This window comes from Ammospiza nelsoni, chromosome 1, assembly GCF_027579445.1.
Source record: "Ammospiza nelsoni isolate bAmmNel1 chromosome 1, bAmmNel1.pri, whole genome shotgun sequence".
Classification (NCBI taxonomy): domain Eukaryota; kingdom Metazoa; phylum Chordata; class Aves; order Passeriformes; family Passerellidae; genus Ammospiza; species Ammospiza nelsoni.
The window spans coordinates 59126963-59271141 of NC_080633.1; the positions used below are offsets into that span (position 1 = coordinate 59126963).

The window sequence follows — 144179 nt, forward strand, 5'->3', positions numbered from 1 at the left end:
TCATGCCTTCTGCCTGCAGATGACCATTAAATTTCCAGCACCATGATTCATCAAATCTCATTGTGGGTGGAATGTTTCCATTAAGATCCCAAGTTTCTACTAGGAGAGATGTCTGGACTGCTGGATGTCTTCTGCTCAGAGTACCAAATCAAGAAGTTCTGATTCAAAATCAGACGTCTGACACAGAGAAATGCTCATAAGACTTTGCCTCTTATTGAAGGATGGAAAAATAACAGTTAAAATCTCAAGGTCTCTTGAAAAACTCCGATACCAGATTTGTTCAGCGTTTCTGTCATTATGATCTTGCTAAAAAATATTTTGCTAAACAAAGATCTTTTCTTAAACAAAACTAAAAATCATACTTTCACCTCCACATAGAGATGGAGAGAGACTGTCTTTAAACCCTAATGTATTCCAATCAGTGTTGCAGCTTTGTGAACATGTGAGTCTCACAATTAAAGAAAAGTCCTAATTTATAGCTCAAGCAGAAGTCCTTGGCTACTTTTGGATTTAACAAACTAAGTGAATTACTTAACTAGTTGAGTTGAACATCAAATCAACTTTTTTTCCCCCCTTTTAAATAAAATAACCTTTTGCTCTACTGGGGAAAAAAAAGCAGGAATTTTCCTTAACTCTGAAAGGATACAAGTTAATGACATGTCTACATATCTGACAAATCTATTTTTTCAGGAGTCAGCATTTGCCTCAAACTTGTCTCAGTAGTTTCTTTGTTGACAAAATAACATGCCCTCACAGTTATATTAACTGATTAGTGAAACATATTTTTTAACTGAGGGAAATACTCCTTTTCCCCGCCCATTTTTTCATTAAGTCTGCAACTGCTGTCAGCTGAACTGTTTTCACTTGTTTAACACCTGCTGAATCTGCATTCAAACTGAATGGCACTGTCCTGAAAGACAGTGCTCATCTCTGAACTATCCCAAGTGAATTCTCTGTGGTCAAGAAAAAAACAGGATTAGATAAGGCTCCAGATCCATTTGAAAGGACTGTAGGGACAAAGCAGCTGCTCTGCCTTAGGAATTATCCAGTTTCCTGGGCCAACCTCAAGAACCTCTAGAGTTCATAACAATGAAAGAGGAACAATACAATCTTAATTACTCTTCATGCTGGTCCCAATGTGTCTGAATAGGTTTTTAAAGAACTATGTAACAGCAAATAGCACAACTAAAACATACATAGTGTTCAATACTGAGTGCTTCCATCTACTGAGACATGCTCTAGCAGAGAGCAGTAGATTATATCTAGATTCATCACAGGACACTTGTCTGCCTCACAATCACTCACAGATCACAATTATTTGCTAGTTATGCCCCATAGAACTCTGGTATGTTCATGCCCTTTACTCATCTTAAAATATATTAGAGAAAAACTGAACAACACTAAAGTGTAAAGTGTTTTTTGCTGATAGAGCTGTTCATTATGTTTCCACACCTTGGGGCTAGGTGGATACACAGAATGACAGAAAAACTTAGAATCATAGAATCACAGAATATGATGAGTTGGAAGGAAACCGTCGGGGTGATTGAGTCCAACTCCTGGCCCATGTTGAAGACAGAGGCAAAGAATGCAGTAAACACTTCAGTTTGTCCCAATTTGTGAGATGACCATCCTTAACTGTCTTTTGCCTTTAACATATTTGAAAAAAACTCTTTTTATTGCCCCTCCACAGTTCATCTCTAACACCATCAGCTTCATCTCTAACTGAGCCTTGGCTGCATAAATTTTCTCCTTACGCTAGCAAATAACATCCCTGTATTCTTCCAAAGTCACCTGGCCTTGCTTCCACTGGACATAATCTTCCTTTTCCATCTTATTTTCCATCTTATTTTCAAGAGAAGATCCTTGTTCAGCCAAGCCATCCTTCTGCCTTGTCTGCTTAACTTGTGACATTTAGCAATAAACCATCTTTTTATAGCATAAAACTACTCAGAGCTGCCATAAAATGATATTTCTTGAGGGCATAGAAAAAGGACCAGAATGAATTTTTCAAATTACTATAATAAAACACTTCTATGGCATTTTTTCTCTCATACCATTTCAGCACTAAGGTAGAATTTTTGGTTCTGATTCAAACTGAGTAATGTTTATCACACCACAGTTAAAAATTATCTATGAGAAAGCCAAATTAATAAATGTGAAAGATTTATTTTTGCAACTGTAATATATGTTAGAAATAATTCATGCAATAAAAGAATGCATTTTATAAAGATTGTGAAATCCAAACGAGTCTCTGACGACAAGCAGGCCAAGAGGTGGACGTCTGTTCAAACTCTGAAATTCGTGAAGGCGGCAGGATAAGGATCGGCATTTAGCTTACGGATAGACACACCCAGCGTGATGATCACCACTATCCCGAGCCATCGGAAGACGCCTAAGAGCGATCATTGCCCTGTTGATAACATCGATCAAGATAGCTGAAGTCGCCAGAAAGATACATGTGAATACGTGACTTCCCGGGATTCGATCAATGCTGGCTATCAACCAGGAAACGGCGATTGTCCAGCTCTGCACAGTGAAAGAACCAACTATGAATTGCAGAGTCACAAAAGAAACTTGGACTACTTCGCCTCGGTCACAATAAACTGTATAAAACATCCCCACTAGAAGCGGCTCGTGTGAATGGGGGAGGGTCCGATGTGATAGGGGTCGGATCCAGGTTCACCCAGCGCCAATCCCGGGCTCGACACTGTCTCTTAGACTGTGGTTTTTGAGGACCGTATTTTGGTCATGGAAAAAGATAAATAAATCTTTTCATATTTTTGATAATTTGGCTTTCGATTGATCATTTATAACAGCAACCAAAATACGGTCCTCAAAAACCATAGTCAAAGAGATAGCGTCGAGCACTGGATCTGCACTGGGTGAACCTGGATCCTCTATCACACTGGATCTCCCTCTGTTCAAGAATGCCGTTTCCAGCAAGGCTATTTTTTTGCAGTTTTTTATGCCTGAGGCAGAGGTGCCCCGATTTCTTTTGTAACTCTGCATATGTGTGAAGTTTTCTTTCACTGTGCAGGGCTGGACAATTGCTGTTTCCTGAGTAGTGGCAGGCACTGATCATGTCAGGGGAAGTCATGTATTCAGATGTATGTTTTTTGGAGGACTTTGGTTATCTTGATTGATGGTATCTATCAAGTGGTGATTGTCCTTGGGTGTTCCCTGATGGTTTCCAGGGAAGCCCATCTCCGCACTAGCCACATTCTTTTATTAGTTAATGAGGCATTCTTCCTCTGCTGCCACCAGGAGTTTTGTAACCTCAGTGATAATTTGTCTCCAGGTTGTCCGTGATCAGAGGCTCATTGGATGTTTAATTTATTTTACAATTTTATTTTTATACATTTTTCCCCCTAAGCATGAATTACTTTACATTACATATTTCATAGCCAATTTTTGGAAAATAAGAAATTCTGTCTTCCCTGAAACAGTATGTTTGTTCACATACTCCACAGTGAGTGTAAAGCTCATGGTAAAACAAGCACAGTTAGGATCAGGATAAAAAGTATGAATGAAAAGGATAGGGAGCCTTCATACAAACAGCTCTGTAAACAGATTTTAGAGGCTTTAAATAGCAACAGGAGCTAGCTGACCACTAGAAGCCAACTACTTATGCTTGGAAGTAGTAACCTACTTGCTTATCTCGCAGCTAAGTGATTTACACACAAAGCATGGATTTATACACCTAGAGAAATGTATCATCTCCAGAACAACAGTGCATTCCAATAAAGTTTACATGTATTCTAAATATTCCTTCCAGGAAATCAAGACTTGTATGTGCATGAGACAAATACTTACCTAGGGTGGGAAAGGTCTGTCTGTTGGGGCAGTGGATAACTTCTTGGTGTCTGCCAAAGCTTAAGTTCTCCTTGTGTTTCAGGAACTTGACATTACCAGTGTCAGTAAGGTCAGACAGCCAACTATGTGTGAGAAAGGACTAGTCTAGAAGCCAATGACCTGTCCATATTTTTAGTCCAACAACAACTTCAAAGATACAGTGTTCACTAGAAATATGTTATTGATGCTGAAATATTCATCCAGACTGGCAAGTTGCACAGGACCTAGAATTGATGGAGTTGTAGTGGAGCAGGGTCACAGCAAATCATTTCAACATCTTGGGCAGCTTGCCAGGTTTTGCCTAGGAGAACTTTTGCTTTCTACAGGCCTGTTTTGAGCAGGTGCAAGCAGAGTTCAAGGCAAGGCCAGCACAATTTTTCTACCTCCTCTCTATCTCTCCACTCAGAGGAGCAAATCTTCAGCACTGTACCTGAAATAGTAGGAGCAAACAAATCCATATTTGCTGGGGATGTGGAATATACCTATGAGAGTGGGACAGCTGGTTGCTGTTCAGGAGTCAACTGGTCCAAAGCCAGACTTTGCCTTTACAATTGCAGTGTCCACATGAGAATGACCCATTACAGGATGCTACTCACCAGTGACCCTCTTTGTCATGCTTCCCACAGCAGATGGGGCAGGACACCATGTGATATGTCTGCGACCATTGTGCTGGACCTAATTCATTTTTCGTTGTCTGACTTGGTTTGTACAAATCTTATTGTGCACACTCGCACTGCCCAGTGGGACAAATTCATTCAACCTTGAAGCTCCTCTGTCATTAGCAAAGTTTCCCTTCTATTGGTCTTATTGCCCACTTGGTTCTGTTACCCTATTTCTTTGTCATAGTGAAGAAAGGCAGTCAGGAGCAAATTATGATGAACACAGGTAGTTGTTGCCAACATATACAAAGTGGAGAGTAACTTGTGAATCAGGATGACCTGCAAAAGAAAGCAGTGGCTTCAGGCTCAGTCAAAACCAAATCATTTTACAGAGCTGGATTCTCTAAATCAAATAAGTCTATTGTTTGTCAGAATGTTTGAGGGTTTTTTTAAGTCTATAACTCAATGTTCATAAACAGAGAAAAATATTCCTCTGTGGTATACTAGCATTTGGTCGGCATTTGAAAAATTCACCTACAGTACTGAGACATATAGGAAAGACCAAGAGGTAATACAATGCCACATCCCCAAGACTGAAAGACCAAGATTCCAGAAGTGAAAAAACACCCCATGTTCCCTTTGATTGCTGATGGATGTGTTTTGCATAAGCTCAGGAAAGCAAGTAAGAAAGAACCTTGCAAAGGAAGTAGAAGAAAAGCAAGCTTGGTAAGTCAAAAAGGAGAACTCAGTAAAATGAGACAAAATCAAAAAATGAGGCATGTATTATACTCTCATGCTGATACTAATTTCAGCTCTTCATCAGTATATATTTTTTCATAGAAGACACATCTTAGAAATGCTACGTCTTCTTGGCTCAGTGTACAGTTTATTATAATTTAATCAGATTTGATAAATGTTATCACATTTAATGTTCTTTTTCTGCACATTCATGCAATTTTGTAATACAGACCTTGTAACAAGGTTGACGTTTCCATGTTATTTCAGAGTCTTTGAATATGTTATGATGATGAAATAAAAGGAGGATCAATGATCCAAAACATTCATCAAGTCTTTTATTCATCAGATAGCAATACCAAAAAAATAACTCATCTTATAAAAATCTTGTTGTAGGCTTTCATAGCAGTATGTAGATTCAAGTGACTACTTCGGTATGTATGTGAAGAAGTTGCTGGCCTTTGTATCATCATTCATTACCCCTTCCTGCTCCCCACCCTTTCCTTTCCATGGCATTAGAGTTATAAGGAAAAAAGGAGAAAAAGTTACTTTCTTCACATGCATAGCTACTCCTGAGGTGTGATATGAAGCTTCACACTGAAAACTGGTAGCCCTGACAAGCTTGCAACATGACATGTTTTGCAATGCAGAATCATCCATAATGATTTTGGCACAATATTATTTTGGCACATAATATTATTTGAGCAAAATTCTAATCATAAAAGCACAATTTATGTCAGATAATTTACAGTAAAACATTTTAATCTGAATGTAAGACATTGTAAAATTAACGCAGAGTAGCCCACAACAGTTTTCAAATGTAGGCCTAATCCAATCACCTCAGAACCAAGCACAATTTGAGATTTATTTGTCCCTAACCCTTTGCAGCCCTGTAACAGCTTTATTAGTTTTATACTATCACACATTTCTAAGCAAATCAACAGACTCAAAAGGAAAATATTCAGGAAAGATTTCATGCTCAGATACAGCAAAGAGATGACACACTTGTAACAGACACAATTACAGATCAGTTGTGTGTTAAGTACCTGCATAGGAACATATTTGGGTTTTACTGCTGTATGTTCATATAGTGCACTATGATGGTGTTCGTTCAGCCAATAAGCGGCTACTGCCATCTACTGGAAACATTATTAAAATACAAAAATTATAATATACTGCCAGCAAGGGATCTGGACTACAATATCCTTTCTGGAAATAAATTCTCAACTTATTACAAATGAAAACTGCTACAAGAATATTATCAGGGACTGTTAGCTTGGATCCTGATACATTACAGGTATGAAAGTATAAGTGAAAGAATTTTAGCTTAGTTCAATTTCAGAACTGTTGTTAAAGTTTGCTTCTAAAACACCAAGTGTTTGTAATTACTTTCATGCCCGTGCTCTGTCCCACGCAGCTGTGCTGACTGCTCCTCTGTTGCCTATTATCTCTGTGCTTCCACTTGACTTGTGACACTCAGAATCTAAATTTATACATCGAAATGCTGCATGACCGTAAGTATCTCATGTTACAGTATTCACAAGGAAATCAAGTTATTAATTTACTAGTTGCATGACACTCATAAATTGGTTTCTTTCTAGCTATAAGTGGAAATTTTCCAGTTGTCAGTCTTACACATAAGGATCTGTTTTTTAATTTTTTAAAAATTATTACTATTTTTCAAGAAACACTTTCCATCCCCTGATCAGGTTTTAACCAGGACTTTGGGTTTGCTTGAGGAAAAAAAAGCCAAAACAACCAAGTGTCCTGACATGGCACTGTCTGATAACTAACTGGTACAAAAGAGCAGCATCTGCTGAGTAACCACCACTGCTTGCTACAGCATTTAGAGATTTCCTCACAAAGATCCAATCCTGCCCAATCTTTTTTCATTATCCCAATAAACACCAGAAACACAGTAAGGTTAAATGCAGTGGTATGCAATAATTTCATTTGCAAACAAAAGACACTGAACTCAGCACACCACTCAGGGTTCAGATTACAGATTTAATGCTGCACAGCTTCAGTTAAGGCAGTGCTGACAGGCAGAGTGTATTAATACTCCTGGTAATGATGTCAACACTGAGCTAAACATGGTGTCCTGTTGGCTTGGATGGGAGCATATGGCTTGAGCAGACATCAGAAAAACACCTCTCTCACATGGAAGATGAGACTGTCGCTACTCACAAGTAGCTTGCTAGACAGTAGGTGCAGCAGTTCTGCAGAGTATGGTGAAACTTGCATGAAGAAACAGAAATGACAAACATTTATTTGAACCTACTTTGGATTTCTTGATTGTTACACAACACAGGATACCTGTAAAACCTTATTACTGAGATTTAAGAAATTAATTGATGTGACTTTACGTTTCAACTGTTACAATTTTTCATGATAAGCATAGTGTTCATCAAGTCCAGATTCCTACATTTACAACAGAAAATCCTTGCCACAAGGACCACATGATCCAAGCATTTTTTGCATAACTGATTCTAGGGTGACATTTGTTTCTAACTACCTATTTCACAATTTCAGTAAGAAATATTTTCCCTTCCCATTCTATCTTGAAGCAAAATGGCACAAAATATCTTATGACCTGCTTTAGTTTCTTATAAATAGCCTTAATTAGCCTACAGCTTCTGTCAAATTACTTCAAAAAGGGAGTAAAATCTGTGGTATGTTGCTGATTTGAATAACCAGCTCCTTTGGATTTTATCTAGTTAAAATACTCTAGTTATACTACTCCTTTCTGGGTTTTTACACTTCACTCTTGAAAATGTATTCAGTCCTTGAAGAAATTTTAATAAATTTTGACTTCATATTCACCAAAGTATATAGAATTTCATTAGTGGTTATCAAAGCAAAGTATTATCTCTGGCAGGCAACTGAAATTGCCAAAGAACTCAAGAGAGAAAATAACAATGAAAAGATATGACGATTTTATTGATTTATATTTACATACATCTACACATACATATTCATATAAAATAGATGTGTACATACTAGAACTGAAGTCAGAATTTAATGGAAATTGGTGAGTTCTAATTTCCTGTATGATTTCAGTCATGGAATTCAGATTTTAAAGAGACTTTTAGATTAATTAGGCATACTAAACTTACAGAAATGTAAAAAAAAAAAAAAAGAAAAAGAAAGGAAAAAAGCATCCCACTTTGATTTTAACCAATTCTTTACCACAGTGGAGAATACAGATCTGAACTGAGAATTAGTCCCCAACATTGCAGATTTCTTTCTCTCTAGACATCCAACACAACACAGTAAGCTATACACTTGGCTTTGCAACTGGAAGAAGATTTTAGAATTCTAAAATTATTTCTCAAGTCTCTAAATTATTTTTTGGATTGTATCATTGACTTGCAAAAACATTCCTTATTGAAATGAAGGCTTGTATCAGTTGAGTCAAGGAAATATATTGATCCTTAAATGAGGAAAGACCAAGAGAGCTGAGATTTAATTTAGCAGAGAAGGCTCAAGGGAGATCTTATCAAGTGTTTATGTATATCTGAATGGTGTATAGATCACAGAATGGTTTACATTGGCTGGGACCTTAAAGATCACCTGGTTCCAAGCCCACTGCCTTGGCAGGGACACCACCTATGAGACCAGGTTTCGCAGGCCCCCACCCAATCTGGCCTCCAACACTTCCAGCAATGGGGCATTCACAACTTCTGTGGGCAACGTACTCTAGTGCTTTACCACCCGTTAAGTAAATAATTTCTTCCTAACATTTAGTCTAAAACTGTCATCTTTTAGTCTAAAGCCATTGCCCCTTATCCTGTTACTGGCTGCCCGTATAGCATCACAGAATCATAGAATCATAGAACCATAGAATGATTTAGGTTGAATGGAACCTTCAGAGATCCAATACCATTCTGCCAATGGAAGGGTCTCTTCTACCACATCTGCTAGCTCAAAGTCTTGTCTTTCTCTATCTTTCTTATTACCCCCTTTATATATTGAAAGGTTTCCCTGGAACTTTTTCTTCTCCAGACTGAACAACTTCTTTCAGCTCTTTTTTTTTTTTTTTCCACAGGAGAGGTGTTCCATCCTCTCTCTGATAATTTTCATATCCTCTTCTGGACCTGCTCTCACAGATCCACATCTTTCTTGTACTGAGGACTCCAGAAGTGGGCAGTACTCAAGTGGGGTCTTATGAGACCAGAGCAGAGGGGCAGAACCACCCCCTCAACCTGCTTTTGATGCAGACAAAGACATGGTTGGGCTTTCTGGCCTGCAAGTGCGCATTGCTGGGTCACATCCTATTTTTCATCTACCAGTTTCTATCCTCAAATCCTTCTTCACAGGCCTGCTCTCAATCCCTTCATTCTCCAGTCTGTGTTGATATTGGGGAATGCCCACATCAAGTTGTAGGACTTGGCCTTGTTGAACTTCATGAGGGTCACGCACTGCTCAAGCCTGTCAGGTACCTCTGGATGAGATCCTTTCCCTCCTGCATCAACTGTAGCACTTAGCTTGGTGTCATCTGCAAAACTGGTGAGTGAGAATCCCACTGTATATAAACCAGACTTTTCTCAGTGGTATTCATTGGAAGGACAACAGGCAATGGGCATAAACTGAAATTCAGGGAAGACCACTTAAACACAAGAAAAAACCCTTCATTGCTATGGTGAGGTCAAACACTGGATAAGGTTGCACAGAGAGACTATGGAGTTTCTGTCCTTGGAGATGTTCAGAAATGACCAGGCATTAAGGAACTTGCTTTAGCCAACCATGCCTTGAACCAGGGGGGATGGGGGTTGGGCACATGGCCTCAAGAGATCCCTTCCATGACATCCAAGAAACAGCCTCACACAAAGCAAGAACTGGCTCCTAGTCTGGTATGGCAAAGCTCAGAAACAGACACAAGAGTGAATTCTATTCACTTACCACAATCCTCAAAACTGCTACACTTCGTAGCATGATTTTATGATTTTGTGGTGTCAGATAGTTTTAGATGCCCTTAATCTTCCCGTCTTTCTTTTTCCAACCTATATTGGTAATTGTTTCCTGGAACATGAAATGTCTGATGAAAAACATTTCAACGAGTTTGAAACTGAGGTAACACATTTGTAGCTGTTTTTTTTTTTTAACACTAATATTTTCAATCCACAGATTTTTTTCAAAAACATTTTGTAGACTTTTTTAACCTTTCCCATTATCTTCCAATTCTCTCTTTTTCGTCTGGTCAATAAATCTGGAGTTAGGATCTTCCTAATTTCCCCCCTAAATTAGACTCTTAAGAGAAAAATGTAGTCTTTTATCTTGAATATAGTGTATTTTCTAGGTTTACTATAACTCCATATAGAAATTGTTTTCCTGTAGGCCTTCCACAGGAAGAAATTCTTTGAGGCACATTTTCCAAAGGCAAAAACAGAAGGTAAGAAATCAATCATCAAGAAAAAAATATTGTCCATTGGGTCGCACATTCCAGCAGTGCCTTTGGAAATTTCCTCGCATACACTTGCATGAGACCTGCAAACGAACATTAGAATAACAGACAGAGATTAATTTCTAATGGCTATGTATCATTCTTGATGGCTGAACAAAAAATTAGGCACATAGGAAATCAGGACTTCATGAAGAGCAGCTGTCCTGAGCAGAGGGAACATGAGCGCAACCAACAGCCAGTTATTTTGGGGCTAAGGTAATTGACATTAGAATGAGATGTTCAGAAGGTGAAAATTCTGGTACTTAGTACTATGTTTGAGTCTCTTCTTTGGCAGTATAATGAATCTGTTCCTTTTCTTGCCATAATTTCTTAGAAGTAGATAATATGTTGCCTGCAATAAAAAATTTCTGACTGTTACAGACAAACTGTCTATACTGCTCTGAAAAATCTAGCATTTAGTACTTGGTTCAGAACTGTGTATGCTTGCAAAACCACATTTCCACTATGAAAAAAAATATCTTCCCAATGCATGGAAATACATTACAATGTCTGTTTTAACATAATGAGTTCTCCTATGTATTTGTTGAAGAAATCCTACTAAAGATAATATAAACAATCCTAGACATTATCATATTAAAACTATATTTAAAGATAAACTTTTGAACACTGGCAGAACATCAAAAGACTTTCTCCTGTGCTTCCTCCACAGAACAACAAGCATTAATTTCTTTCAAAGTCTGCATTATTTCTACAACTATGATTAATGAAAAAAAATCCCACTGAACATGTGAGATGCAAAGCTATGTTTCGTGTCAGGTACAAACAGGCGACGTGTGTATTTGTGAATGCGAAATGTGTGGACCCTGACAATGGGAGAGCTGTGAATTCTAATAATAACTGAGGAAAATAAAGCATGGAAAAAGGCCTTTGAACCTATCTTTTGTTTGCAATTAACCCTAGTTGATTTAGGAGCATTGGAATTAAGGTGTTAAAGATGTTGCTTTTTGCTTGCATTTAATCCATAAAAAGCTCTGCAATAATAACCTTTTGAAGTATAATTTTAGAATATTACTTGTATCCTTGAAACTATAGCTTTGGAATATATATAAAGGAAATATGCTTATCTCACACCTTATTGAAGCAGAGAAAAACAGCTTGAGAAAGGAAGATGAACATCACCTCAAGGATTTATGGTTTTGACCAAAGGGAAGCTGGACATCACTGTTATGAGATTTATAGTCTCTGCAATTAAAAGGTGGACACATCTGGGGAGCTGGACTCCACCAGATGGGAATCGTCTTTCTTCTTTCGGAAACTGGACCGTCACCATCTGGGGATACTCCTTTGAGAATACATCCTGAGGAATTAAAATCCTAATAGTGTATAGAACTGTGATGTAATAAATTTGGAATAAAAATTGCCAGTGAGTAAAAGATTGGAAATAGAAACTGCTGAAAAAAAACTGATGAGTACCCCTATTAATACCTGTAACCATCAATTATCAGCATGCAGTTGGAGGGAAAACTTCCCCCACTGTACCCAGCGCTGTATTGCTCATACTTTACCATATTAAATAATAAATTGATTGCTGCTTGAATATTGGCCTAGTCAAGCTTCTTATTCATAACAAACAGAACATGGATTAGACACATTAACCATTCAGTGCATGAGCAGAATGCAATTTCTACACATATGCAGGAGACTTCTTTTTCTGAGTCAATCTAGAAAATAAAAAAAGAGAACTCTGCATAAAACCACTTTCTTTTCTTGTGAATCTTGTTTTTCCTATCAGCAACTTTCAACAGTTACTCAAAATCCTTTTTTGACTGTTTTATTGCAAGGACTTCTTAGAAGCTTTATGTGGAGTAGGGTTTGTTTTTAATAGGGATGTAAAGGATTTGGATGTCAAAAAGATTTTAGGAAAGTAACATTTCATTTCCCCCGGTTATATGTCCAGTTGAAGCTACTCTGGGAACTAACTCTACTATTTTAAACTTGCGAGAGTAGCTTTTGTTTTAACAAACTTGTATTGCAACATTCTGTAGTGGTAGAGATAAGTTGCTGTTCTCTTTATGTCTAAACAATATTAATTTTAAAAATATTTATGATCTGCAAATTTCTTAGTTTTCATATCCATTACTATGATGAACCATGGAAACATTGAACATGAAAAAAAATTATTGGATTAGCATTTCCACTGATGAAAAATCAGATGGGCTACATTACATGATCAAGTATTGCTGAAAATCAGAAGACCTGTAGAGGAAAATGCTGCTGACTACCATACCCAGTATACTTGGTACCTTCACTTATAGCTATTACTTTATAGAATCTTTTCCTCTCATTCTTGGCAAAATTATATAGAATAAAATGGGGGGGAAAATACACCTAAATTTAGGGTGAATGGGCACTGTACATAGTAAATACACTCTCTCTTTTTAATCCACTTTAATACTTAAAGAACTTGAATTGAGAATAGCATTAGACTAAAATCTGGACAAAACTTAGACAGATCTATGCCAAAAGCCTTCTGTCTGACTTAGTTAGTCAGAAAGTTTTCCTTGACCTTAAGAAAAGAGAAAGAAATCCTTCCTAGACTTACTAGCAAAAAATCTCAGATTGGTTGAAGATGATAACATGAAAAAAAAAAAAAACCTGACTCTACTTTTAGAAGTTATTTTAAAGGCAATTATATTTATTTGACCCTTCTGCTTTTCAAGTTTCACATTTGAGCTTTTGTCTTGCACACTAATCTCAAAGTAACCTATAATGGCTTTAATAGATTGATGAGTATATTCTGTTAGCAATAAAATACTATCCAATTTTCAAAAACTGAGTAAGAACTGAGAAAAGCCTACATGCATAGTCAGCCATATAATATAACGGTGACAAAATTAGGCCCTAAACAGCTAACAGAAAGCATGGCAGCTAGCCTAAAGTAGATAAAAAAGGTAAGATGTTTGAGCTACAAAAGGTCTTATATTATAGGGAACAATTATGTTTACTATGAAAAATGAAATTAAGGAAAAAATCTTTAAAAAACATCTCCTACTAAGCAGAAAGAATGCTAGGAGACACGATGCGAGGAAATGGCATAAAGCTGTGTCAGGGGAAGTTCAGGTTGCGTATTAGTAAAGAGATTGTCACTGCAAGAGTTGCCAAGCACTGTCACAGGCTCCCCAGGGAGGTGGTCATGGCCCCAAGCTGTCAGTGCTCAACAAGCGTTTGGGCAGCGCTCTGACATGCTGATCAACTTTGAGGCTGCTTTGTGTGGAGTCGGGGCCTGGACTTGATGATCCTTGTGGGTTCCTTCCAAATCAAGATATCCAATGTTTCTGTGGGTTTGGATTTGCTAGACAGGTATTTCAAGTGACATGAGTATAATCCAAATAAAAGTGCTATTTAATGTATAGGAATTAAGAGAAAAAAAGCACACAAGTCAGATATTTAACACCATGATGGATATTCATGTTGCAGCTACTTTTCTCTTTTGAGTCTGTTTTCTTTCTTCTTCCTAACATCCCTTAAAAATCATAAACAGCCAAACATACACTATATAATCCTCACTTCAAGTTATAGAAGTGCATCTGCACATTAACATAACTGCATACATTCTGGCCCTCCCGTCCCAATTCACAGTACCTCTACAGATTTTACACTTAGCAGTTCTTAAGGCCGAAGATAATGTGAGAAGATCATATCTTGTGAGGAGATTTAGTTTCTCTTCTATTTAAGAAATTCACCACTACTCAGGCTTTTTATCTGTTCTTTATCATTAATCCAACAGAAAGACTCTCTATTTATGCTAAAGATATCAGATTCATAATCAACATGATGTAAGTATTTTGGGAGGATCAACAGAGATAAAACCATTTAGACAATCAGTGCTCAAGAGAGTTTGTCTTCATATCATTTTTTTTAAAGGCTGGCAGTATGGGCAGGTAAAAAGACAAGATGCTTTCAAGGCTGAAGATAGCAATGCAATGTGGTTACGGTTTAGAAGACATTATGGACTTCTTCACAAACATTGGGTGTAAATTTGCTGTTTTAAACTGAAACTTTGTAAAAAACTGATCGGCTGCATTCACAGACCATACACATATTACAGCTCAAAACGTCCTCACAGCAGTTAAAAAACTCAGGAAGGCCATCAAGTTAAAACATATTTTATTTTTTGTCATAACGCAACTTAACACCAGAATGTATTACTTCTCACCACCTATAATAAACCAAACATTTCAAGTGAACAGTTTACAAGGGGTAGCAGCGCAGCACGCACGTGTGCCGAAGGGAGGACGAGCGCAGGGATGCCGCACCGACTGGCACCGGCCCAGTTTGCTGCTGGAGCAGGAAGCGCCGTCCCAGGCCCGACAGCCTCCAAGGATGCAGACCGGGCCGCTCACGTTTCCCGCCCGGAACCTGAGCCGCGCTCCCGGCCCATTCCCGCCCATCGCGAGCCCACACGCTTCCCCGGCCTGCACGGAGCCCGCCCAGCCCCGCAGCGGGGCCGGGTGCGCGCAGGGCCGCAGGGCGGACGGCGGCTCCGGCCGGGAGTGGCCGTGAGGGGCGGAGGGGAAGCGGCAAGGAGCGAGCGGGCGATGCGGCGTGCCCGCACACAGCCCCTGGCAGCGGGCGAGGCAGAGACGGGTCCGTGCTGCCCCAGCGCTCCCTCGGCTCCCGCTCGCTGCAAACGGGAGCGACCGCTGTTACTGCAATAGGGGAAAAATTAATTGGTATCACTTTCCCCTGACCAACAATTCATGCATTGATGAAATGACACCGCAGTGGTTCATGTCAGCAGACCATTAAACCCAGGTTTGGGGGTTTGGCACCACAGATAACTGTCTTCTCTGAATATTTAATCGTAAGCACTGTTCTGTGTTTTGCCTACAAATGTAGCAAGCAAAACACACTCCAAACAGAAGAAAATACAAATAGTGTTTTGTTGGTCAAGAGTCAACAGGAAAAAAACCCAACCACACAAGAACACACCGATTTTTAGCTGCTGTGTACACCATATGCCAGAATAGGTATAGTTTGCTGATTCATTTAAGTTCCTTGGCAACTTGCATTTTAGGCGGTAGTTTGTTTTGTGTGCTCAAGGGATATAAATCTCTACAAAATCAGAATGTGTAAATTCTTAGTCAGATGTACATATATCACATAAAAGTACTAGAAGAGAGAAACGTGCTCTTAAATTTGATTTCTAAATATGGTAAGTTAAAAGGTAGTTGATATATGGGGGTGTTTTGTTTTTGTTGTCTTTCCTCATTGCTCTTCTCTTTTCCTCATTTCTAGTGCTGTATCTTTCTACTTTGCACCATCTCTGGTGCTTATTATCTCATGCAGTATTACAATTAATTTGGTAAAACAGCAAAAAGTTCTTGCATAACTCTGGTTTAATTGTCTGTTATTCCATGAAAATTTATTAAATTACTACCAGAGTCAATGCAGAATAAAGAAACAGGAGAACATACCTGGAAGGAAGGTTGATATGGGAGAAGCAGGATTTAAAATTGTCCAACTGTAGGCTGCTGGTAAAAACCCCTCAGGTTGCCTAACCTTTCTGCTTTAAATATGCCAGAAGGCTTGGAATTCCTGCATACGAATTTCCATTGGTTCCCAAACTCCATTCATCTCTTTGCAAGTAGTGGCAGCAGCTGTTATTTTGTTTGGCTGAGCTGACCTTACCTTTACTTCTGTTAGTAGATCATAGAACCACAGAAGGGTGATGGTTGGGCCTTTAAAGGATGACCTTTAATATGCACCTACTCCAATACCCTGCAAGGACCAGGGACATATTCAACTTGACCAAAGCCCTGGCCAAACATGCCCTTGAATGTTCCCAGGGGTGGGACACCTGCCATCTTTCTGGGAAACCTATTCCAGTGTTTCACCACCCTCATTATAAAAAATGTCTTGCTTATATGTAGTCTGAATCTACCCTCTTTTAGTTTAAAACTGTGTCCCTATTTCCTATCACAGAATGCCCTGGTAAAAAGTCTGTCCTCATTTTTCTTACAAGCTCCCTTTAAGTACAGAAAGGCTACAAAAAACTTTCCCTGGAGCCTTCTCTTCTCCACCTAAACAACCTCAACTCTCTGTCTTTCTTCAGAGGAGAGAGGTTCCACCTCTCTAATAATTTTTGTAGTCTCTCTCTGGAATCACTCCAACAGGTCCATGTCTTTTCAGTGCTGGGGACCCCAGAGCAGCACTCCAGGTGGGATCTCACCGGAACAAAGCATCGCCTCCCTTTACCTGCTGGCCACACACTTTTGATGTAGCCCAGGATGCAGCTGACTTTAAGAGCTAACTTAATTTAGATGTGCCACTGACGTGCTTCAGGAAATTTTGAATTATTTCTTGAACTTTGAGTAATGTGAAATACTAAGTGTTTTTCATAATTTAATGAAAACTGAAAGTTTTCAAAAATTATGTAATGATCTAATATCCCAGGGTACTTGGAAACAGCATTCTCAGATATGGAAACTAAGCTCATTAAGGCTTATAAATTCTTCAGAAAAGAAAATGCTACATGTGGAGTTAAATCAGGGGAGGGATAAAGGTAATGCCTGATACACAGACTGAGAGTAGGAGTTCCCAGTTTAGAAATACATTCTTTGCTTCTTGTATTCTGGCTAGATTTTACTCTGGATGCTTCCTGCACTGTATTAATTTGCTTTACAGTTCTTCCTACAGAAATACAGAATTCAGCAGAGATAGGCCCAAGATCACCACAACACCCAGGGAATGCACAATCAACTTTCTCTCTTATAAATTACCTCTACATTAAAAAAAAACAAAAAACAACTCATATGACACATCTAAAATGTTCTTTGTGGGGCAAAACCCTAATATATTTAGAAACTGAGTTTTTATTTGTCCATAGCTTCTTTCCTAAGGAAGATCAAACTCAGATTTGTGTACCTGATGTGTGTTTTCCCTGTATATAAGAGTGATTTAATTTGTATAATATGCATCTACTATAAATACTTGTTTTCAAGGAAAAGCTGGAAGCATAGAGGTTATTTTGTCCTGGAGAGTAGATATGCAGAGTATTGAGCAAGGGCTGGTTTCATATTAAGTGGCATTTGAAAGATATAATGGTTCTTTCTAGCATCCTTTTGCAATAGTATTACTGACATTTAAGAAACCACCAAAAAAGACCCTCAAACAGCAACAAGAAATTAAAGTTTCCTTTTCCTATTTTTGTTTAATACCAAATTCTTGATATACTGCAGAATAGCTTCATCATGCATTTTGTATTAACCCAATTAAGTGCTAAAATGTGTAGAAGATATTACCTGCCTTTCTTATACATATGCTGAGATTATGGATGTTCCCAGTCATGCCCCCACCTGGCCTGCCCTTTTGATCTGAAGTAGGTGATGCACCATCCTTGCTCCTTTCTCACAGGAGAAAATGACTCCTTTTTGAAATTCTCTGATAATTCTATGATAGATCTCTCTCATAATGCATTGGTTAGTTTGGAGGTAAGGATGTTGGTTGGTTGGTTGGTTGGTTGGTTGTTTGGTTGGTTGGTTGGTTGTAGTTTTCTTAACAGCTAGAGTTAGAAATATGTAACTAATACACACCAAGTCTTGAAAGCCTATGGAAGACAAGGTTAGAACAGCGTTAGCTGAGCATAGCAACATTGCAATAGTAACATTTTTGAAATTAGGGACTTTCAGTGCCTAATTCAGTTACAACATATCACTGTAAATAAGGTGGTGATTCCTGAGACATGTATCCTAAGAAGTGGGTAGGTTTCATGCTGAGGTGATAACTGTACTTCTGCACTTGATCCATCAGCACCTAAAACTTATTTTCCTGTAGCTATTCAAACGGCACTTTGGAATGCATGCATGGATTTAGTGTATTTCAGAATGAGCACCTAAAACAAACCAGCCTTTGGCAGTAGTCTGAGTGAAGTAGACTTAGAGCTTGGATAAGTATTTCAAACTTTTTTCCTTTCACAAAGATTATATTGCACCAGTGGGTGACCATGCAGAACAACATATTGCCTCTGCATGTTGAACTGACAACACTTGAAAGATCTTCTCTTTAATAGCAAACGTGATTTCACAGGAAGTCGAACACAGCAAATCACAGAATTCTTGGTAGCATCATGGGAATCCCAGGTGCTTCATATAGGGATCCTGAATAGTTGTTTTGATGCCATGATGACTTTTTGCTGTTTTTAAAATAAATATTTTATATACCTTTTTTTGTATCTTCAGCACTCTTAGCATACATACTTGTAATTATTTAAATCTGATAACTTAGCATAATCCTGGTATTCTGTTAGACCAAACATCCCACAGGCCTCGCAGTTGGAGGCTGGAAGGCCCTACGCTGTCTTGAGAAACCAAGCAGTAAAATGCATCCTGTAAATTAGGATTACGCCCCTCCAGGGGGGAGTTCTTCGGGATGGGGAGATATCAATGCCATTCATTCAAGCCTCTCATTGAGGCATCTTTATTAAATATGCTAATTTGCAAGGTCTGTAAAACTGTATGCATGTTTTATGGGGGTGTGAATTTCAACACATTCCAACTTGGCAAAGTTGTGCACCATAAAGATCCTTTCAAAATACTGAAGTAAAAGCCCTTTACCCCTTAACTGTGTCTGACTCTTAAGTTTTAGGACCAAGGAAAAGGCATCAGTTTCTGTTCTAGGGTTATTTTAGCTACTTAAGTCTTTTTATTGAAAAAAAGGCATCACTATATTAGTACTTCTGAAGTTTTTCTGACTCAGGTGGGATAGCAATTAAGTCTGTATGTTAACTGAAGCATATGTTAACAAATGTATCTGCTGCTTCCTGTCACAAACGCTAAGACGTTTGTATGGCTGAAGGCTGAAATACATAGAAAAGAATTTATATATACATTTGAAAACCAAAAAATACTCCGGTTGGTTATCTTTCAGCCGGACCAGCTTTCCAGTTAACTGTAGTGATAAAACACCTGACATATTCAAGAGATATAATGTAAAAAATGGTGTGAGAACTTGAACAATTGACTGGAAGTGGAAAAGGAGAAATAGCACTTAGTTTTCACATGCTGCTTTAAAACCTGGTTGTCATGCATTACACTAAGATTTTTTTTTTTTAATTAAAATGAAACTTGCTAGTTTTACTTCTACTTTTTATAGCTTTTTGCAGTGGTACTACAAAAATAAAACCATTCTTTTTTCCAAGTTTGTAACAATGAGAATATTTTCATGAAAAAAAATGAGTGAAAAGAATGCCTTGCTGATGCAGCAAAGAATAGCTTTTATTCCTGCATCCTCCTTGTCATGGCAGAGATCCTACCTCACTCCCTGATCATGGCTCCTGGCCACATAGTCCTGCATATTCCTTTGCTGTCCCTCTGGCACTCATCAGACAATTCTTCAAGTCAGTTCAGTTCATTAATCTAGCAGAGAAGAGAATCTTCTTTTTCCTGATCCACTTGTTTTCTGGCAAGTTGACACGTGACATGAGCTCACAGAGGAATCCAGAGAACACAGGAGTTTGTGCAAGGTAAAAAATATGTGTACTGGCAACCTCTGATTGGAAGCATGAAAAAGAGAACGAAAAAACAGGGGGAAAGGATTGTCATCTCTCTCTCTTTCAGGGTATGTGAGCTTTTAGATCAGGTTGTCTTGGCACATCACAGTCTCAGGTTGATGAATGCCAATATTAAAGGAGAACAGAATTTGTAATTCAGTCTTGTTTCTCTTCTAACTTTATGCTCATCTAAATAAAAAGGCTCTTGCTTTGGGCTACTCTGGCTTCTGTAAAATACCAAATTTCTATTACTCCAGACTCTACTCTGGAAATATAAAATTAGTTCAGACTACAGTTGTTTTGAAGTAGGCATCAAAGTAAAACTCAGGGAATATAAAACAATACTATATTTTACACTTAAGCTTTTATATTACTGTCCTATGAGGACATGACTTGATTAATTCACAGCTATTCACAGGAATCCACTAATCTCACAAATTGATGGTATACACAAATGTTTTTGAGGTGACAGCTTTATTTTTTTTCCTTGGAAATGTTGTCTGATCTTGTGCTCACAGTAGCATCAGGGAAGAAAATTAGATTCTGTTTCCCCTGGGAAGCTGGACTGTTTTTAATTGTCTTTAGAGCTGCAAAACAAATTGCCATATTATTACTTTGTAAACTTCCATCTGTCATCCATATTGTAGTTTATTGCTTTATCACTGATATCAAAGGCCACAGTGAAGATAGCTACTTCTATTAATAGTTACTAGTATAACTAACACTATTAACTGAGTAAACAATATTGCAAGAGGTATATTTGGAGTGGAAACCAAATAAACTGTGAAACCTTGTGTTTTCTGTGACTTTTGTATAGTTATTTCTGTACTATTTTTTGCAAGTAAACTTTGTTATTCAATCTTCCCTGTTACCAAACTTCAAAGCAGACCGTTTGCATGCTTACCTTTGTATGAATGAAATCACATTATTTCATGTGTAAGACTAAGTTAAAGGACAGTTATCACATTCAAACAGTATTCAGAAGCTTTCCTAGTTGTACATGAAGTACCAATGCTATTGACGTTAGTCATCAAATTTGGCCACAAAGCTTATTGCCAAAAATTCTTATTGTTCAATACCAAACTAAATTTTCTACATGCCTTGCTGTTGCATGTTGCTGGTCTAAATTTGTCATGCTTTCTTTGTATTCCTAGATATTCCAAAAGTATCATTAACATAAAGTCAGCAAGTTTGTTCCTAATGCTTCCTTTAGAGCTCTAACATGTGCTGTCAATGGGAGATGAACTTCAGCAACTTATGTAACATAATGAATTATTTCAAAATGGCCATCACAAAGTAACCTTTTCATGACACATGAGTTTAAAAAATTTAAAATCTTCTTTACTCTGAAAAATGGCTAGATTTACATGATTTGTCAAGGTTTTGTATACAGTTACTCTGTCAGCATCAATTTCATGTCCTAAAATGCTATCTTGACTGCACTTATTTTTCATTAACATTTATTACCCACCTCAGTATTGATTCATGACATTGCTGAATTAAAAGACAGTTTATCAATCAAATCTTAAAGATTTTGGGGCATTGCTCAAACTTCCTGACTTGAACACTTGTACAAGTCCTAATTTTATAATTTCCTATTGTAGATGATTGTCCAGTGAGTGATAATTGAGTGAAATGCATCTTTGGTGCAGTTTAGTACAGATAATGCATTAAAATTAGGTTTTCCTGAGAAACAGAATCAAACAATTGAAGGTACAAATGCATTAATTGAAACAGTGATATTGCAGTGCTGCCACAGAAGTCTGAGCTTCATTCAAAAGTGAATAGTACAGTTAGGTGAGTTCAGGAAAAACCTGTAGTGAAATACTTACAAAACCTACAAGACTTCACTCAACATTTGAATTTTGCCTAAATATTTTGGAAAGACAATTACACATACAGTACTGCAGCCTTGCAGTGTGGTGAACTGGTTACATACAGCTTCATGCTTCAGTGGCTGGAATGTTTCTGGTACATCACGTCTCATTTAAAAATAGCTGTCTTGCAGCATGCTCAGCAGCACAAATATAGCAGAGACATCTAACAAGTCTTGTCAGTTTCTTGTGCATTAATTCACTTTTGGAGGCACCTTTTCAGCTGGCATCCTCTGTCATCAATTAGTCTCTTGACATTCATACATCATTGGTGGGCTCGTTAAGACATTAATTTTCAACACTAGCATCGTATGTTCCTGATAGCTTGTTTGGAAACCTGGAATGGGTTTGCAAGCATTTTGGGAACTGAATATCTCTAGTTAGCATAGAGGAGAAAGGATTTCTGATGTATTCAGAATGGGTCTGCTATTTTGAAATACCTGGTTTGAGCGTTCTTTGGTTGCATTTAAATTTCCATTCTGTTGGTTCTTTGTGTTTATGTAACTGCATATTGTGCCTTTAAGCACCACTTTGTCAATAAAAACCAAATTTATTTTATGTTTTGAATGTTAGCTTTGGTACTATCACTTTGTTATGCCAAGATACAGTATTAGAATATAGTAATTACAATTAGAGTAATTTTATTATTTTGTTTTTAATGTATTTCTGTGAATTTTTAAAGTAACTTTATATTTTTTTATATGTATGCTCACATAAATACAGGCAGAATATAATTTTTAGCTTGCCCAGTGTTTTCCAGATCAGCAGTGCTCTGTTGTCTCCTTCTTACCTAGCAGATTGCAGCTTTCTGAGCTGTTCTCAGCAAACCATACTGCCATTAACTGCTCTAAATTAGCTTATTTTAGGCTTATTTTAGCCATCTGATTTTAATTGTGGAGATGGCTAACTCATCAGGCTTTTAGTCTTACATTTTAAAAGCTCTCACAATGATTTACTTGTAAATAAAATAATGGCTTTTTTATTATTAAAAATGGCTTTACGTCATTTTTACCAGACCTGTGACTGTCTGAAATATTTTTATCACCTTCCTTTCTGTAAAGCTATGGGTAGCACATAGAAAGTTAAGCAATATAAACCTTCTAACAAGAACTTGTGTTGTCTAGTTTTTATTCAGCTGAAATGTCTCTCCAGCATCTGTTGTATGTAGAACTTTCTCACATGGCGAATCCATAAACCCTAAAATGTCTATTCTTGCTCACCTTAGGAACTTGTTTTTCTGGACACACAGCCAGAAAATTGTGGAACAAGCGAAAACCACTGTCATTTACTAAAATTGCATTCCTCAGCATGCTCAAACTTAGGTGTCTAAAGTAGACTCATCAACTTATATTCAGGGCCATCACCTTCAGTTATAAATGTTTTTTTTAATATGATCATGTGATTCTACAGATATCTTCAAAAAGGTGAGTCAATAGAGCAAGTTATTCCAAATAAATGTATTCTGGGTAAACTTACATTACTTTTCCTATTCCAATCCCAAAGCAACAAGATAATTTCTAAATTGAAAGGAGTTTCATGTTTAGAAATGTATAGCAAAGAACAAACTGGACATGGCTTACTGTTAGTAAGGAACTTAACCAAGCTTGAGAAGTTGGCAGACATAATTGAGTTCATCAAAGACAAATGCAAAGTGATACCTTGGGTAGAATAAACCCCTGCAGTAGCTGCAGGATCTGACAGGTTATGTACCAGCTCTGCAGAAAATTTGGGCTTTTCCTGGGTAATGAGTTGAACATGACTGCAGTGCAAGTTGGGCTTTATTAACAAGGGCAGATTGAGAGAAGACATTATTTCCTTCTACTCAACACTTATGAGGCAGTAGTGTATTCCTCTTTGGGGTTCCCCACGAAAAAGAGAGGTCATAAAACATAAGAGTCCAGAGAAGATGGTATAGGCTGGAACATACACTAGGAACAGGCTGAGAGATATGGTTTTGTTTACTCTGGAGAAGAATTAGGGAAAAGTGAGGAGGGGAATCTAATTATTTTCTTTCACATGGGGGCATATGGAAAGATAAAACCAGACTTTCACCAACACACACAGTAAAATGACAAGAGGCAGCTAACATTTCCATGGCAACAAAGACAATTCCAGCTGGACATAAAAAAGGATTTTTTCCACTGTCAAACACCTAGAGGTGATTTTGAAATATGACTCAACAGAACACTGTGCAGCAGCTTTGTTGACATTGAAGTTAGAGAGCTCATTTAAGCATAAGTTGGACAATTGAGGACATGGAGAGGTCCCTTACAGCCTGAGTTATTTTATGATTTTAACTAAGATACAAGTAAGTTATATAGTGTAGTATTTTAAATTTGATTTCTTCTCTGAAGATGGTGTTGGAAAATTATCAAATACATAATTGCATTTCATTTAAATCCTTTTCTGAAGTTGTAATATGGATTAGTGGAGTCACAGGCAGAACTGTAGTGAAAAATGGCACAGACCGCAAGTCAGAAAAAATGATGATTGCTGTCTCCAATTTATAAAATGGAAGTTGCAACACAGAGATGACCAACACAAGAACAGGCATAGAAATTTCTGATAGTGTCTTTACTGAAGATAAAAAGGTTGCAGTCTTTAGTCATTTAGTCATTTGTGTATACCTGTGGTGAGTGGCTGGCTAAGATTTGTGCATGCTGGCCAAAAATTGGCTCTTGCTTCTCAAGCAGTGTGAGTGAGAGTGCTTCCACAGCACAGGTAAACATAAGGGAATTTAATAACTAGAGGTGCTGTTGTGGAAGAAGACATGCATACGGGCTGTGCAGAAGAGTATCTCGAGGTAATATGGGACATAAAGGACACATATCCTGTGGTGGAAATGACAGGGAACTGATCCACAAGCCTTTTCCTTCCTCCTGTGTGATAGGAGAAATGGATGTGACCTTTAGGGTTCAGCTCAATGTCATGCATTAGGTATTCGGTAGTTCACTCACCCTGCTCTACTCTAGCAATATCATTCTGTGCAGGCTTTAGGACAAAGGGTTTTGTCTTTTTAGCAGTAAGGTTTGGTTTTCTTCCAGATGTAGTCATTGAATCTGCATAGAATCTGCATAGAAGACTTTCATTGGCAAAGTTAAATTTGCTTGTATCCTGGATTTCCAACTGAGGCTTTTTATCAAAGATTTTAAACTTTGATTTTGGGGTTACTTTTGATTCTTTGTGATGACTTCTTTTTTTAACTGAAAACAGTTTCTAGGTGGCAGTTAGGTCTCCAAAACACTGCCTGTCTCTCCTATGCTTTGTGCACCACCTACTGGATTCTTTTCAACATCCTGCCAAAGACTTTACCCTTTCACAGGTCCATGAAATACAGATTTTACTTGTTTCCAAAAAGTAAACTCATAACCCCAATACTTGAGTGAAAAAATATTTCTTAACTTATCATAGATAAGGCTTAATTCATGTCTTCGGTTTAACATCCAGTTGTATTTAGCAACATCATAAAGTGTTCTTACTTTAACATATGGCATCAATAATAATTAGTGGCATTCTGGTTGGTATACAATATCTGAGGAAAACAGCTACTTATTCAGTAATTAGAACAAGAGTTGTTATATGGTCTACTTCTGCAAAGAAGTAAAAATTTTGGTTAAAATGAAATTTTTAAGACAATCTCTGTTACTTCTAGAAAGAATCAGAAACACCACTTGGTCCAAAATTATCTCAGGTAATGTTTAAATGAGATCAAGCTAGGGCCCAGGAATATGTAGAAACCCAGACAATAAGGAGGTAATATGTATGTCTCAAACACCAATAACTGGACAGCCATGGGGTTTTGTACCAAGAACAAGATTTTCTTGGAGAACAGGACCATGTGGAGGTAGAGCAGGGAGAAACATTCTTGTTTTACTCCCTGGAGGCACAACAAACAAAAGACAGCAACAGTGAAGAAATAGGCATGAACTGTCAACCAAGAGCAAATCCAGCAGGAGGATATGAGACCACTCAAGACCTCTGTGACTCTCCAAACTATGTCCAGATAGATCTGAAAGAACAGTCTGTCAATGATGACTAATTTGCATAGAAACCAGTCCTCAGGGCAGGTAAAACTGTTCTGTAAAAAGGTATTCACATCAAGCCCAGGCACACACCCTCAGGACTCTTCACATCCCATTGGCCAAAGAGATGATCTCTCTTGTTCTGTTCCCCTCTTTAATTCATCTTTTCCTTCTTCTCTTCCCTCTGACCCTACCCCTTCACCCAAAACCTACTGCTGGCATACAGAGTAGATCAGGGACTAACATATCAATTTCCAGGCCATGTGTGTGATTTACTAATAAAACTTTGTGGGCCCTCTGACTTCTGTCATTCCTTTTGACCAGAAGCATTTACCATTTTTGGGTGCTTCCTTCCCCATACAGTGGGATATCACAGAGCAAACAGACAAGAAACTGCAAAGAGCAGAATGAGACACAGCTCAAGATGAAAGCCATTGTCAAGCACTGTTTATGAGGATGATGAGAATGAGAAGGCATGGAGGACAAGACACTGTGATCTGTTTTAAGGCAGACAAGATTTACTTAAGTAAAAGATTACATCCTTCAGGATTTCTGTGTCATGGCAAATAGCTAAAGCAGGATCCCAAAATTAACATACAACATCACCTCATACTACCGACAGTACCTAAGAACAGAGATGGAGTTTTAAATAATGGGAAACATTTTATACCAATTTCAATATGTGTAGATATATCTAGATATATAGATATGTTTTACATATAGAGATATAAGAAATTTTAATCTTATATTAAAAAAATGTATTTACTTTTCATATTTTATACTCCATCTGGTCCAGTGACATCAACATATGAAACCTACTCTCACTGAATAAATGTCAGTGTATGACTGCAAGAATTTTTTCCATTAAGAAACTACTAAGAAATGTTCCTTTAAAGTGTTTGCTTTGAGGCAAAAGTTCAAATTAGTAGTACTAAAATAGAATAAACCTACCAAAATACTACTGAAAGGAAATATTAAAAAAAATTAATTTAGATGGAGTAATGAACAAAATTAGTTGCTTGAATTGTTTTAATGTAAAGAACTTTAATTTCTATCAAGAAATAGCAGACATGCACATGCCTTGAGACTCAAATTGAGCAATTTAATGGGAGCTATTATCAGTTAAGAAACACAACAAATCAACATTTTTGTAACAATGCAGGCAACAACAGATGTTAGTACCATTGCAAATAAGATACCATTGCATAATAAAGTATAAATGCATAAACCAAATAGAGTACCATTGCATTGTTTCATGATGGTAATGCTGATGGACAGAAATCCTCCACACTTAAAATAAACAAAGCCAGCACCACCAAAAAACCAAAATCGGTTCCAAGAACCTGTCTATGGCTGACCAGGATGAAGGGCTGGTCAGGAAACACGTGTATATTTAATGAGATTCCCTCCAGCCAGCCTATCCAATGGCTAGTGCCTGGATCACTGTTTTTCCCTGCTGCTGGAATCTGGACATACAAGTCTATGAAGATCACAGCTACACTTCATCTGCTGGGACAGTCCCATGTCATCATTCCCTTCCCACCTAAAGCACACACTGGATCCCTTGAATAACCAGGATTGGATGTGCAGCCAGCTGAGTAACTATCCCACAAATTCTATGTGTGTAGAGACACACGTCATCAGGCCTTGTAGCCTCCCCAGTAGTTGTTATGGACTGCCTGGTCTCTCTGGTATGTGCTTCCAGCTGTCTCAGAGACACACATGTATCTGGCCCAGCCAGAAAGCTTTGGTAACTGAGCTAAAGCCCCTGCTTGCTGTCTAGGTTAAGCTCAGTATCTGCTGGCAGCCAAATGGTGCTAGACACGCCCTCACTTGACCCAGCTGCTAGCACCACAGGCATATGGGTTCCTGACACCCACAGATTCCACTCCAGTTGCTGGCACCATAGGTAACACCGGCTATTGTAACCCACGGTATGACTCAAGCTGGTAACAATTAGACCTCCATAAGCACATATGTACACAGAACAGAGAATCCCCTCACCCATGAAAATAGTTAGATATTTAATTTAATAAGACAGGGCAGCTCACACTTAGAGGACATCCAGGACATCACCAAATAACTGCAGGGACCAGGGACTAGTCCCTTATCCCTCTGTTTTCCTGTGCTTGTTCCTCCCCAGACCACCAACATCCCTACCTTTGGTTCCTTCCATACATGTTCACTATTGCTGTGGAGAAGAGATGACTGAGAGGGGATTTAATAAATACTTATCAATAAGTATGTGACCTTGGGATTTAATGAATACTTATAAATAAGTATGTGACCAATATGCTTGGGTTATTTTACATTATTAATGAATCGGTGCTGTGAGTTAAATAGAAGCTAAGGAAATGAAAAAAAAAGGCTAATTAGAAGACCAGGTTAAGTCCCCTGAAGACTCAGATTTGGCAGAGATAGCCTTTGCCTCGACACCTCTGAATGTAGTCCTGGCTGTGGTAGAACAGCTTGACAGAGCCATGAAAGATCAGCCTGCACGCGATGTATGGACACGAGAGCAGGAGTGTGTAGTTACGGCAAGAGTAGCTACACAGACTGAAAACTAGCAAAAATAATTGTATTCCTGGAGTAAAGAGAACACATCCTGGCAGACGGGGGTTATTTTCATTTTAAAGCCATGATGTGAAAGTGGTCTGTAGGGGTGAGTGGGCATTTCTAGAGGCCCTATAGGAGAATAATAAAAAATCTTTTTTTGAAGGAAGAAGGAATCCTCTTTTGAAAATACAGATCTTAGTTTCCTTCTTAGAGGAATCCAAAGAACAAAACCTCATTTGAAAATACAGATCTTAGTGTCTTATATTCTCATAGGGCAGAAGAGTACTATCTTCGCCTATCTTAAAGGCTTTTTGAATAGTAAAGAATTTGATTTTTCCTTTAGGTTCTGCTTCACTATGTTTTTTACAGCTTCAGTACCCATACATGCTAAGAGTTAAAAGGAGTATAGGTGGCACAGTCCATGGTCTCTGTGCAGGAAGAAAAGCTATTTCAGGACACAGCTGTATTAGATTTCACTTAAAAGGCAGTTCTAAAGAAGGTTGTCTAGTGTGTGAGAACAAGGAATACCATTTCCAGTTTGGGAACAACTGGTGAAGAAACAGGGTAGCTGTAAGCTATTTAGTTACGTTGCCTTGCAGTTGCTAACCACTGGATTAGCAACTGACTGCTCATTTTGTCAATTAACAATTGACACTGCTGCATTTCTAGAGCAGCACTCTGACTTTTTGTTTTGTCACATTATTAATTATACTATTACAATGTTGTGAATTAAATACTTCAGCCTTCTGCTTCTTGAATAAAATCATGGTATTTGCTACTGGAAAGCTGAGTGATGTTGTTATTTACAAACAGAAGGTCCATATTTGATTTTGGATGTAACATCATTGAAACAATGTTCTATGTAGCAAATTACTTTCTTTCCTTACAAGTAAAATATTTTCAACACCACTTAAAGAAGCTGAGAGAAGTAACTCAGGCTTTTGCACTGAGGATCAATCTAAGGTAGCTAGTTAAGAACAAATGGCTTCATTGATGACAGATCTCATTTGGTGGATTACCATTATGATGGCTATTCAAGCATCATACAAGAATTCTCAAAATATTAATGGATAGCTTTAGTCATTATTCCAACTAGGAAAATAAATGGTAAAGAAGAAATCAATTCTGCTCAGAACCAGACAGCTGAATATTCAGAGAGTATTTTCATGTAATTTATAAATTCAGCAGCAACTAAATTAACATCTCAACTGTAAAATAACTGTTGCTTACAAAGTTTATCAGCAAATATCATTTACTCAATAAATGGCAGAACTGATGTAGTAACACATTTATTGATCACTTTACCAACTAAAAATACAATTTTATACAGTCAGTCAACAGCAGTAACATACTTTATGAGAAGCTATGCTTTAACAAAATGGTGTTTAAAATATGGATTTCACTATAACTTGTCAAGCCAAGCTTTTACAGGACTAATCAAAACAACTGCTGCACTTGAACTTTTCCCCTAAAACATCAACAATAATGTTGCAGACAAAGTAGCTTTTCCATTGTTAATGTGGGTTTAGAATTTAACAAGACAACTTCAAAAGGTTTAAAACATCTGTAACATTGTCATTACTTTAACATTCACACAGATAAAGTGATACATTTAATACTTTCTAGCATTAATAAACAGTGTAAAAATATATTGCATATATATATATATATATATATATATATATAAATTTGTTTCCTTTTCCTGAAAAAACCTAGTACAAACTAGTAGTATATGATCCCCCCTTCAAGTTTCTTTTACTTATTTTAAAGATTGAAGAGTAGTAGTTTTAAATTAACAGAAACAAAGACATGGAAATAAGAGAATCACTGTTGTGCTCCCCCATAACCTCTTGTCATGGTTACTAAGCATATTAACCCCTTGGTGAAGGTGTTTCTATTTTTGCTAACACCAGCTAGAATTTTGGAACTGGCTGCAGTGGGGATAAGATTTTGCCCAGTGGGCTTTGCACTGGATGGTGCCTGGCCCCCTTCATCAAGCGGTTAAAAATCTTTGCTTAGGTCATGTTTTTCTACTATAGTTAAGATTTAGAAATGCTATGCTCAAGTTGTTCATTTGCAATAATGAAAAGAAGATTCAGTGTTAAATTAGTGAGAAAAAGTAAACTTGTAAGGTTAAATGACCATGTAAAAGTTTTTACCGTGTTGAAAATTTCACAGTGAACACAGTAGGCTAGTACAGCTGCAGGTTAATGTTTGCAATGCCTGCAATTATAAATATTGCAGGTAATTATTAGCACACAGCAGCTTCCTGGTTGATGAAAGACAAATGAAAATAAGAACAAAAACTAGTAAGCTCCACTGAAGGTTTTTATCATACTGTACAGTGCTCCAAGGAAGACTATGTCCAGACCTATCTCCACATCCCAACTGCTTAACGATTAGTTAATTTTAATTAGTGCTCTAGCTCAAAGACAAAACAGTTTTGCCTTCCCCCTTTATGATCAGGTCCTGACAGCATGCACATTCAGATTTGTGCAAATGACAAATCAAAACATCTAAATCAAATCAGAAATGGATATTGGAACAGCATGAACTGATAAACATGCTAGCAAAGGAATAAAGCATAATGTGGATAAATAAATGGTTTATGACTGAACAAAATCAATCTCATTCAAAAATTATACTTCTGTATAAATATATATTTCTCCTCTAATATTTAAATCTGTGAAACATCACACCTTGCTAAGAATAAACCTCAATACACTTAGCCAACATTGACCATTTCTCTGCTTTACAGAATGTAAAGACAAATTACTTTGTATTAAAGCATTGTACAAAAAAATTTCCCTGCTGCAAGAATTTGCCAAAGCTGATATATTCTGAACCCAGCATAAAGATTAAAAATAAACACACTTTTTTGCACTCTCTAACTTGGTTTTGCCTATGATCTTACTTTTTCATATACTACAGTGCTAACAAAAGTAGCTTGCCAACATGATTTTATACAGGACATCAGTTTGTAGGTCAACTGACTTTACACAAAGCCTTTGTAAAGATCTAGTACATATTTAGCTTGAATATTACAGACATACACAGCATTTCAGTTGCATTAATATAACCCTATTTAACAGAGTCCAGGCTGTATTATTTCACATTATTTAATTACTTTGTTTAAAAATAGCATTTGAGCAAATGCAAGCATACAGAAACTCATCTGATGTAAACTGGAACTTGAAATAATTTACCACTGTGGGGATTCAGACTGCCATAATTTTTTCTTATTTTGTTGTTCTCTATAATGTAGCTCCTGATCAAAACGCAAAGATGAAAATGGATGAATTGAGTGTATTTTCAGGGCCACATTTTTAATTTAGTTGAGTGTAGCTTTACTCGTATTTCTGATTTTTCCTGAAAAATGTGAAAAGTTGTAGAAAAACCTTGCATAAAGATAACTGGAGGTAAGGGCAAATTATGAGCATTATATTTGAGGTCTTTGCAAATGTTTACATCAAAACTCACTTTGTACAGTGCCATAAGCTTTACAGTAACTCACAAAAAAGAGATGCTGTATATCTGTATTTGAAAATTAATTCATTGGCTATTTAGCTGCAATGGAATATGATAGCAGGTTATCATTTTTCCAAATCAGGTTAGTCAGTTGGGTATTTCAATGCCAATTTCTAAATGCAGGATTTAAAGATAAAGAAGTCTCTTCTGTAGTTTTGCCCTCATGTATATCCATGTCTCCAGAAAATGCCAGTGTGTGTGTGCATGAACAGAAAAGATAACTTCTTTTAAAAAAAATTGCTTCAGACTACCAGAACTGCAAATGTGTGCCAAGAATGCTCAGCCAAGAGGCTGGATTTCCCTCCCCTTTTTTTATGATCAGGCTTATTCTTGCCAAAGTCTACCTTGAGTGGATGATCAAGTAGTTTGAATGAAATAAGCCAATTCAAGTGTTTTCTGACAACAAAGTCAAGAGTTGTATCTTAAACTTGTTCTGAAATCCACCTTCTCCATAGGGTTTTTAAAGCAATATACCAAGTTTAATATACTGAAAAACATGAAAAAAAATACCAAATATATTAACAGATATTTTTCCCTGCAAGAATAAATTACTTGGACAATTAAAACATGGAGGTTCTATCTGCAATATTCTTTTATTTTTTATTATTCTTAGCTAGGACATCATTCAAAGCATTGGTTTTGAGTTTAATGCACCAGCATGAAAGCAACTACAGGTTTCTTGGTAGTTCTAGGATTCTGAAGAATTTAAAAGAACAACCCTGACTGTAATATTAAGTAAGCCAAATGGGCACTTTGGGGTTGCACAAAATGAGTAACTGATTGTTAAATTATATTTTATGGGCAAACACTTCAAATACAGGAGGTACACATGTATTATTTGGAGGTACTCCAGACTTTAGGAATTCCACACAAGTTTAAGAGCTGTCATTATGCTTCTGGTATTTAACTGTACAAAGGTTTAAGCAAGACTTGAGTCCATAGGCAATGTATGACACTCCTGTTTCCTGTTCCCATCTCACTGTACCACAGCTTTATGCTTACTGACAGATGATGAACACCTCTGTGTTTACACAGTGAGTGTCACCTTGCTTCACAAAGCTGGGGCAAATGCAGAGCATAGTTTTAAATGGTTTCTTAAGAGCACTCAGAGGAAAGCTTGCTTTCACTCTTTCTCTCTCTCTTACTTCCTCACTATGGAGAAACTCCTCTTGTCACACTAAATCTATGTTAGAATTGCTGAAGAGTGATTTCTCTCAGAACAGTGTGGACAGGTAAAACCATAAAAGCCTCCTTAGCTCTTCACCTTTATGGTATGAAGGGAGAATGACAACACCCCCAACCAGTCATGCTGAACAGCATTGACTGCAGGACTAGAGCTTGGCCCTAATAAGATTTTAGTTTTTCATCAACATTTACACAGTTCAATTACTTAAGCTGGATCTAAAGAGCATGTGTACACACACAAACCTACACAAGTCTTGTGCATTACATTACTTAATACCAACTAAGTGACAAACCAAGAACATAATATTCACACTACAAACAACATACACAAAAGTGTAGTTATTTTGGCACACACGCAAGGCTGACAGTCAGTTAAAAGGACACTTACCAGTGCAACACTACATTTGCTCTATCATGAAGGTAAAAGGTTTGCTCTTGGCCAGTGCAAACAGAGAATTCTCAGTCACAGATGACAGGCACATGCCCCCAGAATACATGCATCCCTGAAGGCAGGGTTATGTTTTGACTATTATACATGCAGGCACAAAGAATTAAAATTTATTTCATAACTATGAAAATTCTTAAGGAAAAAACCTATCAATTACAACTTTAAAGTTTTGGTCTTGGAGGAATATACATGAGGATTTTCTCAACAGATGGTTACAGATGGCTGGGATATCTATCACTTGCAAGTCAAACCCATAGTAGTCATTTGCCTTTTTGTTCTGCCTAATTCCAGCTACTATAAAATATTAATTGAGCCAATAGAGGGGAAAAAAAGGATGACTGAAATGGTACTTTGTGAACAAAGCTTTGTAAAATTCTAAAAAATTGTCAGACTTTTAAATTCAATTGTCAGAATTTTTAGTTTAGGAAAGGTCAGTAAAATACATACTTCAATTCAAAGTATCTTTGAAAGACGATCTCTATGCTGATGAAAAACATAAACTGTGACATGTATGTAGTTTTCAAATCTCCCTTTCTCTTCCCTAAATAAAAAGGAGGTAAGAAGTATTATAGTTTTAAAAAATAGGGATTAAATTTTGTCTATAGTCTAATATTCAACATTTCCCTTGGGATTCCAAATATTTGACTACAATTAATTACAACTGTTCATATAAGACCCATGAAATTATGTGTGTTTTTTAATGTCTGCTTCTCAGTAATGCTATTGTGATAGCTTTGACAACCACAAAGAACAGGACAATCATTTTTAGTTTTGATACTTCCATACTAATGGTTGCAAAACTCCCAGCAAAACTCTAAACTAAAGCTCATGAAGTGACTAAACAGAATTAGTAAGCAAGCCCTAATAAGAAAATCCCTTTTGACCGCTGCATATTTTACTTAAAAACAACATTATTTTTAAAAACTTATTTGTAATGACTATTCATTTGCCTCAGTAAGAATTTTAGCTTCTTGCTCTCAGTCTTCTCAGGTTTTGATGGTCAGGTTAAGCTTCAGTAGACACACAGGTAAGGATTGTGTACTGCCACAGTATTTAAATGAAATTTGAGTCTATTCTTTAAGGCAGTTATTTCTAAAAGCTATCTGACTTTCTGCTCACATTTTTTTTGGTAGCATCTACTGTAGTAATGAAAGCAAAGATAACTAGGAACAACAGGGTTTTATAGAAGATGTCACATAAGACAGTGCTACATAGTGGAAGATGCTGAAAATCAAGCTGGAAATTTAGATGGAATCAATTGAGATGCCTCCAAAAGAGAGAGGACAGTAAATCTTATTAGGTTCCCATGTCCTTATTTCAGACATGATGTTCAGTTACAGTCTGCAGCATGGTGCATCAGAAGAGAATATGCTCAACAACACACTAAGGGCTGAAAATGGGGCACCTCCTCAGCTATCCTTTCCTGTCATCTTTGAGGTATAAGCCGTACTTACTGTCCTGAGAGTTGAGGGAATAGCAGATGAGTAAGAAAATGTACTTTGCCTCATTCCCAAGCAGGCCTGGCACTTAAAAGCTAATAATCAAGCAAGTATTTAGGCTTTTAATTTCCTATCAATATTAGTGGAATAGTAAGAGCTTAAGTAGGTAGTGAACCCCTAATACACAGCTGCATAAGATGCTTTTATTCATAGCTATTATCTTTCACACCAAGCGTAGTAAAAGAGAAAAACCTTTACTATCTTCCCAGTAACAACTTTCCTTTGTAACTGTTACATCAGAATGACTTCTTTTCATGTAACACTTTGAGGTTTAAAACTATCATACTGTAGAAACAAAGTAGAAAAAAGGAAGTGTGTTCCTCAAAATAAAATACTGCTATCTGAACCATCTTCTCAGGTTCTGATCCCAAGCTTAGTATGGCATTGAAAGAATTTCAAATTTTGCATCAGGTATAAATAAAGGGCTTTTGGTTCATGGCAGGGATTTTCTACTGCACAAGCAATGCAAAGTAAACTCTGGCAGAACCTCTGCTTGTTCCATCAGCCTCTTACAGCTCAATTTCTAGACAGTGTCAGCTTGGATCTGTTCGCACTCTCAATTCCCTTGCATGCCTTCGTGTGCTGATCTCTCTCTCACTTTGAAACAACATCTTAAAACCTAATTATATCTGAAAATCTTCCTAACCAATCACTCCTCCTGTATGGAAACATTCTGGCATTACAGACTCTGTATTTGGGCAAAGTGTCACCCAGTGTCACCCAATAGCTAGCAACAAAGACCCAGGTCAACAGTGTGCTCCTGGACTCTGCAGTAGGCTGGACACCACCCTTTAGTGAGGCTGGGTCCAGAACTTTTCAGTTACCAGTGAGTTATTAGTCAAGTCTTAAAATCAAAAGGAAAAACAGGAACACTGATTTTGCATGTAAGTCAGCTGAAGGATTCATCAAGGGTTGTAGGCTCAGCCATTTTATTCATTAGAAAAACTAGGACTACCCTGGAGCCATCTTCGGGTGCCCACGCACCAGTGACAAAGAAGGCTCTTTACATTTTGACAGTTTACTACCATGCCAGAATAATTTAGCCACTGTTGGTATCAAGTATTCTATTTTCTGCTTTGGAGTATGGCAGGTCCCCAGTGCAATACAGTAGTGGATAACCCTTCACTCTTCCAGAACACTGGGTAATTCTTGGAAAGGGTTCACAAAGCTGAACACTTTGCATCCTGAGCGTCTTTACATACACCTAAACTCTTCACAGGTAACCAAAGTCATCCGTGGGAAAAGCAATTTAAATCTTCAGGAGCATGTGTTGTGTTTTGGCAAACTTCCCTCCCGCTTAAAAACAAACATCAAAATGAATTATAAACAAACAAAAGGATGTCCAAGTCCACAAGGAAGCTCTTGCCTTTTGTTTGCTATTGTTTTGGTTTTAGGCTGATGTATGGGCTCAAAGGGTCACTGAGGACAAAGTTACAGGACAGGGTACCTCACAATGTCAGCAGAATAAAACATGAACAGTTTAAGGGCTGAAAACCAGAGCTCTCTTTCCATACATTGGCCAAATACAGACTGTTCACCTGCATGGCACATGACAGCACACACTGCTCACCCATGTTTATGTACTCTCAGTGGGATGCTGGTACGGGTGGAGGGAGAGCAATACATCTATTAACCTTTATTAAGAGTTGAACATGAAAATCAGGGCACAAGCTCTTTTTGAAACAAAGGAAGGCAGAAGTGCAAAGAGCTGGCTTTGAATACTGAACATCCTATCTTTCATAACTTTAGAGAAAGAGAGTAATACATCAAGGTACTTGTTCAGCTCTTGCAGAAAATTAGAATGGCCTTGAATGGCCTTTTCTCTCCTTGTCAACCAATATTGAAAAAAGTTATTTTTATTCCAATTAATTTCTTTCGGCATTCTGGATCCCAGCTAGGTCACACTCAGCTGCCTGTACCCTGTGGGACTGGCTCTCCTGGTAACATTGGAAAGCCATTCCCAGCAATACTATCACTCCCAAGTCTGGTAGCAAAAGTGAACAGAGAATCAAATCCCTTGGATTCAAACAAATCAACCATAAAATGTAGCCCAGTTATAATGATTTGGGGTTTTTTTGAGGGAAAATTGCACCTGATTACATAGATATTAATTGTATATGTCCTTACTCCAAGGGGCCATAAGCTTTCCTTACATATGTTAGAGCTTAAAGGGACTATGTGCCAACATATGTGCAAAACATTCATTTAATAGTAATCTGATTGGCAGTGTTAAGTCATAAACAATATTTTAAAGTATTATTAGCTTAATGCCCTTTTCACTTCCAATGTGAGGCAGTGCAAACTTGAAAACAGACTGAAAATCCTTAACTATACTTTCTTAGTAATGTCTTGCTCCTCACCTCTCAGTTACTACAATAGCTCCATCCAAATCCAGCCAGTCAGAACCATGCTACAGTAGACACAAGAAAAGCACAAAGTATAGACAGGAGGAAAGTAAGGGCTGGAATTTTCCAACTCTTTCTGCTGACATAAAATACTTTAGAGCCTATATTGTCCTAGAAATAGCTTTTTTTTTCAGTTTTTCAATAAGTGGTATATGACAATCACAGGCTAGAACCTCGTATATTACTACCACTTACTTCCCCATAGTTTATTTAAGAGAAGTGCTAGATTCCATATAAGACATTTAAAAAAAACCCCTAAAATAATAGTCAAATGAAACTGCGTAAGTAATGGGATATTCTTCAGAAAGACTGCTACGAAAGATCCTCTTTTCAAGAGGTTCTCTTTGACATCATCAGGGCAACTGAACACCAAGGAATGTTTGAGTTATTTTGCTTCAATTGACAAAGTGTGGTATAACTGCTCTTGACTTTGGCTTTGTTGTTTGTTGATTTACGTTTTTTTCCTAAAGCTCAACAAAATAATATCTTTTTTATACCTACATATTTATTTATTTTTGCCAATATATGAATGAGGAATGTAATGAAGTGGCATTGTGCTGCAAGTAGCTCAGCAGATGTTGAAATCAGTTCCAGTTCCTGAAGACAACTTCTTGACAACATAGTCTCAACATTTACAATAACTGAAACATGTGGGATTCATAACATCATCCTTACAAATGTATACTCTATTCCCCTCTGTGTTGTAAACCCTCAGCCTTACTTGTTTCCTTGTACTTTATGATCATATGTGCCTGCATGCTTGTAACCAGATACATATCCTGAGTTATCCACCAGATCTTCTCGGCCAGCTCTGCCTTTTCCTTTCCCACTGGCATCAAACCTCTCTTTGTGAGAACCCGTGAATTTTGAAGTATCTGTAAGGCGTGAAACAGTTGGAGATGAAACGGTTTTCTATTGGAAGAAAAAAAAGAAACAAAACAAAAAAGACACATCAGAAATCAGCTATTCTTAATACAGATATGTTTACATGCTACCAAGATTTAAATCTTTCTAATGACAAAGACTATGGAAATACCTACTCCTTCCCAGCAATAGCATACAAAAGATGTTTGTTTCTTGCCATTACATACAATGACAATAATAATATAGCAGAAAAGGAAATAGCAAAAATTATGTCAAAACCTTTTGGAAGAGACTTTCAGTATAAGATACTTTTGATTAATAATCAAGTTCTAAGCACCAAGGATACAAAGAAGTTTCATCTTGATTTCACATTTTGAACCATGTTCAAAATCCATTATGTCAACATGAAAGTATAAAAGCATGGCTCCACCAATATAGAAAAGGTATTCCAATACAACTAGAATTCATTGCTTCAAAAGACAATTTCATTCTAAACTCTAGGTTTCATGAGAGAAGTAACAAACTGGAAGGACTGAAAGTAATTTCTAATATTAGAAAATTAGCAGTCCATGAAATGGCGCTTAGCAAAGACTTTTCTCCCACTGAGTCATATCAGGCTCAAAAATCAGTTTTGTTGTCATCAGGATAAAAAATATTTGACTACAGAAACAGAAAAAAAAATTATTGCACATAACAATACAGAAGCATGATAACCTCTGTGCTTGGACTAGGAGCAGCCTCTTTGATCCTTAAATTTATATTTTAATTTTATTTATTTATATTAATTAATTACATTATATTTTAGTTTTATTTATTTATTTAAAATCATGTGAAGAAAAAACATGCAAGACTTTTTGTCTTTTAACAAAGAGTGCTAAAATATGGGCATTTTTTTATGTGCGTCACCTGTCACTATCTGAAAGAAAATGACCACTGGAGCAGTCTTTGCTCAAAACAGCATTGCTAAATGACCTTTAGGGACTTCTGTCTTGCAGTCTTAAGAGTACTATTTGCAGAGGTAGTTATTTTCCTATACTGAAAAAACAGGTATCAAGACAATGCTTAGGAAGAAATATTGGTCTAATATATACTGTTTGCTTGTTCACATTGACCTGGTAGCACCTTTTAACAAGGAAAACTCCAAATGAAAGACAAGGGCAATATATTCAATATGGAGTTAATTAAACTTAAATCATATTTGCTTTCTTTGTATTTAAAAAACATTACAGAAAATCAGTTTTGTCTACATGTGCATACACTCTCTACCATCACACCCACAGAGAAGTCTCAGAAATTCTCTGTTGACTGCCCTTTCCTTTACCTAATTCATTCTCAGGACAGATGGCTCTTCTGAGAATTTGTAATGGTAAACTTAATCACTATTTGAAAAAGAAAGACTACAGCTTCTGCTCCTCTGTTTCAAAGGTGCAGTATGAAATGTATGAAGTTTTCCTCAATACACAAACTACAATAAAAACATATCAGAATTTTTGTACAGCAACATATTTAGTAACATACATATTAAAACTTGTGTGAGTGGATGGAAATGCACACATATTAACATGCAAGAAGAAACAGTAGAACAAGGATTAATAGAATGGCTCATGTCAAAAATGAAGGATGTTCCCAGAAAACTATTCCCAGTGGCAAACTTGAGAAATGTGGTGTTTATATCCAGACACCTGCATTCTGATAAGACCTTGACACACATGCCTTATAAGGTGCATCTTTACAAGACAGCAGCATGCCACACAAGGCCTTCCTTTTCTTATTTATATGTAGACACGTTTCAAACCAACAAAGAAAACTGAGGATGGGCAACAGCTTGGCAGGTTAAAAAATATAATATTTTTGTCCCAAAAAACAATTAAGCAAAACCTAAAACCACAGCACAAGGAACAGCACAAATCCAGAGCAAGAGCAACAGTGATCCCACATCATGTGATCTTTCAGCCCAAGATGGATCAGAACGTTTCCTGCATCACAGGAGTCATAATATATGACTTGAACATTAAAGGCAAGGCAAACATTCCTTCTCTGAATTGCTTTTTACTGAGTAAGAAATACAGCCTTTTCCTAAGTTGTATGTCAAGTCACTGATGTGCCCCTTCCTACATATGACAGATTATTACAATTGAAATACTGTTGATTTGCTGCTGGCAAAATTCTTATAAAATGAGAATTTTTCTTATAAAATTCTTATAAAATTTTGTATTGTTTCCAACAATACAAAATCCAAGCAATGTTAATTCCTTGCACATTATGCTCTCACTCCCTGAACTGATGTATCTATATAAAAGATCAGAGATGAGATGCCACTACAAGGCTATGCAGAACACCTCATTTCTCCTGTTCCTTCTTTTCCATCACTGTTATGATGAACATGTATACATTAAAAAGAAAATATTTGTTTCCTTTTAAGGTGAGGTGAACATTTTTAAGGTTGTGCTAAGATGCTTTCATTCAAAAAAGTCTTTGTAAATACAGAGTAGAATACACAACAACTTTACACCCATTCTGGGCTCCTCAACCAGAAGCAGCTAGTGGTACTATATATCACAGAATCATAGAGAAGTCCTGTGACTGAGCACTACTGAAAAAAAGCCTTGCACCATCATCTTTGCACCCTCCCTTCAGGTATTTATACGCATGGATATGGGATTCACCCTTGAGCCTTCTCCAGGTTACACAGTCCCAGCTCCCTCAGCCTTTCGTCATAGGAGATATGCTCCAGTCCCTCCATCATCTTTATGGTCCTTTTCTGAACTCTCTCCAGTAGATTATCAGTCTTCTCCAGGGAGCCTAGAACTGAATGCAGGACTTCAGATAAGATTTCACCAGTGCTGAGCAGAGGGGAAGGAACACCCTGTTTGCTTGGCAATACTTCTAGTGCAGCTGAGATACCAGCTCACTGGTTCATGTTCAGCTTGGTGTCCACAAACATTCCCAGGTCCATTTCAACCAATTTCCTTTCCATCTGCATGGCCCCCTGCACATACTGGTGAATAGGGCTCTTCCTCATGTGTTGCAGGACTTTGCATTGCTTGCTGAGCTTGCTGAAGTTCCTGCCAGCCCAGATCTCCAGCCTGTGAGGTCCCTCTGGATGGCAACCATCCCATCTGGATGACCTATCAGCCACTCCTCCTACCTCTGTGTCATCACAAACCCACTGAAAGTATACCATACGCTATCATGAAGATGATTAATGAAGATGCTATGTATGGACCCAGTATGGACCCCTGGGGTACACCACTGTTTTCCAGCCTCCGACTAGACTTTGCACTGTTCATCAATACCTTCAGGGCCCAACCATTCAGCCTGTTTTCAATCCACTTCAGTGTCTGCCCATCCAGCCACTACAGCACCAGCTTGAGGGGCTGTGAGACTCTTGTAAGAGATGACACCAAAGGCCTTACTGAAGCCTGGGAAGACATTGTACTACTCCCTTCTTGCCCAGTCTACTTGGGCAGTCATTTAATTGTAGAAGTTTACAGGTCAGTCAAACACAACTCTCCCTTGGTGATCAACCATGCTGATTAATCCTGATGACTTTCTTCTCCTTCATGTGCCTGGATATGATTTCTAGGACTAGCTGTACCATTACTTTCAGTGTCTTAACATGAAAAATTTATCCATAAAGATTCCTCTATAAGCCGATGACTTATTTTTAGTGAAAAGCCTTTAGAAACTGAATGTGCAAGCAACAGTTCTTATCAAAATGGTTCTTTTCTGTTTCTGAAAAAAAACAACTATGCAGATTAAACTGGGTATTAAGCAAAAGGCAAAACCAATTGAAAGGGTGGCCATGAGCTCATTCTCTACAATCCATCTGCTCATTATTGCACAAGGGTATGGGGAGGCAAATAAAAAAAGTGGGGAGTGGAGGGAGAAAGCTGACCATTCTTCTTAAGTAAAGAAAAATGTAGGAAGAAATATAGTGAAGAGCACAAAGGGCTGGATGAGAACAATTTCCACAATACCAAGTTACTACTCTACTCTCCCTTCTTTTTCACAATGAATCACATACAAATGATTCTGCCTTGTCATATAGCAATTCTGCTTGAACTATTTATTATCTAAAGTAAGTTATATAATCTCTCTAGTTACATTATTCTAAAGGAAATAAATTCCTTGGGGCCAATCTCCTCTTTTTTTTTTTTTTTTTTTTTCTCTGAGACCATAGAAGTCTTCATTTTCCATCTCTTATTTGCACATACAGTCAACCACAAAGTTTGCATATAAAAGAAAGTGCCCATGAACTTCAATTTTTTATTTTAAAAAAAACTTAGTCTAAGGAAGAAAGTTTTACTTAGCACAACAGAATCAAACATAATCATTTAGTGCTCCAAATTGAGTTTATTAATTTTTTTGTGCATTTTTTTTCTTAGAAATTCAGTATTTTTCCTCACTTTGTGTTAGTGTCTACAAAGAAGTGCTGCTAAGATAGCAAGGGGCTTGGAGCATGTGACATACATGGAAAAGATGATGGGAATGTGTTTATAAAGACTCAGAATTGAAAAGGGAGAGACAAATCATATTCCTGTCCTCAACAGAGTGGTTATATTAGAAACAGAGACGGTTAGGAAGTAAACAATAATGGGCATGATTTGAAAGATATGAAATTCCAAGTAGACACATGAGAATTTTTCACCACTGTGGTTGGTCAAGCCTGGAAAGGGGGGGGGATTCTCTGTTTCTGAGGACTACCAAAACTTAAAATGATTAAGTCACAGAACAACTTAGGTTGGAAAGAACCTTTCAGTATGAGTGTTTATCTAGCATAGGGCCCTGCTCACAGCAAGGCTCCAACGAGCTTACATAGAAACTCCTCCAGTCAAGTCCTGAACACCTGCAAAGTCCCATAGCCTCCATGGGCAACATGTTCCAAGGTCTGACAAGACTGCAGGTAAGTAAAAAAACCAAAACAATCCAACATCTCATCCAAATTCCCGATTACCAATAGTGCAACTTCTGTCTGAAGCAGCCCTCATACCAAAGACAGGAAGTGAAAGCTGTAGTCTTTAAACCCTGAAAACCTTAACAAATGCCACATTCCTCCCTTGCCCTCTCTTGAAAAAGACAACTCTGCAAACTTACACAGATTTTGCCTGCTACCTCAAGATAACTAATGAATCAAGGACCAGTTTACAGAGCAAGCAACACAATCCACTTCATTATATTCAAGAATTTGAATTAGTTCCAGAAATGCATTATCAGCCCTTAGAAAACTGAAATGAACTACTGTAAAAAGGAAATGAGGGCACAGAAGTCAAGAACATTAATTTTCTCTACTGTAGTAGAAGTAGAAGTATATAGCAGTTTGCCAAAGAAAAATATATGAACTGAAAGCTCTGCAGCTGTACTGGCTTGGCTTGTTTGCAGCAGGAAAACTGTATGATTTTATAGACTCCAAAGACCCCACAAAATCAACTCTTGTGTCAAAAGGCTAGAAGCATCACATGATGTGATGCCACATCACATAGTGAAGCCACAATCATGAAAATAAGGTAACAGTGTGAGACTGGAAGATTTCCCACACTTTCAACACTTTTCCCTCCAGAACAAAGCTGAGGCAAAGAAGAGGAAAGACAGATCAGTGCTGCCAAGGTAGCGTTCCTCATTTTCTGTCAGCACACATTACCATCCCTTCCTCAAAGCTCACAGTTCAAAACCCAAGCAAATGTCACAAAAGCTTTGCACCCAGCACAGTGCAAAGGGCTTCACGAGCAGGGCAGTGCAGCCCACACTCCTGCAGCTGCACAGGGCTCACTCCTGCAGCACCACGGCCCCTGACAAGCTTGCGGCAACTCTGTGCTGGGCAGCTCTGCACACAGCATGGCACCATTCCCAAAAGGCTTTCCACAACCACTTCCTGGGAAGGAAAAGCACCAAGAAAACCTACTGGACTTCAGGAATATCACACCTTCCAAACAAACACCGAGTGCCCTGGCTTCCACAATGAACTCTTGGCTCCACTCAAACAACTTTGCCTCAAGGTATTTTCTACCGCTTGCCATCGCTGACAAAGACTTGGGCTTCACTTAAAGCTGCTCCACAGCTTAGGCAGAAACTTAATGATGCAAAACCCTGCAGTTGGGTTTCCTGCTTGGTTTTCCTTCCTGAATTACAAATGTCCAGATAGTACAGAAATAGTCCCTGCCTGCCTGAGGGACTGAGTCTCTTCAGCAATCAGTGCTGGGAGTGCCTACACGGCCAAAAAACACTGGTGACAGACAGGAGGTGACCTGCTCCTCTTACTCCTCACCACAAGGGTGCAACACCTTAGCCACAGTACTCCTGGCCACACTGTCAGCTTCAGTCTGACAGTTCCTCTGAACGCTTTCCAATATCTGCTCCTTCAACCATAAAACTTCACTATCTAACAGCACATCCTCCTAGAAAACGTTGCCATGGAGATTTCTTTATGCAACTAAAATGTTCTGGGAGCCCGCAGAATCAGCACCAACATTCATAGTCTCAGCAAGGTTTTGAAAAATTATCATTCTGCTGGTAATATCCACAACCTTTGTAAAAATAGGAAACAAAAAATGACTGCAACATGGAAAGAGAATTTCAAAGGGAAAGTCTGCCACCCTTTTGGGGGGTGTGGGGGGCATTGTACCACAACTCCATACCAAAACTGTATTTCCTTTGTTTTTAAATTCATGGGAATGCATGCACATGTATTAGAAGTCTGCAGAAAGTCAGAAACAGAGATCAAGCTTCAAATAAAATTTGGATTTCATTCATGTTCCTTTGCTTTAGCACATGTACAGACACACCAACACAAAAGTAAACAATAAACAACTCCACTTCAATAATGCCAGAAAGTAGCATCATTTTAATGAACCCTGGTGAGGACTTTCAATGGAATGGTTCCCAGTAATGCCACTCAGATGATACAGCACTGCAAGTCCTAATTCTATATACATACCTAAACCTTCTCACTTACTAGGAGCCCAGCCAGAGATAGAGAAAAGATATCAAAATGGTTCCTTATATGTGACACCACTTAGGGCAAAATTCACATAAATGTGCCTGACCAAGGTCTAGCTCCATCAAGAGATGACCATGTGTAGTCCAGCTGTCAGGTGTTATTTGGCAGCTGCAAGAGACCCCTTCCTTTCCTCCTCTCTAAGATTAGCCCCATAACTCCAGTTCTCCAGCATTTCAACAGTCCAAGTCACTGCATCATCCCAACTCATGGGATCTAGCAGCCTGATTAATAAGATCTCCCTCAAAAACAGTGTGCCAACACTTCTCTGAGGAGTTTTTCATTCTTTTTGGTGGTGAAGACAAAACAGAAGGGGAAATATATTATAAAGCCTTTTTTTTTCAGTGAGGGTGTTGTTGAATCCTTCTTCAATTTAATGCTACAACCAATCTTTAATGAGACTTGGTCCAAAGCTAGATGCTGTCAACATAAGCCTTTACATATACTACCATCCCTCTTCCTCATTTTTTAAATGTATTTCCTGGAGAGCCTCTATTCATCCCTCACAGCACTCCAGTTAGAAGAGTTAACACACCTGCACAATCCCAGCGATTCACATCTCTGCCACTAATTTGCCCTGCTTTCCCCATACTATATGCTTTTGTGTGCAGGCATTAGAGACAGACCCCATGTCCTGCTGCATTTATGGAAGGGTAAAAATCTCCCTTGTCAGGCTTGTCCCCCAAACATATCTGCTCTACCCCTTATGATCTTTCATCTTCAGGTTATGGCAACCTTCCATACCCAGTCTAATAGTCTCCTCAGCAGATCAGTAGGCTTAGTTTGTAAAGATACTCTTGTTCTACTTTGTTAGATTTATTCCATCCCTGCTGAGTAGCCCTCATTTCTCTAGTCCTGGAAGCCAAAGCCCCATCTTCAAGAGAAGCCATACAGTCCACTTCTATCCAATCTTTTCTCCTCCCAGGACTGGCAAGGCAAGATCTTAGCTGCTTACCCATCACCCTCATCCTTAAACCTCTGTAGTTCCTCTTTATATGCACCAGGTTACCTCCAGAGCAGTACTCTGGGTATCCACAAGGAAGAGAAAGGAAGAAGAGGTCCATGTGAGGAGGTTGGACAAATCTTGGCTGTGCATCTGCAGCAATCCCAGATCCTGGCACCTACCAAGCAATAAAACTCCTGAGACATCAGGTGAGATCAGAAAATACATGCCTTGATCATCCACAAGAAGAATCTCCAGTAATTTTCTGTGACTGGTACCCATTACTCCTGACTCATGGTACAGCACTATTGCCAGAGTATAGTGTCACCATTATGGAACAGGGAAGTGTAATAGCACATGAGATATTTGGGATGGCAAAATCTTCTGGGACTATTCACTCAACTCCTTTCCAGATTTTCACTAACACACAGCTCATGCTAAGGCCTGATATAACTACAAATCTGTGGCCAGCCAAGGATTCATTCAAGCAAGGATTCTTAAAAGAACCTGTCTGTCCTCACAGTGTGAGACAGTGCTGCTCAACATTATCACTCATTTCCCCCTTTTTGTGTGAACACTAAATTCAGGTTCAGCTGACTCTGATGTGTCGTGTTGATCCCCACCAGTGCTTAGGATACTATATGTATTCTGAAATTGAACAACTGCAGGTGGAGCAGATCTGTGATCTTTTGTTGCCAGAAGGCACAACCTTTCAGCCTTTTCTATCTCAATAGTCTCTGTCCACTCGGTCTTCAGCTGTCACTGCTTCCTCACCTTGTGTAGCTTGGGTTTTCCACAAATACCACGTCAGTCTCCTCTTCATCTTCTCCCACCATGGAATCTCAGGACCTCAACTACAGCACATCTCCCACAAGAGTGGCCACCATTGCCCTGACCTCCAGGAAGACACAAAAGCTCTCTGAAGCATTTAAGGTGGATATAGGACTTCTTCCTAAGAGAGCCAAGGACTTTCAGTTCTGCAGACTTCTAAATCTTAATGGAAGTCTATGTGCTGGACAGTATCTCCTGCAGCTTTTTCAGACTACCACTGTATAGTCTTCAAGCAGATTCACATAGTCCTAAGTGGAACTCCTAGGCCTCTTTGCAATTCTGCTGCAACAACTGTTTTGTCTCATTTACCACACTCTGTGGGATGCACTCTGGCTTCCTTGCTCTTGCCCTAACAGGTATGTTTTGGTGATAATATGATCCTGCCCACATCAACATCTCCCTAAGCACCCATCATCTAGCTTTTAAAGTGCTGTTGCTGCTGTACTGCCCTGCCACCCACACTCCTCTCACCATGAATCTCACTGGATTGAGTCCTGAAAAACCTGATCTGGCTTTAAGTTACTCCTCTTGTGAACAAAAAGGTTTGAATGAGATCAACTCAGATTCCTTGCACTTGAAATTGTTCTGCATTTCTATGTCATGAATATACACTGAAGTTCAACTGGTTTTATTTTAACAGCAAACAATAACCAAAGTAAGGATCTGTTTCCCAGGAGGTGCAAAAATGCATTCAGGATGGTTATGGCACACAGTCCTTGGTACAGGAAAAGAAAGAACCTCAGTTTTGCTCTTTGTAAAATTTGTGTAGGAATGAGGACAATTAAAAGGCCCTAGACTTCATTTACATGTCTGTTTACAAGCCGCCAAAGTTACATGACCTACACCATATATTCTATTGAGAGATTACCACCAAGTGAGCTAATAAAGCTACTGGCTTCATTAACCTGTATCACTTTTCTGTGTTTTTCTTCCTCTGTGACAAAATCAATAATATATGTTCTGTTCCCAGATTGGAAAGCAGCCTAAAATTCACTTGGTTTCAATGTCTGGCTGCTGAGCCTTCTCAACTGCATCAACAACAAGCAGGGATTTTTGTAATTCTGTGACATTCTGAAGGAGAAGAAAAAAATAAACAGGAGAAGATAAAAGATCTTCTATTACTTCTATCCCAACATGCACTAAAATCCTCATTGTCTGATGTGAAGGTAAACTTTCCAACTGTTCTGCTGAAGGAGTGCTTTCACCAGGCTGCCATTTAGTCCCCACATACTGACCCTACCACCTACCTGCCCAGAATACCCAGTGCAGAATATGAGAAGAAGCCAAGACACTAAGTTCCCCACATGCTGCTGAAGTATTCTTATCCACAAGCTTCACTTAATCATACTTTCAACTCCTTCCCTAATATGTTTAGAGTAATGTGTCAGTAGAAGTTTTCTGTCTGAGACCTGAACCAAATCTACATGACCTATAGCAGAGTTTTACAGAGCAGGGCACACACTACAAGGCATGACTTACCTTAGAACTTTTAAGAAAAGCTTAAAGTAACTTTATCTAACCGTACAGAAAGCAGCACAATTTGAAATTTCCACAATATTGACTTCGCAAAGTAAACTAAGCATTAAAAGCTTGTATAGAGAATTCATATCTGTGCTCCTGGACTGCAGGAGGACAGTGGCCTTGTATTCATTCATTTATTTTAATGTCTTTAATTGCCAAGTTTGTGGGTCTTTTTTACCATCCAGGAACTAAATTAGCATGAGAAAACAAACATCAAATTTGGTTTTATATACACACATGCACACACTCCCCGTCTGCAATCTCCCTCCTTTTTAAGCTCTGCCTCCTGCCCCTTACTTTTCCAGGTAGCAGAACAAGATATTCTGATCCCCTTAACTTCTCAACTCTCCCCAGAAGGGCACATATTGAACAGTCAAGGCTCACATCTCTGGCTCATATTCCCCTCCACTCTTTCTCCCCTTCCTGCTCACTCATATACCTCTGCTGAACCTATATGATACTACGTTGCATCTGCAAAGCTCTCTCATCCATGCATCCCTCACAGAAAGAGACTACTCCTTTAGTAGTAGACACTGCTCATTTCAATGTCTGCCTGCTAAAATACCCAAAATGGAAGCAGGAGTGAGGTGTAGAAGAATGTACACAATTTGAGAGAAGACTCCCTGAACAGATGAAGAAGTTATTCAAATCTATTAAGGCAAGTGAAGAAAAAAAAGGAAGGTTCAAGTTTTAAGTCTGTATCAAAATTATCACTTGTTTTAAATGAGAGTAGAAGAGCAATAAAATAAAAAACTTGCAAAAAGCTAACTTATTTTAGAACTCAAAAGAGATATTTCCACTTGATGTTTATTTTACACTGATCATTTGCAGAGAACCAGTTTCTGAAAAGATTACATTTTCATTTAGAGCTTTACAGGCAAAATTCAGGAGGATCACAAATTTTAAGCAGATGAATTAAACTGACAGAACTATTCAAGCTGATGGTACACACTCCACTATCTCCAAAAATACTGGAAAAAAGCTTGCCTAGCCCGGGCATCTAAAAGGACAATCAAGCTAATGTACAGTATGCTTCTCCATTTTCACATACAAAGCTCAACACCAGTATTTTAAAATGAAAAAGACAGAACATTATAGCTCTGACAGACTTGGAACAAACAAGAAACAAAGACCAGACCACATGATAATTATTCCCAGATTTTCAGTGTTCTGGGATTCACATGGTGTAATTAATGTATTTTAAGATATCTTTGCTTTCTGGTATTTCACAAAACATCTTAAAACTTTTTATTGAAGGAAATAACTTTTTATTATACTCCTTTTGATTTGGATACACCACTCTTCAAAAACATTTCATTGTTCTAAGCATGCACAAGCTCAGGTGCTACTGACATGCTACTATGTGATAGTACAATTCCTAGAAGACACAATGACAGTACCACACAGGAACACATAGTAGTTGTTGCACAGTCTTTGCTCCAATTCTGCTTTGCTCAGAGTCTTCGCTCAGAACCTTCATGCTCACAGAGAAATTGGATTTGTGGATTGTGGAGGGAAGTGGTAAACATAACAACACTGCAATAGAACAAAGGACAGGTAGAAACAATCTGTCCATGAGACCAGTAACATACCGTTACTCCAGTTAAACCTGGGCCTTTTCCTTCAATTAGTTTATACATTTCTTGAAGTGCTTCCTCATCACTTTTGCCTTTAAATCGCTTCTTGGAGAGTTCTTGAAGAGCTTCCTTAAACTGCTCAAAAGTAATAGTTCTTACAGACTTTCCCCTGTTGAAAGACACAATTGAAAGAATTTACAAGAGAGCACAAAAAGCCATTGAAAGAAATTACAAGAGAGCACAAAAAGTATTTCAAGAATAGCAGAATGGTTTCAGTTTACCACAGTGAACAACAGAGAACTGTAACAGAACAGGAAAGCCCATGCATCCCATTTATGGTGTCAAATAAAACATATTCCAGGAATATAATTTTTTTTTTTTATAAGCACATCAGCAGGATAGCACTTCACAGACTTCCTTTGATGAATGTTCAGAAATAAAGAGGAAATAAAGCGACTGGGTCTACCGTCAAAATGCCTGCAGCTCATCAAATTAAATACAGTCTCATTTGGTTGATCACTTATAATGCCTGCATGTATAAGACAAGATCTGAAGCATCTTAGGCAAGTCTTTTTATTTACTACTTTTTATTCCTCTTTGAATAACTTACTATCATATTATTTATAAGTCACTATTCACATATTCACAAATAAATTAAGAATTATTCTGCTATTGTGCAAAGCAAACCACTGAAATGCATTTTAAAACTTGAAATTCCTTTTCAATTGAAGACTGACAAGTTTTTAAATGACACATTTAAATTCAATACCTGTCTTCCTTTGTAGACCATCATCTTCAAAAAACATTTAAAGGTATGCAGAAAACACAATATAGTAGCCTGGTAAATTCATAGATTTTGCTGTACAAGTATGTGGTGCAAATTCTGATAATGGGAAATTTACACTTTACAAACACCAGTTTATACTGTCATTCCTGCAGATCTTTTTTGGTCCATCACACCAAAGGTTTCAGTTGATAGAATTCTTAAAAAGCATTCACTACAGTGATATGTTTAACCAAAAGAAGGTTAATGCATGTCTGTTTTCTAGCATTTTAAAATATTCAGTTTAGGCAGGAGATAATGTTGCAGAGTAAGCACAGTTCCACTCAATTCCCTAATATTAACCTAGTTTTAGTGTTCCTCATTTTAAAATTCAGGTACAAAGCAACAGCATCAGTGAACTTACTCACATTAAACAAAAACCAACTATTTTTAGTTGTTATGAATTACAGAAGAGACAAACCACATCTTTTCCTCTATTAGTAAACTACAGATTCTCTGATCTTTAGAATAAGAATTTAACCCTAAAAGGTAGCCATATATTCTGAACTAAAGTTTATCAGATCAAATAGAACCATTTTCAAAAAGATGTTTTGATACTTATGCTGATATAATCTTAAATAGTATCACTTAAAAAGCAGAACATGTTTACATTACCAAACTCTCAAAGTAAAAGTAACATTTGAGAGTCTATGTTGCTGGGAAACATGCTACTACACAAGTTTTGTTTGCTGCTTGAGCATTTATTTTTATGCCAATTTAGAGAACATTTCAAGCAAATCAGGGGAAAAAAATAACGAAGCACCACCACATAACCCAGACCAGTCCTTTCAACAGGGACAGCTGTTTATAGAGGAATAAACAATAGATGCTAGGATAAAGTATGCACCAGCAACAGAAATCTTGGGCTAGAAAAGCAGTACACAGAGATCTAATTTTAATTCAAGTGTCAAAAAGACCATTGTGAAGAGCAATTCAGCTATACATCATGGATTTATCTTTGATCTTCATTTAGATACCTTCAATGGTTAAATTCCTCTCAGCTAGAGGATGCCTCCACTAATGAAAAGGGGAAATTATATTTCTGGTTTAGCAACCAACACTTAGAAAATGACTCCTGCTTCAATTAACTAAACAAAAATGAAATTTTATACCAGGCTTTTAAAACAAAGATAAATTGGTTATTCACAACAAAATTCAACACTAAGGGAACCCTTTACATAATTGTTCATTACTAGCATTCTTTATTTTCAATGCAGCCCAACATATGTATCAAATGTCAGCAACCGCCACAAAATAAACTTGATGTATTTTTTGACCAAACATTGCTGTTTGCAACTACTTGTCTGCTTTAGGTAAAGCATGTGCTGGAGTATCTTAGAATTAGCTGGTAAAAGAACATCATGACAGTAGAAATAAAGAATATGATCCAGCATTTCATTAATCAGAAAGACAGGTGGAATAAACTGCAATTAACTACCTGGAATTTCTCCAGGATTCTCATTACTAGGATTAACATCCCTCTTCTGATGAAACACGTCCAAGAACTTTTAAGTAGCACAAAGAGGTCAAGACTTCATTTTGTTTTGCCTCTAATTTAGAAAAAGAAAGCACTGTCAATCACTGCAATCACTGCACCGTTGTTATGCTCCAGCATAACAACACCCTAAGACCCTAAATTCTCTACAGACTCACTGCTAGGCTAGCCAAGCCTAGCATTCAGGCCTTGCCAAAGGCAGTCTTCTGTAGCACATAGGTATAGCGTGGATCATCAGTCAGGATCATTGCAGTGGGAAAGAGAATGATCACTTTCAGCAAAACCAGCAAAAATTCATGTTGACTTGTTTATTTTTGACAGAATATTCTGAGCTGGAAAGGACCCACAAGGATGATCAAGTTCAACCCTTAAATGATCAAATCCATGACCTTGTTGCTATTAGCACCACACTCTAAACAAATGAACTGATCTCAGGCTTTTATTAACACATGAAGAATTTCTGCTTGCACACTTATTAAACAGAAGAGCATAACTTTTTTGTATGAATTAAAAGGAAAAATACATAAATACGGCTGCCAAGACGAACAAAGAACATTTGGTATAAGACACAGGTCTACCTACCTTTCGCATTTCATCTCTTCCCTGTCACTTACATGGGGCAAGGAAATGAATGGATTTTTCCTCTTCAGCTTAAGGTAAAATCACAAATTGGACACATATATGACCAATGTACTATTATTGCAGCTGAACCCCGAAAGAGAAACAAATGTGCATCATGGCTGATATTCTTTATCAGACAACAACATTAATTGGAGCGATGTTTAAAACAAGATTGGGAGTGAAGGAATTTTTGCAACTATATCCCAAGTTTCCTAAATAAAACAGCTTTAATTTTGAAATTTGTTATCTTTTTCTACACTCCAAAAATATCCCCTCTTGCTCCTCCATGTATTACATTATCAAGTCCACTTGTAAAGCATCATAATTAACTCCAAAACTCCACAGCTGCAACATATGCCAAGTCTTGTGGAAAACCCTAGGAACACGACATGGTCTTGCATTTTTGGTATGCGAGGTATGGTACATGTATGCCACGTACCAGCATCTAAATTATCAAGCAGCAATCCTATACCCCTCCTCTCTCTAGAGACAGGTCTTGAAGAGCTCTGGGCAGATGCTGTCATCATGATTACTAACTAGAAGAGCATGCTCGCCTCTCCTCTGTCTGTACAGACATGGGTTGAATGCACAGGAGACCACTGACTGAGTAGGTAGAAATGACAGAGGAAAAGTCTTTCAACAAACCTTGATTTACACAGTCTCTCCAATCCAGGTCCACCAATATACACTAGGGATAATGACTTGTGTGCACTATTGGATGGAAAATTGGACATGAGCCAGCAATATGCACTCCCAGCCCAGAAAGCGAACACCTGTATCTGGGGCTGCACCAAAAGCAGCGTGGGAGCTGTGGGAGGGGATTCTACTCTGCTGTGCTGAGAGCCCACTTGGAGCACTGCATCCAGCTCTGGGGCCCCAGCACAGGAAAGACACTGACCTGTTGGAGTGAGTCCAGAGGAGGACCACAGAGTTGATCAGAGAGAAGGAACAGCCCTGCCATGAAGACAAATTTGGGAGAGTTGGGGTTCTTCAATCTGGTGGAGACATGGCTCCAGGAGACCCTACAGCAGCTTTTAGGGGGCTAACAAGGAAGGATGGGGGCAGGCTTTTTAGCAGAGCTGTTGTGATAGGACAAGGTAATGGCTGCAAACTAAAATAGGGTAGATTCAGAGTAGACACAAGGAAGACATTTTTAGGAGGGTGATGAAACACTGCAAGAGGCTGTCCAGAGAAATGATAGATGGCCCATCCCTGGTCAGGTTGGATGGGACTATGAGCAACCTGGTCTCATGCAATATGCTCCTGCTCACTGGGAGAAGGGCAAGGTGGTGGTGTTTACCTAGATGACATGTAAAAGGCTCCCTCCAACTCAAAATAATTTATGAAAAATTATAATACTATGAACACAGCATAACACACAAGGCTGTCATACCCCCAGTTTATTTTCACCATTTTTATGTCCTGTTCACATTTAGGAAATCCCTTCCTTGTACCAGATTTTCAGACCTCATGAAATTAAGAAAAAAACCCAACCCATAACCCCCCAAATAAACTAATTCCTTTTTATTAAGCAACTGCTACAAAGAATCAGCTTCTTTGTGTATATTCATAACTTGTTTTTAGAAACTCATTATAAATATCTCGTTTCCATGGGAATAACAAAACAAATATATTCACTTTCATTTTCCAAGTGTTACAAGTTCAAACAACTTGTCTACAATTAAGTATGCCAAGGGTGATCACTCAGCTCTTAAGACTCATCTCTTAGATTTAGCATTCCAGAGAGTTAGCATAGAAAGATTAAAAACTGTATATTGAAAAAAAAAATTCTAAATCAAGGCATCAGAATGACAATTAAAGCTGACCAGAAAATAAGACAAAATGGAAAATAGCAACAAGCAAGGGAAGGTAGGAGGGAAAAAAGGTTTTTACAAAACTAGGTGTCATAAAGTTGGCCACTTCAATGAAAAGAAATATATGAGGGACATGAATAATAAAAAGTTTTAAAGCCCTATACTTCATTATGACACAAAGAAACCTTTATGTTTAGAAAGGATACATTCTTACATACCATTCTATTTTAAGGTCTGCTTCTTACAACAAACAGAATTACTGTAATGCATCATCCTTCAGTGGCAGAAATCGTGTTCATGGAACAATAATGACAGCCTCCTGTATCTATGCCTACATTTGGGAACAGAATGAACATACTCAGAAGAATTTTAGGAAGCTTCCCATCACTTCCCCTTCCTTGATAAGTGTCTCCACATGTGGCTACTACGTAATAGGAGGATTATGAACTGAAGCTTGAAATCCTCAGTTTGCTCTTGGGAGCCCAAGTTCACCTATATAAAAACATCAGTTCTGTGTCTGGACACCAGCACAGTCAACAAAGTGCAAAGTATCAATCATTGGCCCAAAGTAGATTGGAACAGCAAGCAATGCAGCTTCCATTTGCAGATATTACTACTAACAGTGCCCTGAATTCTTAAATGTGAAAGTGTACTGCTGCAAATGGATACCATGGAGTTGAATACTATTTGGATTAACAGTTGTCCACAATTTCAGCTGAAAAGCTACACAATTACACTCCATATACCTGATACACAAAATTCTTGATTGGTATTAGAGATCTTTATCTCCAGAGCACTAAAACAGCTCAGTGTTAATAGAACAAAGTCTACAACTTAATAGGTCCTGCTGTAATCTCCAATCTACCAAAAGATGTCCCAAATGCCCATCACAATAGGATACTTTTCTATTTTCTTACACTGAAGATAGGAAAGAAAATGTAGAATTACAGAGAGAAGCTTCTATTTTTGTTAGTATGTCAGACAGGATTACGGCAGGATACAATAACCAGGACTGTTCTGCTGTGGAAATTGTCATCTACAGTCTAAGGAGTATAGCAGGTCTGACAAGGGTCTAAAAACACTATAACTAGAAGTGGGAACCCAACAAATGTTTTTGCATAAACTCTAACAGAAGGAGTTTTGTTTGTAATTCTAAATTCACTAGGGACTTGGGTGTCTGATCAACTGAGCAGTCAAGTAAAACTCAACAGCATCTCCTCTTGTAAATCAGAACAGGACTTTGGGTACTTCCTATATTTATTCCCAAGGCAGTCTCATTCATTCAGAAAACAGAATGAAGGACCAAGCTGGCAAGAGAATACATGAGCAGCTTATTTGTGACAGTTTGTGACTTACTGGCACAATAAGCCTGATCAGGCTATTTCTGATTTGCCACTATTGCTCCCACATCTACGTAGGCAATTGCTAACTAATACTGAAGCACTTCTTAATTATCAGAAGTAAACACTGAAAATCATCTAAATTAATCACATAAAGGCATCACCACTGAGAACAAGACCATTAGTCAGGCGTTCTTCCCTAAGGACTAACTAAAGGCACATTTCCTAATGACATTCAGCCCTGACTTCATACTTTATCTGTTTCTCTTTTATCTTAACATGCCACAACAAAAAGTCACTACAGCTGAAACTTACTGATTTTCATACAAAGATTTTTCTTACTTTCCACTTTACAGCAGCAACTTTATTTTTATTGCTGTTACAGGCAAGATAATTTGCCCCTCTTTGTTTAGTAGAAGAGACACTGTCTCTTCCATGCTAATTGTAAAAACACCAAGTCTTCATGATGTGGTCTATAAACAAAATGTATATCGCTAACAATTGCTAGTGGTATTTGTACTGCGCACCTCTACAAACATAAGGTAGTATCACATACAAATTCAAATTCCTTGAAGCAAAATAGGTTTCACCCATCTCTGCAAAACACAACACTCATCTAACAGATGTATCTTTTTTCCAAGAATGTCTGCTGTAATGCTATCACCACAAAGTCCAAAGCTGTGTAACCAAGAAGCAGATTATGCTGCAGAGCCTTCCTTCCTTCCTTCCTTCCTTCCTTCCTTCCTTCCTTCCTTCCTTCCTTCCTTCCTTCCTTCCTTCCTTCCTTCCTTCCTTCCTTCCTTCCTTCCTTCCTTCCTTCCTTCCTTCCTTCCTTCCTTCCTTCCTTCCTTCCTTCCTTCCTTCCTTCCTTCCTTCCTTCCTTCCTTCCTTCCTTCCTTCCTTCCTTCCTTCCTTCCTTCCTTCCTTCCTCCATCTCTGCCTTCCTTCCCTCTTCCCTTCCCTTCCCTTCCCTTCCCTTCCCTTCCCTTCCCTTCCCTTCCCTTCCCTTCCCTTCCCTTCCCTTCCCTTCCCTTCCCTTCCCTTCCCTTCCCTTCCCTTCCCTTCCCTTCCCTTCCTTTTTGCAATTTTCACTTTCTCCTCTCTTACACAGCTCAGAATTTCTGCAAGCTGCCACCAGCACAATTCATAGCCAAGAAGTCCCAAACTAAAGGTAGGTCCCTAGGCAGCTAACCAGGCTGGTAGAACCTTGCAATCTAATGGAGTATTAAAGATATCCTGTGAAGGTCTGGTTTTCACTATATATCAGTCAAGAACAGAATAAAAAACCTCTTAGATATATGGTGCAAAAAAAACTCTTAAAAATTTAAAAGAGAAGATTTTCTTGGATAAAACTGAACAATGCGTAATTAACCCAAAGCACAGGCTTGTGTATAAATTTTAAAAATAGAGCTGAGGATAGATGAGCAAGCAAAGAAAGCTACTTTAATACTATCAGGGTATTTGCGCTGCAATAACTAACAGCTCTAAAGAGATATGGTTAAAAAAAACAAAATTAAGGTAACAAAACTTCAAATATCACTTTGCATCAGACTTCTGCCCAATTAATGGGTAAAACAGGATACTGAAATTAGACATCCATATGTTGATGCAAGCAGGAGTAATTTGGAAAATTGTGAGGAAAGAGGCATTGACAATATTTTCAAAAAAGTGATACTAGTTAGAAGCTACAACAGAGATCTTCAGCTAAAGTAGTGGTCACTTCTGGAACACAGGCACCTTTGAATGCATAGCTATTTACTACAAGTGGATTCTTTTGGGAGGAAGAGTACGATTGACAATGAAGGCATCCAGATGACCTTCACAATTACTCTCTCTAAGATAGATAGCACGTTGGCCAAGTCACAGTACAGCAGCTAAACTAGATGGCTTCATATACCCCATGACGACAAGCGAATGCCATTATCAGTTTTCTAAGAAAGAAAAACAAGACAAGTGCAATGCAAAATGCAGTACAAAATTCTCTCACTATATTACTGCAAATAGTCTTCACTTACAGAAACCTCTCTGGGAGTGGGCCACAAGGGCAGAACACCTCAGATCATTTACTCAGAAGCTGAACCTGGAATGGCCTGTTTTCCCTCCGGTTGCTTTTTGTCTCACTAATGAGCAAGGGTAAAGCAGAGTTTGCCCAGATTATTCTAAGTGTCTGAAACTGGGACAGTTGCTAAGCAAGAAAAGTAGAAAGCAATGAAAATCTGAAGCAAGAGGACATCAACAGCTCACTAAACCAGCAGTTCATTGGACTTCATTGCAACTTAAATATTTTAGGCCTCTCTTATGAAAACTCTGTTTTCTGATCCTTGAGTTAACATGTCTCTCCTCTTGACTTTTTTTCCTACCCTGTGTGCTTCCTATGTGCTTCACTCATGGTGAAAATTTGTTTCCTTTAAAATAAAATCTGAAATTCAAAAAAAGAGAAATCCAACAGATATAAGCCTATCAGATAAAATAATACTGGGAAAGGAACAAAGGGGGACTGGAGAACAAATATGACTCGGCAAAAACATTACTAAGTAAAAGCTTCCAAAAAAAGCAAATCCCAGAACGAGTTAAAGGGGTTAAAGAGATTTAATGGGATTTACAGAGGATGAGGAAAAGAGAAAGTCCAAACAGACAGTAGGTCTCATACCTATATATAGCTTAGAGGAATAGATTAAATTAGCTAAACAGAGTAGCAGAATCCAATATTTCACATTCATTTGAGGTTTTTTTCAGTTTAAGAGAACAAAAATAATGCTATATTTGAACATTTAATAATGAAGATTATGTAATAGTTAGCTACTGATAAGAAGTACTAGGAAAACTCTGTGAAGCCTGAAGAAAGCATGTGCCCCAACTTACATTAAAAGAGTTTGCAAGTGTATTTGGCATGAGAGGCATGGACCAGAGTTTGAAAAAGATAGAAACATGCGCTACCAAGTAGTCTGGGAGTACTTCAGCTTTTCCTTGTCTTCTGGTTGCCAACCCTGTGGACTCTGCCCAAATTACACACACAACAAGACAGAAGATAATTTTATCACTCCTTAGAATGCTGTCTACTCCTGTGAAAGAATCCAATAAATGACATACAACTTGCAGATAATGTTCAGTAACACAGAAATCCATTCCTTGGGTGTATGAAGGATTGATATCATTTGGGTGGAAGTTAAGACATTAAAGGACATGGCAAGGGTGAGTGCAACTAGCAGGAATATTGGCCAAAGTAGAGAAATTAGAAGCAATTCAAAAAACAGGCTGCAGACAGGTCTTAGCTACAAATGGTAGGGTACAAACTAGTGCTAAAGCAGAAAGACAATGCCTCAAAATCAGGCTTCCGGCATATATGCTTGTTTCTTCTCTAGCAGGCTCAATTTGTTTGCTGTTTTCTTTGGTTCTTGTCATCTTAAGGATATGTGCAAGGCTAGGCATACATATAGACCATAGGGGAAGGGAGCAGACACTAACCACAGTGTAACAACCCAGTACTGTGCCCAGCTGCCAGAGACAGGGCTGAGCACATCCAAAATGCAAAAATCCAAGAGGATTTATAGGTCATAGTGCTCATTAAGTCAGCTTCAAATAAATAAATTAAAGCAGTTAAGAATAGTTGAAGATTTACTAAGTATTCTTAATAGCTAATCACTTCATCTATCTGTCTTCCCCAGGCTGAGCTTACTACACAAACTAGTGGTAAGAAGATTTTTCATATAATAATACTTCCCATTTTATCTTGAGAGAGCTGAAAAAGCTGATACAACCACTGCAGTTTCAAAAGATCTTTCTTGCTGTTGAAGTGCAGGGGCTTAGGGCAAAGGCTTTACAACTGAGATGACAGGGCAAAGAACCAACATCACCTGTACTTTCTCCACCAGCTAAAGCAGTGCACATGAACACACTGCCTGATAACCCAGGGAAAGAAAAGTAGGATAGACAGACAAGGCATCCTTCTACAGCTCACCAGCAATCCCATGTGAGCTGACATGCCTCCTTCACATCCCAGAACAAAAAAAAACCAAAATCAAACAAACCAGCATTTCGGTTTATTTTGATGCTCTCTCTTGATTTCACACCTAGTGTGAAAACATTTGATTAAAAATGAGACAAATCAAAGTATAAAGAAATGACATCCAACAGAAACACTGTTCTAGAACATTGCAACAAGTAAGTAAGGTCAACGCTGCATGGCCAAACATCTTCTAAGCAGAAGTGAATGCATTTTATTCCAAGCAGTTAATCCATAGAAACTATACAAAATTGTTCATAAGTATGAACAATGACTAAAAAAATATTCTCAAGGTCAGCTTTCAGATTACTAGCTATTTTTCAGGACTTCATTTATATTACTAACCTGAATTTGTATAAATACATGGCACTCAGAGATAGGAAAAGAGAAACAACCTAATGAACCTTCATATTAGCACCCTCAGGCTTTTGGTAACCAGTAGCCTTCCTTACTGCTTTCTCTCTACATACAGTATCAGTGTTTTGATTGAGTTGACATCCAGGGAAGACATTACCTTTTCTGATGAGACCAGTTAACCAAGAACAGGACACAACATTTGTCAAGGGAATAAAAAGTGGAATTTTTACAATAGAAAACAGAGTTACATAAGACAGCGCTGTTTTTATTAATGAGACCCAGAACAGAAAAGCTTCATATCTAAGAACTAGATATTGAATGGTTATCTGGTATGACATCTTACTTGATTTAGAGAAAATTCAGACTCAAGGGGACAAAGAACAATGGCAATATTAAATAGCACTGGACATAGTAAGATCTTAACTCCTTACGTCTCAAGATATTAGAGCTTAAATTATGCTTTCATTGAGAACTGAACTGGACTTCGAAAGTAAACCATTGCACAAGGGACAGAATAATAACTGAATCCAATTCTTTATTATGGGACAACAGTGAGCATCCAAGCTTCTATCTCACAACATATTACTCAAAAAATTTTCTCCTCTCAGTTTTTCCTTAAAATTAAATTAAAACAAACCCCCTAATTTTATGTGCTACTGACTTTCCTGGAATTTCCTTCTTATTTTCCTTCTCAGATACTGTGATGTCTCAGCAAAAACTCTAGCTGTGTATCCTTACAATGTCTAATATTAATGAGGGATTTTTAATTCCCAGACAGGAATTTAATAACTACCAAAATTTTTAGCCATTTTTCCTACATGGATCCAATCCAGATCAGAGCAACACACAAAGTACAATGCAAAATGGTGGCAAGGCAAAGGGGGAGTTTTGTGGGGACATGTTTTTAAATTACTATGAAGCTCAAGTAAAACTGCAAGTACAACTTGAACATTTTATTGCTTGTTCCTATGGAGAAAGGTGTCTGGATCACTGTTTCAGTGAGGCCTCAGGCAAAACTCCCATCCTAATTCAGAAATTACACTGGTCAATATAAAGAAAAGAAGCACCTGGCTGATTACAAGTAAAATGAAGGAAAAGGGATGAGTAACGCAACCTTGAATTCATATAGAGCATATTCACTCCACTGTTCAGGCACGGCACCTGTTTGTTAATCACCACACTGCACCAGGATACAGCAAGTTTACTTGAATTTCTTGGCCAAGAAATTCAGAAAGCACTGTCTGATAGCTGAGGTAACCAGCTCCAGGAGATTTCTCCCTACCCTCCAAGTAAATATTTCCAGTTGCAGACTGGTTTTCAGTGAGTTTTTTGTGAGAAAGGTACAATACCATTTAATATTATACATAAGAAATATGGTACATATTTTTCAAAAACAGTTTTGCATTGTTATTTCTAAAGCATAATTTAAACAAAGCAACACAGCTTCATGTATTTGGGAGCTGCAGCCAGCTCAGCAGACAAGCTCAGCAGTAAGCAACTCATTGCTGACTAAAATGCAGCTATGGAAGCCAGAGCAGCAGTCCTCTAATCCAAGGTGGAATTTTCCTTTAGAGTTTAATTACACAGAATTTAAAACCAAGAGTTTTATCAGATTGTCTCACTAAGAAAATATCATTGTCAGATGGTTTTACAACAGCACCATTCCAGTTTTTCAAAGGATTTCATGCACTTGGATTGTTTTCCATGTCAAATCACATCTAACCACAAAAGCAATTTCTGAATCTAGTGATAACTCAATGATAGGGAGCTCTCTAAGTAAAAAAGTATATGCTTGTGGGAGAGGTTGTTTCAGTGATCCTGATGACAGAGAGAAAACATGTATGTATGTATATCTGCTAACATTTTTTGCTGGCAATATGAGAAGGTGGCAGTATTAAAAATAGACAGCTGGTGTTAACTGATGCCAGCTCGATCCTAGTGTGTAAGAGTCATTGACCATGGTTGGGAGATAGAAAGGTGTGAAATCAAGAATGACACACCAAGTGAAAAAAGAGAAACAAACTACAGTGCTAGTCCATATCCATAGGTCACGTGCAAAGAAAGCCACAAAACTATTTGCCATAACCAACAGCCAAGGACCAAATCATGACCTTCAAGAAAGGAGAATCCAGACTGCAGTTATGCACAGAGCAGAAACCAAATATTTTCTCTTTCAAAGAAAACAAGAAATACAATAGAAATAATTAAGAAACTGCATATTTCTCACCTACTGGAAGATTGCCTTCCATATGAAAGGGAAAACTGGATGGTGACAGCAAACTTCTAAATATACAATCCCCAACCTTGGAGAATTTCCAATTCTATGTCTGTTTCTTGCAAAGGAGATTTCACTCAATGTTAAAACAACAACATCCACAATGATGTTCTACTCCCCATGTCCTCCTTATCTTCACGTCTTATGAAACAGCAATTAGAGATGCAATTGTCTGCATTGGCAGCATTCTCATTTTACAAAACAAGAAGACAGAAGAATAGGTAGACTGTGGCCAAAACAGTCTCTCAAACCATTTACAATGAGAGTAGCAGAGTATTTGAAGAGGTATTCACTTGAAGAGAACAATACTATTTTTTAAAAGTGCAGATGGGAAATGTTAAGGCTAAACTATAGAACAGCAAAACCCCTGTAACATTTATACATGAGAGCGCCTCGTTTCCACTACAGATCCAAAAGCCAAATCCATATGTCTGCTACTGCCAATGCAGAGAATATTCTTTAATAAGTTCTTCTGCCATGCCTTCATCACTTCTGCTATGCCTTTATCCTTACCATAACTTGTAGAGTTGGGTACCTACCTTTGCACAGCTTAGGGAAAAAATAGCTAATGCATCTGACCACTTACTTCATATACCTCAAGAGCAATCTCTAGGTACTTTTTATCTCAGCACAAGGTTGTTGCAATTGACAATGCAACCCTCAATCTGAATGAAGATCCCCTACTAATCATAACCAAGAACAACTGTACGAAGCCTCAGTATACCTCACAAGTAATTAGGGCATGCCTGTGAGCTTAAGAGACCAAAATAATTGAACATAGACAAAGCACAGTTTTAACCATCTCCTCACAAAAAAACCCTGACTCTAGAGAAAGCCTGCCAAACAAGCAGTTACAATAAAGCTACCTCCAGCTTCAAAAAGAAGCCCCTTTGACTCGTTGGGTGAGAGACTGATCCTCTCTGTGTCCAGAGCAGGGAACACATTTTCCAAATGGAACTCTCAGTTGTGTCACAGAATCTGCAGAACAGTCCATGCCAATAATGTCTTGGCACTTTGTGAAAGCTATAAACAGAGAGTGACCCAATTCTCTATGGGGATCTATCACCTCCCCTGGACTAAAGATCTGTATATCAGTCTTTACAGTGCTGACTCATGTGCATCTGAAATCAATCCAAAAGAAAGGCAGAAAATTATGACAGTTGATACCAATACAGACGTTCTGTCATTTATGTCGCACTTTCCTATTCAAAACATGCAAAAGTTTACAATAAATGGAGGTTTACCCACCTAGTTGCAGACATCATCATCACAAACCAAAATGATAAGGAACAACTGGAAAGACTCCAAGATGCTGGAATGAATTGTGAAAGCAGAGAGGAGACTATAAAAGAGCAAGCATACACTCTTTTGGAAATCTGTGACTTATTTAGACCAACAGCTATGGAAAAAAGGTATTGAGGCAGTGCTGAGTAAGATTTGCTGCCCTCTTGATTTTTGCTTTGTACAAAAGGATACTTTCATCTACAAACACAAATTAGTACATTCTTACACTAGTAATCTCCAGCAGCTCTCAGTTACTTACATTCAGAAAATGAAGCTTCATGTTCATTTTTCTCAGATTACTATCTCAATTCTGAAAACTGTTTTCTTTAAACCCTATGATTTCACCAGCAGAAGCAACAAAGTATTGCTCCAAATTGTCACCCACTGACATGCTGGTGCAAGAATATTTTATGTATCTATTCCCACAATGTTTTCTATAGAAGGGCAAGTTTGTAAATAGTGGACAGTTAATGATGCAATTAGTATTAGACTTGTGTGCTCTAATCCCAATGCATGTCAGAAAACTGTCTTACTTTACAGGAATATACTAACTTATTTGTGGTACAAAATCTTCTGATTGAAGGCCCCTGAAGAATTTCCATGGGATCTAACTCAACATATAGGGGTGTCGCCCTCCATCAGCACTGCCAATGCGATAGATACTGTTCGTAAGCAAGTCAAGTGTATCCTCACAACCTATAAAGCACAAAGCAAACTGGCTCTTGCAAGAAAATAGGATGGCACAAAACCAATAGATTAACACAATGTATATATACACAGTTCAGCTTTATGTTTTCTGTTGCATGTACCAGCCTGTACAGGTCTACTCTGAAAGCTCCCAAAATACACAAATGACAAACACCTTTGCAGGTTTACATGTTGATCTTTTTTACTATAGAACCTCTACATTAAGAATGTTTATTCAAGTAGTCAATTTAAACCAGCTTAAGTTCTTGATGGATGCATTTATGGTTATTTAATGTCTCACAGTAAGGACAGTAAAACCAGCAGGAATTCAAAAGCAAATGTTTCAGGCAAATGCTCTCCTTCAATTACTTCAAGTTTGACAATCAAAGAAAGTTTTATGCACTCCTGAACATCTTATCCTATACCTACAGAGTACCCTATACCTACACAAACAAAGCTCTGAGACCACAGCTACAAAAACTACTAAGTCTTTATGTCTTTCTAACCTGCAGCACTTATAGAGTGTCCATCCCCTTAGAGGCATTAGAAGCCAAATCCTCTCACACTTCAAAGCTCAAAAAAACCTCCAGATTTTCAAATAGAACTCAATAAGGATGAAAAGCAGAAATTCTGGCCAGAAATCTTCTGCGTACATGCAAACCAGGTACACTCTATATGCTTCATTTTCTAAAAACAGCAGCATATGACAATTTAGAATGCTGTTGAGAGGTTAGTCAATACTGCAAGCCCTTTAAAAATTACTATGTATGTTGCAGAAGCTGTGCTCTTCAGCAAATTACTTCTTCCAAGATTAAGAGATCACACCTGGGGCAAGCACATATAGAAATCTAATCAACATTTGGCCTAAGTTATTTGGGTAATTGTCTCCAGAAAATATGTCTTGTCATCTTTTTTATCTCAGAGCTTTGACAAGTGGAGTCAAAAAACTTCCAAAAACGCCTAATGTCATGTCAAATAATATCAAGTCAATGCCCCTAACATTAAAGAAGTCCAGCTCTCCATGGGTAGTCCTTAAGTCTGATTGCTCTTATATACCTCTTCTGTTTATCTCAGGTTACCACCACTTCACTGTCCACCTGGACTATGGCTTTCACAGATTAGTACTCAATGAAGTATTAGACAAGGAAGACAAGGAAGCCAATGACTGGGTGACACAGTGTAGCATCTAAAACGGAAATAAAAGGAACAATCTTCAAACCATGCATGAGATAGTGTATTGCTGGGCAAAGAACACAAAATTACATCAGGAAAGGAATTATCAAAATTATTCAGAATGGCCAATGTTGACTGAAGCTGCAGTCAGATGGATTTCCAAGTCAGACTCAAAATTAGAATGTTAAATCAGCACACCAAGTTCATCCAATTTGGTACGGAAGCAGGAAAACTAAGCAGCGTATTTAACTGCCTAGTACCCTCTCTATAGCTTTCTGCATCTGGTTAGAGGAGTCCCAATAGGCAACAGACTGTTGTCTTGAAAAAAAAAAAGTATCAAGCTAGTTCTGTGTATTTTAGTTCAACAAATTTCCCAGCTACGATGTCCACTTCAGCATAATGTAAAGCTCTCCCATTACTCTCAGGTGAAGTGATGAAAGAAAAGAAACCTGTCTGAAAGAGGACAGCACAGCTCCTTACCTTTCTGTAAAGGTAAGGAAATAATTTCTATTTGATTTTCCAAGTCTACAAGGTCTTAGAAAAAAAATCATGCTATTTATGTTTTTTAATAAAGGATAAGTTGCTGAAACACATGGCAAATGCACTGGGGCTCTCTAAAGGATCTACTAAACTGAATATTCTTCACTGTTCTTTTTAAACTAGTACTAGGACTTACTAGGAACAAAAATTATTTAATCATATTATAGTCTTTAATTTTAGATTTGCATTCACACCACTCCATTATCTCTAATAATTAGCATTAAAAATGTCCTGAACTGAAATCTCAGACAGTTAACCACCATTTTCATCTGAGATCTAGAGTTAAAATTCTTTATTTCTGGATATACGCAGGACAATCACCTAATAGAGTGGCTACTGTATGAGGTACATATATTCTTTTACTACCTTTCTGTACCTTCTTACATTGTTCTGTTAGACGTGAAACCTATCTTTAAACCTACAAAGCTCTTTATACTAAAAAAAGACAGAACCTATAAATGCCAAGTTACTCAGTTTTTCTTATTTTTCCTATTTATAGGCTCTTTTAAGAATACCAGCTCACCTGTTAAATTTTTGGCTGAAAATTAAAAAGGTGCCAAAAAAATCAAATAAAACATCCTCCCTAGAAACCCTCTTGTAGAGCTGAAAACATTAATCAATGCATACGCCTTAGAAACCTACAAAACCTTCTGTTGGCATCATGCCAAATGCAAACAGTTTGACGCATGCTGATCTCCACTTGGATTACAAATGCCCCAGGCATCTATTTCCATACAGCATCCATGACAGGAAGAAAATGTAAACAGCCTAAATTTGGAAGAAAGGTTACTTACAACCTGTTTCAAATTGCAACACAGGAAGACAGCCCATAAAGGAGTATGAAAATAGGACTCCTTGTATTCCCCTAGTAACACAAACTATCTTAAGTGTGCAGCAGCAGTAGCTGCTGTGCACAGAAAGTGATGGGAGAGCTGACAGTAAATACTGCAGTCATTACTTTTTTAAGCAGCACATACCACAGAGGCTTGTTCTAGCAAAAGCAAACACCAAATACCTTTTTGTGAAATACAGACTGCATACGATGATGAGTAAGAACTGCTCACCCTCTACTCTGTGATCCTCTAGTCAGTAGCTTCTTGTATTACTCTCACACTGGTCTGTGTCAAATAGACCCTCCAGTCTCAGCACTATTGGTTCCATTCAGAAGTTTAACAAACACCACCCCAGAGAGAGTAACAAACCCCTCGAAAATCACAAAGCAGCTAAATCCAGGGTTAATTGGTACGGCACTGGGAATTGTAATGAGTAAATCTGGAGATTCTGTATAACTGAGATATATTCCAGACAATAGGCACAGACCCATTTTGTTTTCTCATAAAAATTTTTCAGTTTTGCTGTAATGAACTATTATTGTGTTAGAGTATTACTGTATTATCTGTTGTTAACTGCAAGAAAAACAACTTGTCTTGTATACAATTACAACGATATAAAAGCTATCAGTTTAGTCTTTTACATACCATTAAAAACATCATACTGATAGTACAATAACTACTTGTTAGCTTATTTTAATTTTTAAACAATATTTGCAACTGAAGAGCATATAATAAAGATCTAAGACATCTGGGCAATGAAGCAAGTGCTGTCATGTGTCATGAGAGTCACAGCCTGGTGCCAAAGATCACCAGTGTTCTGCAGCTGTTTATGCCCAGGATCACAAATGGCACTAAGTGGTACAATGTTCTCCTGTATCAGCTTGGACAAACAGATGTGCTGGCTCCTGCTCAGCAGATGATGGCGGTGGCTCATCCTTTTCTTCAGAGTCTTCTATGTTTCTGTCTAGAAGAAGAGCACTGTAGGAAACTTTTAGCTGTTCTGAGCATTGTAGTGACACAATCATGAAAATAAGGTAACAGAAGTATAAAGCAGTTTGCCAAAGAAAAATATATGAACTGAAAGCTCTGCAGCTGTACTGGCTTGGCTTGTTTGCAGCAGGAAAACTGTATGATTTTATAGACTCCAAAGACCCCACAAAATCAACTCTTGTGTCAAAAGGCTAGAAGCATCACATGATGTGATGCCACATCACATAGTGAAGCCACAATCATGAAAATAAGGTAACAGTGTGAGACTGGAAGATTTCCCACACTTTCAACACTTTTCCCTCCAGAACAAAGCTGAGGCAAAGAAGAGGAAAGACAGATCAGTGCTGCCAAGGTAGCGTTCCTCATTTTCTGTCAGCACACATTACCATCCCTTCCTCAAAGCTCACAGTTCAAAACCCAAGCAAATGTCACAAAAGCTTTGCACCCAGCACAGTGCAAAGGGCTTCACGAGCAGGGCAGTGCAGCCCACACTCCTGCAGCTGCACAGGGCTCACTCCTGCAGCACCACGGCCCCTGACAAGCTTGCGGCAACTCTGTGCTGGGCAGCTCTGCACACAGCATGGCACCATTCCCAAAAGGCTTTCCACAACCACTTCCTGGGAAGGAAAAGCACCAAGAAAACCTACTGGACTTCAGGAATATCACACCTTCCAAACAAACACCGAGTGCCCTGGCTTCCACAATGAACTCTTGGCTCCACTCAAACAACTTTGCCTCAAGGTATTTTCTACCGCTTGCCATCGCTGACAAAGACTTGGGCTTCACTTAAAGCTGCTCCACAGCTTAGGCAGAAACTTAATGATGCAAAACCCTGCAGTTGGGTTTCCTGCTTGGTTTTCCTTCCTGAATTACAAATGTCCAGATAGTACAGAAATAGTCCCTGCCTGCCTGAGGGACTGAGTCTCTTCAGCAATCAGTGCTGGGAGTGCCTACACGGCCAAAAAACACTGGTGACAGACAGGAGGTGACCTGCTCCTCTTACTCCTCACCACAAGGGTGCAACACCTTAGCCACAGTACTCCTGGCCACACTGTCAGCTTCAGTCTGACAGTTCCTCTGAACGCTTTCCAATATCTGCTCCTTCAACCATAAAACTTCACTATCTAACAGCACATCCTCCTAGAAAACGTTGCCATGGAGATTTCTTTATGCAACTAAAATGTTCTGGGAGCCCGCAGAATCAGCACCAACATTCATAGTCTCAGCAAGGTTTTGAAAAATTATCATTCTGCTGGTAATATCCACAACCTTTGTAAAAATAGGAAACAAAAAATGACTGCAACATGGAAAGAGAATTTCAAAGGGAAAGTCTGCCACCCTTTTGGGGGGTGTGGGGGGCATTGTACCACAACTCCATACCAAAACTGTATTTCCTTTGTTTTTAAATTCATGGGAATGCATGCACATGTATTAGAAGTCTGCAGAAAGTCAGAAACAGAGATCAAGCTTCAAATAAAATTTGGATTTCATTCATGTTCCTTTGCTTTAGCACATGTACAGACACACCAACACAAAAGTAAACAATAAACAACTCCACTTCAATAATGCCGGAAAGTAGCATCATTTTAACATATTATTGTTGTAATGCATTTTTATACTTTGTAATATTTTGAAGTACTTTTGTTTTGTATCCCCATATTTTGCCCAAATGGTTTATCCCAGACTGTACCCCCCTCCCTTTACCTGTGTTATCCCTCTCTCAGGATGAGATCATCCCCAAACCTCCACTCTGGCTCTCTGTCAATCACTCAGCATCCCATCCCTCCATCTAGAAGCTTCGGTCCAGGTCGTCGAGTGATTAGCCAGAGGCTAGGGGTCAGCCCCCAAGCCTTGCCCCATACGCTGTCCTAAATATCTATCCCCCCAGTACCCATTCCTTAGGGTCACTTATTGGTTAGTAAAATGTTATCTACTTTGGGTTTCCACCTCCCTTTAAATGTAACCTTGGCACATCTCCCGGGGCTCTCGGCAGGAGGCCCCTGAGGTGCAGGAGATCCTTCGGGACTCCCAGAATAAAACCTTGGATTAACCCCTGCTAAGAGTCGGCCCTTTATCTTCTACCGATGTCTCTAGTGTCTCTTCTGCTGCAAAGGTGACTAGCCTAGGTGCCCTCAGTACCCTCGGGACTCGGGAGAGTGTCTCCCTGCTGTCGGCCGTGTCAAGACTGCCTCCCCGGTGTCTGCCAACTCGCAACTGGCTGAGGGTTCCTGAGAGGCTCACAGAGGGACTGAGACAGCTTGGCGCCCAACGTGGGGCTCTGAGACCATCCCCAGAACTCACGGAGAGGGCTCGGACATTCTTTTGGACTGTTCTCCAAAGCCTTTGGCCGGCAAGCTACCTCAGAAGAACACACTCAGTTTAATGAGCTGCTCTTCTGTGGACAAGACTGGTAGCTCTTGAAGCACCATCTAGAGTCAGTTTCAAGTGGAAGTCGTCATCCCAGGACCCCCCCCTTTCCTGTCCTACAGCTGGATTGGTAAGTTTTACCTTTTTCTTGTTTCTCCCCTCTTCGGGAGGGGGTTTGTTTCCCTGCCTTTGTTTTCAGGCTCGCTGAGGAGAACTGAAGGTTTTTTTCTCTATTTTTGGGACGCTGCCAGCTGCAGGCTTTTCTTTCTTCCCCTCCCGACCTGGGTTGGTGAAATTTGAGATGCAAAACTTTAAATCACAGCTACAATGGGTGCCAAGCTTTCTGTATCTCACAAAGGTGTCTATTACCATCTTTTAAATTTTCTTAAGAGTGAAGAAATCCAATTTTCAAAAACAGATGCTAAACAATTTGTTAGATGGCAGTTCCTTCATTTCCCCAACGCTTCAACTGAAAATATTAGTGATTTGGCTTTCTGGGACAAAATTGGTAATGAATTATTGAGAGCAGGGAAGTCAGGTGACAAATCTCTGTCAAAGTTTGCTTTTCTAGCTATGCAGATAAGAAATGTTGTAAAATCCAAATCAAAAATGCAGGAGCAGCCATTCGGGAACAATTTCAAGACCTCTGCTTCCCAAAAACCCGATTTAGCCCCTTCCAAGTTATGTCTTCCCTCTCCTAGCCCTCTTTCCTCACCCTCAGCTCCGAGACAGGACATTCTGAAGAAAGCTACACTCCCTCAGAAGCTCCCAGTCTCCACTCCGGAGAGTCCTGGCCAAACTCCCCGGGGCTTTACCCTTTCCCCTATTTCCCCAAGTTGTGATACCCCGTCCCGGAATCCTTGTGCTCGTTTTTGTACCTGCGATCTGCTTCAGGTGATTCCCCCAGGCCATGATGGTGGATACCACATGGCCGTGCCTGCTCCTTCTTCTTCCCACAATCCTTTTCGCTCTCCAAACAATCCATTTCGGTTGGAAAACCCCGCCCCTGACACCCTCCCTCCCAGCACCCTCCCCCCTCCTCCTACTCTGGCCCCACCCCCCTCAGCCCCTTCAGGAGTTTTCCCACCAGCTGCCCCTTCCCTCCACTCCTCCCTCAGCCCGCCCTCCAGCTCCCAGGTCAGAGAAACCGGAGATGCTGAGCCTGGCAGCCGGAACCCTGAAACATTACTAGTCCTTTCTGCAGCCCCTGTATCTTACATTTCAGATTTAAACGGGGGGATTCAGCCGCATTATAGCTCTTTTCTGTTGATTCTGTCAAAGAACTTGCCAAAGCCCAAAAAGATTTTGATAGATCGAGTGAATATTTTAGGGGACTTCTTAAAGCTATGCTTTCTGCTAATACCTTAACCCCTGCTGACATCAAACACCTTTTTTCCTGCCTGTTATCCCAATCTGAATATCTCTTGTGAGATGCAGCATGGAAAAAAGGACTGAGAAACAGTTTACCAGCCCTGTGGGCTGATGAAGCCACCGCCCATGATGTTTATGGTAAATTGATATCACTAGACCATCTCTGTGGACAAGGGGAGTGGGAGGAAGGAGCAAGTCAGGCAGAGGGAATTCCCAGAAAGGTTTTCAAAGAATGTGCTAGAGCAGCTGGGAAGGCTTTCTTTGGGCTGTGTCCTGGTGCTCCGGTTGAGAACTATTTGAAAATAACACAATCTTCATCTGAATCCTTTTTCAGTTTTTGTGGAAAGGTTGAGAAAAACTGTCGAATTGCAAGTTCAGAATGCAGGAGCCAAAATGGAAATCCTCACCGAGACTGCTAAAGAAAATGCTAATGAAAAGTGTAAAGCTGCCATCCTGAGCCTGCCCCTTGATCCAACACCAACACTACAAGCAATGCTAGAAGCGTGTGAGAGGAAAGTTACCATCACCCTTGCTGACCAGCACGAGAGACCAAAATCACAGAGAAAGATTGCAGCTGTGGACGCCCCTGATCCACCATCTACCAGCCAGCTTCAGCATGTCACAATGCCACAAGAGAGAACCTCCAACTCTAATCGATATTGCCATCTTTGTGGAAAGTTAAGGCATTGGACTGCTGACTGCCCTCTGAAAAAGCAGCTTTTAGATTTTAAATACAATAAGGTTAAAGATCAGAATTCCCCAAAAGACAGCCTTTCAAAAAACTGAATAAAGAGCGCTCTTTTTCCCAGCGCTATGACAAAAATAGGGTGGGTTCAATTCCAGCATGGGGGGGACAAAATACCTAGTTTAGGAGATGTGCCTGTGCCAAGTCAGGCACTGGCACTGGACAAAACAGAATATTCATTTAACTGTGACAATCCCAGACCAATTCCAATGACCAATTCTCCCCATAACACTTACAGATTGGCACTGACAGAGCCTCTCCATCTCAAGGACACTAACTGGCATTTCATAACTGTTAACCCTGAACAGCCAGGTACTTGGACACAGCTCTGCCAGAAACGTCACAGTAAGTATGTTGTCCTTGGGGACACAAAACACACACCCCGGGAAATTAACATTTCTCTGGGTCTTATATCATCAGACCTGAAACAGTTTGTCATTTGGCTTCACTGTACTCACCCACCCATGTACTTGTCCAAGGGCCTAATAATAGCCCAAGCCATCCCATTGCCTGAGCCTCCATGGGACCAGGAGCAGGCAGACACCCTCAGAGATAAACTCCATCCCAATGTCAGCTGGACTCAGGTACTGGGAAGAGAAAATCCCAGTTATGTGGGTTGAACAGAGGTGGTGAGTACAAATCTATACAAGGACTTCTAGATACCGGAGTAGATGTTACGATCATTCTGTCCAAGGAGTGGCCGTCACACTGGGAATTGCAAAATGTGGCGGGACACGTGCAAGGTGTAGGGGGCATTCAATTGGCAAGACAATCAAAAAATGTCCAAACCGAAGGACTGAATGGCAAAGTGGCTTCCATTCACCTATTTGTTTTAGACTACACAGAGCCCCTCTGGGGCAGAGATGTAATGGTTCAGAGGGGAACCACAATTGACATCTGTTCTGGTTCAGAGCAAATTTGGGAGAGAATCCCCAGAGGGGTTCCAGTAGGAAAATTCAATCGGCCCCTCCCCCCAGCCGGTCCAGGAGAAAATACTTCCTTGGAGAAAAGAGGAAAAAAACTGTTTATTAAACAGTATTAACCAATAAAACCCCTTGCTGCTCCAAAAGAGATGACAAACTGAGAAAACCCTGTCCCCGGGTTGCAGCTCAGCTCACTCAGTCTCTGATCAGTCCCTCTGGTGCTGGGAATGTCGCAGGCCAGGCCCGGCCCGGGTGGGCCACAGGTGCAGCTGTCAGTGCTCTGGTGGGTGTTCAGTCCAGAGCAGGTTTCAAGAGGTCCGAAGAAAAGGGATAAAAACCACAGTCCAGGAAACTTCCTTGCCTCAGCTACCTAAAAACTAACTAAAGACAAAAAAGAGCTCCATCCTGCTGTCTGTCCGTCTGCAGACAACACAGTCAGGAGCAGGAATGTGGAGGAGTGAGTGCAGTGTCTGATAACAAACTGCTGCTTCTTCTCTCCCCCCTTCACTCTCTGGAACAAGGCTTAAAGGTGCAACACTTATTACTCAACATAAACAGAACGAGACGATTCGGGATAAAAACATCATATATTCAACCCAGGACATTCCACCCCTTATCCCCATATTGTCACCTTACTACTAAAACTAATATAAATTCTAACTCTACAAACACAGACATTATACATCCATTATAGAGCTATACACAGACAATGGTGATAACATTCAGCAAACAGTGATATTTACACAGAGGCCCAGGATGGTGTTACGGGCAGTGGCATGAGACACACGTTTCCAACCATCCAGCGGTGGCTTCCACTATGGTCAGCACGTAGCACTTGCCCTGGCGTGTCTGGGGCAGTGTGATGTAGTCAATCTGCCAGGCCTCCCCATACTTGTACTTGGACCACCGCCCATCGTACCACAGGGGCTTCACTCGCTTTGCCTGCTTGATGGCAGCACACGTCTCACAGTCATGGATAACCTGAGAAATACTGTCCATGGTTAGATCCACCCCTTGGTCTTGTGCCCACTTATAGGTGGCATCCCTGCTCTGATGGACTGAGGCACCATGGGTCCATTGAGTTAGGAATAACTCTCCTTTATGCCTGCAGGTGAAGGCAAACTGAGGCCTGCATTCTGTGGCCAGAGAAATGGAGAAAAATGCATTGGCAATGTCAATGGTGGCGTACCAGCATTGTGGTGGAGTTCCAGCATGTCCGGCGCAGCAGCGCTCAGTGGTGGAGTCACTTCATTCAATGCACGATAGTCCACTGTCAATCTCCATTCTCCTTCAGATTTACGCACAGGCCAAATGGGGCTGTTGACTGGTGAGTGGGTCTTGCTGACCACCCCTTGGCTCTCCAGCTCACGGATCATTTTGTGGACGGGGATCACAGCATCTCAATTCGTTTGGTACTGTCGGCAGTGCACTGTTGAGGTGGCAATTGGCACTCGTTGCTCTTCTACCTTCAAGAGTCCTGCTGCAGATGGGTTTTCTGACAGTCCAGGCAAGCTGTTCAACTGCTTGACACCCTCTGTCTCTACAGCAGCTATTCCAAATGCCCATCTGAGTCCCTCTGGGTCTTTGAAATACCCACTTTGGAGGCAGTCTATGCCTAAAATGCATGGGGCCTCTGGGCCAGTCACAACAGGGTGTTTCTTCCACTCATTTCCAGTCAGGCTCACTGTTGGAATCCATAAGGTTAGAGGGTTTTTAGGAAATGGTTAAAAAAGTATAGGCCTCAGATTGAAGTTTTGTTAGCATTGCAAATACAGCAGAAAAGTTTCCCATGCAAGCAGAAAAGTTTCCCAAGCAGTAGACATGACAAACTACAATAGGTCTCTGTGGAATTTGCTTTAGGATGGCAACAAGGTTATTTAATGTATATCTTTAGAAGGTTAGCATGAATAGAACTCTGTTCTTTGTCTCTTATGAACTAGTCTTTGTTTTAGCTACGATTACGTATGTTTTATAAGATTGGATAGAATTCTTGTCAATATGTGTTTTCTGTGTCTGATTGGCTGAATTCTAGTCTGAGATGATTTTATGTATTGCTGTATGAGCCCTGCTAGAGAGACATTTTTTGGTGTGGATCAGTGAGCTGTCATGTCTCCATTTTGTATTTTGAGACTGATGTGCTGGAAATATAAGCAAAATCTCTTCACTGGTCTGGTTACAATGTTATCCATATTTGGATATTTTGCCGCGGCCTAGTGGGTTCCTTTTTAAGGCGTGGGTTCCTGACACAATTGGACTTATACCTGTCCCGTCACCCGCAGCTCACCTCAGCTTCCACCAAAGTAAAATTTCGTGATCCCCCTGTCACACCAGCAATAGAAACAGACTCTGTTCCCACATGTCTTGATGGGATTAATGTACATTGTGCGCCAGTGTCGACCAAAGCTTTGTATCCCTGCAGTTCTGATGTGCCAGGCCAACGAATCCACACAGTCCAAAAAACACGGTTTTCCCCAACCTCTACCTGGCTAGAGGCAGGGCCCCTCTATGCCTGGTTATCCTTCTTTCCCTGGGCATTTGCCTTGGAGGGTCCTTCAAGGAGATCAAAACTATTGTCATTATCATCATATGTAACAGTTCGGTTACTGGCCAGTGGAGCTGCTTCCCTTTTGGAACTTCCTCTCTGAGTCTTTAATTCACACACCCGTTGTGCCAGAGCAGCGGTAGGTTTTCTATGCCATCTCCTCCCCATGTTTTCTCCACAATCACGTAGGTAGAACCACAGCTCAGCTCGTGGGGTGTACCTTCTCTCGCCATCTGGGAAATGTCTGCCTTGGATACCAGAACCTCTGATCTGTACTGCCGAGATTTGGAGAAAGCCCTCTTTAATCTCCTCCCTCAGTTTCTTGTGACTCTCCTCCATCTTGTCTTCTAATTTTTGCTGATGTGTTTCCACTGCTGTAATTCTGGCATGTGTTGGGCCATGTACAGCATCTGCATATGCTCAGAGTTTCTTTGCCATATCAAGCAGTCTCATCACCATCATCCCGCTTCATTATTGCTAAAGATGCATATTCTCGTGGCCCAAGTCGTACAAGTTTTCTCCACATCACAGATGTGCATGGTACCAAGTCTGCATTTACAGTGTTTACATCATCTGAGAAGACAATCTCTGCCACTGCCATTTCCCTCAAGCGTTGAATCCCTTGTTCTATGGTTTTCCACTGGGTTTGCTGCATATAGAGATCGTCTGCACACAGGTATCTTTGTGCTACACTTCCTAGGACCCGCACCCAGAGGCTGTGAGGGTTAGCCCCCCTCATCATTCCTTGGTCAATGACAGGATCCTGTGACAGGGATCCCAAATGCCTGGCTTCAGTGCCATCCAGAATTGTAGCCTCACCTGCAGCATCTCAGAGATGGACCAGCCAACTAATTATGGATTCATCAGGTTGTTGGGTGTCATCCTTCCTTAGGCCACGAAGGTCCTTCAGGGAATAGGACTCAATATTGGCTTCTGATGCTGTGTCAGTTGCGTTAACTTTGGCTTTTGTATCAGTTGCTGTTGAGGGTCCTTCCCCTGGATCATCATCGTCAGTCACTGGCCGATTGGTTTTGCTTGTGTGCTTTTTTCCTGCAGCAACTGCCAGTGGCTTAGGCTCATCATCTGGTTTAGCTGCTGGCTTCGAGCCTGTGGTGTTGGCTGCAGCCTGAGTGGCTGTGGTAGCTGCTGCTTTATCTCCGTGCCCCCCTGCCTCTGTCTGCTGCACTACAGTATCTAACAGAATGTGATAAGCATAGGCCAGGGCCCAGCTTATTGCAATTAGCCTTTTCTCCTTAGAATTGTCATGGCACTTCTCTTTTAGGTATTTCCCCACCTCAGCTGGGTTCTGAATTTATTCCCGTGGAAAATCCCACTCTACAGGATCAGAAAATTCCTTTAGGGTTTGGCCTATATTTTCCCATTCTCCACACCACTCAGGATTTTTCATGCCTGCATCTGCTTCTGGGTCAGGGGTCTCACCAACTCCTCTGGATATCTCAGCCCTCATGCTAGAAAAGCTGCAGACCATATAGAGGAAGCTTACCAGATTTAATACCAGAAAGATGGTCTCTTTAACATTCAGGGGAAACTGAACATTCTCAAAAAGTGACATAACAGATTCAAAGGAGAAGAAGGAAAGGAAAGGCTGGAAAGTCTTATTCCCGGCTCCTCTAACAAACTGGGTGCAATCACTAATAAATTCCCAAAACATACTACTGGAATTGGGATGTAGGGTAGGACGAATGAACCATAAATCATAAATATTGTAAACAGACACCAGTATCTTTGTAAACGCCCTGTAAATCATTATCACCAAGGCCAGCACAACAGCTATTCCAATTCGTGCCCCTCTATTGTAAAAATTACGTGTTATGGACAATAATCCTAGTGACCAGAAAAGTATTGAAACCTAAAAAAAGTCTAGAGACCAGAATCACATGAAGGCCTCCATCCCAAGAGACATTACGAATTCAAGCAGCATGGCTACTGACTGCTTTAACTCACTAGAGAGCGAGCACAACCAACACACAATCAATAGAGCTTTTTTCCACCTTCTCGAGCCCCACATTGGGCGCCAATAGATGTATGTGTTCTGGTTCAGAGCAAATTTGGGAGAGAATCCCCAGAGGGGCTCCAGTAGGAAAATTCAATCGCCCCTCCCCCCAGCCGGTCCGGGAGAAAATACTTCCTTGGAGAAAAGAGGAAAAAAACTGTTTATTAAACAGTATTAACCAATAAAACCCCTTGCTGCTCCAAAAGAGATGACAAACTGAGAAAACCCTGTCCCCGGGTTGCAGCTCAGCTCACTCAGTCTCTGATCAGTCCCTCTGGTGCTGGGAATGTCGCAGGCCAGGCCCGGCCCGGGTGGGCCACAGGTGCAGCTGTCAGTGCTCTGGTGGGTGTTCAGTCCAGAGCAGGTTTCAAGAGGTCCGAAGAAAAGGGATAAAAACCACAGTCCAGGAAACTTCCTTGCCTCAGCTACCTAAAAACTAACTAAAGACAAAAAAATGAGCTCCATCCTGCTGTCTGTCCGTCTGCAGACAACACAGTCAGGAGCAGGAATGTGGAGGAGTGAGTGCAGTGTCTGATAACAAACTGCTGCTTCTTCTCTCCCCCCTTCACTCTCTGGAACAAGGCTTAAAGGTGCAACACTTATTACTCAACATAAACAGAACGAGACGATTCGGGATAAAAACATCATATATTCAACCCAGGACAACATCCCAGAAACCCCTCAGGTTTTTTGGGGAGCGGTCTCTGAATTGTGCCACGCCCAAAAACTGATTTGGAAAAGTTATACTCCAATACGGGTAGTTCAGTGGCCGCTCAACAAAAACAAATTAAAGACACTTGAAGAGCTCGCAGAAGAGCTCGCAGAAGAGCAGCTAAGAAAAGGTCACATCGTGGAGACCACGTCACTGTGGAATTCTCCTATCTTTGTCATTAAAAAACCCAACAAAGACAAGTGGCGGCTTCTCCACGATCTCCGTCAAATCAACAACATTATTGAGGACATGGGCTCTCTACAACCACGGATGCCCTCACCAAGCATGCTTCCCCAGAATTGGTCTTTAGCTGTAATTGACATCAAAGACTTTTTTTTCAAATTCCCCTGCATCCTGATGATGCTCCGCATTTTGCCTTCTCGATTCCCACCATTAACCTAGAGGCCCCATTGAAGAGATACCACTGGAACGTTCTCCCACAAGGTCTCAAAGTGAGTCCTGTGATTTGCCAGCAGCATGTCTCTTCCTTGCTGTCCCCAGTCCATGAAACTGCAGGAGATTCCATCATCCTGCACTACATGGATGACATCCTGGTGTGTGTCCCAACCGATGACATGCTTACTCACACACTTGACCTGACAATCAATGCATTGGTTGCTGCAGGGTTTGAGCTCCAGGAAGAAAAGATTCAAAAGATGCCATTTTGGAGGTACGTGGGTCTCGAAATTGGAAAGTGGACCATTGTGCCGCAAAAATTAACTATCAAACACGACATCAAAACCTTAGCTGATCTCCATCAACTCTGTGGGTCTTCAAACTGGGTGAGACCGTGGCTAGGCATTTCCACCGAGGACCTAGCCCCCCTTTTCAATTTGTTAAAAGGGGGAGATGACCTTAGTTCTCCCAGGACCCTCACCCAGGAAGCGAGAACTGCACTGGAGAAAGTTCAGGAAACAATGTCTACCAGGCAGGCCCACAGGTGCCAGCAGGGTCTGCCCTTCAATTTAATCATCTTAGGCAAGTTGCCACACCTCCATGGGATGATCTTCCAGTGGGAAACTGCCCAGGCAAAGAAAAGGTGACCAGGCCAAGAAAGATCCACTCTTAATCATAGAATGGGTCTTCCTCAGTCACAACAGGTACAAAAGGATGACAACGCCACAGGAGCTGATGGCAGAACTGATCCGGAAAGCAAGGATTTGGATCAGAGAATTGGCAGGGTGTGACTCTGACTGCATTCACATCTCCTTAAACTTGAAATCAGGCCAACTATCTCAAGCAACATTAGAACAATTTTATCAAGAGAACGAAGCCCTGCAATTTGCACTAGACAGCTACACAGGCCAAATTTCAATTCAGAGACCGGCCAAAATTTTTAATTTGGACGTTCAGTTTTCTTTATCATTGACAAGTATTCAGAGCATGACGCCTCTAAAGGCACTGACAGTTTTTACTGACATGTCTGGAGCATCCCACAAGTCAGTGGTGACTTGGAAAGATCCTCAAACTCAGGAGTGGGAGGGAGATATTGCCAAGGTGGAGGGATCACCCCAAATTGCTGAGTTGGCCGCTGTCATCAGAGCCTTTGAGAGGTTTTCCAAACCTTTAAATGTAGTTACTGATTCAGCTTACATAGCAGGTGTAGTGTCCAGGGCAGAGAATGCTGCATTGCAAGAAGTTTCCAACATTCCTTTATATGAATTACTTTCAAAATTAGTAAGAATTATCTCCCACCGAGAACAACCCTTTTATGTGATTCATGTCAGGTCCCAAACAGACCTGCCGAGGTTCATTGTAGAAGGTAACCGCAGGGCTGATGCCCTTGCGGCACCAGCCAAGATGGCCCCGCTCCCAGACATATTCCAACAAGCAAAGATCAGTCACCAATTTTTCCATCAGAATGCACCCGCCTTGTTCGGCAATTCTGCCTGAGGCACAAACAACCCCAAGCCATCGTAGCCACATGCCCTTCTTGTCAAAACCAGTCACTACCTTCCCCCTAAGTACAGGAGCAAACCCTAGGGGTTTGCAGAGCTGCGAGGTGTGGCAGACAGATGTAACCCACATCTCATCATTTGGAAAATTTAAATATGTCCACGTCTCTGTGGATACCTTTTCTGGTGCCATCTATGCTTCTGCCCACGCAAGGGAGAAGGTCTGTGAAGTAAAAAAACATCTCATGCAAGCCTTCTCAACATTAGGAATCCCTAAGGTCATCAAAACAGACAATGGCCCAGCGAAAAAGTCCAAAGACCTTCAGAGCCTCCTGCAACAATGGAGAATAGAATATAAAACAGGCATCCCCTATTCCCCGACAGGCCAAGCTGTGGTGGAGAGGGCCCATCAGAGCCTAAAAATGTCCTTCACCAACAACATGAGTTTATGAAGATGGAGACCCCTCAAATCTGGCTGTCCAAAGTGCTGTTCACACTGAATTTTTTAAACTGTACGTATGAAAACCTTAACCTACCCATCATAAGACACTTTAACGAGAACACTCAGCACAAATTGAAAGTCCACTACCAGTCCTCATAAAAGACCCTGAAACTTGGAAAATAGAGGGGACCCATGAGCTCATGGCATGGGGTAGGGGATATGCGTGCGTATCCACTCCTTTAGTCTTGAGATGGATCCCCTCCATGTGGGTGAGACCATACATTCCAAGAGTGTCAAAAGACAAAGCTACAGCACAGGTAGCCGATGTCTGCTGGAGGAGGAAGCGTCATCAGAGTCTTTAAAGTTAAGTTGCTATTACCTGAACCTTATTCCTAACATTTTTTATCTTCAGTTTTTTCAGTGTTTCCCCTTGATCTGAACTCAGCCCCTGTACCATCAGAATGATCCCCATCCTTCTGCTGCTTCTGTTGACAGCCGTCCATCCAAGTCAGATGTGGATCATTTCTCAGCCTCAGGCAAACGTATGGACCACCCTTGCCAGAGTCCTCAACCAAGATCATATTTGCCTGTCTGCCTCCTCTGTGTCTGACCTGATGTCCACTTGCCTTGTGGGGATCCCATCTAAATATGACGAATTTCCACCGACATTAGCAACAGCCTTTTTTCCAGTATATAATCTGTTATCCCCTTGGGCAAAATTAATTGATAGACAAGCAATAACAGAAAAGGAACCCGAAGAATTTGAACTCCTTGGTTCTGCAAAAGCATTCTATCGTGTTCAGTTTATGTTTACACCAAAAGACCAAGTAAATTTGTATCACGAAGTCAAACAGTTTAAAGTAAACTACACAGCAAAAATTTGATGTAAGAAAATTTCCCATGTAGAAATGTCATCTACCCCCAGTAATAAGCCCCATGCCCTCCCCAAAGGGTTTTTCCTCATTTGTGGTGATAGAGCATGGGCAGACATCCCTTCTCGTCTAATCGGAGGTCCATGCACCATTGGAAAGCTGAGCCTGTTTACACCCAACAAGACTCAAATCACGGGTTGGCAACCCAAAACCAGTGCCTGCAATTCGGCCCACAAAAAGAGAGACTTAAGGAATTTAGACCCAAATTGTGATTCTTAAATTGTACACTGGTCCAAACCAAAAGGGGTTGCAATCACCGTGTTTTTGCCATGGGTGTCTGCAGCCAAAGCTCTACGTGAATTATCACAGCTAGAGTGTTGGGTCGCTAAACAGGCCAATATTATATCAGCTGTACTTTCAGACCTCCGGGCAGACGATTAAACAAGGCAAGCCACCCTACAAAATCGTGCTGCAATTGATTTTCTTCTCCTACTACATAATCATCGTTGTGAAGAGTTTGAAGGTCTCTGTTGCCTGAATCTGTCATCCAAGGCTGAAGATGTCCACAAAATCATTGGAAAGATGCAACAAATGGTTCAGGACATCAAGCAAGAAACAGCAGACTGGATGGACGGACTTTTCCAAGGATGGGGACTCTTGGGTTGGGTCAGATCCATACTAAAGTCTGTATTTTTGATTTTGCTTGTTCTTTTTGTCATTTTGATCAGCTTTGGGATGATCAAGAGCATCATGACCAAATTAATATTGAAAGCTACTTCCCCTTTAGAGATCAATCAGGCAACTGTTCCCACCTCTCCCGAGGAGGAAGCAGAAACCTCTGCAGAGTCCACAAAACAGCCTTGGATTGCCGATGCTTGAGATCAGCCCCAGCTGAATTTTAATGTTTAGGTACCTCTCCCTTTTTATTTAAACAGAAAGAGGGAGATGTTGTAGTGTGGTTTGATACTTTGTAATACTTTGAAGTACTTTTGTTTTGTATCCCCATATTTTGCCCAAATGGTTTATCCCAGACTGTACCCCCCTCCCTTTACCTGTGTTATCCCTCTCTCAGGATGAGATCATCCCCAAACCTCCACTCTGGCTCTCTGTCAATCACTCAGCATCCCATCCCTCCATCTAGAAGCTTCGGTCCAGGTCGTCGAGTGATTAGCTAGAGGCTAGGGGTCAGCCCCCAAGCCTTGCCCCATACGCTGTCCTAAATGTCTATCCCCCCAGTACCCATTCCTTAGGGTCACTTATTGGTTAGTAAAATGTTATCTACTTTGGGTTTCCACCTCCCTTTAAATGTAACCTTGGCACATCTCCCGGGGCTCTCGGCAGGAGGCCCCTGAGGTGCAGGAGATCCTTCGGGACTCCCAGAATAAAACCTTGGATTAACCCCTGCTAAGAGTCGGCCCTTTATCTTCTACCGATGTCTCTAGTGTCTCTTCTGCTGCAAAGGTGACTAGCCTAGGTGCCCTCAGTACCCTCGGGACTCGGGAGAGTGTCTCCCTGCTGTCGGCCGTGTCAAGACTGCCTCCCCGGTGTCTGCCAACTCGCAACTGGCCGAGGGTTCCTGAGAGGCTCACAGAGGGACTGAGACAGCTGATGAGGATTTCATTTCCAGTCTTTCAGAAACTTGCTCCAATTCAGTTACAAAAAGTCCTCCTAAATATCTTGATAACGGAAAGAATACATCAATTAAGCTCTTCAAGTCAAGCCACTGTTGTTTTTTTAAGGAAAGATAAACAAAAATCAAAAAGGTTGAAGAATGATAAACATCACATCAGATGGAGCACACCTCCATTCACAAACATCAGAATCCAAGCAGACTACATCTAAATTGTATAAGTAGTTTTACACACATAGGTAGATTAAATATATGTAATTGCAACATATATAGTATATTAATCTTCTTTCTGAGATGAAGGATTTTTAGCTCACGTCTACTTTTAGGAGTAAATAGCATCCATACACACACTATTTTTTCCCTATAAAATTTCCACTACTCTAACTTCATAACAAGAAGTTAATTTCTGCTAATAGGAGCACAAAGAAACTTATACTTATTCCACATGTCACCATGTACCACAACCAGCCCCCCTGACCATCTTGGTGGCCCAGCACCAGGGCTGTATCAATCTATTTCCTACACAGGGGAGCCCCAGACTGGGCACAACACTCCCAATACAGTCTTACAAGTCCAAGCTGCATGGAAGGATCACCTCCCCAGACCTGCTGACCACACACTGACTCACGCAGCCCAGGATGTAGCTACCCTTCCTTGCTGCCACAACTCACACTCACTGCAAGGACTGCTGTCACCTCACCTTCAGAAACTTCTCATCTGTGCTGGTTTTGGCTGGAATAAAGTTAATTTTCTTCACAGTGACGAGTATAAAGTGGTATGTTTGATTTGTGCTAAAAACAGTGTTGACAACATAGAGATGTTTTTGTTATTGCTGAGCAGCACTGAAACAGCTTCTGGGCCTTTCTGCTTTTCCTGCTGCTCCTTCAGCGAGAAGGCTGGGGGCATGCAAGGAGTTGGGAAGGGACACAGTCAGGACAGCTGACCCCAATTGACCCCTGGTATATTCCATATCATATGACGCCATGCTCAACAGACAAATGTTGGGAAGGAGGAAGTGAGGGATATTCAGAGTGATCATATTTTAAAGTGACTATTCTGCATGATGGACCCTTGCTTTTCTGGGGATGGCTGAACACTTGCCTACCCATGGAATGGGGCAAATGACTTCCTTAATTTGCTTTGCTTGTGTGAGCAACTTTTGCTTTTCTTATTGAACTATTTTCACTCAACCCATGAGTTTCCTCACTCTTATCCTTCTGATTCTCTTCCCCATCCCACTGGTAGAAGAAACAGAGTGGCTACATGAGGCTTATTTTCCAGCTGGGGTTATTAAACTACAACACTGACACCATCACCACCTCTAGAGCTGCCCCCTAGATTGCACGGTCCACTCTCCAGCCCATGCCTCACCAATTTGGGGACAATGTGACTGGAGCCAAGTCCTTGCCTTAAGCAATGTATACCAACTACACCCCTTTACCTACAGTGTCAGTCATTTCATCAGAGAAAGCAATGAAGTCAATCAGGCATAACTGGTCCTTGGCAAATCCATGCTGGTTGCTCCAAATCATGTTCTTGTCCTTTGTGTTTTAAGAAAGGACTTCCAAAAGGATTTACTTCATAACCTCCCCAGGGACTGAGGTTATGCTGATTGGCCTGAACTTCAACTTTGCTCACTCTGTTTCTTCATGCATGGGCTTTATTCCTCCCACAAAACCTGTCCCTGCTTCCATCTCTTGCATACCTCCTTCTCGTGATCCAGATCCAGCCCAGTAGGATGCTCAATGCTTACTCTTGCTAGCCCGCTGCCATGCTTCCTGACTTCCTGCACAGGGGAATGAAATGTTCTTGCACTCTGATGAAGCTGCCTTGAAGACCAACCAGCTGTCTTGGACACCTCTACTCTCCAGGGCAGCTTCCAGAGAGAAAACACAGAGGCCAAGAACTGCCCTTCTGAAGTTCAGCTTTGTAATTCTGTTGTTAATCTTGATCATCCCCTCACAGGATCTTAAACTTTACAATCACCTGGGTGCTGCAGACAAGGCTGCCTTGTCCTCTGCATCTTAATAATCTTCTACTTCAATCCAGGAAATCAAAACTGATATTTAACCATCTGGAAAATACTTGCCTGTTACTTAGTTTATTTAGTCAGTAAAATTAAGGCAAATTTCACATAGCTGCTTTTACATGTGAAAAACATATAGTTTTAAATTATGGTGCAATAGGTTGACCTGCAAAAGAAACCAAAAACCAAAACAACTGACTTCTACTCTAAGCCAGTAAAAGTTTGTGTAGCACACATGTGGAATAGGCCACAAAGTGTGGCAAATACCAAGAAAGCTGCTATATACAGTACTGTGTATGACATCATGCAGCATTCTGTATCAGCTGGGAAATGAATCACTCACCACCTTATCTATAGGTTTTCATGTGATATCCTGTAAAGTGGTGTTTTTAAAATCCTAATCAGCAAACATCATTACAGGTATAAAATTTACCCATTATACATGCATAAAACAAGCCTGTGTTACAGCAAGTGAATTTAAAACCATCTTCCTTCTCATATGCTATCACTGTTTTACTTTGAGAATTTATGCCTCTGGGCAGAAGAAGAAGACCTGCTTTGTTTTTTTTTAAATAAAAAGCTTTTGAAGGATAAAGTGCAAATGGCAACATTACATTTGGCTTTTTAGGCAGAAAAGGCAATGGGCTCCTAATTTCAATTAAAATATAGATGTGGCAAAAAAGAACACTTTCTGTTGATACTTACATACATTTCTACCTAAAAATGCACAGCTTCACAACTTGCCTGAGACTTACTAGATAAGCTTTTGCTCTACATATTGTTCTATACCCACTTAAAACTTATTTCCTGATGTAAGCAGACTGAAGTACAAAAGTTAGCTGTTATGCCTACTTCATGAATGAAGTAGGATTACAAAAATCCTTTTCTATGTCACTATCAAAATCTACAATAGGGATGTAAAACATAGCTTGCAATAACTAGGTACTTCATTTATATATAAAGACCACTTCATACCTATTTGAAATACTTGAAAAATTTAAGAGAGACTTCAGTAAAAATCTTCATTAAAGACTATTTACTTCAGAGAAACCTCATGGACAGATATTTGTTTTGAATGAGCTCAGGTGTCAAACTACTAGTCCTTTCAAATACAAAAAGAAAGCAAGAAGCATCATACTTATTCAATACAAAGAAGACAACAATTACAGCTGACAAATGGGGACAAATACTCGTTTTTGCCAAGAGTTTTCTTGCCAGCTTCTCAGAGCAAACATTACCCATTACCGAAGTCTTGCAGCCACAGTGAACTATTGTTGCATTAAGGCCCAGCTGTTAGGTCGAAGTGCTCCTGCAGAGACCTAACTGATCTAGGCTGTGGGAATTAGGCTAAACAGCCAAGTGTGCAAGACAGTGAGGACAGTGCATGGGTGGGTCTGCTCAAAAGTCAGGGCACAATAAAGTGTGTTGCGAAGATTCTCCATGGGAACAAAACTTTCTTTTCTCAAAAAGATGGAAGAGAGTTTTCTGGGCTTTAGAATACATGGCTTCCTCAGCAACAAGAAAACACGTCAAAGCAACATCAGGAGCTACTAATGGAATTACAGAAGATAATTATGCTTCCACTTGATCTTTTACCAAGAATATGTTAGAGGGCAGGGAGTAAGGTATATTTACAAAGCTTCTGTAGCTTAATTAATCTTCAATAACAATCCAGTATAGAACCACAAAAATTTGTTTAAAATTTAACACATAGTAACATCAAAACAAACAAACGTTTCCATGGAGATGGCTACCTAAATAAATGCTCACAATGGATCCAAGGGCTGACATCACCCAGGCCTGCCTGCAACCATAGTAACATGCCAGTATAAACAGAAATATTTTTATTTTTCTATCTAATAATGTCATAGAATTAGCAATTTCATGGCAGTGCCTAAAGCATATTCTTGCAGTGCTGAGCGGTAACACTTCTAAAATAAGAGCAGAGATATTTATATAGGGGCTATTACTATGACCACTACATACAACAAGTGGACTATGTGTACAGCATAGCTAACATATCAAATTTCCCAGAGCAGTTGTTGACCCACAATAAACAAAGAAATTTAAGTTCCTAAGGCAACATGCTGGAATGCTGGTAAGAGCTCAGTAGCATCTATTATTCTTGGGTGTTCTGCTCTCCTTAATAAAAAAATCCTGAAGTTCTTAGACTGTTGTGTCTCACTATCTTGTTGGAATAAGAAGAATGCAGCCACATTTTGCTTTCCATACCAAACACAGAACTCTTCAGTGCCCTTCTCCTCTGTCACCAATGACCTTGCTTTATCCAAGGCAACAAGATTCACTAAATCCATACTTGCACTCTGCAAGCAAAACACAAGACACACAGCCTACAAACTTCTGGAACTCCAGAAGAGTACCAGAAAAGAAACATTTAATGAAGAAATTTTCCAAGAAAGCAGGCAAGTGTTTCAGTGACTGAAAAGACGCCCATGGAATTCCCACTGCCATGAAAAACATCTTCATTCAAAGACTATTGCATGCCTACATATTGTATGTCTCTAAATTCAGTGGGCCCAGATTGCATTATTGCTTTTCACTAAAAAAATGTAAAACAAAGATGTCTATATAAGGTTCACATAGTATGTGATAAATTAATGCTTTGAATGATATAAAATTACTAAGATATTTATACTAAACTCCTACATTTTAGCAGAAACCTGAGCTACAGGGAAACTGAAGATATTATCGTTACAAAATAAGTCGGGAGTACTAGTTTTGGTCCTATCACAAATACTTCAGCTGCAGTAATTTACGAAAACTACCTTTCCCACAGAATATGACTGTGACTTATTCTTTGTCTCCAAGTATGGCAGTGAATTTATGGACCAGTTAAAAAAATCACTTCCTAGGAAGTATTTTCAGGCTTTTTTTTTAATAATCCCATAAGCCATTTTTTCTGAGAAGAGGTTGTTTCCTTTGCCATTTACAGAGAAAATGTTTTCCTGGTACCAATTAGCAGAAGGGACTTTTACATAACTTTAGGCAATTAACTTTAGGCTAGCTTTGAAATTAAAATTTACCCTGCAACTGGTGTTTCTCTTTTATGTAGTCCAAGGAATATATGAAGAAAGGAATACAACATCTCAAGTGTTGACCATGAAACTACAAAAAAGAAAGCTTACTGCATAATTCATAATTACATTTACAGTTATGTACACTTCTGTTGGCTTTGGTGCATTTTTTAACAGATTTCATCCCATAAGACATGGTAGAACTTTTGTCATTCACTCTTCACAATGCCTTTTGCTCTTCCAAGTATAGGATTAATGGAAACTTAATGATATTATAAGAGATAGCTTTATTGTATGCTTTATAATCTAAAAAATAAGAAAAGCTTACTCTTCTATTCATTACAGAAACTGCAGACTATTCCAACTGCATTAATGCAATCCAAATATTTGGCATAAAGGTAGGTGTTTTAACTCTGCTCTCTAAGGAAGCAAATAATAAATATTCATACATATGGCTATTCTCATAGGAAGGCTTCAGCTTTTCCTTCCAAGTAATTCCCCTGCAAAATTCTTTTTCATTTCTTGAATTTTCTGAGCTAACAATTTTAAAAAACATAAATTTGTATTACAATCAACCAAGTTGGCAGGATTTGTGGGACCCTACAAATTACTGTTACACAAAAATATTTGGGGGGAGCAGGGGAGAGATCACCTGATTTACATATTTTCTTACCAAAGAATACAATTCTATCAATAATTCTTTCATGTCTACTACTGTGGATTCTTTGCTTTAGACTATTCCTTCTTCTTATCCTCAAATACATATAAATGTTGTGCTCACATGAAGGCCTTCGTAGACCTTTTATGCAAGATAAACAGACAAACTACATTTCAGTCTGACCTGACATTCTCATGCATTCTATACTTATTTTCTTATTTGTAACAAAGGTTCAATGGAATTTCTTCAACCTTTATAACAACAGTAAATTTAACTTCAAATGAACGAATCTCTGAAAGACAGACACATAGGTCCCAGCTTTCAAGAAATATCACAGACTATTTAAAACTCTCAGAAGTTTTGTTCACTTGGTTTGGCAGAGGTGGAGAAGGTGTGTTAAGTCTACAAAAATGTTCAATAATTTCAGAGGTAAAATCTCTCCTGGAGCAAAGCAAGTTGCCAATTGGTGAATAAAACATTATCTTTCAGTAGCTCTTAGGTAAACATATCTCTTATTAATTTTCCTTGTTACTTTATCCTATCAGCAATTTTTAGTTCCTACCTATTTTGCAAGTATCTACTAGAATAATAAATAAAGCCTGAGAAAGTTAGCAAGACAACAAATGTGGGCTTTATACATAGTAACTCATAAATCCAAAGAACATTTCTATTAGATTAATTATTTTCTAGTGTCTGAACAAAATATGTCATTGTCATAAAGTCTAAGTACAGCTTGCTAGAAAACAACCCTGCTAGGTACAGTGGCTTCCCAGTAACAGAACCAGCAGAAAATATATTTGGAAGTTCTAACACAATGCAGATGGCAACTGTAGTTGGGTATGGCAAACATCTTTTTAAATGTTTCCTGTGTTCCCTACAACTGCTAAAATCCACCAGCCCCATCCCACTGAACCATCACTTTGGTTAATAATAAGAATCCCAGGCTGAGGCTAATCTTGTGAGACACACTTTAGCTTAAGAGTTCAAAACGAAGAGTGATGCACAAAGCCTTCTGGTAACCATAAGGAGAATTCTTATTGAAGCATGGAAGCTGCACTTTGCACTTTTGGAGGGAGCTGGAGATTCTTCTATAGTGGCTAAGGTTTTACATTTAACATAGACAGGAAAAATTTGGTTTATCAAAAAGCCACAAAGCTCTGCTGGGAAAAAGCTGCTTGTAAAATAAAAATGAGTGTGAGTTTATTATGTGAGTATGCCTGCTTTGATGCATTACCAAATCTATCATTATCCTTGAGCTTAAGGTTAAATGTGAAGTAAGAGAGAAAGCAAGGAAAAACAGTTGTCTGAACACGCTCAAGAAATCCTGTATATCCAGCTTATGCTTAAACCCTCCTAAGTTAAAGCATATTACTGACACTTGAGTTCCTACGGCCATTAGATCTTCCCTTTTTAAAACTTAAAATATTATATGTGAAATAAATGTGATCTAGACTAAAAAGAATTGCTGACACATGCACTCAAGAATAAAAATGTAAAAAAACCCACAAAACCCCAACAGTTAAGAAAATGTGGAAGTATACCTACTGAAAGCATACATTCAAAAAATACAGACCTTCCTAATAAGGACAGCAAATCTCAGCTCCCATATGCCACTTAAGCAATATAATTTAAAAATAAAATCACTTTAAAAGAGAAGAATATATAAAATATATGTTATAAGTATATATACAAGTTGAGTAATGAACAAAAAATTAAACAATTAAAACTAAGATACTTTTGCATTTGATGCAGTTACCTACTAAGCTATTAAATACTGGAGTGCTGGTTTTGGCTAGAGTAGAGTCCATTTTCTTCACAGTGGCTGTATTTTGGATTTGTGCAGAGCACAGGGTTGATAATTTAGAAATGTTTTTGTTATTGCTGAGCAGGACTTGCACAGAGCCAAGGCCTTTTCTGCTTTCCATACTGCCATGCTGGCAATGAATGTGAGGTTGCTTGGGAGGAGACACAGCCAGGAAAGGTGAAGTGACCCCAGCTGACCAGAGGGATATTCCAGACGCCAGGACATCATGGTCAGTAAATATAGTGGAGGGAGTAATGAGGAAGGGGGCACATTTGGAGTGATGGGTGTTTGCATTCCCAACTTGTGACATGTGATGGGGCCCTGCTCTCCTGGGGATGGCTGAACACCTGCCTGCCCATGGGAAGCAGTGAATCAATTCCTTGTCTTCTTTTCCTATAAACTGTCTTTATCTCACCTATGAGTTTTCCAGCTTTTACTCTAAGTTCTCTCCCCAGTGCTGCTGTTGGGGGAGTGAGCAAGCAGCTGCATGGGGCTTGGCCACTGGCTGAGGTTAAACCAGGACAACTGGATAGAGGAAAAGATGGTATGCCTCTTCCAAGAGAAATGACAACACTTAACAGTGGTCACAGGAGCGAGGTCTGAGAAACTGCTGGCCTAACCCTCCCCCTCAAGAGCCAAAGACAACAACCTTCAAGCTGAAGCGGGAGTGTTCAACAGCAGCAAGGGGATTTGGCAACATTTCCCAGGAGGCTCAGGTACCTGCCACCTTACAACTCACTCCTGTGCAACAGGACGGGATTCCTTCTGCCCCAGTAACCAAACCTGATACTTCTTTATATCTGCTAATGCTGCACATCTGTTCATGCAATATCATGGGGTTATCCTGTCACTAAAGAGCCCAGAAACTGATATGAGAAAGGAGCAATAAGATTTATGTACAGGAAATAATAAAACAAAATTTTAAGCTGATAAAATTTAAAAAAAAATTGAAAATATCACAGATCAAGAAAGAAACAAAACCCTACAACCTAAACATCCATTTCAAATAAAACAGCTCTCTGATGGTATACCTAACTCCATTCAAGTAGGGATTGATACAAGGACAAGAGGGTGGGAGTGTGCATATGTAGCGTTTACAGTTATCTGGGGTAACACAGTTACCTTGGGGTAAGAACCCCAAGGAGAAAAGGAACAAAGAAAGAAATCAAACAAATAAATAAGGTTATTCTAACTATATATGCTACACTGACAACTTTCAAGATTAAAGGTCTTCTCTTCTCTGCCTTTCTCTAGTTTGATGCAGTCTAAATGGTCAGTGCTTGTAGGAAGATTTTCCAATTACCTTGTAAGCAATGCAGTTTGCATGTTCTCCCAGCATTACACCACAACATTTGAGTGCACAAGCCAAATAAGTGTTCCTACAAGTACAATTAAGAGACCCCTTTAAAAAGTATATCCCTCAATACAATGATGTGTGAGACAATTTAAACAGTGTGGCAATAAGAAGCAGAAAAGACAATATTATCATATCAGATGCCAGGGGAATACAAAAGGTACAAATAATCCAATTCTATACATAAAGCAAAACCAAAAAAATTATTTGGGACTTCATACAGAACATGCCATAACAGATTAATCCCTTGTTAACATATTTCCTTTAATATCTTCTCTTAGGTTTGACAAGTTTCTGACTAAGCCAGCCTAGGTTTTTAACTGGGGAGAAAGTTTCACTAAAGCTCCAGTCACAAAAATAAGATCAGATGACCAAGACAATCCTAATTCATCGTAGCCAAGGGTCACCCTAAGTCTGGCATAGCCCTACACTTCAAACCTGAGCTGGTGTTGTGCTGGACATCATGACTGCTGTTAGAATACTGACTTTTAGTACATATCCCACCTTAGCCTCCGTCCTCTGAGGCCAAGCTTTGGCAAGATCATCCTGACATCCTGATTTCATTCAGATATCTTTCAAGAAATATTGACAGCACTTACTGCAGACCAGTTTATTGGAATAGCCTGCATTTATTCTGATCACATCATAGTCTTTGAATAATATAACACCTGTGAAATCAAAGTCAATTTAATATAGTAGGTCAGAAGCTGAAAGCTGTATCTTCAGACAAAACAAGAAAAATTTTTAAAGGAACAAGAAAGAGATTGATTTTGTCAAACAGTGTCTCACAACATCAGAAGCAACGGAAGATAAATTTAGATGGTATCTACCAAACATGGTGGGGGGAAGAGGGTGAGGAGAGGGAAAATAATGAAATTATGGCTAAAATGAACTTACTTGATTTTACTGAAGACGATGTCAACATCTGTGGTTGTCACATTCTTCCCATCTATGATATTGCAGTCCTTACATAGCTTTGACCAATTCTTCCCATGCATTTCTTTTCCTGTGGCTCTTGTATCACCGTGGACAGCAAATTTTCTAAAGGCCTCTTCCAGAGCACTTATTTCCCCTGCCGCAGCTCCTTCATGAGAGTTTGAGTCTGAGGATAACCTTTTTGCTGGTTTTGCCAATTTTTCAGCCATTGTGCTACAAGGAAAAGGAGGGTAAACTTATTGCATTAATTTGCACTAGATTACTTTCTGTCAATCTACATGCTAGAGTTCATGTCACAACATATGAAGTCCATATGAAGAACAAATGGTCTATAAAGTTAGAAAGAACTCACTACCCTCCACCATCAAAAATTAGTCTAAACAGAGAACTGTATAACTATCTACCCATCTGGGAAAAAAAATTCTAGTACATAAAAAAAAAAAAAAAAAGGTACAGCAAGAAACTAGGGACACAAAACCAGTTTCACCATCATTACATCAGCCACCTAAAGAACATTTAATATTTGCTTGTTTTTTTTTTTTTTTTAAATGGCAATCATCACAGTCACTCTATTGTTTTGAATAGAAGTATGCCCTTTACACTGTAGGCATTACTTGTACTTGTATTTCTGAAGGAAAAATAGACATCTGTTGGGGAAAATGAAACAGAAAAGCCTTATAAATATGATTGCCTGGCAAAAGATTTTGAGAATATGGAAACTATAAGCGAGATTGAAATGAAAGCAAGCTTTGAGATCCCTTAGTTACTGAATGACTGGAAAACAATGGTGTGGCTGGCTGAAGGTAATCCCCTTTCGATGAAACAAGACCCTCTGCAAGCAGACAGGTCCAAGGGTCAGAGCAGACCCCGCTAGCTTGGCAGAAGGGGTCCAAAGAGGAGTTTTCAGGGTGTAAAATGTAACACAGTATGGGAATGTAGTGATTCTTATAGGTTGTATGGAAATACTATAGGATTTGTATGTTGTACTAGATTGGTTAGTGAGAATCAGAATATTCAATACAGAAGATGATTTATTGTATTGTAATGGGAACTTCGCTCACTTCTTCTTCTTTTCCTTCCACTTCTTCTTCCTCTTACTTACTTACTTTCCATACTCTTACTCTTGCCTCTTGCCCCTTTTACTCTCTTATGCTTTTATGCTCTTATCCCCTCATCCTCTCTACCCCTCTCTTCTCTCGGGCCTGCTCTGAGCTGCGGCCGGCAGCTTCCAGCAGGGCCCTGCACCCATGCCCTTTGTAATAAACCGCAAGTTCCACGACCTGGCTTCAGAGATCTCTCTGTCCTGACCGTGCTGACCCCCCGTCACTCCTACAGACATCCCTTTATTTTCTGGACTTCAACTTTGAATTTTATTTTTTACTGAAAAATTAAGTATTTTTGAAATGCAACAAAAATATTAATGTTAGAACCCTTATGTTACATTATGTAAGGGCTAACAAGACAAGTCTCTCCTGTTATCCAGACCATTTATTTCTCAAGTTTATGCCCAAAGAACTGTAGCTGTGGAATTAGTTTGGAACAAACACATCCATGATGGAGGCATACTGAGAAGGGATGTCATTACTTCAGACAAGAACTTTGAGACTATTCCAAGTACATATAGTATAGGTTTGTTTTTTACATGAAACCTTAAACTGTGCAACAGAATACTATTTTCAGGTGTCTTCACAAAAAAAACACACCCTGAAGCACCAGAAACATGTCATAGAAACCTTTTTCTTCTGCCCACGCACTCTTGGCATGGCAGAAGTAAGAGGCACTAAACTAGGGACTAAGTAGCCTAGGCACAGGGCGCGCTGCCTGCCTGCCCCAACAAACTGCACACAGACTGTCACCACCATCACATCAGTGGCACTGCTATAAATTTTTAACCCATAAAGAGATGGTTAAAGTATCAGAAATCTGAAAAATGCTAGATAAGGGCTGGAAAGCCCATCATACTTACCCAGCCTTTCTTCTAAAGCCCCAGCTGTGAGATGTGATTAACATATGCAGAGATGGGTAGGTATTTCTAGTTAAGGTTTTATTTTTTCATCAGATAGGAAGTTCTTTTGATTTATATACTGTACATCAGTACAAATGCCTCAGCAAGGGCAAGGGTTCTAAAATTCTATCTCTTCCAATATTGTTTAAACTCTGACACTCAAACAACCATGACATACCCTTCCGTGCACACTGTAACCATAGCTATTTGCTATGAAGCAGTTATTGTTGAAGCTTTTGATTAGAAAGAATCTTTTAATTAAAAACATACTAAAAGGACCTCTGTCCTTCACACCTGAGCAAACATAGCATGGCCAAAGCACTACTGCCTTTTTTTGAAAACACCTAAATGCTTAAATCCCTTGCTATATCTTAAGCCGAGGGATCCTTCTGTTTTGTTTACACAGACAGCACAAGTTTTGGCCAACAAACCAAAATGCTAAATTAAAATTATTATGACAAAAATTTACTAACTGTAGCCTGAGAATTGTATGTGCACCTATGAAATAAAAAGTGAAGAACAGAGGGGGAAAAAGAGTTTGAAAATGTCAAGTTCATAAAAACGTTTAAAAAGTAACCAATTCCCATTTCTATTTCCTTTGTATTCTGCCTACTGTCCAAAGAGGAATTTTACCTCAAAAACCTTATCTGAAAGCATCCCAACACTGAAACACTAAAACAAAAAGCATGCACAGTAAATTGAAAGCTACTACAAACATTAAGACACACATACTTTTACCAAAATGTGTCTAGATCAAATCTTCTGTTTCATCAGACTCTATTCTTTTGCCACCAAAACAGTAGTAAAAGAACATAAGAAAAAAATAAAAATACTATTGATATAATGTATACAACAGAGTATTTAATTTAAAATCAGATCATGAAGATCTATGATGTACCTCTATATACAAGGAAGCTTGACTTCCAAAAGCAGAAGTCTCTTCCAAGCTTGTAGCATTTCAAATCAACTGGAGCTAAAATACAGAGCCAGAAATTTTCCAAGCTAATACTAACTGGCTAGAGAAAGAGAGTACAGATCAGCAAAAACAAAGTCTGTGTAGGATATTAAAAACCAAAGTTACCTTTGTATGCAAGAAACAGGACAGGAAAAGGTGGAAATTCGCAATGGTAAGGTATGTATGGTTTGCAACAGTTTGTAATTTTATCTTGTGGCAAATAAACTTTCCAAGAAATTTTCAGGGATAGCTCCTGCTTGCTCTTAGCAATTCTTTTAAGAAGCTATACTCAGAGTGAGTATCTTTAAAAGATACAACAAGAGCACAGTTTACAAGCTATAAACAAGAAAACATCTGCATCACTCTGTCTCATCTGACATTGGAAAATATAACCACATGCCTACATTTTAAAGTATTTCCTGAACAAAATCTTTCCTTAGCCAGTGTCAGTGCCTTGCTGGCCAATTTTCTTTAATGCTTTGTTGTGCATAACCATGAATCAACTTTGCACAGCACAGCAGAATCATGCTTTACTATCTAATACAGTCTTTAATATGATAGCTGTAGCAACTTAAAGAATTTTTTACTTACTTTCAGTAGCTAACATATTTAAACTTTATAAACTTGCTATAGGAAAAATGCTCAGGAACATATTTGGCCTTCAGAAAGATAGTTCCATACTAATTTCCCTCACTCATTAATAAATGAACTTTGTATTGGGGTTTTTTGAGTAGTTCTGGATCAGGCGGAACAGACACACTATAGAAAAGGCTTTAGTTTTGAATGGTGAAATCTGGTATGCAAAACAAACTCATTTCAAATAAATTCTCACCGTCTAAAGCAGAAAGTCAAGGGGAGACTAAAACCAGGGCTTTGCAGCAGTTGCCAAATATTATTATGGACACTCCTTGTCAAATCACAATTACAGTTTACTTTTTAAAATCCTATGTAATAGCATGAAATATATTAAAAAAAAACCTACCTAGATTGATGAAAAAATTATCTAGTCTCAATTTAAACTTAAATTTAATTTCTTTCTTAACTCTACAAACAACACTGTGAAGTGTTTGTCAACATAATTAGAAGGTGAAGAACTGCACAACACAGGATATGAAATTAGACTTTGGATGGGGCCAGCTCCTTTAACTTTTTTTAGTGATTAGAGATAAGGAAGGAGATCATGTCATGTTGAAGAAACAATCTCTCAAACAGAAATAAGGAATAATCTATTTGACAAAAATTCAAGATCAAATGCTGTTCTGAGTCTTCCTTACCCTTTTCCCCTGGACAAAGGAATCAAAAAGTGCTTGGTAGATTCTGCTAGAAGTAAAGATTACGAGTAAGTTGGGGCAGGGCCACAGTAAGAAGATAAGTGAAAGATGAAAGAAAGTGATTACTCTTGAATACCAAATATAAAATACAGTAAAACAAAATTATACCACTGTTCAAAAGCATGAGCTGTGTAGATGCTGACTACAACAACTACAGCTAACCAAAGAAATGCCTTTTATCACCATCCAAAAAGTCTAGTATGTATAAAATTAGACAATACCAATTTCCAGAGTCAGCAGAAAGAAGGTGGGAATAGCCACCAATACAATCCTCTCCAAATACTGCATGCTCCAACCAAGCAGGTCCACATTACCAAAAGCAGCCAGATAAGAAAGAAGTACAAGCAGATGCTAGAGTTTTGGAAGTTTGTGAAAGAACAACTATCCTCCAAAAAAATGGAGTTTCAGACACCCACAGAATACTTAAGACAGTTAGGTACTGTGTTATGAACTGCTATAGTCTGTGTCCTTTAGCAACACAGAAAAACAGTTCTTGTCTCTTCCCTCGCTCTGCAATAGGTAAATAATACAGCACATTATACAGAGATTAAGCCAGGGATCAAACTAACTCATGTTAACTTGTTAACTGATGCCAGCCACTGACTTCATTACTGTCTTGCGTTATATACACTGAAAGTGCAGATCTGTGTTCTCAGCACGTGCCTAAGCAATTAGAAAAAGTTTTCTAATATCATCAAAGTTCCTTTTAGCCAGAGACTAGAATATATACTCATTTGCAGACAGACAGCTGAAAGGCCTCCACTAGATAGTCACTTATTAACCTGGATTCTTCCATAAAAGATGGGACAAGAAGTGAATGTTTCTGTGAATTTCAGTTGTCAATTTCAAGAGCTGTGTGAATACCCAAAGCCTCAGTACTAACCAACTTCCAACTCTACTGAAGGACTTATATTAAATTACACTCTTTCACTTATCCACAACCTCTCCAAGTGTAAAGAAACTGCAGGAATTCCAGTATGGCTTTGATTTAAATTTGTAGGAATTGCTCTTACAAGTAATCCATCTCTCAGCAGCAAGGAAGACTTACTAAGTCCCAGAGTATTTTTTCCAACAATTTCAGAAGCTTATGCAACTCTGAATATGCATGTGTCCTAACAGGTCAGAATTCACCACAGCACCTTCACTGCCCCATCCCTGACAACTAACTCATGGCTTATTTGCTCAGCAGAAAGCTTAGTATTTGTAATACAAATTATCATCACTGCCATGCCATGGATAGGGAAACCAAAGGAGAGGGATGAAGAAACATGTCTATTCTATTCTGCAGTATTCAGAACATCATAAGAACCCCGGGACCCATATTCTACACTACTTTAATTATGAAGGTCACATAAAGCAGATATATGAGTGCAATGACTACTCTAAGAGCCAACATTCTCTGACTTGATAAAGGAAATAAAAATATATTCTTACTAGCTGCAAATCTATTAAACCCTTTTAGGAAGTCCACATCAAAAAAACTGTTTGCTAAAAAAAATTAAAAAAAAAAAAATACACACACATACATGTCACAGAATGACTAGGTTGGAAGAGACCTTCAAGGTCATAAAGTCCAACCCATGCCCTAACACCTCAACTAAACCATGGCACTGAGAGCCACATCCAGGGATGGTGACTCCACCACCTCCCTGGGCAGACCATTCCAGTACTTTATCACTCTTTCCATGAAAAACTTTTTCCTAATATCCAACCTATATTTCCCTTGGCTCAGTTCAAGACTGATACACATATCAGCAGGATACAAAAATCTGAATGCCTATTTTTTTGTGCTATACCATGTACTTTTTCATCTGCTTTGTCTAGCTCACCTCTAATAGCTTTTATTTGCAGGAAGTTTTAAACAGTGTTAAAAACAGTTTTAATGAAGTCATCTCACAACATCAACTGCCATGGAAACAAATATGAGTGTAAGTGTCTAAGACAGAACAACAGACTAGAATATTACAGCATTATTACAGTCTCAGATACATTCACGCTAACGGAAAAGGCAGTGTATTTTAAAAATGTTCATGCTTTACAATACTTATCAACCAGGATTTGCTAAAATGAGGTCAAAAGTCTAGCGTGAATTAAGGAAAACTTCCAACTCACACTTTTAAACAGCAGAAATCATTCAAGAATCAAGCAGACCTCTGACTGCTAAGACTGATGAATTTTCAGAATCCAACAGCACAATGGCCCAGGTGCAATGCAATAATGGTACTGCCAGGATCTCCTGTTTCCTGTTACACTCACCTTTGCCCAGGCTAGCCTTATTTGTCAGGTGTAATACCCGCAACACAACAACTTAAAGTTATGTTTACACTGAGTATCAAGGCCATCATCTAGCTAGCAACCAAAGTCTGCAGTGTAAATTCTTCAGGCTCCTACAACCTAAAATGCACTATCTGTTCAGGGTCTCAGTCTTAGCCCTGATACCTCCCTCATTACTTAATCCTTTCTACCATACACCCCAGGAAACTAGTTTCATATGTTCAGTGTTACCTGTTTTTACCTTCCATTCTCCTACTCATTCTTCTTGCTCACCAAGTTTTGCCAAGCATGCAAGTGCTTAGGGCACAATTTTTATCAGAGTCTGTTACTGCACTGTTGGTAAAACTCATCCAATGCACCACAAGTAGTTGTCATCCAGAATTTCTTAAGACCTTCTAGCCAATCCAAGTAAACAAGAAAGCAACTTTTCAATGAGCACAGGAGGTGTTATTTTTATGAGTTAATTGAGTGCATAATGAATTATGAAACTGTGCAAGGCATTTGAATTTGTCTGACTGTATCTGGTTTATTTTAGTACTTGATCCATTTTCCCCTTGTTATAAAAACTTAACAAAATTGCAATGAAAGAGAATTCTTATTTATTTTCTCCCCGTAATTATTTATGCCAAATAAAAACAGTGGAGACAAAGCACAGCAGATGGAATCTTTTCCCCACAATTTTGCATAAACATTCAGGCTTAGGAAAGGACAAACAGGAGGAGAAATGCAACATCCTCCTAATAAAAAGCAATGCTTTAACCGCTCTTAAAGCTTCCCTTAAGCTTCCTTCACAGCTACCTGCAGGAACCAGAGTTAAAGTATTCCTCTTCAGAGATCTGCTCTGGTTATATTTCTCTACATGTGACGCTGAAGTGAATGACAGCCACCCATTTTCCCTAGCATACAACACAAGGCAAATGAGCAGAGACCACTGCAAAACAAGCAAAGCTAACAACTCTATCTAAAGTTAAACACATCTTTACCTAAAGAAAATTAAATCCTTTTGCAGGCTTTATGAATAACTGCATGGCTGAACCTCAAGCTCTCTTAACAATATATGTGAATTTAGCACTATGGACAAGGGCAAGGCTGGCCAGATCATACAGATACATTTAGACCTTCAGCAGGACATACGCAGAGTAACAGAAAAGGTACCTACTTAACCTCTCCAATGTTTCTCCTCAGCAAAACAGTATTTCAGGCTGTGAACATATGTCATCACATATGCCATTAAAGGATCTAATTTAGAAACATATCATACAGCACAGAGATTATTTTGACTGCTGACAAATTATTGTTACTGTTGTATTTCTAAAAACTATTGCTATTCAGCTACTTACTTATACAATGTTGCTTGAGATACAAAACTAAGTTTAGTTCTTAGTAAATTACACTCCTCCATTTCAAAGAACCACTTCATAAATATCACCTCTTTATATAAACAAAGCATTTGTACACAGACACACAAACCTTTATCAGTAACAGATCCATTGCAACTTATGTCTTTCAAAAAGCATGTTCACCTGACAACACTTAAAAGTACACAAAAATTCTCTATCTAGCTAACTCTTAACTAGCTCCACAATACCCTGTAAAACCGCCATGTCACTTACACAAGGTTTTAACTATGAAGGTGAAAGCATAAATAAGGCATCCACAACATAGACATGTACTGGTAAACTCTTATTATGCTTTTTTTTTCATTATGCCACTACTCCATTTGAGAGTTCCACTTTCTACGTACTCATCCTAAGCTCTGCCAGGCTGCTTTCAGTGGCAGATGACTAATCTGGACACAAACATTCTGCAGTTTCATACACAGGCAAGGATACAAGCCAGAGTCTAGAACTGCCTTCACAGAAGAAACTGAATGACACCTGTTAAAGAACTACAAAAGAGGAGACTCAAGTGTTTAGATGAGGTATTTTTTCATATTCTGCATGTATCAAAAAAAGACTTCAAATCACAGATCTGAAAAGAGTGGAAGACACTCTACTGCTCTCCACAGTAGTCATACAATTAATTTACAGCTCCAAATAACATGCTGTGCCTGTCATCACTTTAGGATTAGTTGAATACAGGTTCCACTACAATTGCAAAGCTTGCTTCGCCTCACTTCTTCATACACTTACATTGCATCCTCCCACCATTCCCACCCAGACCAGACTTTACTTGGAACTTCCACAGAACCCGTACAAAACATTTCTGGAAAAGCCATGAGTAATGAAGATCCACTCCATGAAAGCAGATCAAAGATTGTACAGAAAGATCACTTCAAACTTGATTCAGATGGGGGACTTTGAGTACCACCCATAAGTAAAAGTATCTAGAGAATCAACTATTGACAGGGACAAAATTAAATCCAAGAAAAACTGAGCTAACAGAGATTGGAAAGCACTGTAAGATTTAGTAATCACAAAGCACTTCTGATCAAAGAAGGATACAAGAGATGCAAAATCATGAGACGATGTTTTACCATAAGACACTTTACAAATCACATTGGTGGAATTCTTGAGAGATCCAAATACCCCTGCAGAGAAATTGAATCACCGACTAAATGGCTCTTTACTACCCAAGACATCAAAAAACTGAACAGTTGAAAATTCAGGCAACATCATTGCAAATTAGAAATATGACTTTCTTATGAAGAGACAATCAACCACATCAGGGACTGAAGGTAACTCCCAAGAATATCTGCAAATACTTCACATCCTCAAGTCTGCACATTAGACTGCCTTTAATACAGAAGATTTATTTAGTCACATATCTCTGAAAGACAGACTTTTACCAAATCTAGGTTATTGCTCTTGGATAACTAACACAATATAACCAATACATGAATCAAGTTAGACTGCCTAAAGATCCCTTATGTTCCTAAAATCTGCTACTTCACTTTTGTCTGAATCCATTAAAATAAACTAACCGTTAAGTACAGATTTTTTGCAACCACCTACAGCCTGGTCCAAAATAAGAAGGGAAATACTTATTTTGCTAAATCAGTAAGTTCTTTCACATCTATACATGCTTCTAAGATGAAATATTTGGGTACTACTCCTTCCAATACTCAAATCAGAAGAGACAGGCCTAAATAGGTTTGTAAATTAAACAGTGTCATCAACAATGGAAAAAAAAATTGTGAGCAAGACATCTTAGCATTTTCACTACTACTGCAAGAATTTTCTTAGCATTGATCCATTTAAGAATTTGAACTAGGACTGCAACCCTCAGAGACTCAAGCAAAAACTGTTATTTCATTGATTTTTTTAATTTCAAGTTTCTTTGTGCTCATTTTGTCAAATGCTCCCAATATATGAACACTGACACAGATGCATATTCCTGAGATTAGCCAAACTGAGCAAAAATTAACTTAATATGATTATTTTAAACAGTAACACTGCAGATTCATTTTTATCATTTCATCAGCTGTATAATGCATTGAACCTTTGAACTGTAAACTCTTGGTTGCCACCTTTTGGGCTTCCATTCAGGACAAGGTAAACTCATACCACAAATGCAGGACACTACAAGGCAGGAGAAGTTTTAGGAGGAAAAGAAAGAGGGAACCTTAAGACAACTAGCAAGAGTAAGAGCCTAAGCTTCTCCACAGCTGCCTCAGAGTCCTGACAGAGTTAAGAATCCCTCTTAGCAGCAGCAGCAAAGTGAATTGCCCACCCACCACACATAACAACTAACAACAAAGAAAAACTTCCCAACTGTTTTGATGGATACACCACTGTGAGCAAAGAAAACTGAGTAGCACAGAATCAGTCTGTTCTGCTCTGTCAGCACTTGAGATAAACACCCACTCAAGAAGAGTGTCCTGAAACCTGAGCAGGACATGCATACTTGTCCTGTAACACATGTACAGTCCCTGGGTACTTAAAGACCATATTTTTATAGGGGTATTTTACCAGTAACACCCTTTCACTGTACAGATATTTTCATCACTATTCCAAAGTATCCCAAAATACAGCCTACAGTGGAATGGGAAATTCTTGCAATACTTCCATGTATGGGAAATTTGAGGTGGGCAAAGTGATGCACTCACTCAGAAATGTCTTTTAGCTGGAGGTGTAGTTATTATTATGTATTTCTAAGGGGGGTTAGGCACATGAGTGGGATGAGATGAAGAAAGAGCTAGAACAGCTTACAGAAAACACTCAGGAAAAGGGAAAATAATGGAATTTGAAATGAAAACTCCATTTCAAAATTTTAAAATATTACCCTAGATTGAAAAAACTGTAAAAACTAGATGGTCTGAAGAGAAAATGTTTCAAATTAGGTTGATGGAGATTGTTTACCTTAGTTTTCAGCATTTAGTCAAGTTAGATGCATTTCAAAATCCCCCAAACCCAAACCATTCTCAAGTCCCAAGGATAACCCTCAGAGAACAGAGGCAGTCTTACATTAAGTTCTACAATTCCCATTGCTCTTACACGAGAATGAGAAAGTACACAGCTGGATAATGCACACACATACCAATGTATCCTTCTTAACAACAGCTTGATTTCTCTTTTGTACCACTCACAGTTTTTTATTTTCTTTAGAAAGAAAATGTTCTTTATTTTAGATCATAATATTGGGGGGCCATGCCCAAGTTATTGTTCCATTATACTGGACATAACACATTAGTAAAGGTCCTCGATCACAGCTTCCAGACACTATGGCAATACAAACAGTAAGCAAAGTATTTCCTTTCAACTAACTTGCAGAGACTTCTAGAAGTATTTATGCTCACAGTAGTCATGCCAGTACAGCAGAGAAACAGTAGGTGTGGAAATTATATACCTGCATTTAATTTCAGTTAGGCACAACATTTTTATGGGTTTCGGGGGGGAGACACAAACAAACTTTGCTGCTTGCTGAAGAGAATCCATTCCATTTATCCAAGCCTACAATCAGTATGCATGTACAAATAAAAAAGGACATTACATCATTGAATGACTGACTATGCCACAGAAGGACTGTTCTTGTAATCTATGAAATATATACAGTAATATGTAAACATAGAGAGATAGATGCTTGTGAGTATGGTCACATCCTCACACTGGAGACTTACACAATTAAAGTGTGTAAAGCAAGAAAAATATCTGATTTTATTTTGTATTTTAGCTTATCACCTGAAAGCAAGTTATCAAGGTTAAACATTGCATGGCTTATTCTCTGAAGTGCTATGAGATATACTGAGTGCAATTAATTGCTTTTACCTATAATGAGAATACTTACCTTAACATAAATTGACATAACTGACTGCCTCACTCCTTGAAAGACCCTTATTTTATTTTTTCAAATTAAGCTCAAGATATAAGAGGCAAAAATAGCTTCTACCAAAAATACCAATACCACTACCAAATACCAAGTTAATATAAAAATACCAAATATTAAAACAGCTCCAACCACAGCTGCCTCCAGAAAGTAACTGGAATGAATATATCTACTATAAAAAGTAAATAAAAAGACATGCCTTTTCACCACAGTCAAGCCACAGATTAAATATGACACAGAAATAACTACTTGCTGGATGTATATTTCCATTTATAAATATCTTTTCTTAGATTTACAAGGGTCAAGTGCAAGCATTGCAGGAGATTCCTATGTGAACTTTATCTGCAATTTGATCCTTGCATGGCATGCTGTCTAAGCATTACACTGTACTATAATTTAATACTGGACATACACTTCAGCAGTTACAAATGATGCACTATTTAAAAGCATATAACTGTGACCCAGAAATATACAAAGGCATTCAAAATACCATTTTATTTTGGACTGGGGAGATTTAAGGTCGAGTTGGGATGGGGGTCTCTAAAAACACAAAGAAGTGGCTCATCACTAAAGGATTAAAAAAATGGCCATTGCCATTTAAAAAAAATGTTGTATAGGTTCGATAAACAGTGACGCTATTTTAAGCCTAAGGCTATGAAAGCGTATAGGGGAAAAAACCCCATATATTTATGTTTTACTATCATGCTAACCCTAAAATACTAGAGGGGAAAAAAATCCATACCTTTATGTTTTACTATCATGCTAACCCTTTCAAACCCACCTAAAGCATATTATTTAATGATGCTAGCAGAGAAAACAACACGACAGCTCAGTAAATGACAGTCTCACATCATGTGTTTCATTTCAGGCTGGGGCTTTGGTTTGCTCCTCCTCTTTCTTTTCTTCAATAAACATGAGGGGTTATGCAACCCTCTGTAAAATAAAAAAAAAAACTGTCCCCTCCCAAACCTGCCCTGAGTAGAGCCTGCAAAACATGAACAGGGAACCTGGCTGTCAGCAGCATCTCCTACATGATTCAAAGCTGTCAGTGTTTGGGATGCTATTCACATATACATTCGGCACCTTGCAGCATACATCCAACTTCCCTTTGGAATAATTTCACCAATGTACAAGAGCTTTTACCCAGGACTGGAGAAATATTTGCAACCGATGGTGATCTGGCAGAGGAGGGGCTGTATTTATTTTCAAACGAGCTAGCCGAGTTTACAGATAAAAACACAGGATCTTGTCTCGTCCTCGTTTCCACCCCTGAGTACATGGCTGTATATTTACGGGCCTTACCCCGCAGGCCCTAAATGGTCTCCCACACCTGATGCTGGTTTTGTGGAGGACGCTATACAGCAGTGACTCTTGAAGACGAAGCCCCTCCAGCTACCACCTGGGGATTTCAAGAAGAAAAAGAAAAAAAAAAAAAAAAGAAAATAAACGGCAAATAGTCTCTCCACATCGGTCTCCATAAAAGGGGGCCGCTGCCTCTAAACGAGCGCATGAAGCAGCAGCGTCGTCGGTCGAGGCTTTGTTGTTGACTGCGGAGCATTTGGTGTGTGCGCGCAAGGTGGCTCCTTCCCGGCTCCTCCGGGAGCCGCCCGCGGGCGCAGCGCGGGGCTCGCTGGCTGCCCGCACCCAGCCTCCAGCATCGCCCAGCTAAGGACCTGCTGCCGCCGGGAGCCGGGAAGCCGCCCGGGTCCCACGCTGGCTGCGGCCGCGCGTTCCACCTCGATGGCGATCGGGGGATGCGGCTGGCGGAGCCCGTCTCCATGGCAGGGAAAGGCGCGCAGCTCCTCGCCAAGCCCCGCTCCCCGCCAGCTCCTGGTCCCCGGTTCCCGGAGGGGAGCGTGGAACATCGCGGGGACAGCACGGAGGTGAATCCCAAGGAGGGACGCGGCGCCGCCGCCCGCAGCCCCCCGCAGGCGTTACATAACGACGGCGGCGGCCGCACCGGGCTGGGCTCGGGCGCCCCTCCGGTGGAGGCTGGCACCGGGAGGGGGCACCGGAGCTGCCAGACCCCCGGCAGCGCCTCCACCGCCCCCTCCCCTCGCGCCATCGGCAGCCGAGCTGCGATCGATTAGCGACGCGATGGGAAAGAAGGAGCGGGCACGGCACACGACACGCACCCCACCCCACCCCCGGCGGAGCGGCGCTCGGCCGGCCCGGGAGCGGCGCCCGCACACTCACCGCCGGCTGCGGAGGGCGGCAAGTCTGGTGGCGCTGGCCGGGCTCCGTGCAGCGCGCTCGGCGGCAGCCGCGGGTGTCCGCAGCCGGCGCGGCCGTTGCAGCGGCACCGCCCCCCCCGCGCGGGCATTGGCGGGCGCGCGGCACCGCCCGCCCGCCGCGAGCGCCCATAGGCGGCGCGCGCCGTCCGGCCGGGGCCGCGTCCGACCCCGCGGGGCGCCTGAGGGGCTGCGCGGCCGGCGCTGCCTTACATGGCCCGCTGGCGCGGCCGCGCTCCCGCCCGCCCCGTTTCCCCCGTTATTCCTGCTATCCCCGTTTGCCCCATCGCCCGAAACGCGCAGGCAGGTGCGCTGCGTCGGGCGGAGCCTCGCCCTGTTCACGCATCCTGCGCTTCCCGCTGCCGATGCACCGAGAGGTACCAATGTCCTTTGTGTTCTCCCGCGCCCCGGCAGGTTTGGGTCTGGGTGGCCACTCGGCTGTGCTTGAAGCTGGGATCGTCCATGTAAATGAACACGGTGTGGAAGACTGGGCTGTGTGGTGCAGCGGGCGTTCAGTAAAAGAAAGCCTCACCTTCCCTCAGGTTGCCTCTCGCCTGGGAGCAGCCCGAAGCCGGCACAGTGGAGAGGCGCAGCCACAAACCTACTCTAGAGCAACTCCATTCAAAACCCTGGAGCACAGACACGGTCCAGGAGCCAGCAGGAATCTAGTCAGCCGTTATGCACCCTCATCTGTGAATTTATAACCAGAGTCCAATGACCCTGCAGAGCATCCTTGGTGGATTTTAACTTGATTTCTTCTGTGCTGGAATGAAGTTAAAACAACCTACCCACAGTTGTGAGGGAGGAGATCAAAATGCTAATGTGCAATGGATTCTCAATTTTTCAAATGCAGGAGATATATATGGCTAATGTTTTGATTGCTTATGTGCCTATGCTTGCCTCAGGAAACAGAATAGTTTACAAACTATTGTAAAATTAGCTTATAAACTCTGATTTCAGTAACTCAAGGCGATTATTGAAATGACCACGAATGTAATAAATTGACTTGAAAGGACCCTTCATGTTAGGGTTGAGTTTGGCTGTAGTATGAGTGAAGGTTTTGTGGTAGTGTAGGGCAAATGAAATTATGTTCTCTCCTAAGAGCAAAATCAATGTCTGCAAATCAACCTCCAAGTCCTTCTCCCCAGGACTGCTCAAAATCCCTTCATCTCCTAGTCTGTATTGGTATTCAGTAGTGAAACTAAACGCGCTCTTGGTAGGCACAGACATACAAACTCATTTCTGCAATATGTATGTGCATTCACCCGTGGACAGCTACACGGATCAATACAGCCAGAAACACTCAGCACTCACACAAGCACGAACAGCACCAATGGCCTCATCTTGCTTCCCTGTGCCTAATCAGGATGAAAGTGTATTCTTAGAAATATATGCTATGTATAATGTGGATTCCTCCAGTAGCTGACCTTAGATACTCAGTCTACCCCTGGATCCACCATGTGCCCCACTGTTGTTACCCTGGACGTACGAGCTCCTAAGACTTGCAGTCCCACTGTAGTTGCTCTTCACTCGTCACCAACAGACACACACCATGATCTGCTGAAAGCTGGATCTCTGATCTTCTCAGCTGCTGTACCTTCACAAATGAGCACCTCTCCAAGGGCTGGTGCAGCCCTCCTCACTCACCTGCACCACGGTTCTCTCAGTAGCTGGGCTTAGACATGCAGTCCACCTAGTAACTGGCTGTGAATCCCAGGTCACTCAGTTACTGGCATCTGGACACACTATTCACACCCCACAGTCCCACTCCAGCTGCTGGTACAGATTTCCTTGCACACAGCAGCACATGAACATGCATACTGCTGATCTCTCCTGAGCAAACACCACCCAGTATCTTGGACAGGCCCTCCTTCCAGCCTGGATCACTGTTGTCCCCAGCTTCTTCCCATACATGTACACACACACACACAGAGACACATGCAGTCTCTCAGCTGACCTTCAGATTTTACATCCTCTCCATAAGTTGGCATGGACTTCTTGGTCCCTTTGGAAGTTACCTTCTCCAACTGCCTTACTTCTACAGACATACTTCCCTCCCAAGCCTCTTAATCTCTTCTCCACCTAGTTTGGCTTGATATTTGCACTCTCTCTTGGTCCAGCTGCTTGCACCAGACACATATAATCCCTTATCTGCAGTGGAGTTATTGGTGCTTGTTTTTACTCACTTCAGTCTCTTCAGTTGATGACTCTGCTGATCTGCAAGCCTTATAATCCCTTGTCCGATTGCAGCTGCTGACTCTTAGACATCCATACAATCACATCCACACAGAACAGAGTCCACTCATTTAGGATGATAGAAACAGAATTTAGGAAGAATGCAGGACAACAGGTGATGATTGGGTGATAGTCATGGCCAGACAAGCATACTGCCCAGCAACCTGTTTACACATGGGCAACTGCTTTTGTCCTCCTAGCCCTCTATGACCCATTTTCTCCAAGCCAAGATAAGCCCTCCCTTCCTCTGTTTTTAGTTTTGTCCCCTATACCAGCCAAAAGATATCTTGTGTAATCCTAAGATTCCCTGAATGTCAGGGGAGGTTCAGACTTGACATTTGGAAACATTTCTTTACCAAGAGGATGATCATTCCCTGGAACAGGTCTTCTGTGGAGGTTACTGATGCCCTGTGTTGTCAGTGTCTGAGGCATTTGGAAAATGTCCCTAAAAACAGCTTTAACTTTGAATCAGCCCTGTCACAATCAGGCAGTTGGACTTGATGAATATTCTATTCTATTCTATTCTATTCTATTCTATTCTATTCTATTCTATTCTATTCTATTCTATTCTATTCTATTCTATTCCCTTGTATCCACAGTGTGTGTTATACCCTCTTGATAGTGTTGCCTTTTGCCCACCCTGGAAATGAAACTTGAGATAATTTTAGTAAGAAGGCAATATAAAGCGGGAACTTTATTTGAAGGCCTTCAGAGGCATTTATGGAAAGATGTCCACAAAAGCCCGCCCACCCTCTCCCAGGGGTGAGTACATTTTTATAGGTTAGTATAATGGATAAAAATCACCAATTAGGAGGACAAGTGGTGAAGCAATTCTCCTCCCCCCCCCCCCCGCCCCCAGGCCAAGCCCCTTCTCTGGAGCCCCCCTTCAGCACTAGGTGTACTTTGTCCATGAAATATATCTGTAAGAGTGATTCTGAGCCTGGGATCCAAGGAAGAACCAAGATAGCATGGATCCTTGTACCCCCCAGGGCTTGGAGCTCTGGAATTTGTTTTGTCTTTCTGCTTAGGGAAAAGCCATGGAAAATCACTGGGAAAACTAGGTACTAATACAATAGGTGACAGAGTTACAAATATATGTGTGAAGAATACAGACAACATGTAAAATAAAAAAAGGCAAAACTCAAATGCCATCAATTGTATCCTTGACTTCAACCCCTAAGTTTGTCTGGAAGGACTACCCAGACTCATCTAGTGTGTTTCAGACCTGGATGATGATCATCAGTTCTCTTTTGTGACACTCCTGAGACTGGGACAAGGAATCCTTTTTCTGAGCTCCCCATAAAGATGAAGGTTCCTCTCTTTGATATTGTTCTGTGCCAAATTTAGAGTGTGGACATGAGCTTTTTATCAAAGAACCTAACAACACTTAATTTCTGGTCACACTTTGAAGACCCTATATTCTCAGATGGAGATGATTTTAGAGATTTAATTTAGCAATTTAATTTAATGGAATTTAGTAATTTAGTTCCTGGTCCTGGAGTCATACTATTGAAAATGTGGCATCATGAAGTTTTGGCAAAGACAAATGAGCCACAGAAATAAATCAGTGATACCTCAGGGCATATATGTGATGCCTACCTAATCCACACTGTCTTCCTTTCCACCCTTCAGTTCACAGTCCACCAAGTAGCTCCCTCTCAAGTGGCCAGGATAGAGATGAGACAAAATGTTAGAGCTTTTGTTTCATTCTTTCAACTGGCGTTTGTTGTTCAAGATGCTTGTCTTTTACACTTCCCAAACTAATTTTTAGAAAATTCAAGTATAAAATCACAAAAGCCCATTTTTGGATTATCCACATTTGGGTTACATGCCAATGTTTTGGTAGCAAGCAGGCTACAGGTGTGGCTTCTGTGAGAAGATAACAGAAGCTGCCCCTGTGCCAGAAGGAGTCAGCTCCAGCTGGCACTGACGGACCCGCTGTTGGCTAAAGCTGAGCTGCTGGTGGCAGCACACAGTGACAGTATATTTAACAAGGGGAAAAAAGTGCTGCACAACAGCAGCCAATGGGTAAGAAAATGGTACAGACAACTCTTCAGACCCTAAGGTCTGGAGGGGAAGAAGGAGGAGGAGGAGGAGGTGCTCCACGCACTGGAGGAGAGATTCCCCTGCAGCTTGTGGTGCAGCCCCTGGTAAGGCAGCTGTGCCCCTGCAGCCTATGGTGCAGACATCCACTGTGCAGCCTGTGGAGGATCCTATGTCCAAGCAGGTGAATGCTCCCTGAAGGAACCTGTGAACCAAAGAAGAAAAAGCCCATTCTTGAGCTGGCCTCTGACCTGTGACCCCATGGAGAGGTGCCCATGATGAAGCAGGTTTTCTGGCAGGACCTGTGACTCCATCTGGAAACCCACACTGCAGCAGTCTGTTCCTGAAGGACTGCACCCTGTGGAAAAGACCCACACTGGAGCAGTTCATGAAGAACTGCAGCCCATGGGGAGGATCTGTGTTGTATAATTTTGTGAAAGACTGTCTCCTATGGGAGGCCGCCCAGGCTGGGGGAAGAGCATGAGGAGGAAGAGAGAAAGCATTAATAACTGACCTGAACCCCTATTCTTCATCCACTGTTCAGGAGGAGGAAGTAAAGAAGTCAAGAGTGAAGTTGAACTCTGGAAGGACGGACCAGTGGGAGGAACGTGTTTTAAGATTTTTTTTTTTATTTCATATTATCCTACTTTTGATTTGCAATAAATTAAATTAATTTACCCACACTGAGTCTGTTTTGCTCAAGATGGTTATTACTGAGTCATATCCTTACCCTTATCTTGAACCACGAGCCTTCTGTCACATCTCCTGTTGAGGCAGGGAAGTGATAGTGGGATTGGTGAGTGCCTTGCATATTTTCAAGGCACTCACCCAGCATATTCTCATATTATCTTAATAAAGCAATGTAACTTTGGGTTCATCTTAATCCTGTATGGGAATTAACTTCTTCCGTATTTTAAAGCAAATTTGGTGCTTCTTCTTTGACTGCATTTATTTTAATTTTTATCTTGATAATGCCATCATTGGGTCCTATGTGTGTGCCTTGGACATTTTTCAGAAAATGAAATAATGTGAACACCATCATGTACGTTGTGGATTTCCGCAGCACTCAGTACACTTACGTAATGTAATACAATTGCACTGTTACAAATAATTCCTTAGAGTTCCCAGAAGCCCTCTCTCATCCTTGCACAAAGAGTGATTTTTCTCAGTCCAGAGAAGAATCTATTCAGTTGTACACTGATGAGACAGTAGTGTTCTGCTACAGAACAGGGCATTGCAGAAAATCTGGAGAGTAGTCCAACCCTTAATTATCTCAGTCTCCTCAGGAAGTCTTTTCTCTCACAAGAGAAAAGACCCTTGACCACAACCTGGAGATCTCACTGTCTTATCCTAAGATTAGCTGCATTTTCCCAGGAGGCTAGTACACAGTACAGCTGTGTTTGTAGGCTGTTGCTGAGGATGAAGGATACCATGTTTTCTTCTCAGCACAAGCCAATTGTGTGCGGTCCCATGAGACCTGACCTGATGATTTTTCAGTGTGACCTAGCATTTAAATTCTCTTTTGCTCTTCCAAACAGATTAAATGACTGATCAAATGTCATTGTCTCTGACATACTTTTGTTAAATACTCCCAAGCTACTGCAGCTACTGCAGGAGTAAATATCCTGAGAATCCAGGAATGGAGCAGGGGACAGGCACTGCCTATAATCTGGGTCCCACTGGTACTTTCAGAGTAAAAAGTTCCTACAAGCTGCTGTTTAAGGATGAACTTTCTTGCCTCTGGTCTGGTGGCAACAGACATCTTTCTACAGAGAGTAGAAAACTTACTGTATCCTTTCCCTTTCCAGAGCTACACAATAAAGCACAACCAGATTTCATGTTGAATTCAAGAATATTACTGATTTTAATTAACACTGCAAGAAGAACACAAATCTATTAAAAATAAAACTGTACATATTTCCCTACTTCATTCTCTCCATCAACTAACATGACACTTCTGTTTCAAGACAAAGTTTTCTGGGACTGATGCAGATCTCTTTCCTGCACTTGACACATCTTCTTTTCAAGCTTCTATACTTACTGCCCATTTCTGTTATTTCTATGTCTAGCCTTATGTGAATTCTGTTAAAAGGTTTTGTTATTTTAATTTTTTTTGCTATTTCTTCTTTCCTTGCCTGGTTCTCCACAAGACACATAATTCTTTCCTGCTTAGACAGCTTCTTTGCTAATACATTAAACCAATTCCACCAGAGTTGGAAAATTTTGTGGGCAACATTAGTTCCCAGATTGAGAGACATGTGATGTAACAGTGACAAAATGTTAGATTACATGAATCTTATGTTACTCAGTGAATCAGAAGACACATCCTGTCTTGAGCCAGAACTGGTAAAGAGTAAATAAAAGGATTTCTTGAGCCATCAGGCCTGGGAGGGAAATGTATCACCAAGATCACATAAGTATTATTACAGGTCACTTTAGTTCACTTGTAAATTTCAAATATTATAAGTTTTAATCTTTTAATCAAAAATCTGTGTGAATCAAAGAGCATTAATTTGGTTGAAACTTCCATCAAAATTATGGAATCATTCTGAAATGCCTAGTAGTCAGTTCATTTAGAAAAATAGAGGTTGTTCAGATTTTTCCTTGTTTCTTTTTTTCCACTTCTTGCAATAGTTACTGAAAATAGAAACTGAAAATCCATCAAGCCTACTCATCTTGTGAGTATTATGTACAGCTTTCCAAGTTATACCAATAGTCATAAATAATGTCACTTGTATATCTAAGTGCAACATACATATTGTCAATATGTCATACTATGTTACACACAGTCAATTTATGTACAACTATGTGTATAATCATAATCACTTTACAGTGACTATTCAAAAAAGTCACTATACAGTGACTATGCAGGCAGCAAAACTAGCTGCCTGCCAGATACCCACTAGCAGTGCTAATGTATTTCTAAATATAAGAAATTTCAAAGAATATTTAATTGCATGAAGAGTGTGGCAGAAGTTCGAATTGGTAGCCAAGCATAAAGAGCCATTCTCATACACAGAAAGTTTGATTTAGAACATTCTGTATTTTGCTATATGCAGTCCTGTAACTTTGTATAGAAGCTAATCTGATTATATTTAAGGAGTCAGGACTGCTCATCACTTTTACTGAAATATAAATTATTGATAAAATCATGCAGATATGGAAGCCAGACTGCAGGAGATGTGCACATGTATTAATGGAATAATTTGATCACTCTAACAGTACAAATGACTGACCATGATAAAATTTTCACTGCCAAGCCTTCCATCAAATATTGTAATGAAAAGTTAAGTTGTAATCAGAGCTTCAGAAGCTTTCTGAAAGAAACACCCTTTCTCACTCAGTCTTTGTTGCACATAAACCCTTTTTGGGAGAACTCATCCATCACATGATCTTTCTCTCAGACGGAATGCTGTTCCAGCTTCTCTTATATTCACTTCCCCAATGCCCTTCCAAAAAGTTAAAAATTAACAGGAAGTAGGACAATGCAGAGCAGTTGTAGGAAAGGATAAACTTTGCAGTACATCCAAGGCTTTTGATCATGATTTAAGAAGCATGGATTCCAGTAGAGCATTTTGTACAGGCTTTCCATTAAGAAGCTATCAACATTCTCATTTTCCCTCTACATCTGTTTTGCTCACATAAATTGGCGATAGTCCGTTTTGCAGTAAGGAATCTGAGCAACACAGATTATCGTAGCACAAAGTCATTACTTAAAGGAAAAAAAAATCTTATTAGGGAAGCATTCAGGGATGTAAGGGTTAGAGGTTGTAAGGACAAGACAGGTCCTTCATCCACTGCATATCAACTCTATATGAAGTGACACTGTAGTTAAAGCCACTGACTTTATAGTTAAAGACAACACATTCAAAAGACAATACCACTGAGCTATTTCTAAATATCTATATTCCATATAATTTCATACAATGGACAAAGACTGAAGTACTTGCTGAAGCCTTAGTAATTCTTTGATTTCTTTCTTCCTCAGTTAATCATTGAAAAACATTTTGTTGTCTCTCTTTGGTGGTTTATTCAATTTATCATGATAGTCCCCTTTTCACTCTATCTTTGTTAACATTGTATACTCTTTTCAAAACCCTAAAATACTCTTAGGAAGGCATATAAATCACACTTCTCTTTTTGACAGGAGGGGAAATGGCCAGGAAGTGGAACTGCTGAGAGGGTAAGCTTCAGTAAAGCCTAGTACCTAAGATTCAACATTGCAGTTAAGGTGGTAAAAAAGCTTGATGGAATTTATGTGGAAACGGCCATGCCACGCTGTTTCTGCAGTGTAAGGCTTTTTCAGCAGTGCTTTGCCTTACATGACCTACATTCTCAAATGCTTCAGGAGGAGCTGGGAAAGTCAAAATGAAAGAGGAAAACTTTAGCAAAACTGACCACAGAGCAGAAGCTTTCTGAAGAGGTACTTGCAGCAGTTAGCTGCTGGAATCTGAGACGCTGAGTACTTTTTTGTTCAGTTTAGCTTTAATTACTTTGTGTCAGCAAATAACAAAATATATGAAACATTGCTCAAAGTCACCTATTTGTTCATCTCAAATGCTGCTGACTGCCCCCAGCACTAGATTTCACAAGTATTTTCTTTGTGTGAAAGTTAGAATTCTTTTACTGTAACATTTTTTAACAGACAACTGTTAACAAGTGTTCACTGATTAGGAAATGAATTGATAAGAGATGTAGATTTGTGTTAAAACTAAGTGATTGTTATCCAAGCAGCTACCACGTCATCTTATTTCTTGTCTAGAGAAAATAACATGAACCTACCCAACAAACTTATTTGTGATACATTTTTTTTTTTTCTACTGGTATTAAGACAAACAGATCTTTGTCAGAGCTCATCTGATCAGTGTGAATATGTACTGGCACCATAGATGGATTTATTGAAGTTCAACCTAAAATCAACAAGTGAAGTTCTAGCCCCATTAAATTTAAGACCTTTATCATTAACATAAAAGGAGGTAGCATTTTATTTGCAATTCCCTTACTTCTCAGTTACTGTTACTTAAAAGAAATCAGAAAACTCAGATTAAAGCCTGAATAAATGAAACCAAACTAAACCACATCAAAACATAATCTTTTCAGTACTGCTTAAGACTGTGGTTCAACATGAAGCAAAGGGTCAAATGCAAAAACAGTTCTCAAATCCTGAACTGTTTTTGATTTAGGTCTAATGTCATATTTGGCCTCTTGGTACTTATTTGCCAGAAGTGTCTGAATAGCTGCATCACACTCTTAATTTAATTTGCAAATAAAAACCAATGAACTTGAAAATATGAAGTAAACAGTCAACTAGAGTAAAATCAGAGTATCTTCTGGTCAACAATTATGATTAATACAACAATGTTTTCTAATAATCAGTGGATTTGGAGACTGTTCTTTCCACACTAGAAGACACATGCACATGCTCTGTAAACTTTGCTGAAGCTCATCAAGTTATTCTTGTATTCAGGTGTTTAGATTAGACTTTTTCCACTTCTATCACCAGTGTAACAGGATGTCTGAGTAGAGTATTTGTCCACATGTCAAACAGCAAATTTAATACTCTGATGTGTCAAAGTACTGCTACAGGTAGATGATTTTGTGTCAGGCTATGAATGGGAATACCTGAGATAGGAAAATGCACTCTGCTACTTCTGCTTTAGGAATGTAAAACTCTTGCAGTGAACAAGAACAATTTAGTATAAGGAGGAAAAGAACTCAGGCGTTAAAATGGGGTTAAATCAGGCATGCATTGCTATAGGACATTCAAAGCCTCAAATGCTGTGGTATAGTCCTTGTTTTTTTTTGGTGGTGGGGGAGGCTGCTGTGGTTGTGTTTGTGTTGTGTGTGTGCACATGGAGCAGCCATACAAGTCATGTCAGACAAAAAACAAAGCTACACTGAGGATCAGGCTTCTCCTAGAATAATCTCAGATCACATTTAAATGCTCATGGTTGAATGACCAATAAAATCATGTCAGTTGAATTACTTAGAGCAAACATGATGTATTTGGTCAGCTTTGTGCTTTTATATTGGATGTATATCCTGTTTGGGAGAAGAACAGCAACTAGTTCTTTGATTGCAATACAAAGATGCAGAACGAAAATACCTAATGTGCCACAAGGGAAAAACCCCACAAACATCAACAGAAACCCATCCATTAGTACAAAATTATCAAACAAAAAGCCTTTCAACATTGGAAATTCATTCAATGCTCCTACACTCTTTTGTTGCAGTAGAAGAACTTCTAATATGAGCCAGAATAATTAGTCTTAAATGGCAAAGAGATGTGAAAATAACTGGAATTAAAAAGGCAGCTTCTTCAGGTTTTTAAGGATATCAAAGTCCCTAAGGCAGTTAACTACAATGTACTCAAAGCTGTGATTTAGCGGCTACTATCTCAACAGAGCTCTATAGTTCAGTTTCCAAAGCTCTGATTCTGTGAATTGTTACAGCTAATGATTCATAAATAATTGGCTTAAAATAATATTGATTTGTTTTATTAAGTATAGATGGAAAATATTTTTTCAAAGCAATATTGTTCTACCAGTTGGGTAAAAGAGAAAAGTGCTAAGCAAAAAAACCAAAATGAAATACAAGGGTTAACAAAAAAGGATCATGCATGATAGGGAGAAATCTCTGTGAAAATTATTTGGTAAAGGTTTACAGTATGCAACATGGTCTACCTTTTTTCCCCAACAAAATAAGTCTTCAATAAAGCCACTAAATTTTGCCCTGCCATTCTTCATATATTGAACTACACCCAGAAGCAACTAAAAAAAATCTCAGATTACGTAATGACAGTCTCAGGACACCTCTATCAGTTCATGTCCAAAATAGTATTTTACAAAATAAATCAGAGCACTGTGTTTGATGGCCACCAGTCTGATAACCCAGTCTTGTGCTTCCTCTTATAGCAAGAAGTTTTATAAAGTAAAACCCTTCTCTTACCTTTTTTGAGTCAAAGGGGGGAAAAAGCACTGAGAGAAAGAGACAAAATTTTCCACTATGTTTCCGGGAGCAACATACAAAAGTAGCATTGAAGAAGAACAGAAATATTGGGCCTGGCATGAATCAAGTATGAATGCAAATACATAACTGAACACAGAGAAGAAAAAACAAACAATGAGTGCTGGTAACACCTAGATCAGTGAGTCTATTTATCCTGCCTGGGAAGCCACTTTCTTTAGACAGAGGAGCTGGTGATCCACATCTCAGCTTGCATGAGCAGACACAGAGCTGCACTGTGCTGTGCTGCGCACCCAGCAAGGCCTTCAGGCTGTGCTGAGCTGTGCTGTGCTGTGACACCAGTGTGGCCCCCTGGCTGTGTTGTTCTGTGTGTGTGTGTGTGTCCCCATCTCTGCAGGGTCACTTCAGCAGCTGTCTGCAGCAGAGGAGCCTGCAGACAGCTCCTGCTCCACCTGTACATCTTTGCCCATGTCCAGCGGTGCAGCCAGAAGTTCTCAGCTCAATAACCTTCAGAAATAGAGTTGCTTACTTGTAAGAACATTATGAACTATCTTGAAGGACCAAAGAGGAGGAACTTCTGTCCACAGACGGTATCTGCATAGCATGCTGTGCCTATGTCTGCCCAGGGTCCACCTGATGCTGTGTGCATATGTTCTTCTCAGCATCTGAAGGGAAAAAAAGGTTTACTCCCTACTTCTATTTCTGGTTTTATTCTATCTTATTTATCCTGTCTTCTTAGAGCAGTTGTTTTATTAAGCTGCTTTATTTATTAAGCTATTTATTTCATTTGTTGTCAGGTCTTTCATACTGAGCTGCAGAAGGTGCCCTGCACCTTCTTTCTAACCTCTTCCACACTCCAGACCTTGGTGCAGAACAGCAGGTCGTCACAGTCTCAGCGCATAAGCATGCAGCTTATCAAGATATCTAATCAGGCAAACAAAGAACAGACTATTGTTAGAAAAGGAGGCAAAAGGATAATTAATAAAATTGTAATGCTAATAACACTCAGAGGTAAGACATGATGAAAAAAATGAATGATAACAATCACTGTGAACTCAGAAAGGTACAAAAAGTATGTTCAGGAGAACCAGGATATAGTTACTGATAAAGAATAATCCAGGACCACACAGAATGTATGCTGAGGACTTAGTAAGCAGTGCCCCTTGTTCTGCTATGTTGTGGTTTAATCCCAGCTGGCAACTGAGCACCAAGCAGCTAATCACTCACTCCCCTTCCCCTCACTCCCACACCATGATGGGGAGGAGAATCAAAAAATTATGAAACCCATGGGATAAGAACAGTTTATTAATCAAAATAAATTAAGTGTAATAGTAATTAATAATAATAATGAAAAGTGAGGTAACCAAAAGAGAGAGAAGAAACAAGAGAAACAAGTGATGCACGGTGCCATTCCTCTCCACCCACTGACTGATGCCCAGCCCATCTCCCGGCTGTGATCCGCCCCTCCCAGCCAACTCCCCCAGTTTAAATACTGCACATGACATTCTATGGTTTGGAATAACTCTTTGCCCAGTTTGGGTCAGCTGTCCTGGCCATGCTCCCTCCCAGGTCCTTGTGCAGCTCCTCACTGGCAGAGCACAGGAACCTGAAAAGTCCTTGGTTCAGGGTAAGCACTGCTGAGCAATGACTGATCCATCAGTGTGTTATCAACATCAGTCTCACACTGAATTCAAAACACAGCACTGTACCAGCTACTAGGAAAAGAATTAACTATATCTCAGCAGAAACCAGGACATTTTGCCAGAAGTAACCCTGGCCACACCACTTGAATATACACAGCTTGGCTCTTCTGACAGAATGTGTTAAATATAAGTGAGTGAGCTAAGTGAGATGAGCTTTAAAATAAAAATCACCATCTCATTCTGTATGGTTGCACACAGAGTTTTTCTTACATTATATACCACATTTTATTGGTCCTCCATTGAAATTTGCCAATTTAGACATAACAGGATATAATAAAAAAGTAGCACATACCTTCAGCCATGGAGATAGGAAAAGAGAATAGATCTAACTGTGCTATACATGTGGGAGTGTCACAATTAGGAAAAAACAAACCAGTTTCAAGTCATGGACCAAAATACAGCAATAACAGCTACACCATTCTCTGCTGGCCAGAAGCATGCCTGGCCATTCTAGTGAACAGGAATACATTGGAAATCCCAGGCAGTTATTGAATGATACCAGCCACCCTTCCTACACAGATCTGCTTGAATAAGAAATATAAATACCTCAAGCCATTTCAAATTTACTTCTCTTTTAAATGCATAAAACCCCCTCGACAGCAACAAGGGAAAGCTGCATTTACAAGAGAATGGATTCTGCCTGAGATGTAATCCCAAATTCGTTCTCTCATTTAATTTATGCTGAATTTCATTCCTAATATACTGGTCAGCTTCCACATCACCTCCAAATAGTTCACTCCTTTGGATCAAATGGGAATACATTAGGGTACAAAGGAGTATCAGAGCTCTAAACTGAATTTTGGAGGGAAAGCAAACCTGCAATCAGCACACCAAGGCAATAGAGTATCAGAAATCCTGGCCTGAAATGAGACTGAAAAATGGCATGGAAATTAGCACTTTTAGAAGATCTTTTTAGCTTCATGTGAGAACACAGAATGGCTGAAAGCTCTGTTCTTGAAAACACTTCCTCCCAGTGCCGTATTATCTGCCATTAGAAAAATCTATGCTACTTTCTCCTAGGAAACTATATCACAGAATATGCTGAGTTGAAAGGGACACAGAAGGGTCATGGAGTTCAACTCCTGGTATATTTAGCTATTTAGCTAATTATGCTAATTATTTAGCATAATTAGGCTAATAAAAACCTATGATGTAGTAGAATCTTAGCAATGAAGTTGAAAGATATTTTACAGCAGAATCTGAGAAATACAAAGCACCACCTCAGCATTTCTCACAGGAGCTTGATTTCCACAACTGTTTCTCTTTAAAAGTCACAACAAATTAATCTACAGACATATTGTTAATAGCTGCTGCATTATTTGCAGAGGAATTATGTAATTTCTAGCGGAGTTTCTCAGTTGCTCTCTCACACTAAAAATATTCACAAGACTAAGCTTAAAAATAGAGTAAAATGAAGTTTTAGGTGAGAACAGACAGGGTTATGGAGCATGTTCTAGAACTATTGACAAAGTGCACTTTAAATTGGAAATGGAATCCCCTCTTTAGATGTTTTTGTAATACTGGAAAGAAAAAGCCATGGTCCCACTTATATGTAGGTCAGAGACCCTCAGCAACCTGACAGCAGGCAAATCCTCTCTTTGTGGTCAATCCTTTGGGTTTTTTTTTCCTTGGACACAACTCAGAAGTGATTTGAAAGCACATTATGTCATTCTCTAAAGCTGCAGTTCCAACAAACTGTTTGGCTGCCAGTCTGTGACAGTCTGAGTCCTTCCCAAAGGCAACAAAGCAGAGAATATCATCTGCTTCATCATGTCCTCAGCATACTAATGTTCAGTAATAAAATAAACATACAAACCCATGCTTATTACTTCCCCACAGAACTCATAAAAAACCACCCATTAAACCCACAGAGACAACACTGACTGCAAAGAGAAGGCAGGATTTTTCTTTCACACATTGACTTGAAGAGGGTTGACAGAGCTCAACAAAGTTTTTCTGTCATTTCTAGAAACAAAGAACACACAGTGGGGCCCAAATCATAATAATTTTGTCAAAGGTAATATGAACAAAAATTTTAAGTAAAAAGTGGAGCTGGGAAGTGAAGAAATATGTCACATGTCTTGCTCTTTCAGAGCTGTGAACTTGTTCTAAGATTAATTACACAGATCCTGCTTTATCATTTTTGTGCTGGATGTCAGGAAAAATATCAGAACAAGCTTGCTTGTTTAGTTTGACAAACAATTCCTGATAAGACTAAGAACTGGTAATGTTGGCCATTTTTAGCCACTTCTGTACAGATAGGAACTCTTGGAATTTAATTTGGTAATTTAACTCCTCTGTTACCATATGATTTGACACAGGATAGGTTTTAAGCAACTGGACCATTTTAAAGCATTAAAGGATTTTAAGGCATTTGCAGGAACTGAAAACTTCAGTTACCGTCTCGCAGAACTGCTTACTATTTGATGGTTGTTCTTTCAACTCTACTTTTTCAGAGGAATATTTTTTCAAAGCCCACGACTGCTGGTCACTTAAATTTTAAATTGCATGCATACAGCTAAGAGAATGTGTGAAGCTCATTTACAGGCATTTTACGTTTATCTAAAACAGGAGCTTGATAAATTACTGATAGTGGTGGAAGTTGGACTTAGCCATCAAAGGGTTTTTCTTTCAAGTCCCCACTGCAATTGGGGTCATGCTGTTTGGTCATTCATATGTAGGTCACATTATGACTGAAGCCTGTTATTCATCCCTTCAAATAGGTTTTAGTTGCCCAAATAAATGGAAAATCAAAAGGATCAATGGTGCCCTCTAACCAAAATGTGCCCAGTATGGTAGATGCACAACTACAAACTTAATAACACTCTGATACTATCTATCCTTTAAAGTGATTGTATGCAGGTGATAAACCATCCTAACTGAAGTGAAGAGAGTCACTTCTTGGAAGGTGACCAGCAGATGACAGCTGCATCTTAGTTTTTCATTCCTGCCCCCATGCTTGGACATAAGCAGAAAAAAGAAAAAGTAGAACCAAAGAGGCATAATAAATAAATCATTCTTAAAAGCCATTTCTAGAACATTTACTACTCATGTAAAAACACAAGAATAACCCTGAGATTGTATTGTCACAAATAATTAATTTGGGGCCAGTGTGCTCCCAGAACAGAGGAGCCATAGCAAGGTAACTGGATGTTTTTGAAAATCTCCTTTTAAGACAACAACTTTCAAAGGAAGGTAATTTATTGATGAACATTCTTTATGGCAGGGCATCAATGCAATGAAAACTTGAGAGACTTATTAAAGTATGTTTAATCAAAAACTCCCATCCTAAAAAGGCTGATTGCATGTGTATTTCTCAGCTTTATAACAGCCCCAGTCTTGTTGCTTCAAAGTTTCAAGTACTATGCATGTCACTGCACTGAGGGATTATAAATAACAAGCAGGGGATTTACAGGCCAGACTAACAGCAGTGGGATTTCTTCAGGAGTTTAAGGCCCTTTGAGCTGTTCTGGTCCTGACTGGTGATAGAAAAAGAAAGAATAACATGTCAGATGCAACTAGGCAGCCACATAGCTTAGAATACAGCCAACAGCTGGACTTATGAAGTCAGGGAAGGATTGATTCAGCTCATGAATTGTAAACAACGTTTACCATTGAAGACAATGGGACATAATTACCAAGTAGAGAAAACTAGAAGCCCAAAGGAGTATTTTGGTAACTTGTGAATAAACTTGTGATATTTTCTCCAACCTCTGCTTTCTTTTCTTCTGGACACAGATGTTAGTGCGTTACTTTCTTCCTTTTTGTTGTTTTATTTGTTTAGAGCAAAAAGCATCAGGATTTTTGCAGGAAAAACTCTTGCTTTCTTACTTTCTGCAGCTCTTATTAAACATTTTGACACTGGTTAATCAGTACCAAGGAGATGATTGAGTGAACTGAGAAGGAGCAGTCTTCTACAACCTAGTAGCATAGATAAGGGCGATGAGATGTATCATCCAGGTGCCCAGTGACTGCATGGTTAAATGGCTCATGCTTTTAATGCAAGACACAAACAACCAGCCTTGTTCTAAAGAGCAAAAGCTTCCCTTTTCTGCAAAGACATTGTTCTTACAGCAGCAGGTTATCACACTGAAGGACCTGTTTCCCCTAATTAAAGTCAATAAAATCAATGCAAGCAAGGCAGGTTTTCATGTCCACCTCTCCAATGAGTCATTCATGGGTTTAGCAGTTCATTAATGAAACCCAACATCCTGATGATTACATGAGCTTCATAAGATTTCTTTTCTTTGAGCATTAATTTTCTGAGCTGGTTCTAATCAGATAAGTAATGAGGGTAAAGTCTTTAACCTTGTTGTCAAGAAAAGCAAAGATAGGCAGAGCGTAACCATGGGACAGGGTTATACTCTGTGATATCAAGCATCCTAGCAACAGGGATCTACAAACAGCAGCTGGAAAACACATTCTCCTTGCTATTTCACTGAATTATTGTGGGATTTTATACCAAGACTACTGCATTCATTTAGAAGGATTTTTCTCCTCCCCCCTATGTAAACAAATCTCATTACAAAGCCCAAAAGACAAATATTTCAAATATAGATGAACAATTTGCACTTGGACAGCTGCCCTGTAACAATGCAACAGAACACAAGGCCTTATCTCTCTTGGATAGGGAGTGATGTCAACAGTAGCTATGTTAACAAAGAGGTCAATAATGACTAGTAAACATAACCCAAACAATTGAGTAAGTGAAGGGTAAGCCATCAGGGGCTGGTGCAGAAGAGAGGCTAGTGCTTTTACAATGCCTTTTAAAGAATTCCTCATTTATTTGTATCAGGAATACACAAAGCAGGAGCAGATGCTAAGCTGGACTCTTTATTCATTATTATAGAGAAATTGACATTATCTTTGCATACATTCCGCAGCAGTCCAGTTACAGACACTGCTCAGTAGAAAACCCCAACCACTCAGTTGAAAAGACTGTCAAACTCATCTCTTGGAAGAATAATATCCCCAGCAGCATTTCATGAGAGCCAGTATGTACATATACAAGAGAAAATTAGCATTTCTAGTGAACCAGTAAAGGGCAGCTATGTAGAAACATACTACGAGCTAAATAGGTCACGATACAATGCACCAATAAACAGTTCATTAAAAAATCCAACAAAACTGCAAGCAATTATTTGTTTGTTTTCAGGTGTCCCTTGAAAATTTTGTGAAAAAATTTGTTGGCTTGCAAATTTTACTTCATGCTCTTGATAAATAATTCTTCCTTCTATGCACATTAAAACTACATATGGTCCCAGAGGGTACAGGACAAAGGCTACTTTTAAGAACAATGCTAAGAAAGATTGTCAGGGCGCCTCATTACTGCTCTGATTATGGGTTACGTCTGAAGGCTATGAGAACTGTTTATAAAAACTTGATGAGTCTATTAAACCAAGTATTAATAAATGTCACAACTGAAAATAACACATCTTCATTTTCAGATTTATCTGTCTTCTTTAAGGGCTTTGTCAATTAAATTGTTCAGTACTGCACTTGCCAGGTGCCTTTCCTTATAAAGAAAAAACAACCTCTAACAGTTGCCATGCAAAGATGTTTTGACAGCTATATGACACATAGCTTCAAACTGCTGAACACACCTTAATTCAGCTGGTTGTTGGGTGGCCGTGGTTTAAACTCATTCTGGAATGATAAAATCTACACTTCAGTGCTTCCATGTTTCTTTACAAGCTGTTCTGCTTTTATCTAGTTTTCAGGCAATATTTCTGAAGCATGGGAATACTATGACAAGAAGTCCGTGAACAAGCTACTAAAAAATAGCCTATAAAACCAGAATTTTTCACCAAAATTCTTTAAAGGTGTTCATTTATTTATTGGGTCATAGGAAGTTTTAGATATAATTTGAAGAAAGATGTCATGAATGCTATCAGTTGAACAACAAACATGTGATTCCATGATGTATTGATTTGAGATACTGCCAGAAATCCACGCCTTGCACTAACAGATCTGACTCACACAGTATATAAGGGGGGGGGGGGGGGGGGGGTGCGGGGGAAACAAAAAAAAAAAAATGCATGAAAAAAATTATCAAATAAAATTTCATTCTAGATGTTGAAAACAAACACATTAGTAATTTCTATAAAAGTAATTTAAGGAAAATACATTAGAAAATGAAGTTACATGTTTGTCCTGTTGTTGTTGTTGTTAGTATTTTAAAGAAGTTCTTTCCAGTGTAAACTGTGTCCTTAGCAGGTCCTCCATGAAGTGCTACAGTTAACCAATCATCACAGGTGTTTATAACAAATACTTACATATTTAAACAAACATTGACAGCAGTTTTCAGCTCAGTGAATATTCCAACCACTTAGAGCTTGGCAGAAAGCCCTGTCAAAGCAGATACAAAGGCTATAAAAAGCAGGGCAACACAGAAAATACAGTTCTTGCTTACATTTCTATGGCTGTTACATGATCTCAATTACATAATTACATAATTAATGGTGTAAATATATAAAAAGACATCCATATAATTAAACTCCAGGCCCTTATCCAATCAAAGTGTCTTGAACTGAGAATACTCAAAGCAGTGTGTAACCTGCCGACAAATTCTGTGCACTTCAATAGCACAAAATGCGCGTGTGACTTCTGCACTGTTTGTTCCTAAACATAGCATTTAACTGAGTTAATTAGGACTTGCTGATCTTATCAGTTTTGGAAAGGCAGTAGAACATCAAGGAATTAAATGTAAAGACCCTGCAAAGTAACCTGTTACTACCTTACTCTTAGTTTGATACCTCCAGATCTTTCTGACTGAAATATCCACTTGCTCCACCCCATTCCACTCAGACAGCATATTTGCCCATGTATGTGGCAAAAGTGACAGATGACAGGTAAAGTGTTGCAGAACCCACTAAAACTTTTAATGCTATAAGATAATTTCAGTCAACCGCTGGATGCTCAAAGGAGGACAACTGTTAAAGAGACTTCCCTGTCTCACCATCCAGGAGCCACTCTGGCATCACCAAAGCTGGGACCAAGGCCCCTTTGCAGTTACACCTCCCATACTCCCAGTCAAATCAGGATTCCTTATGGGCTCAACTCCAGGTTTCCCTTAGCAGAGTCTCTGATGTCCAGGTCCTTCAAATAATTAAATCTTGGAGCAATAACAAAATACCAGTTCAAGCTGAGTGCCTCCAGGGAGGGACTCTGAACAAAGGAACCCCTGGGCTTTTACACCTTCACAGTCTAAGCATGGGAAGTCTGGAGTCATCAGCTCCTGAAGTGTCTCTGAGTGTCCAGCACCCTGGCTAGGCCATAGGTCCCTGGGCAAGTCATTGCCTCTTGCCTGGGGCTTGGGCTCCCACACCCAGAGCCCCACTTGCAGCAGCAGCTGCAGCTGCACTCCAAGCTGTACTCCTTACATGAGCAGTAAATGTACTCCTCACACACTGACCACTAACAGCTCCCCATATTTTAGGCATATTTAACACAGCAAACTGTGCTATCCATTCAGTGGTGGTCTGGCTGCAGACAACAACCATTAACATGAGAGAAAGATGCGCAAATCTATTCCTTCATTCCCACAGCAGTTACTTCCCAAGTTATAGATACTGGAACAGATCACACATGGGTCCCTTGTTAAGAAAAAGCAAACAGAAATGTCTACTTCTGGTGCCACCAATTTTTCATCATGGAAAGACTGTCACTTATGAAGGCAACAAAGCTTCTATGGCTGCATGATCACCCTCCTGTTTTGCATGAGGTTTTAATGAGACTCAGGAGAGGCTAAAATGGCTGTTCTGGTACCTAAAGTCTAGCAGAGAAACCCAGTATGTATCCTCTTAACATAGAAAATTGCTCCCCTTGGTTCCATCACCATACATATGTGGAGTATAACAAGTAGCAGGAAAAAGGGCAGACTGAACTATAGGATACTCTCAAAGGTGCCTGATGGCTCCATAATAATTTTGTAATTGCAAGTCTCAGTGCTTTGACAAACACTCTTCTAAAGTAGTTTACACTTACTCTGATTAACTCTTAATTTATGCTCAAGACTGTGAACTGAAAACCAGCAAAGCATGTAGTTCCTGATCTACAGCAAAACAGGCTGTAGCAGCCCAAATCAAGGCTCAGGTAAGTGGACAAGTTCCTCCCTAGCTAGCCTTCTTACTATTCAACTTGTTAATTGATGAAGTGCACTAATTTTAAAGTGCATTTGTACCTGCTCAAATTACTTACTTATTGGGAACATCAATCATCAAAGTGCACTTTCATTTCAGTGTGGGCCAAAATACACTCAGTTTAGGTGAGTGTGCATGAGCACATCCACAGTGTATCTCAACACCCTTCAGGCAAAATTGGAGACAGCCAAGACAGTTCTTATCTTTTGCAGCAATGCAGGTGACAAAAAACAAGTTTGGCCACCTCTTTACACAGACATTTGTATTCTCCTGGGGGAACAATGCCCCACTCCCTACAAGCCACATGGAATTTATAAGTGAACAGAACAACACTGAACCAGATTGCAGACTACAAAAAGAACATTTTCCTCTCAGAATTCTGTTTGCACTACAACAAAATACCTATGCAAGCACTTGCTGCAGCTTCAAAGTTAAAATAACATGGTCTAGATTGAAAGGGCATTTACAAAACTTTATGTGGGTCCCAGAATGAAGACTTTTTCCCACAATAAGATTTTAATCTTGAATCAAAGATCTGGAAAGAAGTTCACTTGTTGCTTTGTAGGAAGAATATGCAGAACCTATTATAATTCCACAGATTTAAAATATGTATTTTTAAATGCTGACATGAAAGCAGAGATCTCAGTGTTTTGCCACTCTTTACATGGAAACCTTCTTTGTGGTAGTTTACTTCTCATTTTAAAGCAATTGTTCAATTTGGTATGTCTTGGACTAGGCTAGGTAGGAAAAAATTGATATAATACAATTTCTCTTTCTGAAAAAAAATTGTGAAACATTCCTTCAATTTAACAAAGGAAATGTCAAACACTTGGCAGTAACCAGGAGGAAAAAAAAGAACTAACAAACAAAAATGGATCTTCTGAGATTAGAAAGACTTTGTTTTGTTGGAATACCTTTGTCATGAAACAGTCACAACAGATCTAAGAACAGTGTTTTGGAAAATACCACTGTAGTTAAGTTGATTGCCAGAGCTTATCAATGCCTTTCACTTTCTGTGGAATGAAGTGATTCCTTTAGGCTGAGAGGCCCACTGAAATCTCTTGCATAGGCTAAAAACGTGTTTCCAGGCTGTGCTGAACTCAAGGATTGTCTAAATCTTTTCTGTAACACCATGAAATACACATTATCTCCCCTGCAGTGCTGCTACTATTTTTTTCTAGTAAGGATAATATGAAACTTAATCTAAATTTTGAACACACTTTTTGAATTTTGTGCCCATTCTGTTTTGCCAGGACGCAAGAATGCTTTCACATTTTGCCCTCTTCCTCCTGTACTGCAGTTACTGGAACAAGCATCTTTCTAAGCATTGCCACCCACAAGGCCAGTGTTCAGCATCAAGGCAGCCAAGAAGAATATTTATGCCTGTGTCAAACCATCTTGGTATTGTAGGTACAGGAGCAAAAACGCCCCAGCAGACTTATGTCACTTAATTTTGTGACTGATATGTTCAGCTTCAAGTTCAGTTGAAGATGGATTCAACACCTTTCTAATACTTCTGTTAATACCCAGGTGATTTTCCATGTTTCTCTTACCCTTTACTGAGGGAATTTAATTGAAGATATGAATACAGTTTGACAGTTTCAAACCTGTTTTTTTAACACAGAAAATGACTAGACATTTTGTCCGCAGTTTTCCTTTGTAGCTGTAAACCTCTAGAAATTATTTTTCAGACAACACCTAACCTTTTGAAAAGCAAATCTGTTCTTTTCACCAAAGTATGGGTATGTCTCTCATAAAAATAAAATAATTCTCAGTTTACCAGAGAACCAGTAACATAAAAACTGCCTATCCATTATTTCAATTCTATTGCTGTGTCCTCATTAAATTGCCTCCAAACTGGCTGGAGATTTCTCAATGGCCCAGGTGAGATTGAAGGCAGCTGTTCTAAGGATGAGCAGAATGGATCTAAATTGCTCCCATAAAAAGCAAAAGGATACGGTGCAATATGGGGCAAACATGTGGCTAAGACCTGGGATGCTTGGCTCAGTTTTCTTGCTGCTGTTTGGGGGACAAGGATACTAGGACAGCTGGCAACAACTTGCTTTTCCTTACCGTTTCCTTGCCATGTTGTATTCCTGTGCCACTCACCTGTTCTCTCAGCAGCAGCCAAAGGACATATCCCCGAAGACCAGAAGAGAGAAATAATGGAAAGAAGGTCAGTAATGTTCATTACAAGAAGATATTCAGAGAGGTACACTGCATTTTTCTTTAAGATTAAACTGTTCAAGAAGAGTGTATTGCCCTTTTGTCAAAACCAGTTGCCCACTAAATCTGTTGTAAATATAAGTTTCAATGCAAGATCTGGACACTTTCCCTCCAGAGTACATTAACCTGCTCTCTCTCCCCTAGACAAGAAGCTGCAGCATTCTAGGACTAGGAGTAGGCCAGGCTGCTAGTTTACTAAGACATGTATGCTGAATAATAACAATCCAGGACATCACGTCCAGTCTGTAGAAGGCCTTTGTTCTGATTTTTGGATTGCTTCCATGGCAGGAAGTTGATTCAGTTGTTGCATTAGAGTTTTCTCAGAATCACTATAGCAACAGAAATAAAACCTTAAAGCAATTAAGGTTTCTGGTCTTATTTAAAATATTCATTGTGTTATTGTTTTGTGCAATGATCACAAAGTTATAATGAGATCATGCACATGTTTCCTACTAGTTTCATGTCAAAATGCTGCATCAGTTTAAGGAAAGAAAATACAGATTTTTTATTTCTCTATGCCATGTAAGGTTTTCCTGTAGCACATAGTTGAGAGCAAAAAAAAAAGCTGAGCTTCATAATTTTGTCAAGTGTTGAAAATAGTTATTTTCTTCCTCAAGCCCACTGTAAACTGTATTTACAAAAACAGAGTGCTAGACTCTGGAAATTAAAAAATCACAACTTACAAAAAAATTCTACCATCCCTATCAAAAAAAGCAATATTTTGCCTATCTTTGCCTTCAGGTTTTAACGAAGTTAAATCTTTGGAAAACAGAAAATTGAAGACATGCAAAGGAGTATATTTACTTTTAAGAGTGAAAATTCATTTATTCTATTTAATGGAAAAGAGAGTACCAGATCAATTCATACAACTGGAACTTTGCTTTAAATTTACATTTCTATTTAAATATCAACATCAAACCTTGATGTTATCTAACTGAAAAGTAAATATTTTTGTTTGCATCAAATAACATACCAAGGTCAATTTACAGTTAATCTAAGATCTTGCTTTTTCTTCTTCCCAGTAAAAAAATGCCCTAAACCCCATTCCTTTTCAGTTTGAAATTTCAAAAATTCTCCTTCTTCTAATTAATGAAGATTAATGAAACACTAATAAGTTGAAAAAGAATATTTTGTTAACATATTTTCTTATATATAGTTTTTAATTTTAAAATTATATTTTAAAATACACATGTATAGGCTGTTTTAGCCACATATTTATATAGAATTCTTAGCTTACATCTTGACATTTCCTACCAAGTTTGAGTGTTGAATTTTAGTGTTTTGCCATACTGCAGCTGGAGATTTTTCTGAAAATTTGTCATACCAGCCCCAGATTTAGGTAGCAGTTCAGCAAAGAAGCCTTAAAGAGACTCCAATGCTCCTGTATCTCAAAATCAACAAAATTAGGATGTATCAGCAGTCAGGAGCTCTAAAACTGATTTCTAGAAGGAAGTGCAAAATGACAGGGGATTTTTAAATTTATTATTTAATGACAAAATAATCTTGAACTGATGACATGAAATCCTCAAAATACGGTGAAAGGTCATAACAATTAGGTTTAAAAAGATAATTTAATATTAATAAGTTAAACTTGGAAAACAAATTCTTATAGTTAAAAAATCATACCTTTACGGTTTCATGGTTTGTTTTCTTCATGTCCTCAACTGAACACTTTACTACAAAAAGTTCTGATTTAATTTAGAAATGTAAAAAAGAAGTCTTGCTTTCTACTGAGTTTTCATACAAGTGTGTGAGACATATCTAAATCTCATGTTAAATAATTTAATTTATGTCTTCTTCTTACTCTCTCGCCACAACCTACACCTCACTACCCCCCTACTTCCTTAAAAAAATAAGCACTGTCTAAACTGAAACTTCTTTCTTCATGTTCATAGATCAGGAATTGAACAAATTAAATTAGTTTGATTCTGTTTGCTATAAAAAGGAAATTGATATCAACTTATGTAATCCAATATTCAGCCAGTGAATCTACACATTTGGGGAAAATATTAGCAGTGCTTAGTTAGTTTCAAACATCTCCAGGTCATGTGACTAAAATACATTTGTTGCATATTTTCAAATAAAATACTTTTCCCAATTTGGACTATTCAAGACCATAAAAATACAGAGCTCATTAAGACATCTTAGAAGTTAATAAATTAGGATAAAAATGTAAAATAAACTACAGAGAAGAGTAAATTACTCAGAATATGGCAAAAGAAATCTGGTAGTAAGGTAGCAAAATGACACAAGAAAGGTGAGCAATATATGACAGTCTGCAGCTGCAGCTTTCAATATACATATCTGCAGGTTGAAGCATTTTACTTAACTTGAATATTAATGAAAATTATCTTATCTGTCTTCAAGCCTTGACATTTTACTCAGTGACCAACTATTCTTCCTTGCCGTTTAGCTTCTCTGACCTTCAACCACTTTAACTGACTCAAACTCTCTGGCAACAGAAGAAGGATCAGAGGAGATGACCAAAAGAATAATTATCTCAGGGAGTACATAAATAATGATTGCCAATTATTGTAAAAAAAAAAAAAAGCTTAGCACAAAGGGCACTAAAAGATATTCTTTGTGTAGACACATGAGTGGGTCATTGGGTTATATGCCTTGAGGTGATTAGTGGAGAGAAAAGCATTCTGTGGCAGCCAGACCAGCACTGGGGAAGTGGGTACACGGTTCAGCCCTACAGGAAGTATAAAACCCAAGCAAGTGATAAAACATATTTTAATTTGTGCCCATTTTCTCTTGTCCTGCCAGTAGGGTGGGAAGAATCAGGGTCCCTCTTCTTACCTCCCTCCTGTCAGATATTTGCACACACTGAGGAGACTTCTCCAGACTAAAGAGTCCCATCTATTCCAACCTCTTATATGAGAGGTGCTCCTATCCCCTCACCATGCTTGTCAGCCTGTGCTAGGATTGCTCCTGGAAGTCCACATCTCACTTGTACGTGGGGAGACCAGAACTAGACATGGCATTCCAGATGTTTCCCCAGTACTGACAAAGATGTTTTGTGCAGCCCAGAACACGGATGGCTGATTTAGACGTGAGGGTGATTGCTGGTTTATGGGCAACTTGTAGACCAAGGATGCCAGTGTCCCTCTCTGCAGAGCTGTTTTTCATCCAGTGGGCTTCCAGCATGTACTGGTGCATGGGGTCATTCCTTCCCAGTTTGCAGGATTTAGCATCTCCCCTCATGAGGAACCTCATGAGGTTCCTCTCTGCCCAGTTCCCCTGCCTGCCAAGATCCATCTGATTTGCAGCACATCTGTCTAGTACATAACCCACTCCTCAGAGCTATGCATCATCTGCAACACTGCTGAGCTTCTCTCTATTCCAGCATCCAGACCTTTAATGGAGATACTAAGCAGGACTGGACCCAGTATTGATCCCTGGAGTGCACCACTAGCAGCATGCCTCCAGCTGGACTTTGTGCCACTTACTACAACCCTGTGCATGGTTCTAGCCCTTCAGGACCTTGCTGGCAATTTTAATTGAAAGCAAAAAATTCACTTGTAGTGCAGGTTTGTTCTTAGCTTAATAAAGCTCAGAGCTGAAGAACTTCAGTTTCATCTCATAAGACATTTTTAATAAAATTCAGCAAGCCTACATATAAATATTACTGAGTGAATAACCTGAGAACTTGGAGAGAAACTGGGAAAGCAAGCAATGACATTTCTGAAATTTTGGTACAGCTGACATTGATCTTTTATTTGGAACTGGCTCAATCTTTAAACATAAGAAATTTTCAAGAAACATTTCACATCAGCCTGATTTCATACAACACCTCTAATGGCACATTGATTTCCCTCAGCTTTCTGTTTCAGGCTATGAGATTGCATTTCTAGGTGGAAAATATTTTTACATAGAAAGCACCATAAGTAGTATTATTTTTTGAGTGAGGAGCGGTCCCAGTATAGTAATAAATACACTATTTGTACAGACAATTAATTTATGACATGTCACAGCCCAAAAATGAGTAAATGCCTTTGATGGACACAACAACCTTTCTTGGTTTTTTCATTATGATTTTAGGGGCTCTAGTCTGCTGATAGAATATCGATGCAGGGTGTCCCCAGCCAAGGAAATAACATGCTCTGACTCCATGATTCAGAAGGCTGAACAATTGCTTCATTAAGCTATACTATATTACATTGCATACTCTTCTATACTAAACTATATCATACTAAAGAGAAACCTGTGACCCTTATCAGAGTCATAACCCAGCTTTGACCTAATTGGTCAATCAATCAAACAACCATCACCAGAGTCCAATTAACAGATCCCTTTTTGTAAATAATCTTCATAACACATTCCACATGTGCCAAACAACAGGAGTAGCAAATAGAGATAAGAATAAGAGACACTAAATGATAAAATTTGCAGGGCTAGAAAACATTAAATATGGCAACATGAGGAAAAAACCTGTTATATTTACCAGAACACTGATAGAGTTTCTAAATTGGAGCTGCAAAGCATAAACTGAAATATAGTTGAGAAACTACACTAGTTCTTGTTAATTTTCAGATATTCAGAGTACCAGTAGTACCAGCCAAGGGCAGTAACTGAGGCTGCTTGGCAATTTGCAAAGACCAAAGCAGCTGGGCATCCGGAAGTACCTGAAGTAAACAGACAATAATTAAGTACTACGAGCTGTAAAAAGGTCCAACACTAGGAGGCTTGTGTTATTACTATTCCCTTCCTTTCCTTCACTTTATAAATGGATAGAACAGTCAATTTAATCAGTGCTACAGTCTGACTACAGAAGCGCCAACCCACTTCTAGAGAGGAATAAAGAAAAAAGCTTTCATTCTAGGGTAGTGTTAATCAAACTCTACCTTGCTTGTAATATGCTTACTTACTATTCTGCAAGCACATTGTTGTGCTGTCTTCCTCTAAGAATCATCCTAGGAAATCTTTAGCAGCAAACTACAACACATCACATCATTCAGAAAAAAAGAGGTGTTGCAAATTATCCTTCATAACTGGATACTGTAAATGAAATTAATCTCCAGCTAAATGCAATCATTTATTTTTTCACAACTGCTACAAGTTGTAGGGTTTTTTAATGCACTAGATATTGCTTGATTGTGTAACAGTGCAAAACAATTTTAAGTAAGTGAAGGTGGTGTTTATTTTTTAAGGAGGATTCGCAGCTAATACTCTACAAAACACAACCCAAGTTTACTGAGATACTAAAACCTACCTCCTAGGCATAGGGGTCAAAAAAAAACCCCAAACTTGTGAGCTTTTAATTAGAAAACAGAATGTGTTTCTGTGATTTATCTGTAAGCCATAAAAAAGAAAATATGCCTATATTTTTCCATCAATCAATAAAGCATTAATGAAATACACCTCTACCGCTCTCTCATGAGACTCCATCTCGTGCACAACATCCAGAATACGTAAGATACCATTTTCCCTTCCTGAGCATGGGGAGGACATGGAGCTGTTGGGGTGAATCCAGAGGAGGCCACTAAGATGACCAGAGGGATGGAGCACCCCTCCTACAAGGAAAGGCTGAGAGAGTTCAGATTGTCCAGCCTGAAGAAGGCTACAGGGACACCTCACTGGGGCTTTCTGGTACCTAAAGGGAGCCTGCAAGAAAGGTGGAGAGAGACTTTTTACAAGGCCAGGGACTGATGGAAAAGGCGGAATGGCTTCAAAGTGAAAGCAAGTAGGATTAGATTCTGTACTGTGGAGATGGTGAGGCACTGGAACAGGTTGCTCAGAGAAGATGTGGGGCCCCCATCCCTAGCAAGCATTCAAGGCCAGATTAGGTGGAGCTCTGAGCAACCTGGTCTAGTAGGAGGTGTCTCTGCCCATGGCAAGCGGTTTGGAATGAGATTATTTTTAAGGTCTTTTCCAAGCCAAGCCTTTCTAGCATTCTAGAATTCTATGAAATTATAGACACATCTAATTTCTTAAAACAAACAAACAAACAAAACCCCAAAAAAACCCCAAAAAGCCCAAAACCCAAAAAACTAACCAAACAAAAACATACAAACCCCCCCCCCCAATATACAAAACACAAAGAAGAGCAGCAAAAGAAGCACTTTAAAATGGACAATCATTTGCATTATTCTTTGCCTGAAGTCCACACACCTATACTGAGATGTATATTGGCACACACACACACACACGTACATTGCAGGGTTTCATTTAAAGCATGAAGAACCACTAACCCAGTTTGCGAGAAAATTATGTCTGCAGCTTTATGGTTTAGTGCAAACATCAACAAGCCTTTCTGTGCTCATCACACCCATAGTGTTACAGCTGCATCAGTTTATTTCATTCTTAAATCAAGTTATCCTCAATCACAACAGGAATGCTACTGCACAGCACCACGAGTCACTGCAAGCCAGTTTGTTTAGTAGTCAACTGTAAAAATGTTTTAGTCCCTGTGCACCATTGGCCACAAAATTATTTTTTCTGAAGCCTTTCATAGCACTTCTGGCAGCAAAATAGTGTGGTAAGAACAAAATGCTAGAGATAACCTCCTCTGTTATCTCAGTTGCTAAGCTATTGCTTGAGTCAGTTAACAATTCAAAGGCCAGTATAAATATTTATATTTTATTAACATTGGCCAAGCCCTAAGAGAAAAGAAGCACCTTAAAACAGAGGACCTAGAGATACAAATAATTTGAAATAGAAACTCCACGTTACTGCCAAAGAAAGGTTGTGCACACATAAACTGTCATTCATTCTTTGTCATCACCCAGAGGATTTTGACTTTGTTCTAAAGGTAGAAGTGAAATGGTAGTTCTCCCAAAGTTAATCTGTAATTTCATCCATCAGAAATGGTGTTACAAGTTTGCTGTATGTCTTACATCAGAAGCAGTTTGACCTGTATTGTGTGAGCTCAGTGGGACAGGTCTCTCACTGTAGCTTAATGACCAGGAGATGAGAACAAAACCCTCAGAACTCTGGCTCTGAGGCAGCAGTAAAAGAACAAGAAAATGGAAAAGAACAACCCACTAACCTTCAAAAATATTACAAGCTTCAAACGGATTTTTCTCAAAGCACAAAGAACCTTTGTTAGAGCTTCATTTAGTAAATAATGGTATGGGAAAGTATTGTTTGGAAGATCTGCCACTACTTTCAAAAGGTAGAACTTCTTTCTGCCTGATAAAGCAAATGCAGTGTTTTTTGTTCAGAGATTTCAAAATGCAACTGTACATATTCCCAATTAAGGGTGAGGATGTTAAACTTTGGGGTTATTTACCTGGATTAATCAAACTGACAAATAAACAGGTGACCTGGAACCAGCTTTCTCTACCCTTAGTGGTGGCCTCTCAGATTGGCTAAATGTATATCTGCAGCAAAAAGCACACACCCAAAGGGCAGAGGTCCAAACATAGCCACGGAAATATACAAATTCACATGATCTCAAACAAATTTGAGGAGTTATCATTTCCCTTCCAGGTGTCAAAATGCAAATTCCAATAAAATAATTTCAGTTCTGCCTTTGCACAACATGGCAGAAAAGGGTGACTCTTCACTATTATTTTACCAAATACTCTTTTCTCTTCTCTCTCCCTCCTTCCTATATTTTTTTTTTATAACAGCATGAATTGCTTTCTGGTTTTACTCTTTGTTTGATTTTTCAAATATCAGTCCTTTAAATTATGGCCAACCTAGTGATTTTTATTACTTTAGGCAACTGCTGCTCTGCTGAGATGGAGGATGGGCAGCGAAAGAGAAACACCATCTGGTTGTTCACAAGAAAAATGACTCAGACTCTTCTGAAGAGAAGACCAAGGCATATCCTACCCTGTTTTCCATATCAGAGGTTCCTAATACAGCATCTTTATCTTTCTCGTAGATATTTTCAAATTCTTCTGAGCAGTTTCCTCATACTGTTCATAGTTTGGCAATAGATAGAACATTCTAGATACGTGCAGCAAATTTTGCCTCCACTTAAGTTAAATCATCTTCACTGTGATCAAGATTTTGTCCACTATGTTGTTACAGAGAAAAGACCTAACAAGGTACAGAATACATAAAATAGCATTTTCAACTGTTTTGCTGTTGGTAAAAATCTTGCCTGTGGACATTTCACAGAATATTATATTTTTTCTGTATTAAATTAACATCCTTCAGTGGAGTGGAAAAAAAGACAAATATGGCTCTTCAAAAAAAATTGCACAAGATATATAACAGATATTTCAATCAGATTCACATTTTAAAGAATGAGTCCTGTAAGCAGAAATTTTTACGTAAATACCATGCATATAATCAGTGTTGAATACAGATAATTTTCCAGTTTTCTCTATATAAACCAAATGTATACAAGAAGTTACAGACAGTCAGTTTTAGTTTTGTTACATTACATGCATTCAACACTCAGCTAACCTAACCTTAGAAGTTCAAATGTCATATTTCTTCTGCAACCATGCTAAAGGCAGGACTGAAAGGCAAGTAAAAACATTATACTTGAAGATCTGCATGGCTTGAGGAGTGCTATTATTATTATTATTTCAAAAATACTTCCATATATGTTCAAGAAAATGAGACAGAATAAATATTGTATAGTGCAGGAAAAATGATGAGTGAGTGAAGGAGGTACATCCCAACATATGCCTAGTTGATATATTTCACACCATTGTGACTAAACCACACTGTTGAGAACTGGGGTAGGATGACTGTGACCTCCTGGAGCACAAACGCAGCAGAGTTTGTGCTAGTCCATGTGTCTTCACAAGGCACTGGGCTCTGCTTAGCAGGGTAAATGTGAACCCTTGCTAGATAGAAATACAAAGCCTCTTCCCACTTGCAGGACTAGGAGGACCAGGGAAAAGACAAGGTTTTGAATTAAACTTACTTGAGAAAATCAATTTCATCAGATCACTTTTGTACTTTCAAGTCAGTTTCGTAATCCATGCTTTTCAGAACAATTATCTCCAAACCCTAATGATGAGTTAACATTATTCTAAAACAAGTCAAAGCCATTGGTACCTAACTTGAAGATATTTACAGATAGACTAGAAACAAACTGGAAGCACAGTAAGAGCTGGAAATTCCTGAAGTTTACATAGAAAGGAACTGAAAATTTCCAAGCCGATTTCTTTATAAACTACTGAAAAAAACCACTTGTGAATTTGGCCTTAGTTTAACAAATATGATAAAAACATGACTAAATTTGAGTCAGTTTCAAGGCAGCTACTGATACTGCAATGGACTAATTCTACACATAAGAGAGTGTGACAGACTTCTAAAAAATTTTTGTAGAGATCCATAAAACAGATAAAAGCATTGTTTTAGCCAATTTTGTAACTTGAAGCAGCAACATTATTTTTAGAAAAGCACTTCTAAACATTTAAGAGCAGAATATCTTCTCACTCCTTGTGAGTATACAAATTGTAGCAAAAGGTTGCTTTAATAAAAGATATGGGATTTTATATATATAATGGTAGCACATGTATGAACAATTAGAATGATGATAAAGTTTCATTATTATGGCCAAAAAAGGATTTAAAAAAATATCCCTAAAACCTGGAAATTGTTTCCTTAATCTAATAATTTATACATTGTCCTTGCAGAGATAAGTGTTGATTCTTCATGGCACACTAATGTTTATTTCTGTCAAACACTGGAGCAGAATAATTCAAGTTTTTCTTAGCACATTTTTCCTGCTGGGTAAATTGTAGCAGCAACAGGGTGGGAAAATAAGATGATTACTGGAAGACCAGGGATGTGTAAAAAAAAAGTTAAGAAAGCATCAAATGTATTAATGACAAAATTGCTCAAAGGAGAACAAACTGTGATCAAGTATGTGTTCCTTCTAACATAGTTTTGTATCAAACTACTTAATTTTTTTTTATTGGTAAGAGCTTCAGTATTATAGGAGAAAATGAAAAAAATTATCCAGCATAGCCTAGCTTCTTCTTGTGCAAGTTAGACCTATATTCATTTTGCACCTTTCCCTCTCACTGGCAAAGGTAGATTTTCAATATTAAGAAGGGAGAATTTTTTTTTAAAAATTTTTAATGCATACTGACTGAAAGCTAAATATCACTCTTTACCCTTTCTCAAATTTTAGGTAGCCTGTGACATGCCACAGAACTGTGTGGGTTGAAAATCAAATTATTAGTATTTTGAATTAATTAATCCTCCATTACAATCTTCTTTCTTCCACATTTTTTAATCCTCCTCCCTGGAATCAAACCCAAATGTGGCAAGGTCAGCATGCCTTCTTCAAAACAGAAAGTAAATCTACACTCTAAGAAACCCCTCATGCTCCATTTTCTTCCCCAACTCAGTAGAATTACATGCTAAGAGAATTACTTACTATTAAATGCTCCCTAATATTTAGAAGTAGATGAAGGGCCTTCCTCAGGGTTGGTTATTTCTGGGTGCTCTTTACAATTCTTACAAGTCCTTAGCTGGTGCAAAGAAGGCAGAGGAAAAGAAGAAAAGATGCATGAAGTGCATTAAATGTTTGCAATAAATTGTTATGGCAAAAGGCCAAGAAAAAAAGTTACGCATGAAAGCTGTGCACTCTTGGTTCATAATTCGCCCTGATTCCTCCAAAAGTGTTCCCTCCCTGTCAGCTTACCTCACTCTCCTTCCCACTGTTTTCTTGGCTTTTTTTTCTGCAGCTGAGGAAGCTTTTTTCCCTGGAAGTTGCTGCATGACCATAGCTTCCTGTGAAGTTCATGTGGTCATTTTAGCTTGGTTTGTTTTGTGCTAAAGGACACAAGGGCTGGTATTGCCAGAGCCCCCAGAATTCCATTGCCTACCCCATCCTAGCTGCAGAGGTGTTCATGAGTAATGCAAACAGCTACTAGGAATAAGCTGATCACTCTGCAATGGTTGTCCTCTAATTCCCCTCCTACCTCTAAGCCCATCTGCCTGAAAAAACCCAACGTAACAAAACAAAACCAAACAAACATATACACATACCTGGACCACTGATGAGAAAAAAATTATTCATGCCAGGCTTAAACTAGAGGACACCCCTTGTCCTGATTAAAAACTGAAGTGTTTTACAGCCAGGAGAGATAACACATGTGCAAAGCTGAAAATAGTTGCCACACCATGTTTTTGTTTTGTTACCATGACAGCAATCACCAATATTTTGAAGAGAATGAGTGCTCACTGACACAGCATGAGGACAATGGGAAGGTGTGTTTTCTGCACCAGTCCAGGAAGTCTCATTGTGTGTCCAAATGCAATTATTTCCTATGATGTCTAGGTTAAGTTATTATTCATCAGAAACAGAACCACAGCTGAGCTGGAGAAAATAAAATCTAATTAAAAAAGGACCAGTGTAGAGATACAGAAGTTTTAGGATTTTGCCTCTTCAAATATTTGCTACAAGGGGCAGAAATTTAAGGAAAAAAAGTCTCAATATTTCTTGTATTTAAATCCTCTATCAGCTAGAACATAGAAATATTTTGGCAAATAGGTAAGAAATGGCTGTTTTGGCTGCCTTGTCTTTTACGCCTTTGTCAGTGTTAGAATCGAAACCTCTTGCTACACTCTACAGCTGGTATAGACCAATTATATTTTGAAGATAACATCAGAAAGAAACTTCACAGCAGTTGGTAGAATTCTTCATGTCTTCCTATCTTGGACCTATCTCCTCCTCCAGAGAAAGAGATATATAGGAAGACCTCTGAATGGGATATCATCTCTTCCAAGAATTCCTGAACAAAAAATGCAGCATGCTGCTGGATTTACAGGTCTCTGTCTTCCTTTCCTCGATCTCTCCAGCATTGTAAATGGTTATGGGACACAACACAGCTGACACACGTCCTCAGCTGATAATACACAGAATGCAAATGGCAGAAAAAACACAACTGCAGGCACATCAGAGCTTCAGCAATGCTGTTACTCATCTATAAAGGCATGATAATCATCAGCAACTTGTTTTTTTCCAGGGTATGTTCAAAAGAAGCAAAAACAGGCACACAATTAAGACTGTTTTCTTAATAACATTGCAAAAGACCTTAGGCATTAGATCTACAGCTGTGCTGACTGCTCAACCTCTGTTTCAACAAGAACTACAGTGCTGTCATAAGAGTGCTGCAATGACACCATACCATTTCCTAGCAACAATCTATGTTTTGTACATAAAAAAGCGAATGAAATACTGCCTATCAGTGTTTTCTCATTACGCTGTTAAACCTTTCTCCCTCTCCCACGTAAAATGAAAAGAGTCTTATTTGGACATTATGCAGAACTTCAGACTGTGCTCTGTAATGTAATGAACTGCCAAAGAAGCAAACCTAACATAAAACAAGGTATTTCATGTTATCCAAATTGACCCTTCTGAAAATAAAGTTAGTGTAAGTTCATAATTCCATGAGAGATTCACCAAGTTTTAATCTCCCATAAGCAAATGGAGAGCTGGGCATTCTGCTTCTCACGGGGCTGTTTCTGAGGAGTCTTTCCTTGCAGAAGCAGCATCTGGTCTTACTTTATGATATTCATAGTAATTTCTGATCATTCTGGGAAAAATCATTCAACTGCAAAGTGTTGCCCCCTGGCTTCCAAATATTTCTGGCTCTTCTCACTCTCCCATCCCCTGCCCCTTTACTTGCAGCCACCACTTCTTGTGTTTAAACACTCAATGTACATTTACAGTTACATACACACAAACCCTCCTGCAACACAAACCCAACTCATCTACATAAATGGAGTTCTGCAACAGTCAAGTGAAAGTTTAAATGCACTAGGAATAAATGCCATCCCATGGAGACACCCTAGATTTCCTTGTGAGGTGGATGGGTTTCTTCTCCCCTCCCAACATCAGCACACAGATCAGCATTTATAACACATATTCCAAGGACAGTAGAAGGGCAGAAAAAACCCAACCAGAAAAAGCAGCGCATTTCCATCT

General features: G+C 39.3%; 1 protein-coding gene across 3 annotated transcripts; it reads right to left on the minus strand.

Moving 5' to 3' along the window:
- Positions 1–27060: 27060 nt before the first annotated feature.
- On the minus strand, positions 27061–108033 carry TPPP (tubulin polymerization promoting protein). Of its 3 annotated transcripts, none has more exons than XM_059473618.1 (4): positions 107975–108033; positions 93910–94161; positions 50403–50556; positions 27061–38569 (listed from the first exon to the last, which is right to left on the minus strand). In XM_059473618.1, exons 2-4 carry the CDS (start codon positions 94155–94157, stop codon positions 38375–38377), a joined length of 597 nt encoding a protein of 198 aa, XP_059329601.1. In that variant the 5' UTR covers positions 94158–94161; positions 107975–108033; the 3' UTR covers positions 27061–38374. The 3 variants fall into 3 exon arrangements, with proteins under 3 accessions (XP_059329601.1, XP_059329592.1, XP_059329608.1); XM_059473609.1 differs by lacking the exon at positions 107975–108033 and adding an exon at positions 107109–107128; XM_059473625.1 differs by lacking the exon at positions 107975–108033 and adding an exon at positions 106922–107100.
- Between the last annotated feature and the right edge of the window lie 36146 nt (positions 108034–144179).

Excerpts from the sequence above, each read along its gene's own strand:
- TPPP (XM_059473618.1), bottom strand. The coding sequence starts at position 94,157 with ATGGCTGAAAAATTGGCAAAACCAGCAAAAAGGTTATCCTCAGACTCA. Across the intron at positions 50,557-93,909 it reads ATCGTCTTCAGTAAAATCAA|GGGAAAGTCTGTAAGAACTA; the intron begins GTAAGTTCATTT and ends GTCTTTCAACAG. Across the intron at positions 38,570-50,402 it reads CAGGTTTAACTGGAGTAACG|AAAACCGTTTCATCTCCAAC; the intron begins GTATGTTACTGG and ends TTCTTCCAATAG.